The following is a 144,179-nucleotide window of genomic DNA, read 5'->3' on the forward strand; positions in this document are numbered from 1 at the left end:
CAGTAAGTATTATATTCTGAAATGCGAAGATGGGGAAGTAATACTTGATGATAAAGGAGCTGATGCATGTAAAGTTTTTTCAATTATTTGTGAAGAAGCTGAGAGATTTTCACCAAAAATGTACAACATTGATAACCATTTGCTATTTTTGGAAACTCAATTACCAGCTATCCATATCATGGAGAAAATTATTGCTAATCATTTCAATTCATTAATGGTAAAATTACACTTTCAAAATTTTATCCAATTTGATAAAGATTCTTTATTTTGAGACATTTATGAACTTTTACAAAAACTGTTTGTTTATATTTTTCACAAAAGAATACACAGAATGTTTAGGGAGGCATGGTGTCATTTCCAGACTGACACAATATCAAATGTATGGAGATGTGCTTACCATGGTATCTGCTTTAAAAACTATTTTGTATAACCAGCTATTTTGATGTAACTAACCAAGGAACAGTGAGTAACAAAAATTTAATTCTTTGAACTCTTTGGAAAAGGTTAAGAGGTTAAACTAAATATTGTGAAATATTTTAGGTAATTACATGTTTCAATTTTTTTTCTCTGTGAATATACTTGTAAATAGTATTTCAGCAAAATAAAATATTCATTTGTGAACTTAAAGGAACAAAGATGTGTACTTTTGTTGTTGTGATTTTCCTCAATGAATTTTTTACTCAGTTATTCTAACTAGAAATTGATATTTAAATCCACAACTTTATACCTTAAAGCAATTCTGTTTAATTATTAAAAATATCCCTAATGTGAGATCAATGCCAGGAATTGGGGAAAATGTGTTGAAAACTAATATCCTTGTAATTGATTATTTTAGAAATTGTCCAGTGCTACCTATTGGCATTGTTTGAGTTATCAAAAAAATCCGTTCACATAATCAAAAATCCGAACTGCTAGAATTTGGTTGTTTTACAGGCAGACATCAGATAATTAACTCAAAAATGTGACTTAAACTCTTAAAGTTTGGTATAGAAAAAATATTTGTACTCTCCAGATAACACATACAAATTGTACCTTTCCCCACACAAATAAGATAAAAAACACACCAACAGTATAACCAACAGCATGCAAAACATGTCGTTGAGTCATTTGCATAAAAGATTCATTTTTGAAAGAACGGTCAGAATAGGGCCTAGTAAGTGTAAACAGTACTATAAGAAAATACCATAGAGTCGAGTGACTTTGGACTTAAGGTAAATCGTTCATCCACTGCAGCTACTATTTTTTGTTGTGGTGTTTTGTGTTTGGTAATGTAAAAATAATGGGTGAACCACAAATTCTTTGAAAGTTTCTTTGTGAAAATTTCTAATTGTTTAGAATTTTGTAACAGAAAGTTAACATAAATTTATAATATAAAAGCTAATAATCAGTGAAATAATAAATAACTATTCATTTGTGGTGCCATGTGAAGTATTCTAAGAAGAAAAAGACTGAAGGAAAACGAATATGAAAATTCGTTTTCAGTGTGTGAAAAATACGAATTTTTAGTTATCACTGGAATAATCGATTATTAATTTCTTTTGAAGAAGACTCCAAATTTATTTCCTAAAGAAATTTGTATTTCTGTTGGAATTATTGTAAGATATGCATTGACAAAATCACCTTGTACTTGGGAGGAATTACCTGAAAGAGTTAAAAACAGAATTCTTGGTTAATAAAATATATCCATCAGCTGAAGTGGTAAATTGGTTCCCTATCTCTGGACAATCTAAGAAATTGGATGATAGAATCAACATGCAAATATCAAATATTACTTGCCAAAGTAAGAGAAAAATCACAAACATTAATGAGTTTAATAGGGAGGCCTGTTCTTCATTTAAATGAAATTGGATGCCCAAAACATGAAAGTTTTGGGCATCCAAAATTTAAGTGTACTTTTAAATACTTTTGGAAATATAATGATAGTTTCTGTGCTTTTATTAAGTTAAGGGATATTACATCCCATATAGTTTCTTTGCCGAATAAGAAACTCAAAGAGTTTCATGCCGAATATAGTAGAAACTATATAAAGTTCGGTGATTCCAAGCATAAGCAAATACCTGGATACTACACCAACTGACACTTGAGGAAGTGCAACCTGAGGCAACTCATGTCGAAGGTGGTGCAAGCTCCAATCACTATTCTTGATATTTGGAATTGCCAACTTTATATAGTTTCTACTATATTTGGAATGAAACTCTTTGAGTTTCTTATTCGGCTAAGAAACTATATGGAATGTAATATCCCTTAACTTAAACAAATATGTCAATTTATTTTTCAATGCTGTAGATTTCTCATTAAGTCTAATCTTAAAGATATCTCTCTTATCAGGTCGCCAATTTGTTGTATGTAGGTAACATATCATGTGTTCAGGTTGGAACTCTTGATTCCAGTGAGAAATTATTGCTGGAGTAAATTAATGCTTATATTTATTTTTTTAAAACCAATATGACTATTAGTTTTACCTTCTTTTCCTTGTGCTCATAACCTATTTCTGTTACTGGAATTTATTTTATTTATTTATTTTTTCTTTAGCATTTGCAATTTTAAGTAATGGATGTGACACAAACAGGGTTTTGAACTCTCTGCAGCATTTTCGTTTAGAAACTTCTTTCGCCAGCACAACAAATAAATAGTTATTTCTTATTTTTTTCAAATGAATATTAGCACTGTAATATATATTTTGTTAATTTCTACGTTACCTTTTATTTGACTGTAATATTATTATCAAATTGTATTTACTGGATATAACATACAGAAATTAACTAAAGTGAAAAAGACAGTAGTTTGTTTCTTATTCTTCTGATTTAACATTTGCACTAATGTTCATAGTGTATGATTTTCCACTGGTGCTTACGAGTAATTTACGTGTTTTTTCTCCATGTGACATATCAAAACAAGTTGAACTATGGTTTTTACATAGTTCAACTATGTAAAACTCATTTCCGTTAGTCCCAATTGATTGTTTTACTCCCAGTCTGACATTTATTTCTTATTTCAAATATAAATCAGCTCAGAAAGAAAGAAAAATTATAAAGAAAAAAATGTTTATCCTCAAATAAATATTTATGATCACAGGAAACAAGAAATTCATCAGCATTTTCAAAGTTTTGAAATTCATACACATATTGTTTTCATCATTTGGTATCATTTTGTTTTTTGATTTTTCTCTTCCAACGGCGAGTATTTTTTGATATATGCAAGTTCATTCGCTTGTTATCTGCATGCTACGATACCTTTTTATTTTTTTGTCACTTTTGAGGTGAAATATTCTCCACTAAACTTCTGCCTTAATTTAATTTAATACCAATTTCCTTTGCTTTCAAAAGTTCACACAGTTTCAATGAATGGATTTTCAAAAAAAAGTCTCCGGTTAGTTTGTGGCATGGAATTTCAGAAGGGAAAAAAATGTTATGGTCTTACTTGAATGTGTATAACATTTAAGTAGGATTTACACATTTTATTTGAATGAAATATTATTTACAAATTGTATTTATTGAATCTAACATACAGAAAATAAATAAAGTGAAAAATACAGTCTATTTTTTTTTGTTCCTTAATCTTCTTATTGTTAAATTTCCACTGTTGTTCAACGGTTCTTCCCATGCTTGTGGAATTGCGATCATGTAGTTTCTGACAATGTGACACTCGTCTTAAAGTTATTATTCATTTGTTGATCGTTGGGATTTTATTACTTTAGTAAAGTTAAGGGTTACATATTTATATTTTTTATACCAATACATATATTTCTGAGCATTAGCCTTCCAAATGGTCAGGATGTCTATAGACATCCAACTAAATCTGGATATGATTCATCCCACCTATTTAAAGAACCAGGATAAGAAGTGCAATTTGACCATCCTGTCCATTAGCAGGTATGATAAACCTTCACCCTGAAGAGAATGGTTAATTGGATTATCTCACGTTCATAGCTACCTATCAGTTGCCTATAACAAGAAATGCACATCCTTGTTCTATGCTTATATTTTTGTTTTCTCTTTTTATTGTGCAAAACAATTTTAATTTCTGGACAAAATAAAGGTCGTGCATAATTTCTTCACTTAATATTGCCTTACACTGGAGAACCAAGTTCATTTTTAATTTTTTGTGCTAATTTTTTTCTAATCGCTTTCTAGACAAAACATTATTCTTTGTTCTCGAAGAAATTAATTCACGATAATTATTTGAAATATTCTTTTAAAAAAAGAAAAGAAAACCGGCTGCCAACATTCCAGATTATATTATTTTTATTTTTGTACAAAACCATCGAAATCGAATAATACTTCACAGATTTCCTTTAGGACACACTGGAGTAATTTTGCTTTATAGTGGATAACATGAAATTTTTAATCATATCACTAAATTTTTTCTTTATATTATATAGTAATCTACTGTTCTTTGTACTTTCACTTTCTTGGTTTACCTGTATAATTGGTGATTACAAAATGAAATTAACAGTTATGATTTAAATTTATATTTTCTGCATAATTCAGATATTTTATTCTCCAATTTTTAAAGTAAGCGATACATTTGCTTATTTTTATCATTCAAAATATGTATATCAAATGCATCAAATGTGAAATTTCATTTCCTTTCACAATACAAACGAACTTTATTTCGACTTTGATAGCATTCCCCCCCCCCCATTGCAACATTACCAAACACCCGAAAGTTGTTATGAAACATAGGTACAGTTTTTATTTCATTCGTGATTTTTCCATAATAATTGTTCCACATAACGTTTAATTTTTTCTACACAGAAAGTAAGTTTTGATTATTATAAATTTGTAAATTATAAATAAGAAAATATACATATTATTTCCGTATTATTATAAATCAGGAAGTTATGTGATGTTGGCTAATAGGGGAAATAAATATTTAAAAACACTGTCATCCTACAAATGCAATATCAGAATTTGCTTCGAATGTCTGCTAATCAATCAGAAAGATGGAAAAACCAAACAAGGAATTTCTGAGTGTAAAATATTCAGCAGTTATTGCATGAGGTACTTTAGTGTGCTGCCTTCTGGGCATGTTCTTTTGAACTGGTTCCCAGTGGTGGCAGGGGGGGGGGAGTTGGTAATCTCTGTTAGTCTACAAGTTACTGGGCAGAAGGGAATATTAGAAAGTATACCCAATATACAATTCATTTGTGAGATGGCAAGCAAGAGCAGCAATAGCAGTAATTTTTTAAAGATAATTATCAAATAATTTAGAATTTTTCGATAATAAAAGTGAAACTGATCACTATAAATAAAGAAATCATTTTTGGTATAAATACTTCATCAGCCTGTAAAAGGCTGATGAAGTATTACTGTGTTAGGATATCTGAACAGCAGAAAACGAAACAAGACATTCTTGCTTGAGGCAATTTAGTGCGACTTCTAGGAAACTTTCTGTCTTGTGTTTCTCAAAAGAGTAATCTAAGACTTTTAGCTTTTCCTCTAGGTAAGAGGATTATTGTCCAGCATTTCTAAAACATATTTCAGAAATAGCAATCAACAGAAATATAAGTAGTAATATTTAGATTTTTTTAAAAAAAAAGAAACAGAAATAACACAATTGAAATTTCTTTGTGTGGGTTTTACGTTGAAAATACAGCATAGTATTTCTAAATCTTAGAATAATTTCAGCAGACTGCTGATTTCAGATTCAAAGAAAGAGTACAGAATTAAAAGCTTGGATAGACAACAATATTATTGCTCTATTTCTTTTGTCAAAACGGTAAACTGGAATAAGAGATTTTGAATATCGTCTGAAAGCTTTCAAAGCTATAGAAATTTAAAGTAGTTATGCAACTCAGTTCCAGGACAGGAGAGGGAGGGGGGTTGCAGTAAAAAATCCTAAAAATGAGCATACATTTTTAATCATTCCATACAGGATATCTTTCCTATTATATTTTCAACATATCCACAGTGGTTAAGCACTGGATATTACAGGAATGTGCACCCTAAAAAAAAAAAAACCTTTTGCAATTTTCAGCAAAAGAAGAAGGCGAAGAGTCTCTGATCAAATACCATTAGGTATAAATTTTTGATACTAAAAAAAGATACAATATTGGAAACCGAGTAATGCAGTTTATAATCATTTGTTGTTCATAAAAAAAAAAAAAAACAATCGTTCCTGAAATTGAAATGTGACAATCCATATAAAGGTATTTTGCAAAGAAAGAAAGCAAAATGTCATATTTATTTCACTAAATGTTATTTAAAAATATAAATATTTGACAAAATATTTTAAACGTAAACAAACATTTGCAAATTCGCGAAAAATAATCTATACTGTTAGTAAAGTGGAAGAAATTGACTATTACTAAAGTATATTCATTGCGAAGGCTGATCTATGGTCATTTCAGGATTGATTATTTATTTTGGTAGTGTCAAACTTCTATTTTTGGAAAGAGACACAAGAAATAAATTTTTCAGTAAAAAAAACAAAAACAAAAAAGAACGATTAAATATCCTAGTACAGTGAAGAAAATTTGAAGTAACAGAGTACATGTAAAGACAAGTGACACAAAAGTCGCTTGACCACAGTTAATCCGCTAATGGCTCTCAAATCGCCGTTAAGGGATTAACAGCAGAGGAGGGTAAATACTTGATAAAAGATAGAATGCCAATGAAGTTTTGACCCATGAAAAAGTCAGGGGTAGTCTTGCTATTTCATCCACCTTGGCCGGTAGGAGGGTTAATCAGGTGCCAGGTTTCCTTTATGTCATTCTGAACTGTTGTTAATTGTTGCTATAATTATTGTTCAGCGACTTCTTAGGTTGTTTCCATAGGGCATCTTTTCTTTGTATGTCTGTTAATATGTTGTCTGTTATCCATGGATTTTGTTTCGTTTGGGGGCGTATTTATATTTTTGTTAATGTTTGTTATGTATTTTGTTAAATGCAAGTTTAAGATTATTATATACAGCTTCAGCAGAGTCTAAAGATGCTATCTGAATCCTGTCTGTTTTTCTGATTTCAGTGAGTTTTATCGGTTCTGGTTCAGTGTGTAACTGTAATGCTGTGAAATAATGGTCTGCCAGTTTGCATGTTATGACGGCTGCTGTGTGGCTGTTTGGAGGGGCCCTTATATTTATATGATCAATGCAGGATGAGGTTGTTGTGTTTCGACTATCTCTTCTCGTGTATACGACTGTATGGATGGGGTTATGTTATATGCCGATAAGAGGTCTGTGTATTGTTCTGGTTATTTATGTCCCTAATGTTTATATTAATGTCACCTATTATTATCAAGTATTCTGAGGCGCCTACGTCCGTGGCGGAAAGCCATCTGTTCAGTTCTCCTAGGAATTTTGTGGTGCTTAAGTTGGGTGGTCTGTATATTGCGTTTAATGTTTTATCTTTTAATTTCGATGCATATGTTTTCTGCGTATTCTAATTTATAGTTTATTTCTGTTACTTCTAGTTTATGTTTGGTAAATATTATTATACCACCGCCTCGTTTTGTATGTCTACAGTGTTTGTGTAAGTGTGGCATTTGGTAGGTGGATGACTCTTCGTTTGTCGTAGATACTTCAGTCAGTATTAAAATATCTATGTCTTCGACTATATGATCCTTCAGATAAGCTTGCAGGCTTATCTGAAGGAAGATATATTAATATAATATATCTTCTATATAATATAATATTAATATATAATAATAATAATAATAATAAATATACTTTAAGAACGAAATTAAAGGTACCCTAAAACATTCACTATTCCTTTTGTTGAGCTTAAGTTTCACAATAATTAGAAATTCAGCTTGGAATAATGGCTATGAGTTACTTGTGGAATAATTTGTGGAAATGTACTAAATTGAAACCATATGATATTTCTTGCATCTCTCATTCGGATTTCATTTTAAAATTAAACCTGCTGCTTTATTCTATCACGACCGTAATTTACTTTTGTTTCCATGGCAGATGTGGCAATTTTTATGTCACCATAACGCATTGTGTAGTATTGAGTTGCAAGGTTCAAGTGTCGAAAATATCCATTGTCAGTTTATACTTAATTTCAAATATTGCGTGATTGCAAACCCTTAAGATTAGTGTTAAGGCAACTATGGGTAACATTTATAGTGTTTGGAACGAATCTTTTGGAATGGCTATCAGTTGATTCAAAATGTTTATTCATGAGCGTCGGTGACATGATTTGATTAATTTAATTTCAGGCGGTTATTGAATAATGTAGTGTTGCAAGTAAATAAATAACAGCAAGCAACTCAATGAATTGTGCTAGGGAGTGTGCTCTACAGATAGGTTCTTAATCCACTATTATTCAGCCTTTACGGTAATGACTTTGTGATCGCTTCACAGGAGACACGAGACTGTTTGCTGATGAGGGAGGGTAATCAGGAATGCGACAAACATGAAACACTGGTAGACGATTTGAATAAGCTGGAATTGTGGGCATGTGAATAGGCTCCTGTTCAATCTTGGTAAATTTAAACGTATGTACTTTGGTATAATTTATACCAATATATAATTATATAATATATAATATAAAATTTATAAAATTATATAATATATAATTCATATATTATGTTCACGTTGTGCAGTCGATTCAAGGAATCATAAGGAATTGCTGGATTTTGGCTTGAGGTTAAAATAGATAAATTATAATAAAATAATTTATTATTCCTAAGAGAAGCTGCAAAAAAGCCAGTGATATAGGAGTCTTTTATGTCAATTACGTATTTATAAGTCACTCTTTATTTACACAAAAGTTTCCTTTTTTTTTTTTGCCATATTCATACGTAGACTAAATAGCTTACGTAAAGCATTTTTTATATTTCTGTAGACCGTCTGAAATAATTTAGTGAATGGCTCTTAACATGGGGATAAAATTTAGACTAATTTAAAAACGAATATTAGATTTATAATTTCTTTGCTATCCTAATTTAAAAAATGATTTCATGTTCACTTAATGCGCAGAAAGTAACTGTATGCTTGTCAACTATTAGAGACGCTGTAAGACTTTGGACTAAATACACATATGAATAGATATTAGTGAAAGAATGATTTCCAAGAGGTAAAAAACACCAGAAGAACAGTTTAATATCTACACTTGGCACTTAGGAATATAATTATGTGACGAAGGGTGCTAAGTGAGTATAGTTCATTAGCAGCTCTTGGTTGGTGTAATTAAAATAACTATCGTTACATGCATATAACGATAATAATTTTAAGATTTTAAGATGAGATTTCGTCCGGATCCTTCATTATCTTAACTAGTTGATCACCATCAACATTACTCAAATTCACTGTCGACAATCTTGAAATTCCTCCTTACTTTGAAAGCGAACGGAAATTCCTTTAAGATTTATCAAAGACACTGTATTGCAAACTCAGAACCTTAAATCATAAACAAACCAAAGTGACTGCGCATTTCCACACGCAACTAGGGAGGAATCTTTATCTGGTCGATTTCAATCGAAGGTGAGTTAGCCGATCTCATACGGAGGTAGCAGGGTTTTTTCTCCCGGAAACTCGGGTTTTTCATCCCGCATACATACAAATCGGCCCTTCAGAACACACGCAATTTACAGACAAAAATTACTAGTTGTGGTGGTGTTGGAGGTGGGCGGTAGATGGCGTTGATGGAGATGATTCGTAGTAGAGGTTAGGTGTAGAGACAGTTGTTGGTGTCCTCCCGCGATGAGTCTTCGGACTCCTTGGAGGTATCAGGAATAATAATAATAATAATAATAATAATAATAACTAAGAAAAATGAAATTTGGATTTTGACTAAGAAGGCGGGTCATGTAACACTGGGAAATTTGGGATTTCTTAATAGTTAAGTTTCTTTTATTAATTAAACGTGTTTTATTATAGTGGTAATATTTTTTGTCAAAAGTGTATTAAAAAGAGAAAAGTATGACAGTGAACTACATCAGGTTTACGTAAATAATGCAACTTTGCTTTCTTTGTTACGTCATTCGTGAAATCACGTGTCCTCTTGAAAAATTATCTTCCAAAAAAAAGTTACATTACAAACTAGTGCGAGATTTTTGATTATTTGATTATTTGTTATTGCTTGCACGATACAAGCAAACGGTAGGTTTTAGATAACGTTGAATTGTTGCTCATTATTTTTAATAAGCACTTCGTTCTAGTCATCAATTATTTGTTGCTAACGAATTATGGAAGTCTCCACAGGTAAACAAAATGGAGTTCTTGCGCATTTCTGACAAACAAATACAATGACTGGGTAGCGTGTTTATTAAAAATTTATTCCACGAGATTAATTATTTTGCTGTTCCAGCGAAAGCAATTTGTAAACTTTGTGGAAAGTTATTAACTTTTGAATAAGGTAATAAATTAATATTTAGTAAATTAAGAGTTTTTTTTTCATGGAAGTTAATGAAGGATTTGTAAACTTTATTAGGTAATGTGATTTTGATCACAGATCATGTGATTTTGAAGAGATTAAATAATAAACAAATTAAGTTTAATAAACAAATCACAAAACTATTTATAACAAGGCTGTGAGACAAAACGAAGTCCAAGAAAAGAAAAGAGAATGAAAGGATTCTATGCAGTAACATCTCCCAATTTAGCTGAATAAAGTTTAATGAAATTTTCGATTTACGATTTATAATCTCTGTGAAAGCTGTTCATTCGCTTCGATTCTAGTTAAAATCAAGTAAGTGAACTGCCTATTACATCTCAGGCCAAAACAAAAATTACTATTGGTTGAAATTGCGGTGATACTAAATAAGGTAATGAGGTAATTATACAAGAATGCTGTCGCAAAACAAACCTTTTTATCACTATTTTAGGTAACCCCTACATCCGGGATGATGAGGAAAAGGTTTTATGGGTTCGGTATTCTCTGAGTTCCAACAGTATGACTGTGCCGTCTACTCCATCACGGCCACCAGCAAAGTCATCACAATAGCTCTACACAGCAGTGAACAACCTCCCCCAAAGATATACGACTCACCTAAAATCCATAAATCTAGTTTCCACGTAAGACTTTTTGTAGATAATACTGATTCTCTCGCTGCTATAAATTATCAAACCTTTACCGAAATCTCTCGTGCCCCATGAACTGCGTTTGTGCCTTCTTATGTGAATAACATTTAGTACTGTAACATCATTGCGGTAATTACTGTGGTTGAGCAATTCTAGACTATTGTCTTCTTAAATTTTGTTAATGAAGAATTTCGTTTGTTTTCTAACAATTTTCTAGGTAGTAAGTTTGGTTAATTTTGCATTCCTCTCCCTGCATACATCGTATGTATTCGGAAGAGCTCCTCCTGTCTTTCTCTCTCTCGACATCATTAAACAAGCAATTTCCTCCATAGTATTAAATCTTCCACTACTGCGCGTCACATCGACATTTCAACAACACTGGTTGGTGATTGCTTTAAGTCATCAGCGCATAAAGCATTTTGTGCGCTAATTGCAGCTTTTCATTGTTGAAAGATCTACTGGCTGTGGTAATATTTTCCCTTTTTGTCACTCGTCCTAGAGAATTTTTTCATTTATGAACTGTCATTACATTATAATAGTACTTATGCACACCGCAAATAATAAAAGTGGACCGATTTTATTAACGCATAAGATCCTCCGTAGCTCAGTCGGTATAAACGAAGCCCTTTGGTCGGAAAGACCTGGATTCAGTTCCCGTCTATGACGTCAAGAACCTTTATGTAGTCTCTTTGGACTAAAGATGAGTTAACCGTTCTCATACAAAGGTAGAGGTTTTTTTTACCCACAAACTCGGGATTTTCGTCCCTCAGAACAGGCAAACCGACCCCGTGACTCACACACACACACACACACACACACACACACACAGATCTACAGTCATAACAGTGCAGTTTTATTGGCATGCAAGTAAGAACAGTAGACTTTAAACAGTCAAATCTGTTAGTAAAATAATGCATTCATTCTCAAGTAAGAGTTTTCTTTCAATTAAAAATACATAATCAATATTTGACCAATTTTTATTTGAACCGCTTGCTTGGGTGGCAGAATGCGTCTATTACCTGCAAGCTCTCCATTCAGATCCGATTATGGCATTTATGTCACATAATGGCTTAAAATGATTGAATATTTCCAGTGAAATTACAGAGAACATAACACCATTCGCCAACATCTTGTTTCCAACAAATGATATTTCCATTGAAATATCGAAATAATTATTATTCGAATATACATTAGAGACAAAATGTAAATTCTCCACCTACCTAAAGAAAGTGAAGGAAACTTGACCCAAAAGTTTCTTCACTTTCTATTCTTCCGTACTCCTCATTTTTTCTCCTTCCTTAAGGAAGAACAGAAAGAAATATGGACCATTTGTGGACTATACTGTTAAATAGGAGATAAACGCAACTCCTGGCAATCCCAAAGTAACCACGAAGAGAAGTTTTATTTTAAAATTATTTTATGTGATAAAATGTGTCAGTGACTTATTGTTTCGATTACTAACAGAGATTTTGGTGTTTATTTTCTGTAAGAACCTTGCTGACTCAAAAACACGAGCTTCTCGTTCTGTTTCTATAAGAACAAATCACTTCTGTATATCTTTTGCTCTCGCACGAGAAATAAAAGCCGTTCTAAGTACATTTGATCAACGTACGCGCACTCGTAGATTTTGGATCTCTGGTTGCCATAGCAACAGATTACGTATGGTAACAGAGGCAGTTATTTAGCGTACATTGGTGGCCAGTAAAGCCTTTTAAAGTATCCATTGTTTCCTGAACGTATCATGCAAGTAAGCAGCTCGTGATTGATTCACAGGTTGTTAACTTAAGCCCTCGGCTCAGTCGGAGTGTGGCAGTTTGTCCAAGGAAACACACGCCAAATGATGATCGATGGATGTAAAATGATGGTGTCACAATACGACAGTGTCATGCTGCGACTCACGCAGCACTAACGTGACCTGTAAACCACCTGGTTAAATGCAACACGAGTTATATGGTATTTAATAATGTTCAAAATATACTTTCCAAATAAATTTGGAAAGCCTCTTTACCAGTAGCCATTTTAATGCGTTCTCCTCCAGAAGTACCTTTTTTGGGGGGAAACTCACTCTTTAGTTAAAGTAGTTGTAAAAAAGACGGCCAATGATGTTAAAAGTAATAATTCAACGTCTTTAAAATCACTCTTCAAAATATCAATTAGCTAGGACTATTGACGTACCTTATCTTTCTTATTCTTTTAGAGTAGTGACTCTTTTTTACAAAGAGTCACTATTCTAAAACTACTCAAGAGTCACTACTCTGTTCAGTTCAAAATGTAGAGTACAATGATTTTTTTAAAAAATAAAATGTACATTTTTTTAACTATGAATATCATAGCTTGTTATTCAGCCTATTTACATATAAACAATAATATTTTTTAATAATAATAATAATATTTTATTGATTGCTAAAATATTTATACATACAATAAACATCTTGTGTGACATTGCACCTTATAATTTTACAGAGTTCAGCACTAAGTGCTGTAATTCCTACATTGGATTTCAATTAAAAATTTTAATAATATTTTTTTGCCTTTATATTATGTATTTACAACACATGTTCTTCTAATATTAACAATGAAGATTATACAGAATTTTTTGTATAATTTGTTATTTTTTATTTTATTTATTTTATTTTTCTTTTAAGTTTGAGAAAGAGTGATTAAACATACAAATTTCTGCATTTGCTTATAAGGATTACTTGTAGATGAGTGAGGCAAGTTAATCCCACCGACTTCGAAGCTTGGGTTAGCTTTTATGAAGAGAGTGAGATTTAGCCTTCACTATTTGTATTGTTGCTGCTGTTTACTTAGGGGATGTAGGCATTGGATGCTAGTGATTTGTGATGTGTATATTAGTGTTAATGGTTTCTTAACTTTGTTGGTATATTTTAAAGAGTTCGTGTTTTAATGTTCTGTAATTTCTACGTGTTTTAACTTTCTTGGTACGCTGTTGAGTAGCGTGGGTATCTGATGTGATCTCACAAAAGAACCGTATGAGTTGTTGAAGGGTGTGGGGATGTAGAGAGTTGTTGTAGGTCGTGTTATACGATATGTGTCTCTGTTGTTTCAATAGGTGATGTTGAAGTAATTCCTTGTTAATGTCATGTACTATTTCAGGTTTTTAATGCTCATAATTCTGTTTATCACCATGCGTTTGTTGGATATTGCTTGTTGCGTGTAAGGTGTCCAGATCACTGTTGACACGATTTTCCTGTGTAGAGTTTCTAATTTTGTTAGGTGGCTGTTTGATGTGTTTGCATAGACTGTTATTCCGTATCTGATTAGGGATTCGCAGATACCGTGATATAGGTGTTTTTTTTATGTTGGGTGGAATAATGTCTTTAACTTGGAAGAGTTTCACTGCGATGATCCGGAGTTTGGTGTGTAGGTATTCTATATGTCTTTTCCATTTAAGGTGGGAATCTATATAGAGACCGAGGTATTTTGCGTGTGTTACAGGTTTGATTTCGGAACATTGGCAGGTATTTTTGTTGTTAATGCATCGGTATGTGTGACAATGGATCGATAGTGATGCGGGGCGTATGATTCTTGGGTTGTGTATTATCAACATCTGTGTTTTGGTGCCGTTGATTAGAATTGCGTTTTGGTGGAAGTATGTTGTGATTTCGTTTAGGTCTTGTTGTGCTTTGCAGAGAGCTGTGTTAATGTCTGTGTGGATTGCTAGTAATGCAGTGTCATCTGCGTATTGAAATATTTGACTTCTTATGGATATGTTATGGACATCGTTAATGTATATGTAGAATAGAGTGGATGATAATATGGCACCTTGAGGGACACCGTGTTTTACTTGTATACTCCGACTGTGATATGTACCTATTTTTGTTACTTTTGTTCTGTTTGAGAGGTAGTTCTTGAACCATGTATGCAGTGTTCCTCTTATACCTATTGATTATAGTTTGGTGAGTAGTATGTCATGTTCAAGTGTGTCAAATGCTTTGGTTAGGTCCAGCAGTATAAGGGCGGCGTACTTGTTTTTGTCGAGAGCTTTGTTTATTGTGTCGGCGATGTCTTCTAATAAAGTAATGGTGCTTTTTGTTTTCTGAAAGCCGTATTGGTTTTGTGAGATGATGTTGTACTTCTGTAAATAGTTCTGTAGTCTGGTGTGTGTTATTTTTTCTAGAATTTTTGAGATGACTGGTAGTGTTGCTATTGGTCTGTAGTTCTGAGTATCGTAATAATAATAATCTGAGAATAATAGTAATTTTTTTAAATTTTTTTATTGTTCTTTCAAATATTTACATGTGTACAATGATCATCTATTCAGTATATTATTTTACAAGGTTCAGCACTTTGTGCTACATATAATGAGATTTAAATAGTAATGATGATAACATTTTTTTTAACAATCATAATAATAATTTACAATTATATTGTTCAGAGTTACATAAGTTGTATAATATTACATGTTGTGATTTACTATTTTTTTTTCAAGTTTGAAAAGGTGTGATTATACAACAGTATTTACACATATGCAATCTGAATATTATGTGTCCTTATTTTCACAAACATACGGTGTAAACTCATGATTTTCTTTTAAAATATATATATTTTTTTACATTGCATACATTTGTTACAGTTATTATATACATTACATACATTTTTTACAATTATTATATACATTACATTTATTTGTTTACATATGATACATTACTTACATTTGTTTACATGTGATATTTACATTACGTACATTGGTTTACATATAATACATACACTGGTTTTCATGTGATACGTACATTACATGTATTTGGTTACATATGATACATCTTGGATGAGAACTATTTTTTTTCCTTTTCATCCTCGATGCTTATATGTAAGCTTATCTGAGGATGACACCAGTTGGTTATTATGTATTGTTTTTTTTGTTTGCTGTGTTAGGATGCTACGAAATCTATGATTGAGAAATTGGCGCGCGCACACTCACAGGCACGCACACACACGCACGCACGCGCACACACACACACACACACACACACACACACACACACACACACACACACACACACACACACACACACACACACACACACACACACACACACACACACACACACACACACACACACACACACAATAACTTGGAATGTATTGATGCGTCGTTAAACTGGAAGCCTGAGCGAATATATTGTGCTTCATTAAGTTTGTATGGTATTTGGAGTGCGTGTTTCTTGTTCGTAGTATGTCCTTAGAGCTTTTTTCAGGCTATTGTAGTTTTTAAGGTTTCTGTATTCAAAAGGTAATTTGTTTATCATGTCTGGGAAGTAGAAGTTTCGCGTGGCCTTTCCGTAGTGATTATTTTATTTATAGGTGATATAATTAGTAGTCTAAGGTCTTGTTATACGGTATGTATTTCTAACTGTTCTGTAGTTGGCATCGAAATAATGTTTTAGCAAGGCTGCATAGTGACATAAATGTTTTGCCTGTCAGTATTTTGTGTTCTGCCATTGCAATGTTTAAAAGGTCGTGATTTTCTCTTTGTTCCCAAACGATCAGTTTTATCATTTTGTACTGTAGCGACATTAATCTATTTAATTTGTAGGGTGCAGAGAAAGCATACGTTGTTATAGCGTATCTGCTATATTTTGGCATAGTGCTTTGTATATTGGTGTTTTTAGGCGTATGGGAACTTTAGGCGTAATAATAATAATAATAATAGTAATAGTAATAATAATTTTTTTAATAACATATTTTATTGATCGCTAAAATATTTATACATACAATAAACATCTTGTGTGACATTGCATCTTATAATTTTACAGAGTTCAGCACTAAGTGCTGCAATTCCTACATTGGATTTCAATTAAAATTTTTAATAATACTTTTTTTGCCTTTATATTATGTATTTGCAACATATGTTCTTCTAATATTAACAGTGAAGATTATTCAGAATTTTTTGTGTAATTTTTATTTATTTATTATTATTTTTTTTTAAGTTTGAGAAAGAATGATTATACATACAGATTTCTGCATTTGCTTATAAATATTATTTGTAGATGAGTGAGGCAAGTTAATCCCACCTACTTCGAAGCTTGGGTTAGCTTTTATGAAGAGAGTGGGATTTAGCCTTCACTATTTGTGTTGTTGCTACTGTTTATGTATGGGATGTAGGCATTGGATGCTAGTGATTTGTGATGTGTATATTAGTGTTAATGGTTTCTTAACTTTGTTGGTATATTTTCCAGAGTTCGTTTTTTAATGTTCTGTAGTTATCTACGTGTTTTAACTTTCTTGGTAGGTTGTTGAGTTGCGTTGGTATCTGATGTGATCTCACAAATGAACCGTATGAGTTGTTGAAGGGTGTCGGGATGTAGAGAGTTGTTGTAGGTCGTGTTATACGATATGTGTCTCTGTTGTTTCGATAGATGATGTTGAAGTAATTCCTTGTTAATGTCATGTAGTGTTTCAGGTTTTTAATGCTCAGAATTCTGTGTATCATCATATGCTTGTCGGATACTGGTTGTTGCGTGTAAGGTGTCCAGATCACTGTTAACACGATTTTCCTGTGTAGAGTTTCTAATTTTGTTAGGTGGCTGTTTGATGTATTTGCATAGACTGTTATTCCGTATCTGATTAGGGATTCGCAGATACCGTGATATAGGAGTTTTTTTTATGTTGGGTGGAATAATGGCTAACTTGGAAGAGTTTTGCTGCGTTGATCCGGAGTTTGGTGTGTAGGTATTCTATATGTTTTGTCCATTTAAGGTGGGAATCTATATAGAGACCGAGGTATTTTGCGTGTGTTACAGGTTTGATTTCGGAACATTGGCAGGTATTTTTGTTGTTAATGCATCGGTATGTGTGACAATGGATCGATAGTGATGCGGGGCGTATGATTCTTGGGTTGTGTATTATCAACATCTGTGTTTTGGTGCCGTTGATTAGAATTGCGTTTTGGTGGAAGTATGTTGTGATTTCGTTTAGGTCTTGTTGTGCTTTGCAGAGAGCTGTGTTAATGTCTGTGTGGATTGCTAGTAATGCAGTGTCATCTGCGTATTGAAATATTTGACTTCTTATGGATATGTTATGGACATCGTTAATGTATATATTGAATAGAGTGGGTGATAATATGGCACCTTGAGGGACACCGTGTTTTACTTGTATACTCCGACTGTGATATGTACCTATTTTTGTTACTTTTGTTCTGTTTGAGAGGTAGTTCTTGAACCATGTATGCAGTATTCCTCTTATACCTATTGATTATAGTTTGGTGAGTAGTATGTCATGTTCAAGTGTGTCAAATGCTTTGGTTAGGTCCAGCAGTATAAGGGCGGCGTACTTGTTTTTGTCGAGAGCTTTGTTTGTTGTGTCGGCGATGTCTTCTAATAAAGTAATGATGCTTTTTGTTTTCTGAAAGCCGTATTGGTTTTATGAGATGATGTTGTACTTCTGTAAATAGTTCTGTAGTCTGGTCTGTGTTATTTTCATTAGAAGTTTTGAGATGACTGGTAGTGTAGCTATTGGTCTGTAGTTCTGAGTATCATTTCTTTTGCCGTATTTGTATATTGGCGTAATTACTGCAGTTTTAGTTGTTGTGGAATAATGCCTGTGTCGAATATTATGTTCACGAGTTTCAAAATATTGGATTTATTTGTTCAAAGTGTGTTATAAGGTCTGTTAGTCTTATTTTATCTATTCCTGGAGTGGTCTCTGGTTTTAGTTTTAGGAGTGCTTCTTTCAGTTCCTGTTTTGTTATGGGTGGAAAATACATCGTTTGTTGTTGCTTTTGTGTTGGTAGTTTTTTTTTTGGACGTTGATAGTTTGTCTTTTTCGAGTTGTGTGATGTTGTTTGTGAAAGCATGGTTGAATGAATTTGCTAGTTCCTCTTGGTTTGTGTCCTGACCAAAGCTTTTTTGCAATAAATCTTGTGCTGAAGTATTCTTTTTTCGGGTTACTAATTCGTTGAGTGTAGCCCATGTTTGCTTAATGTTGTTGTTATATTCCATGAATTTTTGGAAGTAGTGGTGTCTTTTTGCTCTCCGAATTTTTGTTGTTAGTTTATTTCTTTTGTTTTTGTATAAGGTTTGTAAATGTGTGTTACTGGGCGACTTTTTAAGTTTTTTCCATAGATTTTCTTTTTCAGTAATAGTATTTAGTATGTTACAAAATATATAGTAGAATCTTAAATAACAAACTAATGAAATATTCCGAAAACTTTATTCTAGAGGTACAAAATGGATTTCGAAAAGGACGATCATGTATAGACCCAGCCTTTTGCCTAAAATTAATAATAGAGAAAAGAAGAGAATATAACTTAGAAACACATATTGCTTTTATTGACTTTGAAAAAGCATTTGACAAAGTTAAAAGAAACATATTATTTAACATATTAAAAGAAAGACAAATACCAAATAATATCCTAAAAGCTATCAAAAGTATATATGAAAATAATCAAATACAAATAAGATTAAATCACGAGCTATCATATGCAAGAGAGATAAACCAAGGGGTCCGACAGGGATGTCCCCTCTCAGCAACTCTTTTTAATATCTACTTAAATGAAATAATAATAAAATGGAATAAAAATATACATCAAGGAATTAAACTTTCACCTACAGTTAACTTAAACACTCTCCTCTTTGCAGACGACCAAATAATAATTACAAATTCTGAAGATAACTTACAGAAAGCTATTTTAAATCTACTGTAAATGAGATATCCAAAGATTATGGTATGATGATATCAACGGAAAAATCAAAAACTATGGCCTTTAAAGGACAAGATCCAGCAAGAACTAAAATAGTAATAGATAACAAGATCTTAGAACAGGTGAATTCATTTAACTACCTAGGATGTATGATCACTTATGAAAATGAAAAAGATATAAACATAAAAATTGCAAAATATTTAAAAATAACAGGAGTAATTAACTCTATATTTGAACCAAACCTAGTTCAAAAACAAACCAGGCTAAAAGTATACAATACATTAGCCCTACCGGTCTTAATGTATGGAATCGAAATCTGGACAATAAAACAAAAAGACAAACAAAGATTAACAACAGCAGAAATGAAGTTTATGAGAAAAACTGCAAAGTATACCATATTTGATCACAAAAGAAACGAAGATATCATGAAAGAATTAAACCAAGAACCAGTAATAGAAAAAATTAAAAAATATAAACATAAATGGTTGGAACACATTCAAAGAATGAAAACAGAAAGATTACCAAAACAAGCCTTAAAGTACAAGCCATTAGGAAAACGAAATCCAGGACGTCCTCTTAAACGATTCAACGATGACTTCTAAAGCCGGAACAGGCCATACTAGGCCTAAATCCTGTAACATTATGATGATGATGATGTATTTAGTATTTATCCATGGTTTATAAGGTCGTGATTTTCTCTTTGTTCCCAAAAGTTCAGTTTTGTCATTTTCTTCTGTAGCGACATTAATCTATTTAATTTGTAGGGTGCACAGAAAGCATACGTTGTTATTGCGTACCTTAGTATATTATGGCATAGTGCTTTGTATATTAGTGTTTTTAGGCGTATGGGAACTATGTCTTTTACCCTGTAGAGGTTGCCACTTATTGTTCGGAGTTTGTTGTGTAGATAGTTTATATGGCTATTCCAGTTCATATCTGCATCGAAGTAAATTCCAAGGTATCGTATTGTTTCATCCTGAGTGATTGTAGTGGTTTTGCTGTTCTGTGTGTTTTTTGTGTTGGAAAGTGGATGTTGGATGGTTATATATTTGTTATCAACTGGTCGAGTCAGTGGATTTCTGAATATCATTAATTTTGTCTTTTCTGGGTTTAGGTGTATGGAGTTTTTCGTGAGCCAGTCTATGATCAGATTTAGATCATGTTGCATATTTGTTTGGGCTATGCTTGTGTTATTATGTATGGATATTATTGCTGTATCGTCTGCGTATTGGAATATCTTACCCTTGAGTGGTAACTGGTTAATATCGTGCGTGTAAATGTTGAATAGAGTTGGGGAGAGTACAGCTCCCTGTGGTACTCCACAGGTTACTGGTAGCTCTCTGCTTCGGTTTGAACCAATACGTGTGATATGCTTTCTATTTTGGAGGTAGTTTGTAAACCACCTGTGAAGAGGCCCGTCTATTCCAACATGCCTCAGCTTTTTTAACAAGGTTTGATGTGTAAGTGTATCGAATGCTTTAGTTAGATCTATAAAGACTACCATAGCAATTTTATTTTTGTCTAAGGCGGTATTAATTATGTCTGTAAAGTCTTCCAAGAGAGATGTTGTTCCCTTATTTTTCTGAAAACCATATTGTGTTTTGGGGATAATATGAAAGATCTCAGTGTATGCTGTGAGTTTCTTCAGTATGATCCGCTCCATAATTTGATTGATAATTGGTAATGTTGCTATGGGTCTGTAATTGCTGATTAAATTTCTTTTTCTTTGTTTGTATATGGGTGTGATTATGGCGGTCTTTAGCATACTTGGTATCTCTCCTGTTTTAAATATTTTATTTATTAGTTTTAGTAGGATAGGACTTAAACTAATAATAATAATAATAATAATAATAATAATAATAATAATAATAATAATAAATAAATAAAATATATTTCATTATAAATGTCTATTTTATTTTTATTTAGATGTACATGTTAACTAAAGATATGATTTATTTTTAATAGAACAAAATTTATAAAGTTACTATTAAATTTTTACTTAATTTAAAAAAATTTATCATCAATGAGAGGGAAACAATATCAACGTTTTCTTGTTGCTTATATCTACTTGTATTTGCTATATTGCTCTCTTTTGTGCTTTATATAAATCCAGTCTTTAACCAATGAACCATTCTTAAGAATTTGAAAGCTAAAAAATTATCGTTCAAATATTACTCGCATTTTTCCCCCAAACTTAAAGCAAAAAAATCGTGGTGCGAGATATATGCTCGGATTTTCGGAAACTAAAGTTTTTAGGAAAAAAACAACTGAAAATGGGTATGAGTTACCAGACGCTCCTATTCGCCATTAATACATCCGGCCACGAGAACAGTTTCCTTGTGTGCATTTTCAAGGTCATCTACTCAATTAGCTTCATCATCTTTCCCATTATTTCAAGCAAAAATTACCAGTAATTTTCAAGACTTGAGATACGTAATAAACAGTCCTTCACAAATGACTAACGAGAAATGAAAGTAGAGCGAAACGGACAGCAATCGTAGACCAGTAAAGATGGAGTAGCTATGAAGACGTGCATGTGATTGGTGCGGTATTAATAAAAGATCGTGCGACCCAAAGACAAAAGCAAGGCGACAATTGAGTTGGCTCTCATTTCAACAACTGATTTGAAACACTAATTTTTTTAACCGAATTGCATTATATCTGAAACACATTCACTGTATATTTATTAGTTTTAACAGGTGTGTGTGTGTGTGTGTGTGTGTGTGTGTGTGTGTGTGTGTGTGTGTGTGTGTGTGTGTGTGTGTGTGTGTGTGTGTGTGTGTGTGTGTGTGTGTGTGTGTGTGTGTGTGTGTGTGTGTGTGTGTGTGTGTGTGTGTGTGTGTGTGTGTGTGTGTGTGTGTGTGTTTAGCTCTTTTCAAGTGCATTAAAATATTTAGTAGTCAGCCTATCCGAAAAGAGAACTTGGAATCCAACTGTGGACAGATGTGAAATTTGGCATCTTTGAGTATGATTAAAATTTGTCAACCTAGGTTTCCATAGGTTAATGTCGAATGCGTAGATTTGTATGATCTAATTTTACGGTCTTTATAAAAGCGAAAATTTTTTGTTCCTGTTCAAATTCTCGATACATTGTCATATGGTTCAAAACTGACAACTGAGACTCTGTCTATACGCAATATGTCAAACGCCTTCGTTCTTCCCATCTATAAACAGATTTCAAATTATTTCATTTAAACTAGAACTGAAAAGTGTTGATCAATTTCAATAATTCGTTTACAATGCGAATGCACGTGTTGGTTTCTGCCACTCTGCTCTTGTCTGTCAGTAAGACAGTGCAGAATGTTGGTACCTTGGAGGAGAAAATCCCATAATTTCTTCAAGCAAAATGTCTGGATGTGTTGTAGCTTTGGTAGAAATTTCACAGACTTAAATATAAATTACTTGGGTGTGAATAAAATAGGAGCTGCGGATTGGAAACTACCATTCTGTTATCTACCAACATTACATGCTTCGCAGTGGGTAAGCCAGATTGGGCTCTCTTTTTTTCACTGCTCATCTGCTAATAGAGTCTCATAAAAAATCTTTTAAAGATTTTTATGACACTCTTCTTCTTTTTCTATTTTGTGCTTTTCAAGGTTGCCTCGAACTGCCTGTTTTCTTTTAAACAATTTAATTAGAAGAATATCAAGAATTTGAACAAATGATTGTAGTACGGAAATTCTTGAAGTGAGGTGATGTTTTTTAATCCTTCCTTATATGGCTGTTTCCAGTTAATCGGATTTCTGCTGCAGATTTTTTTTTCTAAATGCAAAATCTTTCCGCCATGTAAAAGTAAAACACTAATACAGCTGCATTGGCAGATTAATAACAGGAATGAATTTTTGTGGTTTGTTTTTTGTCTGCTCTGCCAATAAGACGCTATATTTTCTCTCATGGTTGCCTGGCAACCAGCTGTTCAGCTCGTGTATACTGTCTGTTAATACTCTTTTGCAGACATTAGACCCGTGGCACATTTAAAAATTAACTCCTGTTACACTGCACCATAATTTTCCTCCAAAAATCACATCCTCTGTTTAGCCAGGGGATTGAAGGTCAAATTCCCTTTTTGCCCTTAATTCCCTCCTCCAGGCTATTACCTTGGTTCTTCTAGAAACGCATAATTATAATTATTTTATGCTGGGAAGGTAAACAACAAAAGGAATCTCTTAATAGTTCTTTCGTGTTGAAGATTCTCTCTCTCTCTCTCTCTCTCTCTCTCTTGAACAAAACAATCTCTGGTTTTGACAATATCTGCACTATCGCCTTTCTGTGTAATACTAGAATTTCTAATCAGCAGTTCTACCAATCCTCAAGTTTTAGTCACGTGAACTTGTCTATAATTTTAGTTTGTTTGCTCTCGTCATATTTTACCTATTTTTTCTAGCGAAACTTTTCATCGTGTTATTTTTGTACTCTTTTCTTTTAGTACCAGGTGTTAAATTCTGAATGAAGAGAATTATGATATAATAGTGTTTCATTCAGGATTTAACATGATCTGCCATTCCCTGAGCCAAATTTGCTCATCAGAAGAATATCAAATTATTATTTACTGTTGTATATTCCATTATTATAAAATAAGTGTATATTATAATAGTTGTTAGTTATTTATCTTGTGCTAATTCTTTGTAGAGTGTATATATCCTATCTAAACTGTGCATGTAAACTCGGAACTTAATCCGTTTGTGTAAACCATTGCCAAGGACTTAGCCAGTATAACAGAAATTAAGTGATGTATGAAATTACGAAGTAATCCGCCAGAGTACATTTTGGCGCCAGTTATTATGCCAAACTAACGAAGAGACACGAGGCAGATTTTGGTGCGAAGAAGGAAGGAGGAGACATGCGCTGTTGAATAAGAAGAGAGACGAGGTGGGAAGGATATAACCGGGTTGAAGAGACAAGGGAGCTCTCTGTCGTTTGACTTACCTTTTCTCGTGCTCTTGTTCGTATGCGAAATTCTATTTCCTCGTCCAGTAATAGTGAAGGACAAGAGGCATGACAAGGATTGCCAAGGAAACGTGAAGGACAGTTAATTTAGAGCAAGGAGGCATGTGTTCTCGAGCCAACCAAACCGCTACTAAAAGCCAAGGTTCTTTCGTACTAATGTGAGCTGAGAGAGAATGCTATTAAGAAACAGAGAAGTCTTTTCGAGAACCAGTGATAATAGGCAAAGTAGTTCCATTAAGGGAATCCTTTCTATTTATAATTACAGCTATTTTGCCTGCTTCAGTTTAGGAGTACCCCTGTTTGAATGTCATTGGCTATTTACTCATGGATTCTTAGGGCATTATGAGTGTAGATGTACTAAAAAGTATATGTAGCCTAAGGAATAGAAAATTGCACATACCTTTTTTCTAGGTGTTGTGGCTTTTCCTCTGTCTGCAATGTCGAAAACTGCAGAGTGTGTGTGTGGGGGGGGTAGGCAGTTTGGTAGAATAAGTTAGAAAAACCCGGGTTTTTTTCGTAATATATAGAAACATATACTTTTATATAGGGTGGGGAAAAAGTGAAAGGGTTATTTTTTTAAAATAGGGAGGGGGAAGGGGAAAGGAGGTTGACGGGGTGTGGACCGTTTCGACTATTCGTGGTCGTCATCTGAACCTCTAACGAGGAGTAACATGGGAGTTTTCCCAGAAATAATATACATCCTTTCTATGTTTTTGTGAATATACTAAAAGGGAAGCGTATTGCCATAATAACAATTCAATTCTGAACGTATGATTTCGTGAAGCTTGTTCCAAGAGAACGTGATATAAGTTAGTGACTGATTTACTAAGAATTATAGTAATAAATTGATAGGACTTTAGAAATTCCTTGGTGTGTGTGTGTGTGTGTGTGTTCAGCGAAGTGTGCTTTATATATCCTGAACAACTAGACAGAGTCAGCATTTGAAGCACATTGAATAGTTAACCTTGTCCAAAAAAATATTTGTGCTTAGAAGCTTTTAACAATAAGAAAGGTAGATATCTATATGTTAAAACTCTAATCATTCTCAGTGTACTCTACAGTGAAGTTATTATTGATCACGAAATAAACAAGTTCTTATTATTCAATAAGAACTTGTTTATTTCATGATCATATTATGAATGTTTAGAACTTCTTGGATTAATGTATTTTCATGTGTTAAATGTTTCCATTTGTTTTGAATCTTGTGCTTGCCTAATTTCATTTCATTGCACCGCTCATTTAATAGTTCGAATCTAAGCGGAACCCTATTTAATGATAAAGTAATATAAGACTAGAGAACAACGACTGCTATATAATTTAAGGATAAATGTCTAAGGAGAGTTTCGATTTGAATTAGATTATATAACATTGTGCTTGCTGATGATTGATTCCACAGTATTGTTCATACAAATGTGGCGCAGTTAAAAATAAATTTTCTTTGTGTTCAAAATTGGAGTCAGTCAATAGCCAGGACACACAATGGAGAAGAAAGATGTCACAACACAGGTGTCACTACATGGCTTCGACATTTTCCTTGAATGATTTTCCCTGCCCCGTTCAGAGAAAAAAGCTCCAGCAGTTTTAGTTTGATGCGATCCCATGTAATGCTTCATCGCATGCGTATCACTGATCTGGATGTGATCTGCAAATTTTTCCATCAAACGCAGTGTTCCTGCTAGGATTTGTCACATATTTCTGTTAAAATGACGGCTTGCATGACAGCCCAACTTTCGCACCTCCAGCAGGCTGGAAGATCTGTCGTCTGAAATGAGAAATTTTGTGGTTTACAGCTGCCATCTCTCATCGCACGGCATATTCCATATATACTCTGTTGGCCCAAAAGTGTTAGAAATCAGAGGTTAGAGGAAGGTGTAATTTCATTCGATTTGATTACAAAGAGTACGGAAATTTCTTTATGCCATAATAGTTTTTAGCTATTCCAGATTTAATCCATATTTAGTCCACCTATTCTAGTTCTAAAAGGTCGGATGCTACTTACGTTTTTTTTCACTGATGGAATTCTCTGAGGTCACTGCCCCTGACATTGGGAAGCAGCATTGTCAGTACTGACACAAGGTTGAAGCCAAATGATGACTGAAAAGCTTGTGATCAGAGATTTGCAGATGGCAATATGATTATATTGTGTATGTCTGAAATACTGCGGAGCAGAAAGCAAACGGTGAAACTACTGCACTATCTTATCTCCAGAACAACCACCATGGCGAGCAAACCCTTACAATTGGCCCCAAGTTCCCGGCGTCCCTTAAATGGGACAGGGGTGCGAAGAATCTCCAGGCTCAAAATGGTGTCCACTTTTAAAATTGCAACTTGGAATGTCAGAACTCTGTATGAAGCTGGCAAATTAAGAAATGCCACAAGAGAAATGAAGAGGCTGGGCATCCGGATTTTGGGAATTTGCGAGACAAGATGGCCAGGATCTGGAATGTGTCAACAAGATAATACAACAATGTATTACTCTGGGAATGATGAGAACAAACATCGACATGGTGTAGCTGTAATAGTAGATGAAGAAATCAATAAATCAGTACTAAATTGGATTCCATTTTCTGAAAGGATAATGCTGTTACAACTTAAGGGAAACCCCGTTAACATAAATATCATCCAAGCTTATGCACCCTTAGCTGACAAAAGTGAAGATGTTGAAGAGTTTTACGAACACCTGAAAGAGATTAAAAACTTAACAAGGAAACATGATATAAACATAGTGATGGGTGACTTCAATGCGAAAGTGGGAAGAGAGGGGTGGTGGAGAAATTATTGGCGAACATGGCTTAGGCACCAGAAATGACAGAGGAGATCGTCTAGTCCAGTTCTGTCAGGAAGAAGATCTAACAATAACAAATACTTGGTTTAAACTTCCACCCAGAAGACTGTACACTTGGAAATCGCCTCAAGATAACCAACATAACATTGTCAGAAATCAAATTGATTATATACTGATAAATAAAAGATTCCACAGTAGTATAAAGAGTGCAAAGACTTATCCTGGAGCAGATATCTCATCAGACCACAATCCCAGTTGCAGAAGTACGTCTTAGATTAAAATCAGCTAAAAATCACAAAAGAAGAAAAAGAAAATTGATGTAGAAAAACTGAAAGACCCGAACATAAATAAAACTGCCAAGCTTAACCTGAGATTACAGCAGATTAACATAGAAGAAAATAAAAATGTAGAATCTCTTTGGAATAGCTTAAAGAATGCCATCGTAACAACAAGTATTTGAAGAAGTAGGTTATGTGAATAATATAAAACAACAGGAATGGATGACAGATGAGATTCTTTCTCTTATTGATACAAGAAGAATGTACAAAAACAAAGACCTAGTCAGGTATACAGAAACACATAACATCATCAAGAAAAAAATAAAAGAAGCCAAGGAAAATTGATGAAAAATTTATGTACTGAAATTGAACTGCTTCAGAAGAAACATTATAATTTCAATTTGTATAAGAAAATCAACGAAATTTCCGGAAAACTGAGGAAAAAGCAAATAGTGTCTCTAAGAGACGAAAGTGGAAAAATAGTTCTAGAAGAAGAAAATAAAGCACAGATTTGGATAAAATATGTAACAGAACTTTTCAATGATACTAGACAGAAGCCTATAAATATAAAAGATAACATTCAAGGACCAGCAATCATGAAATGAGAAATAGAGAATGCTATAAGATCAAGTAAAACAGGAAAAGCCAGTGGACCAGATGGTGTGCAAACAGAATTCTTAAAATTAATACAACCAGATAACATCAAACTTCTTGAAAAACTATTTAATAAAATATATGAAAGTGATGAATTTCCATCAGATTGGCTCAAATCTACATTTATCACTATCCCAAAGAAACCCAAAGCGAATTCCTGTGGTGACTTTCGACTTATTAGTCTAATGAGCCAAAGATTAAAAATATTTTTGAAAGTAATTCAGAATCGCATTTATAGAAAAAGTGAAGAAACTCTAAGTGAAACACAATTCGGCTTTCGGAATAGTTTTGGTACTAGAGAGGCCCTTCTCTGTGCCCAAATATTGATACAAAAATGCATAGAAAAACAGAAATCTGTCTTTATGTGTTTCATAGATTTTGAAAAAGCATTCGACAAAGTCAGACACACTAACTTAATAGAAGTCCTTCAACAAATAAGGCTAGACGAACAAGACATAAGACTAATAATAAATCTGTATTGGAATCAGTCAGCTACCGTTCAATTAGACAACATTACTACCAGTGATATTAACATCAAAAGAAGAATGAGACAAGGATGTGTGCTCTCACCACTCCTGTTCAACATAGGTAATTTTTAAAAAAGCATTGGAAGAATGTCCAGAGGGAATCGCAATAAATGGAAAGATTGTTGACAACCTACGATATGCAGATGACACTGTGCTAATTGCAGATAACATTATGGATCTCCAAAAACTCAATGACAAAGCAAAGCCAATTGCTGGCTTAATGAACGGTGGGATCCAGAAATAGATATAAAGACAAGGATTGACGTTGCATGGCAGTCCTTCATGAAAATGAGAACACTATTCTGCAATAGAGACTTAAACATGGAAGTCAGATGCCGAATGCTGAAATGTTACGTGTGGTCTATTCTGCTCTATGGAGTTGAAACATGGACATTGAAGGCGACAACCATCAAGAAAATCGAAGCCTTTGAGATGTGGCTATACAGAAGAATGCTAAAGATATCATGGACAGAAAAAATTACCAATGAAGATGTCTTAAAATCCGGCAAAGCTAAACATCTTGCATAAATAATCAAGAAACGAAAAACATCATATCTCGGCTACATCATGAAAAAAAGCAAATACCAACTTCTACAAACTATTTTGGTAGGAAGAATTGATGGCAAAGGAACTAGAGGAAGAAAAAGAATATCATGGTTTGACAACATCAAGACGTGGACAGGAAAGAGCAGTGCACAACTGCTCAGATTAGCACAAGAGCGCAGTTTGTTCGCCAAGATGGTCGCTGACCTTCGATAGAAGATAGCACAATAATAATAAGAAGAATTCTCTAGAATGTTGACACTTGAAACAAGTGGATAGTGGTTTTCATTATGATATATTTCATAGCTCAAAATTGGTTTTCAGCTTATAAATTATCTCATATTGAAACACATTTAGGTGGCATTGGGATTCTCATCAGCAACTTTATTAACTTCTCTTTAAAAAAAAAACAAGGTAGCCAAAATTTGACTCTCAGACCATATTTGTCATAATATTAGTTCTAGATTGTAAAAATGGATCTGACTTGGGAAAGATAAATTCAATTCAGCTAAATGATGTTCGATATCCTTTGAAAAAAGCCATCTCTCTTAATCACTGGTTACCAATTAGTTGTAGGAAACGCTTGCAGTATTCTTCTGTAAGGAACTGTTTAATTGGTTTCAGTAACAAGAACAATATTCAAAGGGTGCACAGACATGAATGAATGTATGAAGGCGAAAGACAATGAAAAACATCCATGCCCTACACGTCATTCTTTTAGGTCGAAGAGCCGTTAAGATACTACTCAGTCAATCAGGCCCTGAAAGTGTAATACGATTGTTTATTGTTAAAACACTTACGAATCTATTGAATGGGTATCTAATTAGACCATTCGTTTAAGTTTGTTGCTATAGCAACAGTCTCGTGTTGGACAGAACAAAGAGGAAGATTAGGTAATTCAGAATGCCAACTTAGATAAATTCAGACAATCTAATCAGGTCCTTTAAACTCCAACTAATGCCAGTCTAATTTATTTATAATTACGTAAGTTTTCATTAATAAAGCTAATAAGGTAATTTTATAATTATAAATATGTTTATAATTAAGAAAGGTGCTAAAAGAAATTGGATACAATTTCATAAAGTGTGACACAATCCATTTGCCTCGTACTCAAATTTAGGTAGAATGAAATTAATATAAATGTGATAGTGTATGTGAATTCGTATGACGTCATGTATGATGTAATAATAATAAGTTCAATGTTCGCCTTACTTTCTTTTTTATCCTATTTTAAGATAAAATAACGCAAATAATATGTTTTTCATTTGTTTTAATATTATATTTAATTTTGTGTCCTTGTCGAAGTTAAACAAATCCCTGTTTTCCTCACTATGTGCAGAGAATATTATTATTTTTTTAAAGTTGACTAACAAAACAAAAAAAAAAACAGAAAAACGAACGCCGACCGTCGTCCTCCTTTTCTGGATATGTGATAAAAATTACCGCAACGTCAGTATGGTTGAAAACAGACTCATAACTGCTTTCTCCCCCCCCCCTCTGTCTCTCTATTTACGATGGGGATTTGTATTTATTCCAATGTGTTGGCCGAAATTGATATGGTGCAACGTAACATCGTAACTGTCCACATCAAAGAGGTAACCTTTGCTGAGATAACAAAAATTTTCAGTTTTAATTTTCCAGTTCTTCGTAATTTTTTAACCTTCAGCGACTGCTTGAAGACATTTGATAACACTTGGACGACACAGGTTGCTTCAATCCATTCTACATGGTTAATTTTTATCAGCAATACGATGCTGATGCTGTCACCTACAAACGCTAAATAAATAGACGAACGTGCTTAGAAAAACTAATCAAATAGATCATCCGAAATAACTGAAAAGCAGATCCTGGTAGTTAAAAAATGGGATGCAGCAAACAAAACTCAATTCTTGAGACTTGACTGATATGTGTTAAAGAAAGATTGAAGAAAACGATAGCATGAGGTTAAATGTTTTCTAGAAATCGCTAATTTTCTCTCAAAATAAAATAAATAAATAAATAAAATATAGAGAAAGGATTTTTATAATTAGAAAAAAAACACACATGGGGGTTTCTTTTGTATGTAACTTTTCTGCCTTGCAAAGAAGCAACCCTTTTCGATATCCTATCTGATCCTTAGCTTCTATGATCAAAGGGACTGTCCTATAGCTTAAAGCCAAACTGTTCTTTTAAGATGGTCCCTTTATCATCATAACAACAGAATGCGTCGCAAGGGAAGCAAATGCTATTTCTCTTGCTTTGTGGCCAATGCATCAAACGTTTCTTAGTACTAAATCCCCTTAATCCACACCTTCTAATGTGCCAATTCATTACGAGATTTGTTTCTTATCTCTTCGACCTACGCGCACCACCTTCACAGACAGCTACAGCCTCTAGATAATGATTCCGTTCTGACTGATGACCGCAAGCACCGAAGAACTGATATTTGATTGCATTCAGAGAGACACAAAAGATTTAATGCGAACTATTCTGGTATATCTTTGTATGCATACATATATAAATAGGATACCTTAAAATCTGTAATGTATATTCTTTCAAATCTCTAATGTTAGAAGATCGCACCAGATAATAAAACTTAAAACTACACAGAAAATAAATGTAAACTTTGAACGAGCGACCGAATTCGTCCCACTAACATTACAAATGGCTGTTGGTGAAGCTGAGAAGGTAAGAAATAGAAGCCTGATGTCGCTTTTCTACGTTTATTCTATAGATCAGCGTTTCCGAATAATGTAAATACTAACATGAAATATAAAAAGAATAAAAAAAACTTAGCTACCGATGGTACTAATGCATCATAGCACATTACAGTTTACGGTTAACAACCGTTTCTGGATGGAAGTCACATTAAAAGTGAAAAAAATAAATAAAATAAAAATAAATAATGATGATGACAATAAGTTTCCCTGTAAATGTCTTATTTATGTATAGCAGTGGAGCTTTACCCTATCTTGATCTATGTTCTGTTCTTCTGTTGATCAATGTAAAAAAAAATAGCTATTATCGGAGGTTATTTATATCAAGGTAGCTAACTTACTTTGCTTTACGTTGTTTTTGCTTGAAATTGAATCGCCTGCTATCATTTATGTTCACTACACTGTTTAAAACGTAATTGACAGAATTAAAACATTTATTCTTTTTATTTAAAATTTGTATTTAAATAATTATTAATTAATGAGAAGTTCTCTGCAAGATGCCTGCCAACTTCGGTCAAGGGGAATATATTGTGATCAGACTAGTGTTAAAGAATCTTATGTGTCCGCACATCTCTAAGAATGGAAAGCCGGTTTGTCTTCGTTTATTTGCTTTACAAAACAAAAGAGGTCCAATCGCTCACTCGTAAATTGCACACAAACACTACATATTGATGTTTTGCAAAATTATTTTTTTATTACATATAATACATACATTACATGCATTTGATTACATATGATACATACTTGATTACATATTTTTCTTTTAAAAAAATTCAATTTTTTTATCAATATTGTGATTACATATTTACAACATATAAGATTACTTATTTACAACCGGTTTAATTCTTTTTTGTTGTTGTTGTTGTTTTGTAACAATGAAATTCGTACAGATTTCTTTTCTTTTCTTTATTTTTCCTGCATAATGTATTTTTTTTATTTTTTTATACTCCTATTGGTCAGTATTGGCATCCTTACTTTATAACCTATACACATATGACTTGCCTGCTACCATCTCACACAAGTTCTGTTATGCTGGTGACATTGTAATTGCCATTCGACACAAAAACATGAGTCAGGCTGAAGACGTACTTACAAACGATCTGAAAACTATAGGTGAATATTATAAAAAATGGAGGCTCCAGCTCAATCCAGACAAAACAGAAGTATCAAGCTTTCACCTTAATAATCACATGGCAGATGTCACTTTACATATCTTCTTTGAAGGATGTTTACTACGACACAATAAGTTTCCACAGTACTTGGGCGTTACCCTGGACCGCACGCTCTCTTACAAGCAACACATAACAAACGTTTCTGCTAAGTTAAGAACCCGTAACAACATAATACAGAAACTAATAGGCACGACATGGGGAGCAACAGCCGATAATCTGCGGATTACTGCTCTTGGTCTAGTTTTCTCTGTTGCCGAATATTGCTCACCAGTGTGGCTAAATAGCACACGTGTTAAATTTGGTGATAGCCAACTAAATAATACAATGAAACTGATTTCTGGCACAATTAAATCAACGCCCACACACTGGCTTCCAGCTCTAAGTAACATTGTTCCACCGAATCTGCGCAGGACCAAGGCTCTCTTACAGGAGTATAAGAAAATCTTGGAGAACACAGCCCTACCAATACATTTAGATTTCCCAGACGTAAGTGTACAACGATTGAGATCAAGACATCCACCACTACAATTCAACTACTACTACTACATTCTAACTTTGACTTGAAGCAAAAGTGGCAAGAACAGTGGGAGAGTCATACAGATGACATCACAAAATTTTCTCTCAATGAATTACAAGACAGTTTTGATGCTTGCTCACACTTCCCACGAAAATCCTGGACTCAGCTTAATAGAATACGAAATGGTCATGGTGTATGTGCGGACATGCTTTTTAAATGGAGTAAACGACCATCCCCACATTGTGATTGTGGAGCTCAGAGACAAACTGTGAACCATATTGTGACTCAGTGTTATCTCAGAGCATATTCAAGAGACAAATTGGACTTTTTTCAGTGTTACACCCGAAGCTATGAACTATCTGACCAATATGCATGTAACCTTTTAATTTTATTGGTTTTTAAAATGACTCTTGACTTTTAATTTTATATATTATTAAAGTGTATTGTACTGCATGTTTTGATATTCATGCCATTCGAATAAATAAATAAATAAATTTATTATTTTTTTTATTTTATTGATCTCTCAGATATTTACATATATGCAATGATCATCTTGATTAACATTCAGTGTTATTTTACAAGGTTCAGCACCAAGTGCTACTGTAATGAGATTTCAATAATAATGATGATAACATTTTTTGTTATCAAAGTTTTTTTGCTATTTTTTAAAATAACAATCACAGTAATAATTTACAATTATATAGTTTAGAGTTACATTATATAATATTACATGTTGTAGTTTGCTATTTTATTTTCAAAGTTTGAGAACGTGTGATTATACAACTGTATTTACACATATGCAATTAATATATTATATTTCCTAATTCTCACAAACATGCAAAGTAAACTCATTATTTACATAATTTGTTAATAATAAGAATAATTTATTACATTATTTTTTCATGTTACATAGTAATATTATATTAATGATATTATCACACAATAAACAGTATCTTCAGTATCTTCTTTATTATTATATACTTTACTGACGGATTTGTTACATAATCTGTATTTTTTTTGATAATAAGGATTACGTGTAGATGAGTGAAGCGTATTAATCCCACCAACTTCGAAGCTTGGGTTAGCTTTTATGAAGAGAGTGGGATCTAGCCTTCAATATTCATGTCGTTGTTACTGTTTATGCATGGATGTAGGCATTGGATGCTGGTGATTTGTGATGTGTATATTAATGTTAATGGTATATTAACTTTGTTGGTATATTTTCCAGAGTTCGTTTTTTAATGTTCTGTAGTTATCTACGTGTTTTAAATTTCTTGGTAGGTTGTTGAGTTGCGTGGGTATCTGATGTGATCTTACAAAAGAACCGTATGAGTTGTTGAAGGGTGTAGGGATGTAGAGAGTTGTTGTAGGTCATGATATACGATATGTGTCTCCGTTCTTTCGAGAGGTGATGTTGAAGTAATTCCTTTTAATGTTGTGTAGTGTTTCAGGTTTTTAATGCTCATTTTTAATCCACACAGCTAAAACTGAAAACTAAAACTATAACGGAAACTAGATGTCACCCAATGAGTACTTAAAATTCTTCCAATTTTCAGCAGCTCAACTGTAGTGATGCTACATAAATGCAACTCTCTACTGTTTTTTGGCGAAGCATGGTATGGGACATAAAGTTTATCAATAAATGATTTGAATCTGATTCCTGAAATTTCCTTTACAGCATCACGTACTGATAATTCTAGTCTGTGATTAGCAAAATGGCAAACTATAATAGAAGGAAATTTTTCTGCCAGCAATTTTTTACTACACTTTTACACCCTAATATTACAGCAGTGCCATCGCATGCTAGAGAAGCTAAATATTTTTTTAAAATAATCTTCTGTCATCCCATAATAGTTAAGACATTGGAGTAAGGAATCAAATACACTTTTTGCAGTTACGTTTTCAAGTTCGATCAAGTCCAAAAATAAATTTATCAGTGAATTCCAACACCTTCGATACAGCATAGGATATACACTATGAGAGTGGTTTTATTGCTTATTGTTGTTGATTCGTCAATTATCAATTAAATTATATTTTTGGATTGAACGATTTCTTTAAAGACGTTTCTTCTCACTTTTTCACTTACATGATTCCCAATATTCACACATGCATTTGTTGAATGAAGAATGCGACTCATTTCAATTCCGTTCAGTTCTTGCAGATCAATTGCACGTTCAAAATTATGGAATGATTGGTTTTCTTTTGCTACTTTATATGCACTTCCAAAACATTTTGCGGTTATTTCTTTTTCACGAGATAATGATTTTAAAAAAGATTTTTGAAAGGTCTTTTTTTCGGCTTCAGAACCAATTTTTAACGCTGCTTTGTGTGCAGTAGATTCTCTGTGGTCGAACATTTTTTTTGAAGTGAGCTCATCTGTAGCTTCCTATCTTTGCCAGAATATGTAATCTGAGTGTTGGCCCATTCTTTGGAAATTTTCATTCTCATCTTTGTTTCAAATCCAAGAGTTCTAACTTTTCTGCAAGGCGTACCGCCAAGTTTCTTTTTGCAAATATACATCAATTCATTTTTCGAGCAAAAATCTTTTTTCTGATCCAATGTCCAGCAATTCAGTCAATTATTTTTAGTTTGGCCTTGTTCCTCAAGATTAGCTTGAGATGATTCGTAAACATCAACGGGCACCATTATTTCCATATTTTTTGACGTCGTGTCTGTTATTATTCTGGGATTTTTATTAATGGGACCGGTGGTTGAGAAGTAATTGGAAATCTTTTTCATTTTCAAACTTGGGGTCAGACTTTTCCACTAAAAAGTAAAAAAAAAAAAAAAAAAATCTAAAAGGATATGAAAATAATGACGTTAAATTTATATCAATTCAGTAAAGATATTTTTTAGATAAGTCTTTTACCGAAAATCTTTCACATGTTGTCAATCACACGTCCATACAGCCACAAACGTAAATGCTAATTGCGTGCACGTGCGTGTTATGTACGTGCGAACATTATTTCAAAAATTGCTTTTGAAAAATTGAAAAAACTGTAAAAAAAAATAGGTGCCGGAACGCCGTTCCGGTACGTTACGCCAGGAAAAAAGCACTGATACTAACTAAGATGAAAGAAGGAAAGTTATTCATGCAGTTTGCAAATTACTACAATTTTACGCATTCATAATAGAAAATGATTTGGCAGAAAACACGGCTATGGAATACATTTTAGGATCACGGTATAAATGGAGTAAATGAAAACTAGTATCAACTAGTTTTCGAACTAGTAAATGAAAACTATCATCACTATAAGGATATCAAAACAACTAATGACAAGAACTTCCATGGGTTAAAATAATGAGCGTATCCACTGATCCGTTTGTAATAAATAACTTTGTAATCAATGAGACTTCATTCTCTTAAAGGATGCATTGATTATTTACAAAAATAAGAAATTTAAGAATTTAAGGTAGTTTTGTATAAAATATAACGGAGAGTTTTATTTACAATTATATTAATTCAAATATTCTATTTTTTCAAGCAAAATTCTATCCATTAAATAAATGTTTTTTACACACCGTTAATTTCTAAATAAAATAAACTTTATTATTTCAAAAGTACATAAAATGGAACAGTGAGGAGAATAGCAATCAAATATCCTTCGAGGGTAACGGATGGCAATGCTGTAGCCAATGAAGTTCTAACTGAGGCTCGGCTATTGCTGTTACCCTCCTGCCATGATCAGAGCTTTAATATAAGGACTGCTCCACTGAGACCAATTTCATTCTTCCAGCTATTTAGAGAGCTCATATTGGATGGTGAAAATATTTTAGAACTTTAAAGATAAATACATGGGTTATAATAATGAGCAAATTATGGCAGAGATATGTAGAGGCGATTTATTCTGTTAAGATTGTTTTATTCAATTACTTGAATGGATGTTAATACTTTTATGTTAATTTTAATTATATAGTCGAGTGTGCAATTTATTCTAGAGAAAAAAAAGTTCAAAGAGTATATTTAAAGTTGCAGTTCGTATATTTCTTGCTAGGGCCTAATGCTGTGTAAGTAATAATTTTTTATTTGCTTCTTATCGATCCGATCACTTGAGGACTCTTTTCTGGATCATTTGATTTTATTTTTCAAAGACAATATTCAGAATATTTCTCCAAACTGCTTCATTGCTTCAAGTGTAGTTTAAGTAAAATTGAAAAAGTTTTAAAATTGCAGAACAGAAAATTAATAAAGTTTTAAAGTTAATATTTAAATCTCCTTTTGAATACGCTTTTAAATTTTAATTTTCAAGTCTTAAAATTTTTAATTTTTTGTAAATTACCAAAGAAAAATAACCTCTGCTGGGATAGCGAAGAATGTCTTTATAGAAGAACGATAATAATGGAAAAATCCCCTTTTGCGAGAATTTCAACAATTGTATTTTGCTGTGCAAATCGACTGTAACGAATTCAGCATTGTCAGACAAATGTGTCGGTTGACAGTTACTGATAATATTTACCACGTTATTCGCTATTTCTATTACATTCACATTTGCCGAAACGTTTCTTTCCACAATTTAAACTATGTTCTGACACAACAACACTCGCATTCATCAAACTCTACTTACATTCGAACTACCTCCACCAAAGTCGTATTTATTCTGCGCATTACGTTACTTCCAACGTCGTAATTTAATTTGCGGGGTTCGTATCTCCACAAAAACAGCCCCTTTCAGATCGTCCGTTATAATTATGAAGGTCGAGAAAAAAGTTAACTGCCGCCTTCCAAGACATGCTCATCGGTCACCTCCCATCTCATTAATACCTCGCGAGGATTAAATGCCAAGAAGAAGACGGGAGGAGAAAGAAACAAAGAACAAGGGAAGTTAGTTTAAGGCGCGTACGTCTGCCGTCAGCAGAACCCCGAGTTTTTTTTAAATGGCTTAAAAAGAGAAAAAAAATGGTTTCCATGTCTGCTTAGTGGCTGAAGAAAATTGAATTTTATCCTTTGATTTTACGAAACAGAAGACAAAATGTGCGAAAGACACTTAAAGGGAAATTTCTTGAAAAATTACTTGGCTAATGTGGTTTTCTAATTGGTGCGTGTGCGCGCACCCGCACATTGACGTGCGAAAGAGAGAGATTTCAGGAGGTTTGTTTGGTTTTTCTTTCAGTGAGTGGTGTAGGAAGATTAAATATTAAAAACTCGTCGAAAACAAGAATTAAATGTCTGATTAAGAAGCTTCTGTTTCATCGGCGGATGCAAAGAAGAGCAGAAAATATACTTCGTAGTTCTTTGCAGACAAACAAAGCATTTATTAAAAATATAAATATAATATCACATAATCCTTGAAGCTGGTAATTTTATTTTCCCTTATTCTAGAAGAAATGAGGAATAAAATAAAAACAAAGCTAAGCAAAACAGTTCCATTTCGACCATGAAACCGTTTTGTCGATGTTTTCAGCACTATTTTCTCTCTCTCTCTCTCTCTCTCTCTCTCTCTCTCTCTCTCTCTCTCTCTCTCTCTCTCTCTCTCTCTCTCTCTCTCTCTCTCATGTTTAATCTATTAGAATTAGGATTAAACACATTATATTTCTGCAACTATAAAGCAGACGGAAGCATGTAAGTGAATCGTCAAATTCTTATATTGTCAAATTAACTTAAAATTTTATTTCTTTTCCTAGTGTCTACTTCTTAAATTATCTTCTATTATATTAAATCCATTAAAACCTTTAACTGGAATGAGTAAGTTTACTTCTTTTTTTTCTCCTTTCAGTGTGTGTCACCAGTCTGAACTCGCTCCATGAGATTAATATATCTACAGAGTCAACCGGATTTCCTTGCTAAAATGCGAAATTAATTTCGGTTTAATGATAGTTGCATAAAATACAGTTTCCAATTGCAAACATCCATTCTTGTCTGTTGTCGCCTGCATCAACAAAGCGACGATGTTTATGTGTCATCAGTATTGTTGCAAACCCGCTGACAGAGAGTGACATTGATTAATTAGCTGATGGTATATCATGTTCATAAACAGATCCAAGCATGGAGGAAGATCAGAATTGCCCCTTTTAATGTATACTTGGGGGATAGCAACCTAAGAGATCTTCAAACATAAATAACTTCATGTAATTAACATTTCGGCAGCTTCTGGGATAATAAAGATCATTTATGAGATAATTCACTTCCTTACCCTACATATCGATTCTTAGTTCTGCTACAGTCCACCAGGTGACGCCATTCGTTATATGGAATAATTATCATGTAAAAAAAAAAAATTCGAGAGCATCGAATTAACTTTAAAAAATCATTTATTTCAATACACCACAATGTAATTTACTTTTAATAAAACTAAAGATTTTCTTGTTTAAGATTTAAGCGCTTATTTGAAAACGCAATTAACTCTCATGATGGAAAGTTCAGGAAAATTAAAACGCACACAAATACTTCAAGTTCAACTTCGCTGGCAATGCTCAGGCTTAGTTTTTCTAGAACTGGTGTCACGTGGTTGTTGCTGTGGCGCACAGTTTTAATTGAGCAGCTGGACTCAATAAAGGAAAAAAAAACATAGTAAAAGCAAACGTATTCTGTGATCAGAATGGCAGCTGACAGACTGTTGGAAATCAATCGGTAAATACTGACAGTGTTTACCGATTGATCGCTGTGTAGCAAATAGCAATACTCTCTGAAATAAATGGTAGCTGTTTAAAAAAAATAGCGGTCTTAACTAAAACATCCAGGGATTGGTTAAATAAACCTAGTTTGACAGCGAAAAAAATGAAAAGAGAAAAAACGTGGGAATTACTAATGAAATAGATTTATCAGTTGACTTTGTAATTCTCCTGAAGCTGCTTATTTCTTTTAGTGAACATCGCAATTGCTCATCTAACAATCGTTTCGCATTTGTGAAACGATCGTTAGATGAGCAATTGCGATGTATTTTCATAATTACCGACTTCATTTACATCCTTTTCACTTCTATTGCGCAGACTCGAATGATCTAATAATTAGATCGTTCGAGTCTGCGCATTCGATAATACATTGTTGCAATTCCTATCTTTTCAGAAATGCACTTACAAAGAATTAGAGCCTAGTTTTTGACATTTTCATTGTAAATGCGTCACAGTATATTTTGGATTACTTTATATTATTTTAATTTTAATTTGATATTTCAGCTGAGTTTAGCAAAAATTAAATATGCAAACATATATTTAGATTCGCTTTGTTCACATGTCTACTTATGGAATAAATCTATTTTGAAGGAACGAATTTAATCCTTCTAGTATACCAAACTTGATAATCGACTCAAATCACATCTTAAAGATGACAGTAAAGAAATTATAAACAGCAAATACATACCAGCCTAAATAGATGATGGTTTATTTATTGAAAACATTTATTTATTTCGTATCTGCATAGAAGCGATAACGTTTAGCTTCTGAATTGCGCAGGACCAATCCAGTTATGGTCTTATCAAATTTCTTTTGAGCTTTTATTTTTTGATTTTCCTATCTTCAGTGGATGATGTTAACGAATGTAGAAACAGTGCAGCTTTCCAGAGCTACATCGTAACTGTGGCTTACCGGACTAGATAAAAAGGATTAAAAATACAAAAATATTAAAATAAACATTGATGAAAAAACTACTACGCAAACCATATGAGACAAATGTACTATAGGTTCGACAATAACTTTCCTTGTGGTAGCCACATTAAAAAAATATATCGCGTGACATTTCAATTGCATGATTATTTCACGTGCACATCTCGTGCAAGTGAAATAAAACAGAAAATGATAACTGAAATACAATACTAATTTCAACAATGAAAATCATGCAGTCTTGTGTTCAACAATTCAAGAGCGCTTAACTGTAATAAAAAAGAGATACAAATAAATAAAAAGTAATTACCGAAAATGTTTTCTAACTGACGTAAATTTAGCAAGTTGTAGGCTGAGATTGTGCCTTTTTTACATGTAAGTTAATTTCACTGAAGTGCACTAATTGCTTAAATCTCATCATCATACAGTAACTACATAATGCGAAAAAAAAAAGTTAGTTCTAGCCAGAGGTAATTTTTTTTTAATTTTCGTATCGTTGTGGATATTGCATATTTGCTCAGCATATTTCATCCAATCTTAAATGAGTAATTACTTTTAGACGCACGCGGAAATATCAACATTTTAACAGCCCTGCACATTATAATTAAGCAGCTCTATTGTTCACATTTCCAAAAACTAGAAAATAGTCATTTTATGAAGTAAATGCGTGCGTTTTTTTTTTTTTTTTGCTTGTAGTTAAAACTCTGTTTAACGTGGACTAAAACTAATGTGAGCTGCCTTTCCTCAATGTATCCATAGATACAAATATGCTTCACTTACATCTCTTTCATTTCACTTGCATCTTAATGCATCTTGTATAGTAATGAATAAGCAAAACATGATGAGTTTTCTTTTATTTAACCATGACTTTGTTCTCTAGACATCGCTGCATATAAAGGAAATAAAGATGTTACATTATTAATGTGACACAAACAACTTATGGAGATATTGAGATGTTTCTTATAAAATACTAAGTTAATGGTTATGCAGATAACTGTACGATTAATAGCAACGCAACGTTTTCTTTTAAAAGGCTTTTAGTTCTATGAGAAAAGGGATTACGAAATAGTCATATTGCTAGTAACAGAGAACTGACAATAAACATTTGATCAAGACTTTAACACACTTAGAATGCTCCATTTAAGAAATAATCAAGTAACCGAAGAAAAGATAAAATCTCCATTTTTAATAAGATTATAGGAATAAAGTTATATCCCTAGAGAGCTTGTGTATCTCAATGAAAGTGGCATTTGCATTGCAAAGCGCTAGACCTCCCAAAGAATGATTTAAGTTCGATTCTAGTCGCCGACTAGGCGGATGTTTTCTAAGCCTTTCTTCGACCGCTTCCCGAGTTAGTCAATGTCTGTCACAAAATAAGTCGTTTTTTTACCCTAGATACTCAAGGTTTTCGTCCAGTAAACTAAATAAAATAAAAAAAATCGGCCTTAGGACGACACTATTTCAGACATAAATAGAGTGGTAGGATTAGGGACCACGAGATTGCGGCACTTCTCAGCCCTCTCTTCACTGGATGCCGCTTATATTAGTGAAAGATTCTGGCCGACTATCTCTGATGGCTACACTAGAGATTGAACTGTGCACTCATTCTCCGAAAGTTAGATAGGGCTAAAACTGCCTCGCTTACTCCCTATAGAAACAAAAGGATTGCTTTTAGGGGTTTCTTCCATCGTCACTTATTATAATGATCTTACGCCTAGTTTGGGTGTACTGTAAGAATAAACTTCGATGTCTTAGTAAACATTGTAATGTACTGAATGCATAAAATCCCATAGTCGAAGGGCGGTTTAGCAGTCAAAAACTGCCAAAAGGTAGAAATGAGAAGAAATTCTCATTTCTAATCTCAATAAAGAAATTAAAAATGGATTTATATCGTGTGTTTTCTTGTTAAAAAATAAGGGAATTCTGAAAAAGTACACAATTACCTCTCTCATTCTGTTTATTTTCTACATAAAAAGAACCAGAGAGGAAAGGTTAACAAAACAAGTATTTTGATAATCCCCTACACACAGTGTTTCCATGACAACAGGAATCTACCTGGTTCAGTTTGATGCGTTCATTTGGCGTAAGACCTTAGGAGAAAACTTTCTCCGCTGTCCTAATATCAAAATCTTCAAAACGATTAGAAGCGAAGAAGTGTGCTGAAAAGAATTCGCACTGAAAGATAAACAATCTTTTTCTTGATGTCCGTAACTGATCTTTCTGCGATGAAAAAGACAAACGAGATGCACGAAAATTGTTATTTTTTCTGTTAACATCCCCATTGTGTTTATTTCTCGAGTATAACTCTTTATTTAGAAGTAGACGAAGGTAATGGCGTCCACAGGGACTACACCAGCACTCTGTGTAATCTCTGAGAGTACAGGGAACAGGGATATCATCTTATAGTTGCATAGCACACACATTAAGAAACTATAAAAATGTGAATGGGAGATGCGTCAAATTCTTTTCAAGAATTGTGAAATTAATGTATTCGTCCATTTCGCAGGATATTCTCGTCAAATGTGTATATTTGTGAAGTCTAGTTTGCTATTCTGTAGGCAAAAAAGGAACTCGAATATCTGGAAGATGAAAATCCTGCCACATCCTTGTGGGTAAATCAGCTTCAACTTACAAGTCCTTACGAAGATACCTGGAAGCTTTCAAAGCTTCTGGGAATCTTACAAAGCTTATATGACATTGAATTACACGAAGTACCATCCTGTAATAAAAGACCTTGGAATATAGTTCCATGTCCCTGTGGCACTTCCAACTTCGTATTGCCTACCAATCGGGAATGGATTGCACACTTCTCTACTATTCTTATGGGTGATTTTGATATTAGAACAGAGAAGAAAGTTTTTTGCTAGGGATTTTACACTCACAAGACTCTCCCTTTTGGTCTCACTTGGATTTCTTTGTGATATATCCGAAAACCTTCCAACTACGTTACGGATGGTTTTCATAGGCTGATTTATTTCAATGTTTCGCTCAACAGTCTTAAAATTTTGGGTGTGGATTCCTAGAAACAGTAAATTCTGCAACGAAGTAAATTAACTTAGAAAGATTAATAGGACTACCATACTTAAGACTTTACTTACATGAGGGTACTTTGAATGAGAAGAAAATAATTTAATTTCTAAACTAAGAGGAACTCTCAGAAAAGTAAACACAAATGCAGAATATGTACATTATTAAAGATTAGCTAGTGGAAGTCGTTCACTGACCGCGTTAACATGCAGTCAGTGATCGATTTGATTAGCATGCGACATCAGAGGTGTTGAGAAAACTAGAATAACTCACTAGGATATTTATGAGAGCATGTATTATCATACGAAACGAAAATGATCAAGAGTGAAAACAAAACGATTGAGAATTAAAATAGCATTCTTTATTATAGTGTAATCTGTTGATTATCTAATTTTCTACAGGTGGAACTAGGAAAAGTTGAAGTATTCTCCCTACTACTACCGACGCTCGATAAACTACATAATGTTTTATGTGGAGAGAGAGAGAGAGAGAGAGAGAGAGAGAGAGAGAGAGAGAGAGAGAGAACCTTTCTTAGTATGCAGAAATTTGATTTCGTTATCTCCATGGTTACCGATATATTTCAGGGGTATTTGTGTAGCTGTTGAAAAGAACTTCTTAAACTCCCTCGGGGTGAGGTATCCCCTTCAAGAATGTGTGATACAAACAACAGTTAGAACTTGATTACTTCCAAAGGCGGATTGTGATGACGACTAAACGAACAGACAGGAGCACATCGCAAAGTGTTACTTCCTAAACGTTTTGTAGATTATTTACACCAGACGAAATGATTATTCTCTGTAATTTTGCTTCAGTTAAATGTGCTTGATGTTTAATTGGATGCTAAAGACGTTGATGAAAAAGATACAGAAATTCCTATGGATGCTAACTTTCTGAAAACGTAGATTCAAACTTTTATCTGCTTCTGCGTGTAAACTTTGTTACTGAAAAAATAACGACAAATCATAATTAATGTGGAGATTCGTAATTCGCAAATTAGAGCAAATTACGAGAACAGAAAAAAGATAAAGAAAAACAGAAAAGAAAAAAAACGGAAATCGTTTTTACTGCTGAGATTATGTTTTCGTGATTCGTTTTAAGAGAGCGAAGTACGAACATTTAAGATTACTAAATTGACTTAGATATCCTCGAATTACACTGGAAACCATCCTGTAATAAACGAACATCGTGCCATGACCTCGTGAGACCTCCAACGTAGGGATCCTATTTTAAAAGCATATTGTGTAAGAGAGCATTCTATTCCTCCCTCTTAGTTACTCATCAAGTCATCACAAGGAGTGGACAGAAGATACTTTGAGGGTCCTCCCATAATGCAATTAACGACGTTTATGATAACTCATTAGATGAGCTCTCTGCTGGCGCGAAACTGGTTTAATTAATTATGGGAAAAATTCCCTTTTAACATCCAAACTTCAGATTCTCATTGCTCCCTCTCCATCTGTGGAGTTCTTAGCAGTTCGTCGCTTTGACCCAAATTCTTTATAAATGACACCTCTAAGATATTTACGACTCCTCTTAGTGTTTTGTTTCATTTTTATTCATTATTTTCAAAAACTGTTTGAACTGCAACCATTTTCTCTCAACTCTGGCATAATGTTTTATGTACTTTGTGATCTTTAAACATTCGCGATGTTTGATATTACTTTTAGACACATACGATCCTTAAAACCATTCGCTACGACCATTATCATAACCTTTGACATATGGGCAGAGTTAATCAAATCATTTTCCACTGAACTTGCCAAGGAAAGAATTATTACTGAGATTGGCTTCTATCTTTATTATACATTCCCGATTAATACATCAACTGGATACCTCTCGCATTTTTAAACTTTCGGCAGCGAACTCCGTGTTACTATTCCAGTAACGTTAGAAAAAACATCGACTCAAATGGCGACCTCAAGGATTTCGTCAGACGTGTCTTAAGAAGGAGCTCGTGTATCGAAAGATGGTCAAAGAGAGAAGAAAAAGTAAATGACCTTCTCTGAATGCGATCATCGAGAATTAAACTGGAAGTTTGCCATTCTTCTTTCGATCCTCTAACTGCAGAAAGCTTCACGAATGAAAAAGATCGATATCGATCCACATGGACAAAGTTTTCGAATGGACGCTTCTGCAGTTTAATTTTGGAAATGATTCGAAACGAAACTCGAATAGCATTAATAATCTAAAGCATGCTGATTATGCGAAAAACTACATTATAAGACATTGAAGACTTAGACAACTTCAAGTGGAATATTTTAAATCCTTTTTATTCTGAAAGGGAATAAAATGATTTGAACCAAATTGATTGTAAAAATGTTTGTAATCATCTGGATCATACTGTTACTGAGATATTTATAAACGCAAACTCAATAAACTGACAATTAACGAGACACAATTCATAGTAAAATAGCTAGAAATATCCTTATCCTTATAAGGACTGGCTTAAAGGGGCGAAGCAAGAATGCTTTTCATATTCCCCGTTATCTGTAGCGGACAGTGTAGGGATAAGGTTATTGAGCTATTATTAAAGCTCTGATCATGGCAGGAGGGTAACAGCAATAGCCGAGCCTCAGTTAGAGCTTCATTAGCTACAGCATTGCTACCTATTACCCTCCAAGGGTATTGGATTGAATGAATCAATCACCGCATCTCACGGTCGATTGATTCAATCTCTCTTTAGCTAGAAATACAAAGCAATTTTTATTTTTATGTGAAAACTCTAATAATAAGAATAAGGTGAATTAAAATAAAACACTTTTTTTTAGAATTTTTTAATTCGTTCTAAAATTAGAGTTTATCGAAATCAGCACTTTAAAGGTATACTATTAATTATATTTAAAACAAATTACTTCATTAATCAAAAATAAGAACTATTTAATTTTTCTCGAGAACACAATCTGTGTTACAATATGTTCCAGCTGAGAGAAATCTCTAGGTAAAATGTAATACTATAATTTTTTTCCCATTATTTAACTCAGCAAATATCAAAAATACCAAAGTTTCATTTTTAAACGAATTCCTTCATTTATTTTGTTGTCTGATTGATTTCTCTTCAATAATTTCCATTAAGGGTTCTCGTATTGTCCTTCTTACAATTAAATCGAAATCTCTGTAATCAAGATGTCGCTTTCTCTGACTCTCTCTCTCTCTCTCTCACACACACACAAATGGATATTGAAATCAAATCGTTTTATTCTTGAATTCGTATTATGGTATAGAATGTTGGAAAATCATGTGTGCAACCAGTTATCGAGATTGCAAAGCGCGTCAAGTTACAGAGATAAATGTAACGCATCGCCATAATACACAGACATATTTGCGCAGACGTTCAACGTACTACTATACACATGAAGAAGTCGCACTATAAAAAGTTAATTAACTTTAGGAACAAAATAAAGCCAAGGTAAGAGATCACTATGACTGTTACATGTCATGTCTCAATCATATGCTGAAACATGACGCATGACGTGTCTTAGCATATTACGGATGCCCTCAAAGTAGATACAATAATTTGATTTTGTAGTTATTATATTGCTTGCATTTATATTTTTCTAGTAACAGTATTGCTATAGCCCAGAGTTTCACACAAACTGTACAGTCCCTTCTAGTCTATTTCCATTTTCTATTCTTCTTTATTATTTCTTTAACCTATTGATCTATTATCAAATATTAATAATATTAACATACACTGCTTGGAAAGAAGTCAACACCCCCTAAACAAGTTGCATCGTTCTATGTCACGAGTCACGTGCATGTAGTTGTTATAAACAGAAGGAATGTGATGCTTCGAAATCAGTGCAACTGGGTCTTGGTGAAATGGCTGCGAGAAGGGAACTGACGGAGTTTGAAAGTGGCATTGTGATAGGATGCCATGTTACATGCTTATCTGATCGACAAATTATTGAAAAACTGGGCCATCCCAGTTCAACAATCAGTGATACCATACTGATATGGAAGCGCAGGGGAGTGAACTACAAGTGCTACTCGCAGTGGACGACTCACCACACTCGCCGAACGTAAGTGTAAGATGCTATGAAGGATAATATACAAAATCCGCTATTCCTCCGCCGAAGCGTTGTATGTCGAGTCTTGGGCATCGACTGTAACACGAATCTGTACAAAAACATTCAGAGTCGACGTTCACAACATGGATTTCCATGGTAGGAACCTCAATGTGCAAGCCCCACAATACCCGAACCAACATGCAGCGTCATCTTCAGTGGTGCTAAGATCGCGTACAGTGAGACGTGACTGCAAAAGCTGTGTTATGGAGCGGCAAATCACGCTACAGCCTTTACCAAGCAGATAGACAGGTGTGGGTGTAGCGAATTCCCGATGAACGTCTCTTACCAGAGTGCTTAACAGTAACTATGAAATTTGAAGGTGGCGATGTGATGGTATGATTCCGTTGTTCTTGGTTTGGTCTAGGATCTGCTTTTGTGGGACCACGGACATTGAACTCCGGTATTATCTAAACATTCTAGACAATGCAATGCTTCCTACTTTGTGGTTTCTACGGAAATGACCATTACCTCTTTCAGTAAGGCCATGTACTGTGTCACAGGGTTGTTTCTGCTACTGTAACTGCGTGGTTTGCGGATATTAATGTGACCACACTTGACTATTTTCCACAGAGCTCTGATCTCAACCCTATTGCCGCAGAATAGTATAGGCCCTCATTACATGCCTACAGGAAGAATGGTCCAAAATTCCCATTGATCGTTATCGTACGCTTGTGGAAAATATGCCCGTAGGACTACTGCAACAAAAGAAGGTTCCATATCTTATTAAGGTGATGTCAGGACTGTTTGTTCCTCACCCTACGATGTCCGTGGACTTCCTTTCCAAACAATGTATATGTGGAAATATCAAGTAAATAGTATCACTTATATTGATGTAAATACTTGTTACATTACTATTGTATTGTATCATGTTACCATTTGTAGTACTTCAATTTTAATAAAAATATCAAATAAAATTTCAAAATAAATAAAACTCGAAATAGCACTTTAAAAAAAATAAAATAAAAAAATCCACATTAAACAAGAAACTTGAACACAACAAATATAACCTAAATTTGTGAACCCACATTTAATAATATATACTTGGTTTAAACATTTTCCTTACTTCTGCAGAATAATAAGTACAGTTTGATCTAATAAGATTCTCTCATATTTTGGGGTTGTTTCATTTCTCGTTGATAAAGGTGCGGTGTTGAATTTTTGGCGTGAACTGTAGTATTTATGCTTTGCTTCTTTATGCAATAATGCGTGCTAGGGAAACGGCTCAGGGATATTTTTTCTCCTAAATTGTGATTCATGTATGCATGATCACATTTTAAAAGTGGGAAATACGGAACATTGAAGTACCTAAAAAATTAATGCTGATCCATCAAATTAAAACTTTTTTTTTGTAAAACAAGAAAATTAAGAGAGACTTTATGTATATTTGCCGAAGACTGTATCTCTATTATAATTAATTTCAAAGCAAATATATGTATTACCAAAGAACTGGTCAGATATCCTAAAGATAGTTTTGTCATGAAAGTAAACATAAGAGCAAATGTCAAAACTTAAAGGAAAAACGGAATCGGATCGTCATTTTATTCTTACTTTGGATAAGTAGACCAGTGTTGGAAACAGAAGGTGTTTCAATATTGTTCTTTCAGTTGACGCAAAACTTTAAACTTAGGATTAACCATTCCTGCCCGCTCTATTCGCAGCTTACGTACTTATGTGATGTTTCAATGCTTTTGGAAATAATGAGTATTTGTAAAATCAACGCGCATTATTTCCTCCAGAACGATTTGTATTAACACTAATTATTGCTGATTACTACAACGCACACCAGATGGCTCCATAATAATAGCATTTCATCGAAATAATCGACGATGATCCACAAGATATTCTCTTTAAGATTCTTCAAATCCCAAAAGTTGGAGCGTCTACCAAACCATTAAGTGTGTATTGTGTTTCATTATTTGCGTCCAGTTTGCTTACTTGCTTGACCACATCTCGTGCGTTATCCTTCCTCATATGACACGAAAACGCTGTTGTATTACGTTAACAACACTGAAGCAAAGCGATTTTCGCACTTCATGTGACGCTTTTAATTGAAACACGTACATTTGTTGGTTGATGAGATAACATCAACCAACAAAAATAACAAGACCCAAGCAAAATATAATTGTCTTCTGAAAAAGTTAGGATGCCCTCAGGTACCAAACAGTAATGCGGATCTAATTAAGGTGGAGAAGATCGAGATGAATGCGGATTTAATGGTGTCGTAAAAGTGTTTGCAGGGATAGAATCCTTTCCTCCCAAGAGGTTCTCATGCAGACTGATTCAGTTTAAGAGGCGCTTTGGGAAAGGATAGCAGCTAACGTTTAATTAAAATGTGTTCTCATAAATCCTTTCCTGGATTATTTACACACAAGGTGTTCATAAAATGTCTCTTTTTATCTCACTGATTTAAACCGGTTCGCAACAACACAATTTTCCACGGTGTTTAAGTGTTACGTAGTTTTCCATAGGGTGGGGTAATAGAGGAATGAGGTGTGGTGTTTGATTATTTTGCTTTTAATTAAGCACAGTCCTCATTCAATGCGATGCTTTAATCTAATACGGTATTATATTTCAACAGCTCTGAACAACGAGCTGTTGAAGATCATAACCCAAGTAAATTATTCGCGTGCATCGTACTTGTCTTAAGCAAAGGGTAGCAGGCTTGAAAATTCCGATAAACTCATGAATTTTAATGTTGAACCAACATAGTTTATTTTTATTTTAGTCCTCTATATAAGTATAAGTTGCGTATTATTTAAATGTTTCCAAATATTCATAAACACTGAGGAGGTAAACTGAAATTTTAAGGAAATACTTGGAAAAAAAAAAAACTGAGGAAGAAAAACTAAAATTTTAAAGCAAGGAAATTTATTCTATTTTCTTGGTTTCTCCTTGAATGATAATCATTAAACCATTTATTGCGAATATAAACGAATTGTTTATATTCGCAATAAACTTGTTTTTTGCGAACTTGTTTTAAATTCACTTGTTTTAATAATGCACTATAGCACTGATCACCTGTGTCACTGCATCAGCTATTTTAGCATGAGATTTTCAAAACATTGCCTTTGTGGTAGCTTCAGTTATGCAAGATAATGTAGGCGCTACAACTTCTCAAGATCACCCACGATTCTTCAGAAACGAAATTGCAACTGTTACGCTCATCACTGAAATTCTATAGAAATTGGGACGTAAACTGGATCTGCAGAATAGAAAAGGAAGATTTAAGGATTAAAATGTGTCATCGAAATGAATGTTCCCTCGGTCATGCTTTTCAGTATAAACAGAAAGTCTTATACGCCATGATGTATTTAGAATAAAATAAACAGCCCACTCGAGATGGGATTTTTCAGTTACTGCCCCTCAAGGAAACATTAACTTTTTCAAGATGTAGTAAGTGCACTTAAAAAAAAGATTAATTGCACCTAAAAAGATAAGCAGGTAACAGGAATTTTAATCTCATATTAATTCATAAAAATGGATTTCGTGTTAATTACCTTCGCAAATCCCATTAAATACGAATACTTCAGCCTTATTTATTTAAACATAAGCCATAAATATAACTTGAATTGTATTTAATTTAATATTTCATACAAAAATGAAAAAGATTCAGAAAGAAACCCTTTCCGTTGAATGTTCAAGTAGTGCAACATCAAAGGTTTGTCTCCTTCTACCCATCTATCTATTTATTAGGTGAAAAATCATTTAAACTGCTTTTACTTCCTGAGATCTTCTCACTGAATATCAGGAAGTAAAGGAAGTCCAAATGATTTTAAATATTTAAATGTCTAAGAGATGGAGAAGTCCCAAGTTTTGAATCCACTTGTTATAGATGTGACAAAATCTTTAATCAGAATTTAAATAAACGGCAAATAAAGAAATGGAAACAGCACAACTGCAAAGTTTGTGCCATCAGTGTAGTCAGTTTTTGCTCCAAGAAGAAGATGTGTTATTTTTAGCTGGAAATATTTCAGCCGTGTCTGATGAAGAGGAGAATATCGTTTATGAAAGTGTTTAATTTGCTTACGAAAAAATCTGGTCTGGAAACAATCTAGTACAACTTTCAAACGATTTTCTCCTGCTCGATTTTATAAACAAGAAGTATGCTTTCAATTAGAAATGGAAATAAATCGCAAACAAATTCAGCAGGAAAAAATATAAGAAGTTGGAAAAGAATTAGAAAATTAACTGGATAAGGGAATGGAAGTGATTTCGGTTATGATAGTTTCGTCTCTTTGTTGAAATAATTTAGCAAATTTTGATTAACCTCTAGATCAGTGTAACGCTGCAGTTTATCGGAAATAATGTGTTTTTCTTCTGCGTAAAGGAAAAACCGAAGGATCAAGAGATTGAATCTATATGAAAATCGAGACGAAATATGCATTGGCATATTGAATAATTGAGCAAAAAATTAAATTATGAAACCATTAAACCAATTACAAGACCTTGGTAACCATAACGCCATTTGAGTCAGTTCTGATATGCAAAATGAATAAAAGAAGTAAATACCAAAGAAAGATAACTTACGTTTATCTGATTCTAGAAAGTAGAGAATTTCAAGAGACAATCAAATGCTTCATACTGATTGATTTTAATTACTTTAATTAACAGTATTCAACCCAGGTTTAATTAGTTGTAAATTATTCAAGGATATGATAGCGTAGTAACAACAAATTAAAGACTAAATTTAGATTTGCCGATTCTATCATTATTTTATCCATTATTATTTTTTTACGCAGCCGGTTCCTATCGTTTATACGATAGGAACCAGCTGCGAAAAAATGAATATCGTTGGAGTTGCTCTGCTGAAGACTATTCTCAAATCCATAATAATAATAATAATAATAGTAATAATAATAATGCTTTCATCCAGAGTACATACATTTATACAATTCATATATTCAGTTTAGAACAAATACACCTAATAGTGCGTTGGTCCGCCTCTAGCGTAAATAACAACCTGTACTCTCTGCGGCATTGATTCCGCAGAGAGTACAGGTTGGAATTACCTCCAGCATCTGGTGTACAGCGTACACCAGATGCTGGAGGTAATTCCATCCATGCCTGTTGCAGCATTGTCCGTAGCTGCGCCTTAGACGTCGGTGTTAGATAGATGGATCTGATTTCTCGCTCTACATCATTTCAGAGAGAGATTCGATCGAATTTTAATCAAAGGACCTTGTGGGATCACTGGATGGTTCCATCTAGACTTGTGTTCATCGAGTCATGTTTGGGTGGTTTTGGCCAGATGGAGCGACGCATTTTCTGCTGAAACAGCCCATCGGCTGCAGGTTCGGCGAAAGCTATGAAATTGTGTAGTGATTAGACAGCACGTTCTGTTACCTCGCAGTGTTTAAGGAGCTCTATAGACACACTAAGAGACTTAGTGTCATATGAGAAGGTCCCCAAACCATCACAGAGCCACTACGGCCTTAAACAGAGTCGCCCTAGGCAAGTCGGGCCATGACTTCATGATGTTGACGCCGTACATTCAAGTCAGCTTGCTACAGTGGAAACAAGATTCATCTGACAACAGGACTCTGGTCCACTCTGCAGTTGACCAAAATCCTGTTTTAATGGTCCCGAGCTTCAAGCTGCAATACGAAATGCTGCTTATGCCTTGAATGGCACAGGTCTTTCACCCTCTCTCTCTGCCAGAATTGCCGCTATGAGTTGCGGCATGGATAAGACCCTCGAACATTGCAGGAGATATTCTGTTCCATGTCGTAGAATTGCTTCACGTACAGCTACGGATGTTCGTATTAGAGAATTCGAAAACGCTAGTTGTCTCAATCCACTTAATGCAGGAGATGTCCATGGAATTCAAATCCAGTGGCCATGGTAATTTTAAGTATAATAAATTTTAAAGTCATTTTCTTCATAAGAACCTTCACTATTGTTATTCTGTAGAAGGTTCTTATTAAATATCTATCTAGAGTAAAGATTTTCTGTCAATCACGCTACGTTCTGGACCAGCACATGTCGTCAGGTTTGACCCGTTTGCATTGAGAAGATGTCGTCTCATTCCATTGTTTTGATCGCTGGTGTCAGCTTTCCAAATCAGTATTCTTACCAAACATTGCATGATGTGATGCTGAAATCAATACTCCTGATTTTCAGCTATCCCATTATGCAATTAAAAGGCTTCTAAGTATAAATCGCATGACTTGATTCAAATAGCACTTGATAATATGAAATGAAGCAGATTTGTTTAATGGTATTGCTCTTTTTAAATGTACACACATCCATAAAAATATGTTTTCTGCAAATGAGCACGTGTGAGATGTTTTGATAAATGCAGATATTGCAACAATGGACATCCTAGAGAAACAAGCGTTGTGCAAGGTGCGAACCGAATATCTTGTGAATTGAAATGTCACTATTACCTCACTATCAGGCTCACTTTATCTTGTTTTCAGTAACTGGCCAAACAATGTATGCTACTAAAACCACATTCTCTGTAGAAACTCGTGTAGTTGCATGTAGCTCTTTGGCTTTCTTCAGTTTTGAAAAGTAAAAGATTTAATGATATGGATATAAACCTGAGGTCTTCGTTTACTTTAAAGGTGGAAATTGGATTCGCTTTTATCTGACTTTGATTTAAATCCTGTTTCAACTAAATCTCGGTTGCTTCGACCGTTTTCGAACATTTGCTTGCTTCAAAGGGTGAATGACATTTAAGAAGGCCCATTTTGTTTCCAGTTTCATACAGTGATCATTGCATTTTCCGAACTATTTGACAATGCTTGTCACGTGACATTTTTGTGTCGCATTTGCTAGTGATCACGGTGTGTTCTCATCAACAGACAAAAACACTCAGGCTCAAAGCTGCCCCCCTCCTCTTTTCAAGCACCTTCAGGGTGTAAGATGATAGCACTCGTGATTCTTGAAGCCCGAGGATAACCTACCAGACAGGATAGCTGTGCAGATTTACTGGTATTAACATTCGCTGACATTTCCTGCAACGCCTACGCTTAGAAATGTAATGATCGGGTAGGGGAATTCAGTGGTCTCGGCATTTAAATAATGGTTGATTTGTCAGTCTTAAGTATATTTTTCCTGTGCACTGTGGATTTCAAGGATTGCGTCAGAAAAGATGCAAAACTCTCCATCAGGAAAGGCGCATTAAAAGTGGAAAAGTGAAATTATAGTTAAGGATAAAAAAAAAACAATTAATTTCGCTGATTTGCTTTCATAACTGAATGAGTATAAGTCACACAGGACATAAAAGAGAAAAGAAAGAGGAAAGAACGGGTTGCTCATTTTATCAGATTTAAAATATAACAAGATAGTCATTTGAGTGGAATTTATATTCCTATGTCGTCACCGACCACGTCGCAATATATCAAGACAACATTAGTGACCTTAATACAAACCACAAGACAGTAACAAGGGATATCAGAAGGCAAATAAACACAACGAATCACACGAAGTAAACATTTGTTTTTTTCTTTTGTGACATTACCTGACCTCGGAGGAGCAGTCTACGTCAGTGGTTCTTAACATTTTCGAAGTCACGGAACACTTTTGATTATAATAAAAAATTGGGGAAATACCAAATTCTTTCACGCTTTTTAGTTGGTCTATATGGGTTAATATTGGGAAACCGAGCTCAAACAAATATGATGTAGAAAACTGTTACAAAATTTTCAGTGCCCTTGTGGAGAGAACTTGGTATTCCTCTTGGACAAAAATTAAAAATTCCTCAACTACTTGTTCTTTTCCTTGTAATGAAAATTGACAACTCTATGTATTAACTATGCCAAATGGATTTCGTATCCAGTCATAATCGTGTGTATTTAAGGAAGGAAAGTAACTTGAAATCTTTTCTTCAAATAATGTTAAATGTTCTGTTATAACGGAAATAATTCCTCGACATTTTTATTATGGAACGAAGAAACATATCTATTGTATTTTTTTTCTGATACGCGATTTTTCCAAAGAGATACTTTTTTTTCTGAAAAGCTGACAATTTGTTAGTGGATGTCACAATATTTTCATTTTTCCCTTCAATACTTGTATGAACGCTATTTAAGTAATTAGTGATGTGCTATTTTAGCACACCGAATATCATGTTGAAGGCATTTTACAAAAGCACCGGTACCTTCATTTTGAAAAAAAAAAAAAAAACGCCAATAATTCATTCTTCAGTTCTAAAATTCTGAATAGCACTTCATCCCTTGATAACCATCTCTTTTCAGTGTGCAAAAGCAAAGATTCGTACTTGGCTTCCATAGATATGCAAAGTGTTTTTTATTATTTTTTTAAAGTTTTATTTTGAGGCTTTTAAAGCTATTGACTTGACTCAAAATAAAACTTTAAAAAAATTTAAAGCTTTGATGTAATTTACCATATTTACAACTTGGTCCAGTACAGGTTTTAATATTGCCGATAATGTTTTTGAAACTATGGATTTTCTGTGTAAAAAAACAGTGTGTAGATATAATATTTGGGTTTATTTTCTTTGCAATGGTAATAAATCCTTTAATGGAGCCTTCCATTGAGCTATGAACGATATTCTATTGGCTGAAAAGTCAGCGGACATAGCAGTCTTCAGTTGTTAGGATCAGAGTAGCCAATTACACTCAAAACTGTGTCATGTGATAACTATATCCTGAGGAACACTTGTAACTAGTTCGCAGAATACGAGTTTTTGTGACTCGTCTACGTTTTACGCTATACAACTCAATAAGAAAGCAAAATACACATGGAGAAGACAAAACGAGTAATTCTAGGATTTCAACAACAACAACAACAACGTTACTGGCTTGCTGGGTGAAGCATAAAATGCTTTTTATTTTCCCCTTTATCTGTGTGGAGAAGCTTGATGGGGGAGGTTGTGAGACTTATGCTCGCACTTTGTGAATTATGGAGTTAGCTCTGTTCTGCTGAAAGCAGGATTGCCTTGGGTCTTTTGTGTTTTTGATAGTCATGTTCACTATAACTGGAAGCTTGTCTGATTAGTGGATGAGGATGAGAATGTGCCTTGCTGAAGAACTTTTCGGCATGGTCATGAAGGAGAGAACGGATGTTAGGGGTTCCGGTTTCTCTGTGGATCTGCGTGTTTCTGACGAACCATGGGGCATCTAAGATCATCCGCAGGCATTTGTTTTGTATCCTCTGTAGTTTCTGGATGTTAGATTTGGATGTGTGACTCCATGCCGGGGATGCATATGTGATTACTGGTCGAATTACCATCTTATATAATAACAGCTTGTTGCGTTTATCCAATTTGCTGTTGCGATTGATCAGGGGATAGAGTTGGGCTATGGTTCTGGATGTCTTTGTGCCTATGAGCTTGATATGGCTGTTGAAATTTAGCTTTTTGTCTAGCTGTACTCCAAGGTATTTGGCTTCTGTCTGCCATGGTATCTTTTTTCCGAGAAGTTCAATATCATCTTGGATGAAGGCTTTGCGTCTGGTGAAGAGTATAGCTGAGCTTTTGATGGGGTTTACTTGTATCCTCCAGTCGGAGAACCATTTCTCTAGCTTTGTGATAGTATCCTGGAGACGACTGATGGCCAGGTGTGGGCGGAGAGATCTTGTCATTATGGCTGTGTCGTCTGCATATAGGGCTGTGATGGTAGTCCTCAGGTTCTGTGGAATGTCAGCCACGTAGATTGTGAAAAGTAAAGGAGCCAAAAGAGATCCCTGAGGTACTCCTGCCAGGATTTTGCGCCTAGTTGAGATGGTGCCATTTATTTTTATCTGCATGGATCTGTCAGTGAGGTATGATTTTATTAGACGGGTAAGGTTTGTTGGTATGTTGGCCTGAATGAGTTTATAGAGTAATCCTTGATGCCATACCTTATCAAAGGCCTTGGCAATATCCAGAAAAACTGCAGCTGTGTGAAGGTTCCAGTTGTATCCTTGAGTGATATGCTCCACTATTCTGTGTATTTGTTGCACTGTGCTGTGCATACGGCGGAAGCCGAATTGTTCGTTTGGGATTATTCCTAATTGGTCTGATTTTTCTTGTAGTCTTGAAAGGATAATTTTTTCAGCAATCTTTCCCAGGTTGGAGAGTAGGCTTATTGGACGGTAGCTTTGCGGGAGTTGCGGATTGTTTCCTGGCTTTTTTATTGGTATGATGTCTGCTGTTTTCCATGCAGAGGGGAAGTGCTGTATCCTCAATATTGCATTGGTTATGTTAACCAGGTGCATAATAGCCTTTCTAGGAAGTAATTTGATGATTCTGTTAGTAATTCCATCTGGCCCTGGAGCTTTTTTGTTGTTTAGATGTTTTATGATGTTGGTCATTTCAACTGGAGTAGTGGGGGTGATGCTGGCTGGTTTGTCTTCGGACTGATTTAAGGTACGCTTGACCTGCTGGTGGACTTTATATATGTGGGTGATGTTTATATTATCATATGATGGGCTGCATTGTTTTTCTAGGTTTTCTGCTATTGCTTCTGCTTTTTCTTTATCCGTGTGCGCCGTTCCTTGAGCAGTTTGCATGGGCGGTAGGGGATTGTGTTTAGTGCGCAGAATCTTTAGAAATTTCCATATTGTGTGATCTTCTGGGTTGAGTGATGATAATTTATTGTCCCAATCCTGGTTCCTGTGGATTTGAAGTGCTTTTCTGACTTGGTTGTTCATCTTGTTCAGAGTCTTCTTGTCCTGTGGGGCTCTTGTGTTGTGGTATCTTTTCCTGGCTTTGTTTTTTGTTCTGATGAGGTCCATTATGTTTTCTGGGAGCCGACCGGATGGGTGGTTGGTTGCGGTTTTGGTGACTGTTTCTAGTGCTTTTTTAATTTGGCTTGTTATATTGCTTATTGCTTCATCTATGTCTTCTTTTTTGTGGATGATTGGTACAGGACCAATGTATTCTGGTAGGATTTTAGCTAGCCTATCCCACGATATGAAGGTGTGCTGGTGGGCTAGTTGATCTTGCGTGCCAAGTTTGATCAGTACTGGGTTGTGGTCGGATGATAGTTCATTGAGCGTCTCTAGTTTATATTGATAACTGATGTTTCTAAGGATAGCTATGTCAAGTACATCTGATCTGCCATGCGGGCTGTAATGAGTGTGCTCAGTGGGTCCTGCTATCACAACTGAGTTAAGTGTTGAATAGTTGTGTAGTATGCGACCACTTCTGTTGTTGGTGGTGCTGAACCATGCTGTGTGTTTGGCGTTCAAGTCACCTACTATGATGGTGGGGTCTGTGGTGCCGAGGACTGCATCCAGGTCTGTTGTCAGTAGAGGATTGCTTGGTGAGTTGTAGGCAGCAAATATCTTGAGGCTTCCAGCATTGTTTGTGTGGACTTGTATTCCTGTGGTTTCCAGGTTTGTAGTCTGTGGGTTGGATATGGCATTGTGGTGGAGGTATGGTTTGATGTAGATGGCAGTGCCTCCCCCTCTGGAGCTGAGTCTATCCGTTCGGTATATTGTGTATCCTCTCACTTTTGGGTTGTTGGCAGGTCTTAGGTGGGTCTCGTTGATCAGCATTATGTCCGGATTGTGTCTTTGTGCGAATTCCTGTAGTTCTAATGTTTTGTTGGTGAGGCCATTGGCATTCCAGGCTGCAATTAGAAGCGAGTTAGGTTTTACTTTTGTTTTATTCATAGTTGAGTGCTGTGAGTATGGAATGGGTTCCTTGCAGGAATCTCTTTGTGGAGGATGGAGTTGGGTTTGTTCTGCTGAATTCCTGGAGCATAGTGGCTAGCGAAGAAGTCAGTATTGCTGTGATGTTGGAGCCTATTTGATTGCTTTGTATTGTGTCTTTTGGGCGGGCTGCTTCAGCATAGGTCTTGGTGGAAGGTTGAGCCCTTTCCTGACTTTTATGGCTTGGGTTTTGATGGTTTGATGACTGTGCAGCAGAGATGCTTTGATTGGTGGTCCAGATAGGGGGAGGTTGGACGGGTCTTGTAGTTCCGTGATTTCTGGGATGGTGGCTGCATCCTTTATAGTTTGCTGGGTGGGGACCTCCACAGTTGGCACATTTGGCTGGTGTGGTTCTTGCTTTTGTGCATGTAATGGTTTGATGCTTCTCACCACACTTCAGGCATCTGAACTCAGCTTTACACAGTCTTTGGGCATGGCCAAACTTTTGGCAACGATGGCATTGCCCTGCTGATGCCCTTTTCCTGAGTGGCTCTGTTGATATTTTAAGTCCACAGACTGCAGTTATGTCATAAATTTGTCTTTGAGTGTTCTGTATCTCAATCAATACTAATGGCATTGGTTGTTTATCGGATCTGTACATCCGGCTGACTTTGATAGGTGATAGGCCCTGCTGGGTAAGGTCAGCCGCGATCTCCTCGGAGGTAATGCCTTCTGTGACACCTCGCAGTACAACCTTCAGATTTCTTTCGCTGCTTAGTGCGAAGGTGTGGTACTGTAGTTTGTTGTTATCCATCATTTTTGTTATTCCTCTGTAGTCTGTCACTGTTGTTGGTTGAATTTTTACACCTTCGTCGGTGTTTTTGGCCCAGGAGTATCCAATTTGATGTTCTCTTAGGTTTCTTGCAACTGTGGTCCATTTTTCCTTTTCACGGAGAATTACCGGAGGGACCTTTTCCCTTTTTTCCGGGACTGTTTGTGAGGTAGTTTCGTTTTCCACATGATCTTCCTCGATTCGCCGTCTCTTGCCCGTCTGTTCTCCTGTGAAGACCGTCTGACTGGGGCTCTCGGGCAGGGAGATGGATGTGTCATTGATCTCTTCCACTTCGCCGTCCATATCATCGGATTCTTCCGGTTGTGTGTACAGGTTTAGGAAACCTGGCCATTCAGTGTCAAATTTTTTAAGCAGTAATTTAAACAATTTTAATGCTTGTTCTTTGTTTAGATGCTCTAGCAGATCAGTAATATTATCCATGTCTGCTTTATTTGTTGTTATATCTAGTAGGTAGTGATTGGAAAATTGCTTATGATCGCAATTAGAAATCCCGCAGGTCTTGAGACCTGCCAGCAGAAATTTTGTAGAGGATATTGCAGATGGAAAGGATTGCCAGCAATATCGAGCGATTAACTAGATGTACAAATCAATAGCATATGAAATTTCAGAAAATGAAGAACGCTTACCTCTATATATATCATACAATTCACCATCAAAAATACACAACACAAAACACTAACATGCGAGACGCCATCTTCTCAGTCGCAACTCTGCTTCATACTCTGGGATTTCAGCTTCGATGCAGACAACATATATTTCCTTTATATAAGAAATTAAAAGGTATATTCTGATTTCTTATTAATATTTCGGAGTAGATTAAATTATTAAAAATCTTTAAAAATAAAAAAAAATTAAATTAAAGATAGCAAGTAATTATATCCTTATTTAAATCTATTATTCAAATACAAGTAAACTAAGTTTGCGAATGAATCATCTTTAAGACCAGGCACTTGTATGACAGGATAAGCAGCACATATTCTTTCAGGCGTGTCATTAGCCTCTAAATATAAGTAAACCAGTCGTGAAGATGCATGACACACAAACTTTGTATACTTCCACTTGAATAAAGGATTAGACAAGAATATAATTTCTTAGCATCTTTAATTTAATTTATATCCACGCGAAAAACCTTTCAATAGAAAAGGTTTGATGAAGCACTATAGATAGAATGAGCCAACAATTAGTTTATTGGCTGATGCGCGCTTATTCTCTCTCTCGTGTAAGCTAAAATTACATTCAAATTTATACATGCGCAGTTGAATGCATGTACGCACTCTCGTATGTTTTAGGAGCTGAATCACATAAAAAAGATGTTTCCAAACTGATTTCTGATTAGATGCTCGAGTTTGAGATTAAACTTCTTACTTGATCATAACCAGTAGATCTCGTATCATTTTGTTAAACTTAGTTAATTTTGAGATATTTAAACCACCAAATTTTGAAATGAATAAATGTATAGCGACGATTCCAAAGTTTATCAAATTCGCCCAGACAGAGCAGCGTCAAAATTGGAAAATTGTTTATTCAACTTGAACGGTGTTTCTCTTCGCTTGATAGGACGTATCTCCAGTTTACCTCAGGATGTATTCTGATGAACTCAATGATCACCACTTGTGAAATGTATTTATTTATTTTTAATGTTATTTACAGACTCCATGCCACTGAGAGTGTTGTTTTCGCAAGTGTTTGGATTAGAGAGAGAGTCGAGACGCTGATTGTATTTATCGGATGTGACTACGCTTCCAGTATTATCAATCACATTCTGACCTCACAGCGACATTTCCATCGGATGTCGTTTGTGAATGAACTTCCGGAAGCATATCATAGGTCCGAGCGAGGAAGCCTTCTTCCATGCGAATATTTGTTTACACGTGTAGCTAGCTACTTTTCCTTGAGATCTGACCTTTTGACGCAAGCATCTTCTCCGTATCTCGTGCACCAAGCTGTGTTCTCTCTGTTGTGTTTGCAGCTCGAAATTTGAGGAAATGAAAAGCAAGATAAGAGAATGGTTTTTCTCTTCGTTAGATTCAAGGATAGATTTGGTTTCAGACCAACGATGATAACAGTAAACTTCGTATATCTCCGCTGATGGCAAAGAGACAGTGATTGATTGCCTAGAGGGGGGGGGGGCATTGAGTATCAAGTTTGTAAAATTCTAACGAAAAAAAAAAACAAACGTCTCTGCTACTTTTTTTACTAGAAAGCACAAAATAAACAGTGGAAAAGGAATTGCAGCTGAAACTTGAGTTTCGTGTAGGAAAGAAGATAAAATTAATAAGAGAGAGAAAGAAAGATAGACAAATCTGAAATAGGGAGAAAGAAAGTGAGATAAAAAAAAATTGTTTCTGTGTGTGTGCCTATAAATAGAGAGAGAAAAAAAAACAGTGATAATGAAAAAGCGTAAGGTTATTTCTCAAGAAATCGTATGCAGTTTTATATTTCAACCTTTGAAATATAAAACGACTTATCTCGAGTTTGTACGAGGTGGGGGGGGCTTAAAAAGTTCAGATGAACACCTGCAACAAAAATTATATTAAAGCAACTAACATAAACACAAGAAAATCATATCTTAAAACCCTTCAATCCTCATCAAATTGTAATAATTTTTATTTTAGGATGTATAAGAAGACATGCCTGAAGTTTGAAGAAATTCGAAATTGTCACAACTTTTCAGTCCCTCCCGTACAGTTTGGTGATTATTTATGTCCAGCATATCGTTTATTAACTCAGCTTTACGTGATGTCGCGTATTTTCTCCAAAACGTCAGAAACACTTTAATCATTAATAATACATGTTTGTGCAGTATGGAAGAATTCTCGCAGATTAAAATTTGCATTTTGTGTATTAAACATAATTTTCAATGGATTTGTACGTATACTTGAATTCATATATCGTGCAAAGAACATTTATTTGTAAGATAAACAGTAGCTTATTATTTGTATTTTTTTTTTAATAGCGCAGAGCGAACTCCATGTTTTAGAATCAGAAAGTGCGTTGCTTGCCTTTTTATCGTGGTTTAAAGCAGTAAATGAAATTCATCGAAGTCCTGTTTTGAAAAAAAAATTATTAATGCCCATAATGAGAATTCTCTTCCCGAAATTATTTTTTTTTTAGAGAGAGAGAGAGAGAGAGAGAGAGAGAGAGAGAGCAGCCTTCCATGTACTCAAATGATCATTGTAAGGTGGGGCTTTTGAAATTAATGAGATTGCTCCCAGCTGATTTTTATGCACTAAATCTCTTCTATAAACTGCATTTCACACTGAATGATGATTTTCATCATTCGGTGTGAGAATACTTTTCTGCTTAGTGGAGGCCTGAAGTAGCTTGAAAAAAAAAAAGACTCGTTTCTATAGAGAGAAAAAATAAACTTCTCTATAATTCTATAGAATTAAAAAGAAGCTCCTTTTTTTAATTAAATCACTGACCATGTAATTTTCTGTAGAGCTCGAATAAAAGATAATAGAAAATAATTAGATAAAGGAAAAGGATAAAATTAGAAAATAAAATAAAATAAATAATGCGAAGTTCAGTAAAATAATTTTCGATCGAGTGGTTGTGCTCGGTTTCATTTTACGGCCATCACTCTCGTCAAACGTCAGTGCTGTTTCTAGTGTCACTAAGATATTTTCCGTTTTTAGTGTTTTGGAGTGGATTATTCATTTTGTTGTAATAGTTGCTTATTAAAATAATTATTTTAGCCAGAGTTCGAGTTGTGTTGAAATCATTTCAACACAACTCGGAATAAGTTTAATAATTTGAAATTTTATTCATTGGGCAGATTAACTGAGATGCTTGAATTTAGTTCTAACACGTTTTGGAGAGTTGAACCCTTGCAATAGACTTATGTGTGCCGGAAGCAATCGATGAGGAAAGGAAGATCTCAGGCTCAAGCACTAACAGTTCTATCCATAAAGAAAAGTGTCGGATAAGATAGATAAGGATTTCCAAGATGACTGGGAGTTTTAAAGAAAGTGTCAAAGGAGAATGTGATGTTTTGTAGCATGGCCATGTTGATCAATAATCAATATGCAAATTTATATTCAGTCCATTCCTCTATTTATAAATCTGCCAATTTCAGCTTTATAATATCCCGTAAAACTGTCATTTCCATTTTCATACAGTTATCAAAATTATTTTATTACAGTGGAAGCAAAGCAAAATCTACACCGCGTATCTTCAAATCCACACCCTTTGAAATTGTAAGGAGTATCCGTTAGAGATGGTCCACTTCCCAATCCATCCGTCTCTTAGAAATACTTTGGTGCAGGTACATTTGTTTACCTCTGCCAACACATTTACCACGGAAATTCCGGTCTTGCGAATTTGAATAATCAACATTTAGAAAAACAATCTACTGCAATTATTAAATTAATTCGCTTCTTCGATGGACCGGCATTTCATGGAATGCTTTTAAATCAAAACATGGAAAATATGCGAATATTTTCAGGTGTCCATACACTTTAAAGTGTTCAGGAGTTAGAATGTAGTGCAGAGGAATAATTCTTCCTGTAGCACAAATAAAGCAGAAAAATGTCTGGAATTTTAAGGTATGCGAATGTGAGGAGAGGGTCCATCGTTCCATTAGGCTAACAGACTGAAAACATAGAAAATGATAACCGGAATAAAAAAAGGCATAATCAAGCTATATCGCTCCAAGACGAAAAAGTAAAAAGAAAAATCAAATGGCAACTGAAAATTTATACATCGCGTTAAACAAAATTACTACACTGTTAAAAATGCATTTATTTTTAGTTAAAGCGGTTCTTCTTTTTTTTTTTGTCAAAGCCTGGTAATACAGGTTTGTGTGTGATATCCTGAAATTCATATTAAGTAACTGAGAAATTAAATTATGAAGTTCATTCGTGTGTTGCCATGACAGCAAGACATTTTCAATCCAACTCCTTTATATCTTTTCCACACAACGATGAACTTACATTCTCAGATTCATAACAATAGCCTAATAATCAAGGGAGGGTCGAGTAGATATTAGTCGTGTTATCATCCTCATTGTCAAGTTAAACATAGGTACGAGATTTTTTGAGAAGAATAATCCAAGCTGACCCTGATGAAGAAATTGACGGTTGTTAACAAGTGACTGTCCTATGAGTTGGCATCACAATTTCGGCTATCAGGAAGCAGTGAACTTCTGCTGCCTATTAGTAACTTTTACCGTTTTTTTCTTATTTTTGTTTCTCGTTAATGAGAAAACATTTCCATTATTAAAATTAATTAAACTTCCAACCTAGCTCGAATTGTAATTAAACATTTCACGTCGTATTGAAAAGAGCGGAGAATCCCACGAGAGGTATAAATAGCCTAAAGATATTCATTTAAAGTCCAAGCTAATTAATTATTTTTAATAAGTTTTCTCTCGATTACCTAAGTTTTCATTTTAATGTTTACACAGCTTCTCTGAATAAAGCCAGAGTTGGGATTTCCTCTGTTGTTGGCTTTTGTCTCCTCTAATTTTTCTTCTTCTTGTCAGGATAGACAAAAGATGAATTGACAAGCTAAGAAGTTCTTTCAGGATTGTTTTCGACTTCCTAAAAATGAGTTATCGCTTTTATATTTACAGAGTGGTACTAAGTAAGATGAATCCACTATAATATGACAGTCTATATTGATTTGTTCTTCAAAGAATGAGGTCGAGCACGATATTGGTTTTGAAGCAACACAACACCTTCACTTCCTTTATATGAAGGGAATATTCAACTTCATGAAAACATCGCTATGATAATATCGCGCTCATTTTAACAGTTAAATTATTCCAAAGGTTGAGATCACTCTACGAACATCCACACAATGAAAGAATAGCTGAAAAGCTCAAAATTAGCAGAATTATTTACATCAAGCAGGAAAACACCTCTCCTCTATGAAAGAACGGCTAGAAAATAGCTGACAGGCGAATGAAGATTTGTTTTGTGTCGGGAAAACGTGACAAACTGTGTAGGAGACAGATGTCTGGAACCTAAGATGACATTCGGTGCAATGATTTCTTGCGTGATCTTAATGGATAGGTAACGAGATCAAATGAGATCGCCAGGCATATTGGGAACAGTCGACAACTGTCAGCTTCCCAACGAACACTGTATGGAATATTGTTTCCAAATGCGATACAAAAGAGACCTTAGCAATCTGGCAAACAAAATCGATGCAATACAATGCTCTTATCTGCATCCCGCCAATCCCTTCAACGACGGATAGAATCAGAAAAGGAAATCACTGCTCCTTACTTTTTTATGCTGGAACAGATGACTTGGAAGACTTCTTGTGTGTTTCAGGCAAGATCCACTTTCATAGCTATATGGCGAAATGCCTATAACGTTTGGCGAGGTTGCACTAACCAATGCCAAAACCTCTCTCGTGTTTTTGACACAATGAATATTATTTACACGTAATGGAGAAATCTGTAGATAATACATTGATATTATCGAAATATAATTAAAACGTTATGTATTCAAATAGTTAACAATCTAAAAAACTATTTGTTTCCTGAACAACCTCTCTATTCGGAAAGAGGCCTCAAAATAAAATTTGACGATTTTCCTGTGCGCTACTCTGTAGTTGTATGGAGATACGAGTATGTTAATCTTAATGTTCAAAGTCGTTAATATTATTATTCCCTAGTTATTGTAAGCATTAACTGAAGCAGGTCGTTAAAGTAAAATAAATATTATTTCTAACGTGTAGAACATTGAATATGTCCGAAGTCCTTATCCTTATCACGAGGCTATATCTGGCTGTTTTGCAAACGTCGGCCTGTCGTCATCGTTTATGCTTCACGATGCTCTTCAAGTTGTTAACAGCGAAGAAGATCTTCAAAATATATCTTCAAAATATATAAGAATATTAAAGAATTTAAAATGCAACCTCGAACATTTATAACAAATCAACCTGCATTGTATATGCACACAGAAAAGTATTGGTGCTGGATATTATAACATGGATGTTCACATACTACCTGGAATATCTCAGGGCGATGATGAAGTTGTCGTCGAAAATATTCTACAGCATTTAAATTACCAAGTGTAATCAACAACAACAGCCTGTAGGAGCTAATTAGGGCTTGGAGATACTGGCTATAAAATGAAAAATATGTCTGATTCTAAGCAGCCAAAAGCAGTAAAGGATATATGGCGAAGAGTGTATATATGAATGCTTCACAAAAATATGTGCGTGAAGTAAAAATAATTTACTGTGCAATTCGAAATGCAATCTATCACTGAGTTGTGCTAATAAATAACTAATCAGAATTGTGATCGGCTATATAATTGCTTCAGAACCTAACCAAAAGATAGGTACCCACTAGGTAATATTTGGGTGTTTGTGATAAAAAAAAAAAAATTAACTAGCGATATTTAGTTAACGTGTACATTGACTAGTTAGTTTATACAATATCTAGTTAAAGTGCAGAGAGCATTTTTATTATTTAAACAGATGTTTCAGATTCGATTGTCAACTGGAACTACGAATATTTTTCTAATAATATCAAACATTAGAAATTAAGTTGCATTTACACACAAAATAACGAAAAACCGTCTTAGGAATTTTTTGTCTTTCAACTACATGCAGCAGCTCCTAAAATACTGGAACCCTTATATGAACTATTAGTATTTGAACTGTCTGAGGAATAATTTCAGACATTTCTTGATTTTTCAAAAACAAGCTGATAAAAAGAATCGAAAAATCCACAAAATGAAGGGAAATATCTGAAAATTTTTTCATTACTCAGTCTTTAATACAAAAAAAAAAAATTGGTACACTTAGTTCGCCAATTAGATCACCAATATAACTGTATAAGGAGTTTGATATACAGTTACATTAATTTGGCAAACAATAATTTACAAAAAAAAAAAAAAAAAAATTCAAGCGTCTTTCCAAGGAAAACATGATCATCGGTAGGAAATGCACATTCGGCTAAACAATTAGTTTCTTATTTTAGCTATTCTTAGTTTTCAGCCGTATGAAATTAATTTTCTTTCATTAAAAATGGCCGATAATTGTTAAAAATATTTTCTAAAATGTCCTTACACTCACTTACTTTTAATCAGATAAAACTATTTTTCCTATTTAATTATATAATATTTAATTAAAACCAATATAGCATTAAACGTTTAAAGAAATTAGTAATTCTAACATTAAGAAAGAGAACGTTTTTCCAGACTTTGCAAGGAGAACCGGAAGCATGAATCCTTCTTCGTGACTCATTATCCCCCAAACAGGATTATATCCAGACAGTCAAACCAGCTGAAGAACCCACAAGGCTAGCTCCATGTTCCTTGTTGCTATGGCTGTACCTTCAACCAATACCAAAGAAGTAATATCTTACATCCATTTCTGATTGGCTAAAGTAGTTCCCGCGTTTTCTCCTGTTGCTATGCTAGTTGCCACGTCACCAGTTCTTATAAAATTACAGATCACCGTACATAGCAGCTCACTTTCCCGTTTCTCGATCAACAGTGAAGGTGTGTTTTTGCGTTCTTGAGAAAAAGGAAGGTAAAACGTCCGTAATTTCAGTTGATTAATTTGTATTATTCTTGCAAAATTCTCGTGTTTTTTATTATTTTGTACAATATTTTTTTTTATTTGCAGTTTGCGGAGATGTCTCGTCCACCGACCAAAATTCGCTTATGGAAAAACACAGAGGACGAGATTCTGAAAGCGGCGATGACGAAATTCGGAAAGTTTAAATGGAGACGAATTGCTCGCTTGCTGCGGAAATCTCCAAAGGAGTGTAAAGCCAGATGGTACGAATGGCTGCATCCCTTCATCAAAAGGACGGAATGGTCTCTACAGGAAGAAGAAAAACTCATCCATTTAGTAAAGATGATGCCCGCACAGTGGCGGACAATCTCTGCAATTATTGGAAGGCCAGCAGCGCAGTGCGTGGAACGGTTCGAATTTCTACTCTCTCGGGGCCAAGTAAGAGAAAACGAAGAAGAATACATTTATGAGGAGATCATGAATAATTCCCGTCGAGAAATTTTGAATCCAGAAACGAAACCAGCCCTTCCCGATCCTCAAGTGATGGACGAAGACGAGTTAGAAATGCTCGCCGAAGCTCGAGCCCGACTCGCCAACACTCAGGGTAAAAAGGCCAAAAGGAAAGCCAGAGAGATGCAGATGGAACAAGCTAGAAGGTTAACTAATTTGCAGAAAGTCCGTGAACTACGGGCGGCAGGAATCGAAGTAAAACCGCAGAGGAAGAAAAGAAAAGGAATCGATTATAATACAGAAATCCCTTTCGTAAAGAGACCACCACGTGGTCTGCACGATACCACCGAGGATGTGTACGAACCGATGGAACCAGATTTTAAAAGATTGAAGTTGCAGCATCTCGAAGGGGAAACGAGACGTGAAAAAGAAGCAAGAGAACGCAAGAAAGACAAGCTGAAACTTCAGCAACGGAAAGAAAATTTCACGATGACCGCCACTGCTCTTGATAATGCCAAATCGGTAAGAAGTAAATTAGTTCAATGGAAATAAGTTCTGATTTCTTATTTTCTTCAATACTTTAATCATAATGCGATAGCTCATAATTTATTTAAGAAAATAAAGAAGTAGTTTACAATAATACTTGCTGAAAGTATTGGTTTTCTTGAGAAATATTTTTCGTGTTTTTGTTGATGAGATCGCATTTGCTTCTTAATACATCACGTGGACTGCATTAAGAAACCAAAATATTTTAATGCAACTGTGACAAGGGATGAATATTTTCCTGCATATCACAATACTTTTATTGTCTTTATGATGCTCTAAGACGAGTCCTTTTTAAATGCGGACAGTAATCTCAGACATTATTTAATCGCTGACGTGGCAACATCTTTTGCTGTAACATTCGCCATTCCGAAATTGTTTCTTTGCAATACCTTTTCCATTTACCTTAAGTGGTCTCATTTTTGTCAAGATGAGAAGTCCGCAGTTTCGATAGAACTGAAATCAGCGTAAAATGTACTGCAAAGGACACAAGAGTTCATCCAGAGTGCTACGTTTCCTGTTAATTTGGAATCGGAGTGAATATCGAAATTAGTTCTATCCGAGACTCAGCAGAGAAGTAAGTTCTGTTTCCTTAATTTCTAATTTTCTTATATATCTTTTAGTGCACATTTTGGGTAAATCCTAAATGGATTGATAACCCTGGGGGAGACATTGTCCAAATTAGGACATTTTTCGCATTATTTAACATTGGTGAAATTCTTAGATTTTTTTTTAAAATAGTTCTTTTTGGATTCTTTTGAACAAAACGTGACGAAGCGATAAACATCACTAAAATGACTTTGGTAAATAATTATCTGTCAATATTACGGATGGGATAAAATGTATTTCAATGAGTTTATGTATAGAAACGTTTCTAAATCTACAGCTTTTTTCGAAAGTGGAAAACATAAGTACTTTCCATATAGAGGTACTGAAGGAAATTCCTATATTGCCTATTTCTAATGTTTGTGTATATCTCTGCTTGTTGTTTACTGTATAAATGCTTACAGTAAACACTCCTAAGAATGGTGAGGGAAAAATAGAATCAAATTATCCCACCATTTTGGAAGTAAATTAGATACGCGCATCTCACACTGATATGCAATTTCCATTGATTGCATTAAAAATCGCTGCTGTTTTAATGCAACTCTGACAATGGACAGATATTGTCCTGATTAAAAATGTTTTAAAATGAAACATATAATTTATACAAAGGATTTAATATATTTTGCCCATTTTTGAAAATGTTTTTCTAACATGGATAAATACTGTATAATAATAAGAAATGCAGAAATAATTTTACGATTTAAGAAGGCACCCATTCCATTATGTTTTATAAAAGTCTTTTATAATTCTTTTTTTTTTATGTTGCTAGTTTTTTTGTTTTCGGTGGAAATTGTGTCTGAAATAAGTTTATTGGCTTCTGTTATTTCCAGTCAGTTAAATTTCCCATTAGTAATGATGGAGAGTATGAAGCTCCTAATTGTATGCTGAATCAGAACACAGCAGTCGATAATGTTTCTCTATTAAAAGAAACACACGTATAAACCACAGTGGAAATTATTTAATTGTAAATATTTCATCCTAAGTCTTAGGACATCATCAGTACAGTATTTAAACAAAATTAGGAATAACATACAGTTAGGGCGCATGATTACAATAGAATCTCATGAAAACGTGCTAAAGTAGTACAAAAAAAAAAAAACATTAATTATTTAACACAATTTTGTATGATAATTTCCCATACTTTAGGAAAAATAAGAACGTCGTTGCGGTTTAGGTTTGGTCTGTGTAGTAGGGCTTCAGAACTTTCTTTGTATAAACGTTCATGTTTAAATAAAGATCTATGTAAAAGTTTAGCCTTTTCCCAATGGATCCTATGGTTTGGATTTTCAATTCCGTGTTGAGAGAGGCCAGATTTCTGCGGTTTAAGAAGAGGAATGTGGTCTTGATATTCCGAGATGCGTTTTTGAACAGTTTTGAATAAACACACGTATAAACTGTGGTTTATACGTGTGTTTATTCTAATTATGAACGCACCACAGGTTTCGTTATTTAAAAAAAAAAAATGTTTCTCTATAATGGATTGCTTTTCTGTTTCTCTACTGTTTGGCAAAGAAAAATAGCTTACAACAAGTTCATCCAACCTTCGAGAATTTATTCTTATAACAAACATGCTGAAAATGGTTCCTTCCACCCCCACATTTCCTTTGTCCTTAAGCATAAATAACCAATTTAATATTGGTTGACTTGGCACACCAAAGGCAACTAATACGATGTAGATTCAAACACTAAAAGTGCCTATCGTCAAGAATTATCATTAATATCAGATAATTTCTTATAATAAGCAATAATAATTGAAATCTGCCAATGTGGATTTCAGCTATTCGAATGTGTGCCACAGTATGATTATGAACTTTGAACAAAAACTCCTCCATCTCGTTTAATAAAATAACTTGAATGGTTATAAAGCCATCTGAGTTAACCATGTGCATCTGTATCTCATCAGATGGCGCTGCAGGTATCTTTCAATAATCGAAGTAAGTGATTACGAATATTCTCAATGGAAACACGATCCTTGTAATAATGATGATACTTCGTTCCTAAATTCGTAACAGAAATATCCGATGGTGAGTGCCTAATCTAAAACGGATTTCCTTCTTCATCAACCGCAGGCGAAAGGGAAATTGACTTTTCAAGAGGGAAATTCTCAACCCAATAAGAGTTTTTAATGAAGAGAACCAACAACAGCAATATTCTCATTTCGGGGATCCTCGAGTAATCGGTAGATAAATAACCATTTTTTTCTTATGTTTCTCATTCCCATTAGATTTTCAACATATACTGTGAACTTTCTAATATCTTTAAAAGGAAGGCAGCGTATGATTAAAGTATAAAACTAAGGGATAAAGCAATTAAACCGATTTCAAAGTGAAATTATATTTGTTGTAAGTTGAGATGTTCAGGGATTCCTCCAAAGAAATCAAGAAGGAAATCAATGATTGGTTGTGTTAGTAGGCATCTTCTCATCCGCTAGGTGGCGCTTGCGATGTGTATATCAATTGGGTGAGGACAGTTCAAGTGGATCACAAAATAGCGTATATGAAATGCTTTCTGAAATGTCAGAACCCATGAATCCGCAGAATGAGATCGCGAAGGAGGTAGTTTTGTAGAAGATGATACAGCAATGGTAGCCGTTGGTATCGATAAACAGTATTGAAATTGCAGTCAGGTTCTTGTGTGGTAAATTTTACTAATGTGTTGTGCTCTGCCTTAGAGCACGTGTGTAATTCTCGACTCCAGAGGCATCAATAGTCATGATCACTGAATTATGAGGAAGCGATTAAATGAATGTGAATTTTGGGAGCTTTTCTCACATTCAGAACCCCAGTGGCGAATATAAAAAATGCGGTGTTAATGGGAATAATTCACTTCAGCTTCTTTTCACCTTTATTATTGTTGCTTTCCTTTGTTTATCGTTCTTACGTACAATTTCTTTCATTCCGTTCTCGCACACAAATTCACGTATATCATGTAAGAACTTGTATGAAAGATCCCCCCCCCCCCTCCTGTTTGTTTATGTGGTCGCAAATATTTCGTCAATTTCCCTTACGAAACGGAAATGTTGAGTTCATTCCTCTGAAATCCTTTTCTCTTGTACAGAATGAAACTGGCTGATGGGTTGTTACAACAGGAAACGTAATAGGAAACACGCGATTAACTCCCCCCCAACAATATTAGCAATCGACCAATTTTTTTCACCGTCTTACTATGAACCACTTGGGGCTTTGGAAGCATTAGTTTCAGATTGGAAACTTGCACAGTCATTCTGGGTGCTCTCTGATTGATTAAATGTCAGCAACATAAGAATGCGGGAGGGGATTTGTCTTTTCAAGCACGTGATTATTATTGAAAAATGTCAGGAATATGGAAGTGCTCTTCTTTCAAATGCTTAGGTTACTCCTTGGTATTCTTAAATTATATTTCTTTAACTGCAAGAAGAGATGGTCTTCAACTACATAAGTGTCAATTATCTCCTTTCTCTCTCCTTTTCGCTGTAAGTCTGTCTTCTACAATTAATACTTTGAAAAGCATCTTTTGTAACACAAGACGACATTTAAAATTTTCTTAATTTAATTTCTATTATTTTATTCTATTAATCCTTTCTGTCTGACGTCTTCCAATTAATGCTGACTTTTCAGTTACAGAAACAAAAAGGAATAAAATCAGTGTTTTTTGCTGCCGTAATCCTACTAAGGTATGTTTAATGTTGAACAATCCTTTTAATTGAATAGTTTGAAGATAAAATTTCGATCTTCGAGTCGCATTTACTGTCCTCGAAGGAAGGGAAAAGAAGAAAGTTTCGGCTGTGTACGTATTGTACATATTAATAATATGTACTATAATGTATTAATAATATGTAAAACAATATTACAACTAATACGGATTAGTGGATAGCAAAGTAGTCCTTTTAGTAAAAATTAATGCACAAAACGCCGTTGAGTACAGAGATTTAACAAAATCGTGCATTACACAATACCCTCTTGCATCTCCAGAAAAATGAGATTTTATTTGGATAGTTCTTCCCGGGAATGTGATGTCAACATGGTCCTTGACTAAGATATCCTGCCCGAATTGAGCGTTGAATGAAGTGTGGATGGGTCTTCTACTTCACTTCAGACCGAGCTCGGATGCAGTGTTGCTGGATCGAATTAGTCAACGAGCTCTTTATAGGAGAATGTGGATGTGCCCGTCATTTGTTCAATATCCGAGAAAAGCTGGGAAGAATGTTGCAAAGAAAGTTTAAACTACTTGTCTGATCATAATCATATTTATTATATTAACATTCGATCCTTATGAGACTTTGCTATTGGAGGAAGGGACTGATCCCAATTATAGGGGAATTCAATTAAAACAATTGCTGTAGCGCAGTTATTTACAATTTCCTTAATACTTCAACTTTCTACTACAGTCATCCCTCGACATACGTCCGGGTTCTGTTCCATCCGGCAGGACGTAAGTCGATACATTAAATCAACAGACTTATAGGGGTTAGGGACTTAACTGTAATAAGTATACTGTCATTTTAATTTTTAAACCTTATTATGAAACTGCACCGTGTGTTACTGCCACTAGAAAACAGGAGAATAATCATCCAAATCTTCCTCCACAATCACATTTTCATTACCTTCCCTATATGAATGACCAGGTGGCTGCGGCTCTTCCGGTGTAGCCTTTTTTTTTTTTTTTTGATGAAATGTCCAATATGCTTTGCTTATTCCTCTTCTTGTTTTCATCATAAATTTGTTCATAGCAAGCAAACACATCATGTACTTCCATTTCTACTGATAAGTAGTGTTCAACATTGGGGTCCATGTCTTCAGCCATTTTGAGAACATCGCTAACTGCAAAGAACACTTCTGCAAGACCCTTCACTGTGAATTGTTTAACTACCTCTTCTTGTTTCTCTTTTCCCTCTTCCTTTTCTCGTTTTTCCTCTTGTGCAACAGTTGTTCCTCCACTTCGACCAATTCTTAGTTGGTTAACTCTTCAGGGAAACTTTCTATGAGTTGAATTATGTCGTCATCATCCACTTCGAGATTCAGATTGTTTGCTAGGCCCACTATTGCAAACTTCCAAAATCGTTCACAAACCTTTTTAATGTCTTTGATGTCCTTATCATTACTACTAAACAAGCAAACAATCAGGTTTAATGATTTTAATAATTCAGTCAGAACAACAATTATCTTTATTCTCTAATCAGGATCCACATCTTTGCGGCTACTTTTATGTCGTAAATTAATAAGCTAGAAGAATAAAATAAATAAATAAAATAAATTTTCTCAAAATGATAATTCAAGACATTCTAGCCTTTAGACACCATAAATTTTTCTTATTTAGGTATAATAAAAAGTGTTACAAAAGAAGCATTTTGTTAGTATTGGTGTTTATGATAACATAATGGTTAATCGTGAGAATCTATGGTTAAGGTATTTACAATTTTAGTTTTCTAAAAGATTTAATTATATCTGATGACTATGAAATCGTGTGAGATTCATTAGGAACGTAAAACATCAAGAAATGTTGATGTCTGAAATCGTTACTCTGATGACCTCAGAGCAGTCGGAAATGATGTAAATTTATTGAAACGTAGCGTAAATTGGAAGGAAAAAATCATCAAGAGAGGAAAGAATGAATGAGGAGTGACGAAAGACAGTAAAGAAGGTTCCAAGTGTAATGTAGAAATCAATAAACAAAACGAGCAATGATGATGAAATCAATGCTAATTGAAGGGAATGAGAAATTGATAAAGAAAGAAACGAAACATTTGTTAAAATATAATCGGAAAGAAAGAGTCATACGGAGGTTGCAGCGCTTTCCCTCCCGGAAACTTGAAGCAGGCAAATCGGTCACTAGAACCCACGCAATTAACATAATACATAATTCACTTGTCTCATAGCTTGAGTTCCTTCGACCGCAAATCTAAAGAAACCAAACCCAACTTAGAAAGCTAAGTCACTGAGCTAATTATCCTTGTATGTGCAACTGAAAGAACTACATTTAGCAGACTTAATTATAATCCCTCTTTCTTATAATTCTTCCCATGTAGTTTTCCCTGCAGGCTGTATGGGCCTCAATCTGCAGTAATAATGTGTTCTTGGAAATGTGTGAGTAATTTGATTTTTTTTTTGTACTTTGTACATTTGTTTGTAGTAGATCAACTCTCTATTAATGTCTCTGCAGTGTACATAAAAATCAGTGTTAAGATCTTCGATTGTGAAACACCTTTCTCTTCTTTCAATGAAAGTATTTCTTTTTTTATTATTATTAGAAATAACTACGAACAGAGCTTACCTTGAGAGTTATCACTATTTTGTGTCGTTAAAAATTGAGGTCACTTGGAACGATTGTTATTAACATAACTAGAAGAATTAAGCAATTCGTCTTTTTAAGAACGAAGAAAATTTTATTTTCTATTTATATTTTTTACGTTTTATTTTAAATTGAAAAAACAATCGATTATTTTTCACTTTTAGCCCTTTCGTTTTGTTGATATATATGAATAGATGTGGTTTATGTTCAACTGAAGTGTATTCATTACATGGGCATAGAAAAGATTACTGGAGAGGGAAATTTTCCGTTGAACATCATAAAATACCCGTCCCCCAATGTTTTAGTACGATTTACTGTTATGGCTAATTACTTCTGTGCAATAAAAAAAAATAAAAAATAAACAAAAATAATTCTCTTTATGTTTCCTTTAAAACGCAATAGGTGGAGCCACTGCAGAAACCATTGTGAGCGTTAGTTTTCTTTGTTTCTACCTAGTTCGCTTATTTGCTTGACTGCACCTCGTGCGTTATCTGTTTCTGACATGACACGCAACCCTGTTAGATCAGATTAACAACTGCAGCCACGCGATTTCTTCGCATCATAGTCAGCGTTTAATCGAAACACGTGCACTTGCACCATCTCAACATCTCTTGTTCAGCCAACAAGATGTTGAGACTGGACTGGACTTATCCATGCAGAAGATAAATGATGCCTCCTGAAACGGTTGGGATGCTCTTCTACACTGAGCAGAAACAGATCTAATTAAGGTGGAGTGGAGTAGAATGAATTGTGGGCGTAAGGGTGTCGTAAAAGTGTTTCTAGGGATAGAATAATCCTGACATATTTGGTTACTTGTTTTTTGATCAGAAAAAACAAGAAAACTATGATGTTTTCATAGTTTCATTATTAATCTCCTGTCAACAATTTCCTCCTAATTTATTTGTCAGCACTCTCGCATTGTCATATCTAATATTTGATGCTTCTAAGGCTGAACGAATTCACTTAGACTTTGGTCTTCCTCTAAGTCTCTTCCTTCCACATTGGCATTAAAACACCTGTTGTGATAACCTTTCTTCACCCATTCTGTTTAAGTGGCCACACCACCTAAGATTAGCTCTGCTGACACGTTATTGAATGCTAATAAAGTGACGTTCCTTTCTGATATCTTCATTTTTAATATGATTCTTCCAATGATGCCATCCGTTCACTCCCCTAATTCTTCACAGACCCCTCATATCTTTTAACTCTAGTCAAAGATATGAGTCTAGTTAAATGCTTTATTATTAACCCAACGCTGAGATCCATTCTATTATCTGTTCCTTATTTACACACACAGAGGTTATATTGTATTGTGTATTTGCACTGAAGAAGAGTAAATACACAATATTTGCTACAATGGGAGTCTACAGTGATGCGAACTACAACATTTCTGTTTTGATGAATATCAAGATAATATAAATTTTAATTTTAAACTACAGTGAAGATCTCTACTTCTTAATGCTTAAAACATAACTCATCTGCCAAAACAGATCATAAACCCCACTCGCGCAATTGCAGGTATACAGGTTCCGAATCAGCATTTAACGCCACCTTATTCTTACCACAATTCACACGATGTAACCGCTAAATGTCAGGAGTAATTCGAAGTTGTAACATTTTTATCACATGATTTGATTCAAATAGCACTCGATAATAATGCAATAAAAAACTGCGAGTTTTATGGATGTCTCTACATTTATTTTAGAGCCTATCGTGTATGCTATCGAACGAATGAACTGGCCTCTAATGCCACACTTTTTTTTTAATATTTATTTTACATTTATTTATTATTATCAGGCTAATGTATTTGACTGAATGCATTTATTTAAAAGGGGATAACAATTGATTACTTCTTAATACCGCACTTTCCGAGTGCCAGTATCAAGAAGTGATATATTTTTAACACTTTTAAGATTTGATGAGACTGTTGCAGCTTTCAAAGAGTGGATGGCATTAAAGAAGGCGCATTTTATGTTTCCGATTTTCTAAAACGCTCAATCATTGCGCTTTCAAAGTTATTAGAGAGCATCTGTCACGTGAAGTTTTATTCTTGCGTTTACTAATGTTCGTCGTGGGTCTGCGTCTGAGACATTCCGTGAGCTGAAAAGGAAACGCCCCCACCTTCTCTCTTTCCGAAAGCGCATTTTGGGATACTACATGAGAGCTCTCATGTTTTCTGACGCAAAAAAGAAGCAAATTAGCCAGGAGGATTACCTACCAGACATGGTAAGCTGAGCAGATTAACATTCGGTTGACAGTTTCCATGACAACACATAACCTTAGAAAAGTAACACACGACTTATAAAAAAATAAGAATCTTATAAAGCGGATAAAGACCCCAAGAGAAGAATATACGCTACAACTCAGAAGAAGAAAGAAAGAAATAAACATAAGGAATTGAGAAATATGAAATTAGTAGAAGATTCGAGGATTTCATCATGTTACAAACAAATATTAATTATCGTAAAATGTTTCTGCTGAACGAAACCCCAGATGGTAGTAGTTTGTTTCAGAAAGCATAATGAACAATGATTAGGCAACTGGCAGGTGCTTATAGTTACAAGACACATGCTTGTGTCGAAATGATTTATTAACTTTGAGTCACGTGCAGCCTATCGCCTGCTTACAGAATGTGAACGTTGTCATTTTTATATTTTAACAAAACCTACGTTAATAAATTTTCTGCAATTTTGAAGCTGCTAATGAAATTAGTTACTTTTTTAACAAGTGGGACAATCACGGGCTCTCTCATTCTGAAATGAATGACGTCACAATAATTGGCGAAGTGAATGAAATGGCGTAATAATGAGAGAGATAGAGATGAATGTAAGCTAATCTGCCTAGTCAAACAACACCTCTTTTCGATGTAGAACACCGAGGATAGTCTTGCGTAAAAGCAAAGGGAGGAATAAAATTTTAATTGAGAAAATAAGAGCAAGGCGAGATGCTCATCTATAGGTTTCTTAATCGTTCTGGTGTGTGTTAGGAGATGACATCAGTTTCCGGACATTGGCTATTGAATATATCTTATAGCTCAGAAATGTAATGAAAATGAAAATATTTCTATAGAATGCCTTGTTCTATATCAAATGGTTAGTATTAGTAAGATGATTTCTAATAAATCATTTAAAGATTTAACGTTAAGTATACCCATGCTGTATGAAACGTAAGATTAGAGGATATTCAAAAAAAGCAGAATTTCATTTTTATTTTACTTGTTTATTAATCCATTTTACACTGAGCCCAAAAATGACATTTATAAACATGTTTTTACCATCTGGGATCTGGCGAAGCTAGAATTTCTGTTAAAATTGATACCTTCATAGTTGGAGGAAATGCCAACTGGACACTAGGTTGTAGATGTTCTTCCTCGCCCGGTGAAATACCACCACTTTGCTTATTAAAGACGTGAAGCGGCTGCAGCCATGTTTGGTCGCTAGAGCAGGGATTCCGGTTTCTATTCACCCCACTTTCTTTTCCATGCGGTGTCAGTGATACGTGATACCCTTCAAGGCCATGACAGGCATACTTAGAGACCTGTAACCTCCTCTATTTAGAGAATCCATCATCCTCATCATACCACTGTTACTTCGCCCAAAATTAAAGCCTCTTCTTGTTTTTCGACAAAAAAGACATCAGAAAACTACTTTATTAACTTACTGACAAACACACTCATAGAAGACAAAATAATAGAAAAGATGATAATTCAATTATTTAAGTTACATATATCAACATCAAAATGACAATTATATTAATAAAAAAATAAATACATTTATGAAAATACGTTTAATCATAAAAAGACACCGATAAAAAAAATACGAGAAACAAAACAACAACGTAAATTTTATAAAGTTATGGACTCTCCAACTTTATTATGTGGTTTAGAAATATGGAATATTAAAACGAAAGATGAAAATAATGTGCATTCATCACAAATAAAATTTAAGAACAATTAAAGGATGCACAAAATTTCTACCACATAAAAATGAATACATTATATGACAGCTATGAATTTATAGTTTAAATGGAAAACATCGAGTATTGGAGTAGAGAGGGAAATGGAAAGAGGATTTATATAGGATGGAAACATACTGTCTACCAAATGAAGTAGATAAATATCTACTTCATTTGGAGAGAGAGAGAGAAGGAAGAAAAACTGCTTGTATGATGAATCGAAGCCACAACAGGGAAATGTTAATATCTAATATTTGATGAGAGAAAGAACAGTTCTGTAACGTTATTTTATAGAAACTGTAAACTTATGATTAATAGAGCTGTGAAAATCATTAACCTCTAACGGACAAACTAGCCATAAGAGAATTAAATTCATGGGTCGAGTAGCTACACACAACATTATAGGCGATACTTGTAAACCTTTACAGTCTAAAAAATGTGCTTTATTATGTCGGATGAGATTATTCAAGTTTTTAGAAGACTGTCGTCAATTATGTCTCATTGTCTGGCATGCAGGAAACAATTTCTCAACAAGGGAAAACGAAATTTATGTGCAACGCAGTGAACGCGTCACCCGCATTGAGATCGCTTTCAGTGTCCTGAGTATTTCTTTTATGTCGAGTTTTTATTTTTAACGTCCCATATAAGAGAGATTGGGTGGTCAACCTGTAGTACATTAGTACCGTGTATGAAAAAAAAAAAAAAAACACTGCCAAAAGTGTATACATCAGGATGGGGTGTGCAATAAAAATTGCAGTCATCTGTAGGTAATACGCAAAAAAAGCCATCTTATTGGAATAAGTATAGGAGGAACAGAACTATATTTCACCAAAACTTAAATGCCACACAATTCAATGACATGGGAGTTTTCCTTTGACCCCTATGCGTTTCCCACCCTTCTAGGCATATTCGTGGCTAGCACGTGATTACAGCATATCTCCAGCGTGTGTTGCTGAGAACGAAACAGGACATTATCGACTTCAAATGGACATGGGGGTGTTTTAAAAGTATCTCAATGTAGTAAGCATTGAATTGTGCTTATTATGCAACAAAACCAATGTTCCACAATTAAAGCCGATGAAACTTCGATTAGTGACTTCGGATTCGTAGCTGTGCTCACGACTGTACACTACATTTATCTTATTTATTTAACCAATTATGGTGCACATCATTCCAGTCTACGCCATCTTTGGTAACTAATGCCTTAAACTTTGATCTCCTCGTCATTTTCCAGTGGGTCGAGGAAACCCTAGTGAACTGCGATGCTTTTCCAAGGTCCTACATTATTTCAAAAGAAAGATTTCAGTTTGCCTTCCGCTACCCTTGATAACTTCTCCGTGTGCACTTGGAATCGAACTGCTACACGTCTTTCTATCTCCGTGTGCACTTGGAATCGAACTGCTACACGTCTTTCTATCTCCGTGTGCACTTGGAATCGAACTGCTACACGTCTTTCTATCTCCGTTTACGCGAGGTGAAAAGAAAGTAATATATTTTTATAATAATATGCAAATTTAAAGTGAAGGTGTGAGAGTTCAAACAGCGTAGGTAAAGTTTCTCGAGTTCTATGCGAGAATCAAACCCAGCTTTGTGAATAGGACAGCAGAATAAAATACCAAAATAATTCGTAACTGAAGTTACGCTGATACTATGATCTCATAATTATAAAGCTAATTATTAAATTAAAATTCAAAGTAATTAGCCAGACGGTTAGTATTTAATAAACTGCATGAAGACCAATTGTGTAGAGTGTTAAGCATTCATGAACACGTGTGCAAACCACATGAGAGAGAAGCATTGCTGCTTGAGAGTACTACAATATACGAAACAAGTTAAGTGGATTCGAGTAGACGGCTTATATTACGCATGAGACTACTGACGTCAACTGGACGTTTGCTGTGGAGAGTTCATGCGTGCTCACCAATTTCTCTGCGGACCACTTTAAGTGCTCTTAGATTTGCAGCTTCTCTCTCTCTCTCTCTCTCTCTCTCTCCATGTAGTGAGACCATTAAGGTAATAAATCACTTTAACATGACGATGATGCAGTAAGATGCATCAGCTATCGAACCTCATAATAAACTGGAATGTTCCGTCTGACGTCACCCACCAAGTCATTAACGTCCGGTCTCGTTAATGAGTGAGAATAAATGCGAGAATCGTTCACTGTTGAAAAATGTTTCAAATGGCCCATATTGAAGGACTACATAACTTCACATTTCTTATTCACTTAGAGATTTCCTGAAATTTAGGGCTCTAAACTGTACGATAACGCAGTTATACAGTTTGAACTTAATTAAAGCTCATCGAAGTTTACGCTGGTGCGCCTCTTTTGCCTAAATCTTTGCACCTTACGTAAAGTATTACAACATATAGGGACACCTTTTAATAAATCGATGAAAGTATTTGTTTATAATGGATGAGGCAGCTACTATTCTTTCATCTTCTGTCTTTTTAATCCAAATTTTTATTCTTAATATCTAAAAGGTGGAGCCACGTGTGAAGTTTCATAGATTCTCTTGCCTGTAACAGATCGTAATGATGACTTCACATTATTGCGATCTTTATATACATGCGAAGCCTCCCTCCATTGTAAGAGGTTTGCTGAAGTAGAAAAGAACATCCTCTAGACTGGGTTATTAGCACATATTTTTTAGTTGCCATTTCGATTGCAAATTAAAAAGAAAAGTTTATCCATCACTTTTATTTCCCATTGCAATAACCTCTCGGCTATTTTTATCGTATGGTACATTTTCCGGTCTTATTCACATTCATTAAATCACTTTTAATAAGCGCCTTCCCATATTTAAGTAAAGAACGAAATTGTGAATTTTTGTCTGAATGACTATTTATATTGCTCCGATTATTCGTAATGTCAACAGTCTAAAGTCGTTCTACTTTATTTTAATATAGCTTTTTCAATGTTTTAGTTTATTTGTTTGAGTAAACATATTCGTAGAGCAGTGAATCGTCTGATTTGCATTGGAGCCACAAATCAATTGAATTAAAGGAAAATCCTCCGAAGAAAGAAGTGATAAATGATTTCAATTTCAATTGCGGTTGCATGTTTATTTCTAAACTGGTTCATATTGACAATCTGGATTTGATTAAGAATTAGGTGAAAGGATTGCTCTGTTTTAGGTTAGTGTTGTTAGCACAGCACCATTTAAGGCTTTTATTGTCGCCATCTAACTCTGTCAGTAGCCCTTAATAAATTATATATAGAAGTCGGTCAAAAGAAGCAGACTTCGATATCCTTGAAATGACTTGAAAACAAAAAAACATTTATTCGACTCTTATTGCAAAGAGCGCAGGGTATTCCAGAAATAATAAATGTCATTCATTTTATTAATGTTAATAATAAATAAATAAATAATATTAGATATATGAGGGAATCTGTTGTATATTTGGAATGTTTCCAGTTCCACCATCTGATAAATTTCATTCTGCTAGAAACATGGCGCCAGTACTGCATTTCAGTCACCGTATTTGTTATTATTGTTATAATTGTTATCAAATTAATATTTGATTATTAAATTAGTTGCAGTTCTCGTGTTCAGATGAGTGTATTGTTGTAAAGTATGAGCTGCATTGTTTAGCGTGAGAATGTAACTGGATTTCAGTTCTCTCTACTACTTCCTCTGTTGATGTGCACATAATGCACACTCATTCATTCACTCATTGTTACCCATGAGTTCAATTAATTTTTTGTCACTGGATAGATAAACAAGAAAGATTTTGCTCCCTTTGCAGGGAAAGATCTGAGTTCGAATCCTGCTGTGACGCGAAGCACATTTATCAGCGCTTTTCAATCAAAGGTGACTTAGTCGGTCTACAGCAATAAAATCCTTACTGTTGGGCAGGAAGGCAATGGTAAAAACACCCTGTTCTATAATCACTATTCACTAGTAAAGTAGCATTCCCACCCTACCCACCAATCTTCTGCTACTCATAACCGACAAGAAGATGATTATTGCTAGACACCTAATGGCGTCGAAATCCAACTGGGATATTGACAATTCACGTGATCGCAATTATCTTCACAGAGAATGATTATTTTCTGAAAGGTAGGATATTATAAGCTGAAATGGACTTTGGTTTAATTTCAAAAGTCAGAACTAAAAAGAATTAGGAAAAAGGGAAAGAATTCTCTCCCATAACCAAGGCTCATCCTACATCTTGTTTCATAAAAGTTCGAACCTTCAATGTGGTTGTGAAAGATAATACATTACTAAGCAGTTTATATCTGAAGGTGGTTATGATTTTCATTCACTAGAAAAGTACTATTAACTGAGTCAATTTAAATGATTCTGAATATTACATTTAATAAAATCGCTACTCATATCATGAATAACGGGTTAAGGCTAAATAAAAAATATACGTGAAATTTTTGTTGTTCTTATTTAATATTCTATAATAATATTGAATAATTAAAAGTGTATGATCTGTTTTAAAGAAATATTTTAAATGTTTAAAAAATTAAAATAAAATTTTAAATTTTAGAATATAAAATAAGGTAAAATATTATTTTTAAACTATATTTCTGTTATATAAATAATATAGAATTATTATATAAAAATAATTTCCACTTGAAATAAATTATGAAACTAAACTATACGAACACACACACACACACACACACACACACCATGGACACAACAACACTTAAACATACGAGAAACTTCGTCTACAACACAATTTTGTCTTTTATTCATACGTTCTCTTATATCTATATACATACTAAATTCTTCCGAGAGAGAGAAAGAGTGCTACTCGAAATGACTTCAATTATAAAGTGAAACTGAACTTCCGCTTCACCGCTTCTGAATCCACAAGGGAAATCATCATTTCCGAATAGAGTGTCATTCTAGCAAGCATTAATTGCATAATTCCGCTTATGGAAACCCACCAAAACAGCTATTAAAAGCTACACGCACGTCGTCACCACGGAGGATTGAGAGGCCATTATTTTGTAGATATTAATGTAAGATTTCGCATGCTCTAGCTCTCTTCTGTAACGTAGTCGGAAGCGACAATGCCCTTTAGTTAGAAAGACGCAAGTATGAATCCCATATACGCAAGTAGACTATTCAGAAGGTTTTTTTTTTATGGAAGTTCGGCTGATATTATTTGAGATGGAAAGGGTTTTCTTCTCCTCATCTTGCGTTTTCATGCTGCGTAAGACAAACCAGCCGAAGATCACACACAATTTAAAGAAATAACACACTCTCCTAATAAGCTTCTTTGAAGTACTTTTAAATGAAATTTACTATGAATACTGTCGACAATTTTCATTCCATATAAAAAAAAATAATCGAGATTTTGTATACATTTACTCTGCTCGTTTCAATTAATTATAAATATAATTGGGGCTCGTTGTGCGTGTGCTGACATGATCGTCAATTTCAATACATTATAACTGATATAATATAATATAATATATTCTGTCAACTCACTTAAGAAAACCCGACTGTAGACATCATATTTGGTTAACATTACCAGCATCGTTGACATCTTTGCTGTATGCTATACGTAAACAGCACAGCCAACTTTTCGCGTATAAACTAGGAATCCTAAGTATTGTTTTATTTTTGACGGTATATATCAGAACACAAAATTATAATAAATAATAGTTTATTGACTTATTGCTGATATTTCGCTGGTGTTATAACCAGCATCTTCAGAGCACAAAAACACTGTTTGTCACAATACGCGAGACTACAACAACAGGGTGTAATCAACGGACTAGTTTAACAAAATTGTAGCAGCAACACAAAGACTAAAGTCCTAATTAGGCGCCCTCTACAATTGTGTTAAACTAGTCCGTTGATTACACCCTGTTGTTGTAGTCTCGCGTATTGTGACAAACTGTTTTTGTGCTTTGAAGATGCTGGTTATAACACCAGCGAAATATCAGCAATAAGTCAATAAACTATAATTTATTATAATTTTGTGTTCTGATATATACCGTCAAAAATAAAACATGTCCAACGAACATATAACCCTTTCTACACGTTTGAGGAATCCTAAGGTTCTATCCTTCTTTAACAATCAAATGGAGAAATATTATTACATATCGTTGAAGCGTAGAACGCTGAAAGGCCATCTATTTCGTTTCGTTTTCAATATAAAAGAAAACTAAGATTTTCCAGGATTGACGATCCAGTTTCTCCTTACATTAAAACGAGCCTGCCTTTGCCTATTGTGCAAAACCTAAATAGGCAAATAGAGTTTGCCTATTCCGGTCTTACAATGATTATTAACCCATCTAACATATTATTGCGATGATTGGCAAAAAGGTTAGATAACTAGAAACCGTACTCTAGAGACTAAACATAAATTATTTTCACGTCACCTCAGACCTCTAAATGAGCGGGGTAGTGATGTTACGCCGAATGAAATTCATTTCCCGTCTTAAGATACTCAGAGCATTCATGCCCACGGCGGATTCTAACCCGCAGTCTATCGATAGGAGTGCGAGGAGACTAACTCAGTCCGACAGTCTTTAGCATGAAATTCCGGTCGCTGTGGTGGTGCGTATCATTGTAGAAGACGTGCTGAGGGACACCCAAAGGGCTTCAGTGCGAAAAATTTAAAGAAAGGCGCAAACTCAATTACGACATAACCCGTAGTAATTATTCTCGGTGAAGTGATGCCACCGCACATGAAGATGCGTATTGGCGATGTGTCACTCGGAAGCTTTCCTGTAAAACAAAAAACTACCCGTGATTGATAGACACGATAAATCTCGGACCTGGCTAAGATCCTTGATAGGATTTTAGCCAGGATCCCATCATCCTCACTCACAACAGATTGTTACTGGGATCGCATTGTGCTCATTGCATCGAAGCCCACGCGATTAGGGAAATGAATAATGCCAGGAAAGGAACGAAGAATCAATTTTTAAGGAGAGTCGGGTTTTGTGCACTCCACTTGGCAAAATTAAGGAAACGAACTTAAATATCAATAATAAGCAACTGAAATTTTATTGATTAAAATATCAAGATATTTTAATAAAGAATGGCAAAAACTAATAGAAAACTAAAATGCTTTGTGGTATTTGATATTAAATGAAAAGGTAGGATGAAATAAATGCTGTTATCTTCCTTTTGATCCAGAAAAGCAAAGAAAAAGACATTTTCTTGTCCTCTTGGTTCAGACCTAAGTAGAGGAGAAACGAATAAGAGAACTACATCTTTTGTCAACAGAAAAGAAAAAAAATAAGAAAGAAGAGTTCGAAAACCATCGTTCTGATAAAAGGACAACATTTGCGCAGAGGGAATGTCAAAGATTTACTTAAATCGAATCCCAGAGTAACAGAAAGAAACATTATTCATCAGATTAGAAAAAAAAAAAAAAAAGAAATGAAAAATTATCTCCTAAACTAAAGGAGAGAACCAAGAACGAATATCTTTCAATTATGAACAAGAAGGAATATCTTTTGATCAAGGAAGAAAACAAACACCAAATGATAAAAGGAGAAGAAGAAAAGGATTTGTATAATTAATCAACACTTGCGGCTACACAGTTAAACTACCGCAGACGGGTCGTTCATCTTCATTGGAAAAAAAGAATTTTGACTTCAATGCGGAGATTTGTTGGTGATTGTTAAGGTTTGTGCAACTTTACGATTATTTTAATCCAATTACAGCACTTTTAAATTTTTAAGTCTAGCGTTGCAATGATTAAATATTACTATTTAACATTGCTAGATTTTATCCACGAAGCGAGAAAATACTTTAATCAGGATAACAAAGTATCCTGTTTCTTACTATAAAAAAGTTGACTTTTTAACAAGGTACCTCCAGAGTCTGTTTTGGGTCCATTGCTGTTTAATTTGTATGTAAATTATATATGGAGAGGTCTGAATGGTGATATGCAGTTCTTTGCAGATGATGCAAATTTGGAGAGAGCTATCAGGAGTAGAGCGGATGCAGTAGTTTTGCAAGAAGACTTGAATACACTGGCTGAATGGGTAAACGAGTCGGAGTAATCAATTCAATGTTGCAAAGTGTAAGGTTTTGAAATTTGGGAAGCAGAGATGGGTTGTAAAGTACACAATCGGTGGAAATATCTTGGAAGAGGTAGAGGAGATGAAAGATCTGGGAGTGATTACAGACAAGGCCCTAACATTTCGGGGATATGTTACTAAAATTGTGAAGACCACACACACACACACACAGCGGAAAATGGGAATGATGCGGAGGACACTGACTTGTAGAAGTAGGGATGTTATGGTTACTTTGTATAAGGCTTTTATCAGGCCACATATGGATTACTCTGCACAGATCTGGTCACCTGGTTTCAAAAAGATGAAGATGCGTTGGAAAAAGTTCAGAGGCGATTGACTAAAGTGGTTTCTGGTCTCTGGAATGTAGAGTATGAAGACAGATTGACAAAATGCAATTTGCAGAAATTGATGGATAGAAGGAGGAGAGGGGGGAATATAATGGGGACATATAAGCTGTTAAGAGGTTATCACCAGATTAATGTCGGGGAGGCTTTGCACAGAATGGGTGAGGACAGCAGGAGAACAAGAGATCATCCTTGGAAGCTGTATAAGGAAGGTGTGAGCAAGAGAGTGAGGATCAGGTTTTGCAGGGAGATTGGTGAGTGATTGGAATGCATTGCCCTGGGCGCAGAGAGTGAATATATTTAAGGCGCGGTATGATAAACTGTGTGTATAACAGTGGACCTCCCACGATGAGTTTTTGACTCCACTCTTAATATCCTTTTCGGATATTAACAGAACGTTTTTTCCCCTTTAACTAGATAAGATTTTAAATGAAAGGTTTTGATAAGTATCTTTCTATATCGTAATAAAGTTATTTTTTTTAAAGGATTAAGATGATTTTAACGAGTTTAACACTATTTTGAATAAGTGCGAATCAATCAATTTTTTTTTCATTACGAAAATATGCAACAAGAAGTTTAGTTTGGAATAATTTAATTGGAAGTATGCACCTGAGAAAACTGAGGCTGTGAGACAATATATTATTATTATTACAGATAGTTCTTTATCAATGAATTAATGAAAACCTTGTTAGTTTTTATTGGAAAGGTGATTTTTAAACCCGTAAAGAAACTGCTTATTTACGTCTAGTCGCTTTTAGGGAGTTCGAAATTACACAATTTTACAAAGAAAATAATAAGGAATTCCCGTTCAGAAATGAGACTATTTTTCGTATAGACATTAACAATTTCAGTTGAAAAGATCAATTTGTAGTTGATAAATGAGCGACAGATATTATTAATTTCCCGAGATCGCGTTTCGTGTATTTATAACTCGTATACTTATAACGTGTATTTATAACAGTTTATAACTCGTATTAAATCAGGGCTGATACAAAATACGCAGATTTCGCTCGTGTTAGTTACAACATAAAACTGCTAGTAGAAACAACACAATTCTTGGGTCCTGCCGGAATTACTGTGCGCACAAACTCAGTCTTGTTCATTTATAAGCTCTTCAGGGAAGAGTCTCTTCATATCTTAATTTATTCCTATTGAACGAATTGTGAAGAAATTGAATTCCTTTTGGTGTTCTCTTTAATACCATGCATTCTCTGGAATCAAATGAATGAATGAATTACTCTCATTTGCCATCCACTGTCTTTCAATAGATGAAAATGTGATGAACTGCTTTAAAGCAAAACATGAATCTCCTTGATCGATGGACACTCTGGTGGCATTTGCGGAAATGCTAAAAAGTACGTCTCTAATAAGTAGCTATGCACTCCCTGTATATCAGAATAAAACCTGAATTCATAAACATTTACAATTTAATTATCAAATGTACCAGTTTATATTCCTCTTAAATTCTTCAGTTATTTCTTAAAGTGTCTTCTGTCGTATGACTGTAGCGTTACTGAACATTTGAATGCTTCCCTAGAGAGAAATGTTTGTTACACTCGTGCTGTGTTAATTGATGCTGAATTATTTTGAAAGCTCAAAGTTACGATGCAGTGCATTTGAATAAGTGAAAAATGATCTTTCTAATCCAAAGAATGGAGAGGTTTAACATCTCCGAATGTTTCAACTTAAGCATTTGCTGTGTTCTTAGTCCCGTGTACTGGATTTCAGAAGGAGGGATATGAAGGTTCCTATCTCGTATTACATAAACCAAGGATCATAATTACATATACTTAAACATTATGTCATGCACTCAGGTAATCTGCGTTTGTACCCTACTTATGTAAACCCGGAAGGACCATAAGAGCAATGCGATCTGCTATATCAGCCTATGAAGAAGGTTGAAGGTTTAAAACAAAAAAACATTTATTTCATTTAGAAATATATTTGGGAAAACACAATTTCACAAAGTAACATGACTTGTTTTCTAGACGCTTCTAGAGTTCTGGATGTACACAGTAGTCATTTTCTCTCGATGATTCCTCATCTTCCTCTTCCCCTTGTATTCCGTTATAATTCATTGCGAAAGAGATCATCTGCAGTCTCTTGACTATCGAAAAATGTCATTCTCTTTCTTGAAAAAGAAAGGGATGGCATTGAAACAAAACTTCCGCCATTGAGAACAAGAGGTTGTTAGTTTGTTTGGCGTTAATATCATAGCAGCCTGTTCAGTGTTAGATTGAAAATATCAACTGTTTTGTTTCTGTTAATGTTATCGTCCCGATGATGATCAGTGTGTCACCCCACACGTGCAATTTGTCAGTGGTACCAGCATTCCATGAAGCTTTACACTAATCCGAAATAAAGAAGAGAGAATATTCGGAATGCTGAAGTATGAAAGAGGGTCTTTTTCATAATTAGAAGTCATTTGCTGACTCACTATATGAATTTCTCGATTCATCTTCTCACCCTCACAGCCATTTTGTTCCATAGAAAATGAATGCTATATCTAATCTGATAGTACACTCTTTTCTTTAATCACTTTTAAGAGCACTGCTCATTTATAACTCCTAAATAAACTACAGAAAATTAGCCGCAGTTTAATTACTTTCATCCGTATTGATTTTAGGAGCTACGTTAACCATATGGCGGTGATTGGCATTATAATAGGCGCAATAAAAGATACGAAGAAAGAGACAGTGAGAGAGAGATCGTTTTGGTAATGACATGTTGGTAGCAAAGATGCGATGAAATTAAGACGAGAAAAAAATCGCAGATGGAATTTCCTGAAATCCGTTACCCTAATAGAAGAATCATGGGACTGGGTGTGTGTGCTAAAGGGAGGGGTGGGTAGGTACAGAGATACAAAATGCATATTTTGCATTTTTGTGTCTTCGTTATATTTTCACACGGTATTTAACCATTTATATATATGTATTTTTTTTCTCCCCTATTACACACTGAAAGTTATTTTGGTGCCTTTAAGGAAGGTTGTGCGTTTTTAAAACAGTTTAATAAACTGACCACATGGTGTTCAGTTTATTTGAACAGAACACCGAAAATTCATTTAAAAGAGACAGAATGCAAAATCAGAACGTCTAAGAAATCCACTGGAGGTTAGTAAGCGAGAGAGAGGGGAGGGATCATTTATTAAGTGGAAAACGAAGGTATTCTTTTGGAAAGAAAATCGCTTTCATGGCGGTTTTAGGGGAAACACTCCAAGATATAATCATTATTACAATGGTGGGTGGGTTTGGGATATATGAGGCATCTCAAGTTGGGCAAGCGTGAAGATGTTTTGAACGAAAATGGATGCTAACTTTATTTGAGGCTGAGGAGGAGAACGATCTCACTGTGATTTGTTTGTGCCAGATGTTTGTTGTATTTATATTTTTATTAGAGCCATTTCCCATCTAATTTGCTAAAGTGTCTAATACCACCAAAAAAAGAAAACCAAAACTGCTGAGCATAAAGATTGCTCTCGACCGAATCTTTCACATTCTAAACTCTTCTCTAAATTGCATTTTTGACTTTCTTACCGCGCCTATTAAAAATATGAATACAAACCAAGAACGACTCGATCTCGTCCACGCATTTCAGATAATTTAATATGATATATTTTGACGCTTTTAAGAATACTTAAGTGATACACTCTTTCTATCGCACCAGTGTTCACCTTCTGCCTAAATGCATCATCATACATATCAAGGATTTAGGCCTAGCATGGCCTGTTCCGGCCTTAGAAGTCATCGTTCAATCGTTTAAGAGGACGTCCTGGTTTTCTTTTTCCTAATGGCTTGTACTTTAAGGCTTGTTTTGGTAATCTTTCTGTTTTCATTCTTTGAACGTATTCCATCCATTTATGTTTATATTTTTTAATTTTTTCAATTACTGGTTCTTGGTTTAATTCTTTCATAATATCTTCGTTTCTTTTGTGATCAAATATGGTATACTTTGCAGTTTTTCTCATAAACTTCATTTCTGCTGTTGTTAATCTTTGTTTGTCTTTTTGTTTTATTGTCCAGATTTCGCTTCCATAGATTAAGACCGGTAGGGCTAATGTATTGTATACTTTTAGCCTGGTTTGTTTTTGAACTAGGTTTGGTTTAAATATAGAGTTAATTACTCCTGTTATTTTAAAATATTTTGCAATTTTTACGTTTATATATTTTTCATTTTCATATGTGATCATACATTCCTAGGTAGTTAAATGAATTCACCTGTTCTAAGATCTTGTTATCTAATACTATTTTAGTTCTTGCTGGATCTTGTCCTTTAAAGGCCATAGTTTTCGATTTTTCCGTTGATATTATCATACCATAATCTTTGGATATCTCATTTAGATTTAAAATAGCTTTCTGTAAGTTATCTTCAGAATTTGTAATTATTATTTGGTCGTCTGCAAAGAGGAGAGTGTTTAAGTTAATTGTAGGTGAAAGTTTAATTCCTTGATGTAAATTTTTACTCCATTTTTTTATTATTTCATTTAAGTAGATATTAAAAGGAGTTGCTGAGAGGTGACATCCCTGTCGGATCCCTTGGTTTATCTCTCTTGTATATGATAGCTTGTGATTTAATCTTATTTCTTTTTGATTATTTTCATATATACTTGTGATAGCTTTTAGGATATTATTTGGTATTTGTCTTTCTTTTAATATGTTAAATAATATGTTTCTTTTAACTTTGTCAAATGCTTTTTCAAAGTCAATAAATGCAATATGTGTTTCTAAATTATATTCTCTTCTTTTCTCTATTATTAATTTTAGGCAAAAGGCCGGGTCTATACATGATCGTCCTTTTCTAAATCTATTCTGTACCGCTAGAATAAAGTTTTCGGAATATTTCATTAGTTTGTTATTTAAGATTCTTCTATATATTTTGTAACAGGAATTTAGTATACTGATACCTCTATAGTTTTTAGGGTCATCTCTATTACCTTTCTTAAAGATAGGAATCACAATTGCTTTTTTCCATTCTATTGGGGGAATACCAGTTGAGTATATTTTATTTAATAATAATAAGAGTCTTTCTTTGAATCTTGTTCCTGCGTATTTATATAGTTCTGCCTAAATGCACTTAGCTTTAATGATTCTCAAATATCATTAGCTCATATAATGTTTGTTTGCCATGGTTTCCGATCTCATAATGAATGGGGATACGTGAACTAAAATGAGGAATCACCTGGCTTGACATCTGTTACCAATTTCCATTGAGCCATTGAGGTTTAACCACATATCTTGTTTACAAAGCGGACTCTCCATCAGGTTGAGTGTTCAAATTCCAGCTCATGAATTAAAGATATCTTAAAAGTAAAAAATTCATATCCGTAGCTCAGTCGGTATAGACGAATCCCTTTGATCGGAAAGACCTGCATTTGAATCCTGACCGTGACATGAGGAAAACCTTTATCTGATCTCTTTCGACGAAAGGTGAGTAAGCCGGTCTCATACGTAGGCAGCAGGTTTTTTCACTCATAAATTCGGATTTTTCGTCTCTCAGAACAAGCAAACCGGCCCCTTGAACACACTCATCTACAGATATAGGACACTCCGGTGAATAAGGATTGACCTACTTATGCCGTGGCATTTCCGGTCTCGATTCGTAACGAGCCATTAGGCTTAACACGTAAAGAAAGAAGAAGATGAAGACATCTGTGAAGCTGTCGATCTTCACACATGTCTTTAGTCTGAAACAAATTTTCGTCGTGCGGTGTGAGATCACCATTTTGCTTATTGGAAGCCAGAAGAGTTGAAAAGAATAGTTGTTTGGATTCCACCTTCCGAAGTACATGTTATTAGTTTAATTTTTGAATCACTGGCCACTTTTGGGGGGATCGAGGGGCCATACGTGACATAAGAGAGTACAACGTTAAATTTTGAATAATTACAAAAATTATTAAAATATAAAATGATAAATATACTAATTGGATTTAAATTGAAAGTATTTAAGTGAAGAGTAGTATAATTACCGTGTTTGTGTATCCTACTTCTCGCAGCCTTTGTTAATGATCTAACAAAGACTTTCTGTAAAATGTTTTTCTAACAGAAATGTTTATTTATATTACTAAGCTTGCTTAGAAAGAAAACAGGTCTTTAAAACTATGGTTTTATCTTTCACCTCGCTAGTTGAATCTCTTTCGAGGTTGTTAACGAATTTAAATTGCCCCTAATATTATGCTGTTGTTTATGAATATGCACATCGAGCACTTTGTAATTTTATCTGTTACAAGGTCCTCAGTTATACCCATCGGTGACATTCGACTTCCATTGCGACTCCTTTAAATGAAGTAAGTCATCATGTCTCACTCCATGATTGATAATATCCCTACACACCACATTGTGGATTAAAATGAAAGAAAAAAGTATTTATTTTACAATTTAAACGATTCATTATTTGATGTCCACGTCCATTTTAATGATAATCCATCTACTGTATTATTTATGTGCTCACCATTCGAAAGCATTTTCGATAGTTGGCTATGTTTTATCCTTTTGACGGATTCGCTATTGCGTGCAATATCTATTACACAAAGTTGGACTGTACGGAAACGAAAACAGAACGACACAGCACATATCTTAGGTAGGAAACGAAGAATTTATTGAAGTCATCGATCACATGTCCATTGGATGCTTGTGATGGATTTTAATAAGACATCAGAGATGCATCTGTCAGCGATAACAAATTGCCATTTTATACACTTCCTGATATTTCGTTTTCTAAGATAGCGAGGAGGAACGTAGAGAGATAGAGAATCGGATGATACTTGTGCACTTTTTTCTATTTATGATGTACTAACACCGAAGAAACAAACGATCGATGGACACTCACGGGTTTGGCGAAGTCCAAATTTGTTGATAAAAACCGAAGGGAGAAGACTAAAGAGTGAAAAAATGAAGGTATTACAATTACTTGTACATAACCTTGCGTACAACCAGTTGTAAATTTCGGCACTTCAGGTACTAATTATATTCTTATGAATAAACATAAGAATATAATTTCGTATCAAGAAAGGATTGTGATTGACTAATCAGAATCCAAAAGCGGGGCACAAAAAGACAATCTTGAGGGAACTGTAAAATAAAAACTTCTATCATGTATGTGCAACAGAAGTCCTATGTTTATGAATACGAACATCGAGCACCTGAGCCTCCGTAGCTCATTCAGTATAGAAGAAACTTTTTGGTCGGAAAGACCTGGGTTCGATTCCCGTCAGTGACGTGAGGAACTTGATCTGGTCTCCTACTACTAAAGGTGAGTTAGCCGGTCTAATACGGAGGTAGGGGTTTTTTCGTTCCCCGGAACAGGCAAACCGGCCACGTGAACATACATGGATTGCAGTCATGAATACGACCCAGCCATATGCCGGTCCGAGCCTGGATAAAAGTGGGGAGTTGGGGAAAGCAATGATGAACTACCCTGTAAAATTCCCACCAGGAATACTTTCAGGACAATACCTACAAAGTCACCTACGGTTGGAAACGACTGAAAGGGAAAATCAAATCAACATCTTGTAATTTTATCTCTAAAAGATCATTGATGGGTATAAAAGACTGGCTGTGTTATTAATGTCGGGTCATTAGACTTCCATCCTGAATCTTTTAAATGAAGCAAGTCTCCTTAGGTATCCTAGAGGAATGGTATATCTCGAATACGGAGATATAAGATATCGATTTGGGTGGAGTTGAATGACTAAACACTGTAGGTCAATATCTCTCAGCCATCAATGCTACCTGTTTGGCTAAGTATACCGTGCTATCCTTATCGACCGAAGTGACTTCAAGAAAAAAGTCATTTCTTCGGTTCCTATAGCACGTTTACTTATTACCATGCCTTGGCTCACTCACGGTAGTAATATACTATAGGTTTAGTAAACTGTTATTAGCCTACCGGAAGTCACTTAAAAATTCATGTAATAACAGAGTGAACTTCACTTATCATATTCTAAAAAGACCTGAAAGGTATCCAAGATTATCTGAAACCTGTTCTATATCATTCAATGAAGATGATTTCGAACAGTAAAACACATTTGAATACGCATTACAATTTCTACTGGCTTGTGATCAATTAACTGAGGTCAATAGCATTTGACAGTTCAGTTATTTGGACACCTCTTCGTAACACTCATCCCGCTTGTTTATACATAAAACCGTTAAAAAAATAATAAATTAGCATGTCATATGATCTAGTAATTTGTATTAAAAGTGTGACGTTTCCAATTTGCCATCTCAGTAGTGAACGCCGTTTTAGTATTTATGGCGGACAATGTTCGTTTTAATTTATTCCCAAGATTGCTTAGGGACACAAGTAATAAGTCTTATTTAATAGCGTGAAGCAGGTGAACTCCCAACTATGGAAATAAGCAACACTGAGCTTATTAAATGTTTAATGAACTCAGTTTAATAATTTAAAAAAAGAGTTTAATAATACCGCTATAAATTCATATATTTGGCGTCATTATGTTGAGATCACCATGGAAACATAATAAACTGTTATCCTAATGGAATAAACAGCCTAGTTCAATTTCGATCATAATTACCATCATGGGAGGCTAATTTCGCTACAAAGTCAAAATGTTATGGATTTTTCGCTGTTTTGTTAGATTGTCTTTTGTTTCTATTGGCTTACCAAAGTTGTTTTTGTCTTGTTTCTTAGTTGACTAATAAACCCACGAATATTTAGAATACCGCAATCCCTTTTCACTAGAATGCTTTTTTTTGTGTGCAAGAAGTGTGTCATCCAATTAGAAGAAAGGCGTGATATTTTTCACTCATTGACTTTATAGATGTTGATATACGTATAGGACTTGCTACTCACCGTTTTCCTTGTAATCCCCACCTTGTGATGAATTTTGCATAAAACATCAGATAGGACTGAATTGTGAATTGTGACTGAATTGAAGACTGAAAAAGAAAATGGAAACACATTTTATGACAGAAATGTAAGCTTAACCATCGCTCTCTCTCTTCTTCCATTTCTTACTTACTAAAGGAGTGAAATTATGTAAAAGCTTGAAATGTAGACTAACAATAGTTCAAAGGAATTGAAGAACTACAGGGTGATTAAATTAAAGTTCACATTTCGAAAGGCTGTAAATGGGTAACTACTCAGCGCAACGATTTAATGATCAACATGATGCCGAAAACGGAGTTTTATTTTGTGTAAAACCAGTTTTAGTTCTAAAAGTTGCCTATAGGGCGATACATGGATTGCAATACATGTAAATTACGCGTGATAATTTACATGTATTGGTATGCAGTGAAACTCTGCGACAGTACCATTTATGTAAATGGTACTGTCGCAATGTTCCCAATGACGTGTGCTTCGAAAAAAGCTTGCCTGTGAGCAGACGACGTGTTAAAGCACAATGTCACCATTAGCGAAGGATCGCACACTTTTCGTGAAGCTGTTTTACCAAAATACCAGCTGTGCCTTCACGGCATCGCGAAAGGTCAGAATATTAAATGGATTAAAAATGTGTCCTATGGCTGCAAATAGTTTACGCAAAACGATCCGGAAATTTCAAGAGACAGTTCTCTTAGATGTCAAACCTGTCAGAGGAGGGAAGCCCATCGAACGGCAGAAAGGGGAGCCACACCATTAGATGATGACAAATCTCGTAGGAAGCAGCAGCAGCAGCACGCGATGTATTGCCCGGTGTTTAGACCAGCCTGTAAGCACGGTTTACAAAGTCGTAAGGCAAATTCTGCGCGCTGTTATTCTTACGAGATTTCTCACGTTCAGCAATTGCTTAATCCTACCGGGGATACGACAGAAACATTTGCCCTGCAGCTTCCAACGAGTGGCCATGGAACATTTTCTAGACTAACGAAGATCACGTCCATCTAGATCAGGCGTCGGCAATCTTTTCAAATCATTGACCCCTTCATGGAATCCTTCATCCCTCATTGACCCCCATCATGTCAAATAAATGAATCACGTTATCGATAAAAAATTCTCAGTTTAAAAATAATAATTCCTTTAATAGGCATAATAATAATAATGAAAATAATAATTCACATAATAGGCACATAGGTATTGTTTCATTAGTAGATGATGGTATAAATCCAAATATGAAATACTCTTTCGATTTCTTTCGGCACTTCGTCTTACTATCAGGTGCTGCCATTATGGGGACTATAACTTTAAAAAAATTACACATTAAATTCAAAGTTATCAGATCACTGAACACCACTCTGAGAGCTATGGGCGATGAATACGCCCTACCCTTGATTGTTTCTATTATAGATATCTTCATCGGGGAGAGCGTGGGCTTCTAGCTCGTTGGCTCAGCCACTTGGCGTTGCATGTTTACTAGGGGTTACTCAAAATCGTTTTAGGTGTGTATTGACCTCCCTTTTAACCCCTAAACATTTATCGATTCCTTGGATAACCACATGGACACCAGGGGTCAATATCGACCACTTTGCCTACCCCAATCTGCAGAGCACTGGGCAACCGCAAACTCACACTTCGTGCGACTGATTCTGCTGCATTCACCGAAAGGTCAACTTTTGGTGTGGTTTCACAGCGAATTAATTCGGACTTTTCTTTTTCGAGAAGTTCGGTCCTACTGGTCTTGTTACCTGCACTGTTAATGGCCAGCGATATGCACCTTTCTTAGCCAATCAGGTGATTCCAACACTTCAAAAGCACCAGTGGCTGGATGGATTCAACAGTTTTTATGCACGATGACACCTCTCCTCAGATCGCCACCCCTGTCAAGAAGTTGCTTCACACACATTTTACTCAGAGTAGAATCATCAGCCACCATTTTCGTGCAAAGTGGCCAAAACGCTCTCTGGATCTGAACCCCTGCGACTTTTGGCTGGGGGGACATCTCAAAGACGTTGTCTATCGTGGACACGTAGCCAGCTCAGTGGACCTCAAGACCAACATTACATGCCATATCCACAACGTTTCCAGTAAAACTGCTTACATTCTGTGGTTGAGCATGCGATTTCAGCACATTGTCCATAACGGAGGACAGTATATCGAACATGCTGTGTGTACTCTTCGTTTTGTGACATTTTAATTACCAACTATGGTATTGAGCGCCATGTATCGCCTCGCCTAGTGGAAACTTTTAGAACTAACGTTGGTTTTACGGGAAATAAAATTCCATTGCAGCACACATCATCATCACGTTAAATATTAAATCGTTCCACCCAGTTAAGTTACAGCCTTTCGCAATGGGAACTTTAATTATAATCACCCTGCAGTCATTCGTCCTGTTAGCATAAGCGTTGATGCATTGTTGTGTACTAGCCCAAATTTTAACTGTTGTCGTTATGTAGCGTAAGCTGATTCTGGAAACATTCCGTGATATGTAGTGCATTGCGATTGAATTTGTTCAGAGCAATGTTTAGAAGATTGGATAAGTTTAACAAAAGAGTAGCGCTAAAACATCCAAATAGTCTTAGCATGCATTATGATAAAAGTATAGTTCAGGCTAATTCCTAATTTTGTGTGGATATAGGAAAGAATTAAATTGGGACTGTTTACTGTTGTAGAGTTGAATGTGCATTAAATTTATTCTGTAAAAGTATGAAATTCAAAAAAAATCTAATTTTCAGCTTTTTGTAACACTTTTTCGTGTTTCTTTTTTCATTTCAAATATAATCGAGATTATTTTATTCATTTCAGAAACCTAATTTAAAATAAGAATCATTTAACCGTGAGAAAAGTTAAAATGCTAGCGAAAAAAGTTTTTATTTCTTAATTTGTAATATTTAAAAAAAAATAAAACTTTACTTGGAAAAGCTTGTGGCTTCTTAAATTCTTAGGATATTTAACAAAAGAAAGCAGAAAATAAAATAAGACAGAACCCTGCTGGGTGAGTTTTAATTAAAATGACGCTAAACGTACACCCACTTTCATTGTCAATATCATGAAGTTAAATAACTACGTTTTTCCTTTCTTGTATTTAGTATTGAAATAAATTCTGAACACTGCAAAAAATTACCTCCACGTCTGGTCACTTGAAGGTAACGTCACTTCCACATGCGCACTTCGATCTTTGATTGGCCTGTTGTCGTAGACCGTCACTAGGAGCGCTAACAGCAGCCATTCGCTTTACTTTGGAGCCTATGTAGTGTTCCGTCGTATTCATCAGTGAGTCCGACGCGTGGTAGAATTTGCTTTGCGTAGAGTGTGGTTTGAAGCTAATTGGAACTTACCAACATGTGGGGACCTTGCTTTATCTTCCATTCATCTTTAAATGTACGTGCACTGAGATGGGCTATCCTGTTAGCAACTTTGCGAGCGTTCAAGACGTAACAAATGGTTACATTGTGCAATTTTTCATTGAATGAAGCTATTCGCCTTTATTAAGGAGAATATTTTCGCATCATAGCTTCGACTGTGTGACTGGAGAGAAGATTTCTTCGTCTGCTTACTGGAGCTAGCAATGGAAATGTTGCACATCTTTACGGTTACAGCAAAATAACGCTTAACAGTGATTTTGGGACAGCTATCATACAGCGCGAGGCCGTGCCAAGGACCGGATTACTGTACAAATTACAATACTGTACAGCAGTAAGATTTTAGCAGATGTTCATTTAATTTCTGCACAAAATCTTTTATTTTCGTTTATATTAATACTATATTATCCGATCTTTTATCTTCTTATCTACTTCTATTTGTTTAATTTCTAGTTTTTCTTTAATACGTTTTCTTATTACGGACTTTTAAAATGTCAATAAATTGTATGAATTTCATGGCGTGTGCAGTATTTCTTCCATATTTGCAGTGATAATCATTACCCAGTTCATACTAATAATTTCATTCTCAACCTGATAAATTAAACCAATAAATTAGTTACTAATCACTTTGTAACACAACAAAGAGAAAACATAAAAAAAAGTGGACCTTTGGTAGGTAGAGGTAGCATTTATTGCATTTATTATCAACTTGCTATATGTAACGCGAGTTTTTTTCCAGTTCAAAGGTTTCGAAAATTACCTGGGAAAGTATAGTAATATCGAGGCTAAGTCTTTTGACTCGAAGTTAAGAACTTATCAGAACAATGAAGTTATCTATTGTATCGATTAGATCAACTAACAAAGCGGCTAAGGATGGTGAGGAAATCTTCCCCTGTGTTAACAAACAACTGAGTGTATTCCTCGTCCAGTTTTCTGATGAAAAACCTGAGTGAGATTAAGGCTGTTACTCAAAGAACAAGACGATTAGCGGTATAATAAGTTCTCTCTGACTGATTAATATCGCTACGTGAACAATTCAAATCACCATATCATATTATGCAATTGTCAGATATTTGCTTAAACACACTACAATCTGAAAACATTCAGAATTCGTCTAGTTCTCTGCCCCCTCCCAATTCTCATCTCAGTGTAAGGACTGGGATGAGAATTAAAGAGAAGAGAAATTCATTTCGTACACATTTGAAATTTTGTCATTTTTCTCTACTCCGAAAAGAAATAATTTTCTTTCAATTACCAACAAATGCGAAGAGAATTCTTCACAAAAAGTAAACAAAGGAGAAAATCTAAGTGATTTCTGTGCTGCTCACTGAAGAAAATAAAATTAGAACATTATTAATGAAATCGAAATTTTTATTTTCAGTGATAATTTTAATCTTCTCGTGTAATATTTCTCGGATTTCATGTCCGTAATTACAAATCAAATAGCTTTTTCTTTAAAAATTTATACATTTACTTATACATTCTTCTGTTTTTTTTTTTTTTTTTTGATGGTTTCTGTCCATCTGCAAATCACTAACCTCTCACTGGGCAGTCTCCTCTTCTGTGTTTATTGGTGGATTCCAAAAAACAAAGAAGCACCTTCAATTAAGAGGGACCGCACATTGTATTCATTATGTGTCTCTATACGGAAAAGAAACAATAGAAGAAAAGAAAAAAAATTCTTGGATGCCCTGGGAACAAACCAGACCTTTAAAGACTTGTTTTGGTGGGAAATGCAAGGTGCGAAACCTAAGCTCTGAGTTCAGTGCATTATGAAGCATGAACATTAAGAACTAACTTCTATTTCCTCTCTTCAGTTTCTCTAAGGAAACCTTGAACAATTACGTGGGCAGCACTGGACTTTCCACAGTGTTACTTCATTCAAATAAATTCAGTATGAAGTCCATCAAGATCTGTAGGTATAATTACGTTTTTTTTTTCTTTCAATTGGGTTGCAGTTTATTTTTTGGCCGATCTTTAGCAAAGTTTAAGAGGACATTTATTAATTTTCTTCCAAACTATACTACCGTTTGAAATGGATACAGCAAATTAATCTAATTATCATTCTGAATATGAGGTAGGAAAGGACCTACCTAGCCGGTCAATGAAGGTGCGAGTCACATAATCTTGTTAATAGTTAGTATCACATCTTTCACCCTTCGAAACAGCACTCTTTACTAGTGTGTCATTTCAGACATCGAAAGGAGAGACGTTATTGCAAATCCATGAATATAATCACACGCATCCCCCCCACTACTATTTGAAACAACCTGAAGCGCAGGGAGTGCATATTAAACGTGTTCAGCAGCTGGAGAGTGTGGCTTCAGATGCTGGTTGTCGTTACGATAACACAGTCCAACACAATTTTTGTTGACTTTCACATGAGACTTGTTTTTTACTAATTTGGGTGGGCTGATTTCAAATATCAAACCCATTTTTCTCTATCACGTCAGGTTTTTCCTCTATGGCATTTTCTTTTTGCTAATTTGTAAGTTTTTGATAGTTTTAAGGACGCAGTACTATTTAGAGGATCAAAAAAAATGATTTTTTAATATTATTTTCTGAAAGCATGTGCTTTTAAAAATCTGATCCTAACTTTTTATCAAGAAATTCGAAAAATTCCCTAAGATATAGCCTATTATTCAAAGCGGTGCGCAGATCAGAATCGGAGCGCTCACCGCTCTCGCTTGTTAGTAAACGAATAAATGCATAAGAACCTGCAACGGCACGTACTGGCGCTTTGAATGCGAGAGAGGCCGATAATTAGATGCATAACTACTTAACAATATTCATTAAAAATTACAAGAATATTTATAAAAAAAATAACAATTTTACTTACACATGAATTTCAGGGAATAAATTGTTGTTTGTAGCAATTTCTGCTGTGTGTTCTGTTTTGGCAATCCCTTTGAATACTCCAACAGTAGTCGGCCATCATGTGAGAATCCCATCTTCCTTGGTATCGATCTTCCATAGTTTTTAAGTCTTGATGAAATCTTTCTTTGTTCATCGCTTACAGCACCTAAATTCTCGGGAAATCTATCAAGATGACTGTATAGGAAATGAAGCTTTATGCTCATGTTGCAACCTAGGCGCTGGAAATTTTCAAGCATTGTTTCCACTAGATCTTTGTAATTGCACGCCTTTTTGTTTCCAAGAAAATTATTCGCAACCATCGTAAATGAAGTCCAGGCCTCTTTCTCAATTTCGTTCATAGAGTTGATGAAATTTGGGTCTCTCATTAAAGTTCTAATTTGCGGTCCATCAAATACACCGGCTTTAATTTTTTCATAACTAAGTCGTGGAAATTTTTCACATATGTATTGGAAACAGTCACCTTGTAAATCTAAAGCTTTAACATACTGCTTCATAAGACTTAGTTTGATGTGTAGAGGTGGAAAAATGATTTTTTCTCTGTCGATTAAAGGTTTATTTATAACATTCTGTTCTCCAACATTTAAGGATATTCTCAGAGGCTAATGTTTCTGACTCAAATGTGGGTTTCTAGCTCGACTATCCCAGAAGCATAGAAAACACGGAAACTTTGTATATCCTCTTTGAAAGCTAAGTAAAAAGTTCACCAGTTTAAGATCCACACAGATGATCCAGTTATGGTCTGTATATTTTAATAACTTCAGAACCTTTTTAATGTCCTCATATGTTCCTTTAAGTGGACTGAATAGCCAATAGGAATTGAGCCACATACATTCCCATTGTGTAGTAAGACACACTTGAGACTTCTGCTTGAACTGTCGATAAATAAACGCCACTCATTTGGATGATATTGTACAACACTCATTTCAGTTAGTAAACCTGACACATTGTTACAGTAAACAAACCCACACTCGTGTTTAAAATATTGTACAAGATTACTTTCCCTGTTACGATAAAAAGTTATCTTCGTATCTTGCTCCAATAAGTTTTTTTCGTTTAATCTTGAAGCTAACAATTCCGATGATTCCTTTGATAGGCCCAAATCTCTTACTAAGTCATTCAATTCCTCTTGAGTAAAACGTTGCGGTCCAGAACTGGAAATTAAATTTTCATTGTCTAAATCAACATCCGGGTCTTGCTCCTCAAGAACATCTGGCATATCCCGATCATGCTCGTTCTCAAGTAAAGGAAGTCCTTTATAAATTGGCACGGCTATTTCATTGGAATGAGCAACTAGCCGAATTGCTGAGTCGAAATTTGGATACACAATTTTTTCTTATTCTTCTTATTATAACCAGAAGTCTGAACTAAACAAAAATAACAATTATCTACGTGATTTTTCGGTTCATGCCAAATCATTGGAATGCCAAAAGCTAATTTTTGGCGTTTTCCCTTGCTCCACTGTCGTAAATTTTCTACACATGACTTACACACTTTATTTGGAGCCCATGACTTGTCCTGATCTGCAATTTTTACATCAAAGTATGCAAAGTACACTTTCTTAACGAAATCAGTGATATTTGTCCTTTGACTGGGAACAGTAAAGCTGCCACAAATATAGCAGAAGTATTTTCTTCACTGCCGACTAACATGCAATTAACAAGACAAAAAAAACCAGAGACTTTATTGAAACGTTATAAGCGCTCATCATACTTTCACGATCGATTAACGATTGACTGATTTCGATCGTTCTTTGTCCGCTATGACGCATATAGCATTCATTTGTTTTAGGCAGTTGTTATCGCCTACTTTTCATCACCTAAATGTATTAGGTCGGTTATCGGCCTCTCTCGCATTCAGAGCGCCAGTACGTGCCATTGCAGGTTCTTACGCATTTATTCGTTTACTAACAAGCGAGAGCGGTGAGCGCTCCGATTCTGTCCTGCGCACCCCTTTGAATAATAGGCTATATCTTCGGGAATTTTTCGAATTTCTTAATAAAACGTTAGGAACAGATTTTTAAAAGTACATACTTTCAGAAAATAATATTAAAAAATCGATTTTTTTGATCCTCTAAATAGTACTGCTTCCTTAAAACTATCAAAAACTTACAAATTAGCAAAAAGAAAATGCCATAGAGGAAAAACCTGACGTGATGGAGCTAAATGGCTGTGATATTTGAAATCAGCGCACCCAAATTAGTAAAAAACAAGTGTCAGACCATAATCAGCAGGAAAAAAACATTTTTTTTGTTGGCCAGTGTAATCAACGTTTATCTTCGGACATCATATGAACAAATTAACTCGAAGCTTGGGGTTGTCATGACAACGGATGCCTAATGAGAAAATGTTCCCAGAATGCACGAAAAGTTTCCTATCTTGCGATGTGAGCACAGTACCAGATAGGACTCATAAGACACAGACTCCTTCAAAGAAACACGAAACAATTATCACCCTATTTTTTCCCCATCGTATGACACTTCCAAGAAGCAGGCTGCACATCTAATGCTTAACGGTTAACTCCTCAGATCTCTTCTAGGTGAATTGAAGATGCAGTGATCACACCTCACATAAAGCACGTATTTTAATGCTCTGATTGCTGTGAATTGATTTCCTTCCTTATAAGGACTGGCTTAAAGGGGCGAAGCAGAATGCTTTTCATCTTCCCCGTTATCTGTAGAGGACAGTGTAGAGATAAGGTGTTATTGAGCAATTAAAGCTCTGATCATGGCAGGAGGGTAACAGCAATAGCCGAACCTCAGTTAGAACTTCATTGGCTACAGCATTGCCATCAATTACCCTCCAAGGGTATTGGATTGAATGAATCAATCACCGCATCTCACGGTCGATTGCTTATTCTCATCCTGAATTGATTTCATGCAGAAGCATGATTTAAATTATATATATTATGTTTATAAATATAAGGTGTATTGATTTTTCATCATTTTAAATATAAAGTTTTAAAATATTCTTATTTATCTTTAAAATTTTTGTTTCTTATGTTTAAATATACATTTTAATTTATACTCAAAATAATATTAATTATAAGCATAATATATTTTTGCTAAAATATACAACTTTAGGAATAAGAGAAAATATGTATCTCTGCAGAATTTGATCCACGTACAATATTTTACTGTCGAAAATGTAAGTTTATTATTACACAACACATCTTCATGTGTAAATTCTTATAATCATACGAGTTTGAGTATAATAATAATCGAAGAACATTGCACAATATATTAGTATTATTTTTCGGTTAATTTTTTTAAAATTTAATTTTATATTTTTATCTTTCTGACACTGTCTCTTAAGTTTGATTTAACGCCATGCCTTCCACGTGCCATTAAACAAAAATAATAGAAAATGCAATGCTGAACTCATTCTTCTTCTTCAGTATTCTGCAATTGAGCAGGTTCTTCTTTTAGTAGCAGAAACTTTCCTTCCACTCTCTTCTGTTCTGAGCCTTCTCTTTCAAGGTTGTGTACCTGTCTCTATTGAGCATGTTATCTAGCATTGTTTTCCTTACTCTTCCTCTGAGTCGTTTTCCGTCTATTTTTCCTTCGATGGCATCTTTGATGATTCGATTCCCTCTCAGAATATGTCCGATCCAGTTGTTTCCCTTTCTTCTTTTTATCCTCCTTAACAGACTTCTTTCTTCTCCTACTCTTTTTAAGACCTCTTCATTAGTTATTTTATCTGTCCATTTGATTTTTTCAATCCTTCTCCAAATCCACATCTCAAAGCTTTCCAAAATCTTAATTTCTTCTTTCTTCAATGTCCAAGTTTCAGATACATGGAGGGCAACACTCCACACATAACATTTTATTAGTATTTTCTTCAGGTTTCTATCTATTTTACTTCTGAACTCATTATAGCATTTTAATACTGCGAGTTTAACAATACAGCAAGAAATTCCTATCATTGACGTCACAATTCAAATTACTATGGCAACATAATTAGTTGATGTCCCAATGGAATAAACAGTACTTCCATATTTATTAGGAATCGCTCTCTTAGGAAACTGCTATGCACTGAGATGTAATTAATATTGAAAACAGTTTTTAACATACACAATAAGTTCATTGGCAATTCCAGAAATTACCTCTGATTCTTCGCAGTAATGAGAAGCGCACGTTCACAGAATAAGTGAAAAGATTTCCCGTTGAAACAAGCTGGGCATTCATGAGAGAACAGGAAACGATTAACTACATCTTTTGTTTCGGATGGTCTGATCACAATTTATAATTCCAAGTCGAGTTCAAAAGGAAGAACGTTTTGTCTGTTTGCGCTCTGCATCTAAAACGCGTCACAAAGTTGTATAATATTACGCTTTTTTTTTTTAAAGTTTAAATTTTAGTCGCATCCGCAGTATACGTATAGCTGCATAAGCAATGTTTCTCGAAAATTTTGGAAAATCTGAGATTTTCCATACGTAGACAATTTTCTAAGTACTTTATAAACCCAAGCTATAATTATTTCGACGTAAAACGCAGGTGGTTGATATAATGATGTGGAACGGAAGGTAGTTAGGCAAGATAGTAGATCGATAAAAGGAATTAGTACTTCAAATTCAAATAATCTTTCACAGACGGTTAACAATTACACAAAGGCTACACTCTCATGGAAAATTTTACATGTAAAAATGAGTCAATCTGAGGAGGCAGGAAGTTTGATGTAACTTATAAATGGCTACTTTAGCTAACGTTTTAGTGATCTCGCTGCTGCTGGTTTTATGACTTTTTTCAAATTTTGGAGGATACTTAAACAGTCTTAATAATTAAAACAACAATGTCAGCTAAGGTAGCAGCTTCTGAATTTCAGCTATCTTCCTGTTTCCTCATCATTTGATTTACTTTTTCCACATATGGGATATTTTTTATGAGATCTATAGCACTTTGTTTTTTTTTTAGGTGAAAGAGATACAGATAATTCTCTTTCAAACGGCTCTAAGAGATGTCAGAGAGGGTTACATTTCAAATTTGGTTGATATTAGCTGAATCATTGGACCTGTGCAAATGTGTGCAGTAGGAGTGATGAACAACAACAATGCTTTTGAAATCAAACTTATCCAATTTTTTTCGATGTTTACATTCAACAGACGGGAAGAATTTTCTAAATCAACCACCACCTCAGCGACATCGAACACTAGACCATGCATTCAGAAATCTTCACAGATCATCACGTCATAAATTAGTTATCCTCTTCACTGTCATCCTCTGTAATCTCAAATTACGGACTTTCAAATAACCCATTGACGTTATACGGTCGTATCTTGCATGAAATATTTGGAAGTCTCTCCTAAGATCGCATAGCATATCACACGTTCATATTGTTAACAACATCCAAAAAGTCTGCTTGATTGTAATGAGCTCTCTATCTGTCTTTATTCTGTATCTTCCCCACTGCTGGGTATAAGCTTCTCCTATTGTAGGAGGGGTGGCTTCCATGGTGACCCATTCTATTTGGGAGAGTGTATATATAGTTGTATGAAGGAAGGTGAAAGATAATCACTAACATCCATGCCCACGACAAGGACCGAAGCCTCTTGACGGATACACTAACCACTCGGCCAACCAGGTCTGTTGACAATGAACTACTTATCTCTAGTATGCTAAATGATTCGCATAAAACGAACATTAAAATAATTACTCGAATGTTTCTTGAGTAGTTTTTTCCCCACTTGATTTGACTATAATAAATTTAGTTTAATCCTTTATCCAAGTGTAGCCTGAAGTATCTTCAGGACCGAGGCAACTCGTGGTAAAAGTGGATCAAGCTCTCATCACCTTTGTCTTAGTATCTCCCATAATGCAAAGCACATCTCCTTGCGGACATGAATAATGCTATGCATTAAGGGAAGGGTCACTACCCAGGCCGGTTTCGACCTTTATTGAGGTCTCGTCAGTGGAAGTCAGACCAAGAGGTGGTGATACCAAGGTAGAAGCAATGGAAAAGTCATATTAACTACGAAAAATTACTCAACACCTTTCTCTAAATCCAGAGTAATTTAATAATAAGGTGAGACACCTTTTGGCAACTCGCAAAAGTAAATATGACTTCTCCATTGTGATAATCACCTTAGTATCACCAACTCTGGTTCTGGCTCCCACTGACGAGACCTCAATTAAGGGTCGAAACCGGTTTGGGTAGTGGCTCTTCCCTTAATGCATAGTATTATACATGTCCGCAAGGAGATATGCTTTGCATTATGGGAAATACTGAGACAAGGAGTGATGAGCGCTTGGTCCACCTTTACCACGAGTTGCCCCCAGTCCTGAAGATACTTCAGGCACAAACTTTGTTTGCTTACACTTGGATAAAGGATTAAACTAAATTTATTATTGAATGTTTCTTTTTTTAATAACTGTATTTAGGACACGCGGAGCTTTATTTACTGTACATTATTGTATATTTATACTTTTAATTAGGCTTTGATAGAGAAAGGATAGCGATCATGTGTAGATTAAGTAAAAGCAATCCAGATGGAAAATTATTTGGTTTTCATGAATAAATCTTGTAAATAAATAATCTCCATCCACTGGATAATAAATGAAAACAAGATCTTTATTAAAGGCGTCTTTATTCACAGAAGCTACGTTAAAGAAGCTACGTTAAAATGGTAAAACAAACGAATAACAGGGATGTAGCTGTTTTCGAAAAGACTAAAATATACAATGGATTATTGGTTAAAATTAGCAATATAAAAGCGCTTTGTCTGGTAAAGGACTTTTCTTGGTAAATTATGAAGATCACTGAATAGACACTTTTGTTTTATGCAAGTTTCTTCGCTTTTAATTTTCGCTACCTACAAAACAAACCAGAATTACTGAAAAATATTGAAAGACTTATTCTTCGCTCACTCTCGCAAGTCAACAAAAAAGAAGAAACAGTCAATTCGCATGGAAACTGCGGTTCAATAAATCGGACTGATTCCCGTCCTTACCGCTCATCAGTAATTGTCTAATACTCCTTTTAATTTCAGCAATATATTTTCAGAATTCAGTTACTAGCAGCAGGCACTTTAATTATTTTTTATTTTCGTATTTTGTAGTGAGCTGAAAGAAAATTTTACAATGCAATCTGATTTTTTGGGTTTTCTTTTCATTTGTTTTTCTTAATTCAGTTTATTCAATGCTATTGAACGGTGGTGGTGGTGGGGGGGAGGGGTAGATGTCGTTGATTTAGTTTCACTTTGTTGTAGTCTGAATTGAGTGGGTAGAGACAGAGAGTTGTGGAGTAAGCTCTCTCTCGATGAGTCTTGGACTCCCTGGAGGCGTCACATAATAATTTTATTTATTGATTTATTTTTATCGATCTCTCAAATATTTACATATATACAATTATCATCGTGAGTAACATTCAATATATTATTTTACAAAGTTCAGCACTAAGTGCTACGTATAATGAAATTTCAATAGTAATGATGATAACATAGTTTTTGCTATCTTTTAAAATAACAATCACAGTAATAATTTACAATTATATAGGTCAGAGTTACGCAGGTTATATAATATTACATGTAGTTTATTATTATTTTTTTTTCTTTCAAAGTTTGAGAAAAGTGATTATTCCACAGTATTTACACATATGCAGTTAAAATATTATATTTCCTATTTCTCACAAACATACAATGTGAACTCATTATTTACATATTTTTTTAATAAGAAGAATCATTTATTACATTATTTTTTCATGTTACATAGTAATATTATATTAATGATATTATCACATAATAATCAGTATCTTCTTTATTGTTATATACTTTACTGACTATTTTGTTACATTTCTGCATTTGATTATAAGGATTACGTGTAGATGGGTGAGACAAGTTAATCCCACCTACTTCGAAGCTTGGGTTGGCTTTTATGAAGAGAGTGGGATTAGCCTTCACTATTTATGTTATTGTTAATGTTTATGGATGGAATGTAGGCGTTGGATGCTGGTGATTTGTGATGTGTATATTAGTGTTAACGGTGTATTAACTTTATTGGCATATTTTCTAGAGTTCGTTTTTTAATGTTCTGTAGTTATCTACGTGTTTTAAATTTCTTGGTAGGTTATTGAGTTGCATTGGTATCTGATGTGATCTCACAGAAGAACCGTATGAGTTGTTGAAGGGTATAGGGATGTAGAGAGTTGTTGTAGGTCGTGATATACGATATGTGTCTCTGTTCTTTCGATAGGTGATGTTGAAATAATTCCTTGTTAATGTCGTGTAGTGTTTCAGGTTTTTAATGCTCAGGATTCTGTGTGTCGCCATGTGCAGTTCAGATATTGGTTGTTGCGTGTAAGGTGTCCAAATCACTGTTGACACTATTTTCCTGTGTAATGTTTCTAATTTTGTTAGGTGGTTGTTTGATGTGTTTGCATAGACTGTTATACCGTATCTGATTAGGGATTCGCAGATACCGTGATATAGGAGTTTTTTTTTTATATCGGATGGAATAATGTCTTTTACTTGGAGGAGTTTTGCTGCGATGATCCGGAGATTGGTATATAGGTATTCTATATGTTTTGTCCATTTAAGGTGGCAATCTATATAGAGACCGAGGTATTTTGCATGTGTTACAGGTTTTATTTCGGGACATTGGCAGGTATTTTTGTTGTTAATGCAGCGGTATGTGTGACAGTGTATCGATAGTGATGCGGGGCGCATGATTCTTGGGTTGCGTATTATTAGCATCTGTGTTTTGGTGCCGTTGATTAGAACAGCGTTTTGGTAGAAGTATGTTGTGATTTCATTTAGGTCTTATTGTGTTTTGCAGAGCCGTGTTGTTGTCTCTCTCTCTTGTCTGTATGGATCGCTAGTAGTGCGGTGTCATCTACGTTCTAAAATATTTGACTTCTTATGGCTAGGTTATGAACATTATTAATGTATATGTTGAATAGTGTGGGTGATAATATGGTGCCTTGATAATAATAATAATAATAATAATAATAATAATATTGACTTATGAAAGTGATGAAATTCACCGCAGTATTTTGCTATATCAGAATGATTTTTGTTAGCAAAGGGAATCTAAAGAATGTGCAGAATTGAGGAGGTAGTCAATTAAGATGAACTCTCTTGGATGATCTTCGAAAATGTGGATGTTTTTATTTATTTATTATTAACATGTTTATGGCTTGTATATTTTTGCCTTCATATCATATCGTTTCCAAATATAAATAATGCAATTTGGATAATTTTAAGGTATCAGTGGCATTATCATATGACGTGGCCTTTGTGTTCAGTCTGCAATTTTTATGAATTGATTCATAAAAATATTGTATAGTACACCTGAATTTGAATCTGGGGTTTATTTAATGGATATGAAGTAAAATGACTATATTCATTTTAACAAATACCAACAATAAAGTATATTCATATTCATTCACATATACCGACAATACGTTCTTAAAAGAACTGGGAGATGGACTGAGTCCTTGACTCTTTATCCGTCATCTGAATGAAGAAAATCTCTATGGATGGGGTGTTATTGAGCTAAAAGCTCTAGTCATGGCTGGGTAACGGCAATATCCGAGCCTCAGTTAAAACTTCATTGGCTACAGCATTGCCATTCGTTACTCTGAAAGTCCTAAAAAGGACTCTCTGCCGTCCTGATCACCGACAATAAAGTCCTTATAAGGACTGGCTTAAAGGGGCGAAGCAAGAATGCTTTTCATCTTCCCCGTTATCTGTAGAGGACAGGGATAGCCAAACTTCTTTGACCGTCGACCCCTTCAAGAGTTTCTTGACTTTTTATCGACCCCTCTATTTTACTATTACGTAATTATAATAGGATAAGCAAAAAAGACGCTTGTTGGTAAATACATCATTTTGGCCTACTTGATTGGCCTCCGTAACTATTTTCATGAACTTGCTCCATCTTACAGGTCCTATTCATGTCACTGTTCCCACGATTCACTCTTAATTGCGTTGTCATTCAGGATGGAGATAATTAAATTTAACCGAATTAAATATTACCCGTACAATGATGTCTTATATATTTCTATCGACCCCTGGGGATCGATATCGACCACTGGTGTAGAGATAAGGTGTTATGAGCTATTAAAGCTTTGATCATGGCAATAGGGTAACAGCAATAGCCAAGCCTCAGATAGGGATAAGGTGTTATGAGCTATTAAAGCTCTGATCATGGAAAGAGGGTAACAGCAATAACCAAGCCTCAGATAGAACTTCATTGGCTGCAGCATTGCCATCCATTTTACTCTCTAAGGATATTAATCACCGCATCTCACGGTCTATATCTTCACCACCGACAATAAAAGTCCTTATAAGGACTGGCTTAAAGGGGCGAAGCAAGAATGCTTTTCATATTCCCCGTTATCTGTAGAGGACAGTGTACGGATAAGGTGTTATTTAGCTATTAAAGCTCTGATCATGGCAGGAGGGTAACAGCAATAGCCGAGCCTCAGTTAGAACTTCATTAGCTACAGCATTGCCATCCATTACCCTCCAAGGGTATTGGATTGAATGAATCAATCACCGCATCTCACGGTCGATTGATTCATCGAACCGACAATAAAGTTCTTAAAAGAACTGGGCGATGGACTGAGTCCTTGACTCTTTATCCCGTCATCTGAATGAAGAAAATCTGTGTGGATGGAGTCTTGTTGAGCTAAATAGCTCTAGTCATGGCTGGGTAACAGCAATAGCCGAGCCTCAGTTAAAACTTCATTGGCTACAGCATTGCCATTTGTTACCCTGGAAGTCCTGAAAAGGACTTGCAAACCTTCAATAAAGTATAGTTACCTCATAACACTAGAAAAACTATAACAATAAATAAATGGTGTATTAAAATTATGAAATTGATTTCAAACTATTTTAATATTCTGAAATAATTTAAATTACAAATAATTATAAATAATATAGAACAATAAGTTTTTAATATTTTATCTAAGATAAACGTTTTTAAGAAACTAAATTATATTGTTTCTATATTTAACTCTGAAATTGCCGTACAGAGTAACAACACTTAGTCATCACTTTCACGTAGACTAGATGAGTGTTAGGAAGTCTCCAAGACGTAGCCATTTTATACGTATTCGAGTTTTGCTGTATACATAATTCTAAACAAACCTAACATCCTGGCAGGCACATCTGCAAGCGCATTATTACAATATATCGTGATGAGTCCTTGGACTCTTTGGAGGCGTCACGTGATAATAATAATAATATATACTGTATATATCAGGATTTTTCAAATGAAAGTGAGTTAGCTAGCCACATGAATAATTTGTAGTATATATACTGTATGTCAGTGAAGATAACATTTGCTGATTACAAACCAGATCACAGTGCCATGTGCGCTTCCTGAGGGGTTTCAGCTGAAGGTGAGTTAGCAGGTCACATGACCAATTTGTGGTATTCGTGTCTACATATTTGAGAACACCCCAAAAAGATCAGCATCACGATAATCAGTTCCTGGTATGTGTCTTCTAAGAGGAGGGTACAGAACACTACAGTGTTACCATGTAATTATATACATTATTACCAGCTTTCTGTTTTAGCATTATCTCCTAAATTCTATTATTTCTGAGATCTGTAGCCTACTGCTGCTCACTTCATTGACGGCATTCCAACCTCACTCTTCCCCACCTAAGGACTCCTTTATGATTGTAGACTTTACATTATGGAGAGAGTCTACACTCATATTAGAACTACAATTTATATCAGAGTTACGTTACCTACGTAAACCGTTATTTCTTTAAGAGAATCAGGGATGTTTGTAAGGAATTATGAATGCAACGATAAACATAATGAAACACGGTCGGTTTTCCTTATTATATTAAGAAACTGAACAAAAAATGCATCTTTCATTCTTTCATATTTATGCATACGAAAAATATCTCCTCATCGGATTACATTCTACTCAAGTGAGAAATATATTTTATACGCAACACAAATCTTCTGCCACTTATTCTTATTAATATTCTTATTAATTCTCAAGACGTTAAGAATTTTGTCTATTCTTCTGCGATCAGAATAAGTTTGACTATCACACTTCAACCATAAAGAATCTTAATGAATGCCGGCTATTCGGCGAGAACGCAAATACACTCGATGGAGAAATGCTTCTCAGGAACTACTTTAAGGAAATCTCAAACTCATTCAGTGCAACGTATGTATAAATGTCTCATAAGTTTCCTACGATATCGTAGCCAAAAGAAATATATAAACGGAAAACATAGAACGGCCAATCAATCAGAAACGTCATTAATGAGTTATGAAGCTCACGCGTGTGCATCTACTCTTCGTATACTTTGTTTGCTAGAAATATTTTCTCGATCTAATTGCATATCAGATATCTTCTCGTGTCGCTATTTTCATTTCTAGACCAGCTGTGTCTCAAGTTCAGTTTCTAGAACTAAGAAAATAATGCGAGCAATGTTCGACTTACGTCAGCTTTGTTCGTTTGTACTTACACAATAATTATTCTGTGGATGGACGGATTTAAATGAAATTTAGTATTCCGACTTTCATAACACTTGCTCAAGTGATCCAAATTTATAACAGAAATTGGGACAGTTTATTAATAAGAACATTCTGCAAAATGGTATAAATTTTATCTTACAAATGAGAGCGACTGATTGCCTTGCAATCATAACCAACAAGGTCCTTTTTTCACTTGCAATATTGAATGATATAACGAAACATCGTCGTCGTCGTCCGGTAGCATCCCCTAGCAAGAGGGTTGCAGCAGATGAGCAGCTCTTCTCCATTTCTCTCTGTCTGTTGCTTCCATCATTCTTAAACCAGTCCATTCCACGATGTCATTAAACCACTCTGTAGTTGGTCTTCCACGTCTTCTCTTCCCCTCAACTTTCCCTTGTAATATAGTTCTTGTCAGGTGTCCCGAAGAACCTCTCAGAAGATGTCCTGCAAATCTATCTAGTCTTTCTTTGCATAATATTCTTTAACAGCGTTCTTTCCATCCCAACTCGTCTTAAAACTTCTTGATTTGATATTCTTTCTGTATAGCTAATCTTTTCCATCTTTCTATAACACCACATTTCCAATGCATTAATTCTTTCCATATCTCTCTTTCTTAGTGTCCATGACTCATTTCCATAACTTGCAATACTCCAAACTGTTGCTTTAACTATTCCAATTCTAACGCCTATTTCAGTGTTCTTGTTTATTAAAATTCTCTTCATTTCCATAAATGCCGATTTAGCTTTACCTATTCTATTTGTAATGTCCAACTCTGAAGTTCCTTTCTCTGAGATCCAGCTACCTAAATATTGAAATCTTTCCACTTCTTCTAAAATCTTTCCTCTACATCTTATTTTACATTATCTCCTATTTTTCTACCCATTATCATTATCTTGGTCTTTTTTGTGTTAATTCTTAGTCCATACTCTTTACAAGAGTTTTCAATTCTTTGAATAATTTGTTGTAACCCATTTTCACTTTCTGCCATCACTACTACATTATCCGCATATCTTAAGTTATTAATGATTCTTCAGTTTATTTTTATTCCTTCTTCTACATCCTCAAGTGCATCTCTAAACATTTGTTCACTATAAAAGTTAAACAATAATGGTGATAACTTGCATCCTTGCTTGACTCCTCTCTCCACCGGGAATTCTCCTGTTTCCTCTCCATTTACGCATACTGACGCTATTTGTGACCAATATAACGAATATTGGTCACAATAACGAAACGTAGAATTCTGTAATTATCTCAGATATTTCCCTACTTGTTACAATGTTGTTGCTGTTTTAGATGCTTCATTGGGATTTATTTTTTGCGTGGTTCCCGCTCATGAGAGATTATTAGTAAGTGGGTAGGCTAAGGAATTTTGTTTTCATTTTAATAAATTTATGCTATTTAATCAAGACGTTAGCTTAAAGATCAATCCCACTTTATTGAAAAATTACAGTTATTTGTTTGCATGAGTAGTTCGAATCCGACAAAAAATGCAGGTTTTTCACCTTTTCAAGGTGAAAAACCTGCAGTTATCTAGTCTCATGCAGAAGAAGGAAGATTTCCGCTCGAAGAAATTATTCTAGAAGAAATCTTCTAGAGTGTTTCACCACAAAGCAAAGCAGTTGGTAAACACCCGTAACTTACATGCCAAAGTAAGGTGCCTCATGTTTTTGTGAACATGTCCTTTAAAAATGTACTTTAGCCTACAATTCAAATGTTTGTGGTTAGCCCATTATTCTCAGCTTTTCTATTTCTTCCCGAAATAACTTCTCCTCGACTCCCTTCGAAACGAAAGAGAGAGAGAGAGAGATTCCAATGAGAGGAAATGTAATTTGGTTTCTTTCCATACCAGATAGCAAGAAAGGAAAATTCACTGCTGTGTGGGAGAGAGGAAGAAGTTCTGGCTTCAGTACGTCGATCTCAACTGCTTCCTGACGGACCGTTTGTTCATCCTCCTTACCTAAAAAGACTCTTAGCTCTGTGAATGAGATGGAGGCCTGGTCCTTAATTAGATAAAAAGATAAGCCGTTGAATGTTTGAAAACTATGCGATCATTCATTTTCTGTTCATGGACGAATGTTGTCGGGAAAATGATCCATTAGGATTGGTAGTCCTTCACGATTCTAAATAGCACGTGACACTCAAATTGTGACATATTCAGTATTGTAACTATGAGCACCGTTCACTCGTCAGCAATCCCTTTCTACCTGGAAAGAAATAACTTCGAACAGAAGCTTTAAGGCTACGCCCTCTAATAAATTACACTTTGACTGCAGAGTTGAATTCGGTACCAAATTCCCTCTTGCGTATCAAGCGTTGCTATGAAAACAAAGTACAATTTAATCCACTAGGAAGTACAAGTTAATCCACTTTATCGTCAAAACTCTTCAATTCAGCCGCGGTCGTTGTTCTGTGATTTAAATTGTGATATGTTGAAGTCATACTCGTGCTTTTATTCTAGACACACGCCCACTAAGTGATCCACGAGAATCATAAAGAAAACCCTGACCTTGTTTCCCTACTTGTCACTGAACATCGTGACATTATAACCACATCGTCCTGTTCCTTACATAGATCGGAGTTTATCGCAGTAGCCTGTTGTTCTGATAAAATGCCTGCCAGCTGCTATTTCAACTCCATAACATCTAATTAATGAGGGTGCTTCTCCAGCAGATCAAGTGAAGTGGAAAACGTGGTCGGAAATCGAATGCTAATCCCATCGATAAACATTCAATCTGGCACTCATAAACCCTTTCAGTAGGTCGGCATTTCACCTGATATCTCCCGATTTTGTAATAAAAAGTCACTAACAGAAACGGCTAAACTAAACATTACCTCTAATTGGAAAATATAAGAAGATTATAATTAATTGTTTGAGATTATGCATTTTTCATATAATCTAATTACCTTTCAGTGCGTTAATTGCTTAACCTAATTATGATACGGAGCTCCAGAACTGCAAAAAATTAGAAACGCATTCTCCACGTGCCACTAATTTATTCAACATTAAAACAAAAATATTGTTTTCTTGCTTCTTGCATTTACTGTCGAGAGTATAAGGGTTGTAGGGTTGCCACAGCAAATGATGCTTTTAAGGATACTGATGATAACGTGATATCAGCAGTTCGTTCGATGAACAGTTTTCAGTTATCGTTTAATATTCTGGAGGCTTTTAATCCACTTCCGTAACCAACCAAGTAAAAATAAATAAATAAACACAAAGCACCCACATGTTTCGCAAAGTGCGTTCATCTGGAACACATTCATGTTAATTATGCAACAATGACCTTCTTTTGCTACGTTGCTATGGAAACAGCATTTTAATTTAATTACTACAGGAGGAAGTTAGTTTTCATAATAAATCAGAAAATCGCATAGAATTTCAATTCGTATGCAACGCTGTTTTCTTTACAGCTAGAAATAGTTTAATAAAGAACCGCTACAGTTTATCCGTACAGTATAATGGAGAGAGAGGTTAGAATTCCGCACTTACGCTCAACTTAATATTGCAATTACGGTGTAGCAATAACGTCAGTGAAAACACGTTTAGAATATTATACTTGTCGATTTACATCGCGTGTGGCGGGGTATTCAACTTTCTGATCTTTTACATCGTACGATAAAAACGTAGAACTATTTCAGACATTCCAACGAAAGTTAAACTCCCATCAAAAGCATTTAACTGAAGCATCACCTGAGTACTGTTTATTTTGCTCAGATGAACGGTACAACCTCTTACTTTGGATACTTGCAGGGCCAACTCAACTGAACAACTTAAATTATTTTACTTGACGAACTACTTTGTTGAATGCACAAAACAACCACAGTGAAATCAGCTTGGATTAGCAGTCATTTCCATTCAAAACGTTAAGATATGAATATATTCCGAAATTGTAGTAGATAAGTCGCTGCTAGATATCGTAATTGCCATTTGGTAATTATCGCTGATGATGCTGTTGTAGATAATGAAATACGATCCCGTGTTCGTTCTATTTGCGTCGAATAGTTAGTATTTAACACTAGCACCAGCCACGATCCTTGATAATGGCTATACCAGATGATTTATGAACAATTAGCCAGCATAAGGGAGTGCCTTCAATAATTCAGCGTGATTAATTGCCTTTCACTTGAAAATGGATGCCGACGAGAAACTACGCCTGTGACAACATTGAGAATAAAGGATAGTAAAGAGATCCCTGGAAGTATTTAAACTACAGACATTTTCTCTGAAACGACTTAGAAAACATCAATAAATTCCACTCTTTTGAATATAAGACAAGTATAACAAAGGGGTTCGCATAGGTTTTGAAACGGAATCATCTTGAATTGTGCTGGAACGTTAATTAATTACTTCGAACAAAAGAAAGTCCAGTCTTCAACGAAGGATAGGGATGTGTAAAAGGTTGAATTCGAGGTCACACTATGTCCTTCGTCGTTTTTATCTATCTTTTACTAGCTGATCGTTTATCTTCTTATTCTCAGGTTTTCCAATCTTCCTGTAGTGTGATTTGAGCTGTTACCAAGGGAAACATTTCGTAGTAAGAAAGATCTTAATTTGCTTTTTTTTATTTTTACAGAAGAAGGAAGATGAAATCTACGAAGAAATCTTTAGAAATAAATTCTATCTCTTGCACGATGGCTTCTATGATAATTTAAAAAAAAAGAGAGAGAACAGAACAGAATTACATCGCTACTGTTTAAATACAAAGAAAATCGCTTTACTTTGGGCGATTTTTTTAAACTTAAAATAAGCATGAAATAAATAAAAATATATATATATATATATATATACTCTAACATATACTACATATATATTATGTAGTATATGTTATTATTATTATAACATATATTTATTCTTCATTTTATTATTATTCATTTTTCAAGCTATATTTTGTTTCTTCTTTTTATTTTTCATTTCTCAATATAAAAACAAAATTGACACGATTTTGATTACAAGATCCTTGACATCTGGCTGGGAGAACGGGTTCAGTTTCACGTGTTTTGCTCTAGGAAGGATAGAAGAAACTGTATTCGTGCAATACGCTGTGCATAAAGCTGACGTGTTGCTAAGTCAGCTGTCTGGAAAGATAAGAACGAATTAGGCAAGTGAAGGAAAGTAGATGCCGCGTGTTGATATGTGGCGTTGGTTCAGCGCAGTGGATTTTGTTCATTGATTAAATCCAACACGAATCTGTGGCACCGAAAAAGTGTCACAATAGCGATAAGTGGTTTGAGTTTCATCCTTCAAAATAGCAATTAAAAAATGACATGGAATGGGGAGATCCACGTGCATAAAATTTTGACGGTAGTGGTTTTTCCTGTGGCCATTTCTGAAGATATCTTAGGGAATGTTGGTATAATAGCCATTGTACATCCTTCACCATGGAAACCAACGATTTTAGATGCTGAACTAATTGTTATGTTTTCTCTGATTGCTGGGAGGAGGTGCTACTTCACAGGATGCGAAACGTGTGAAATTAACTGTCCTTGTGCAGAAAGAGAATTTAAATTATTCATATATTGTGAGAGGGGGATGTTTCTGGATGTAAGTTCTGACTTCTTTACTTGCCTGGCCAGTGGATTCTCCTCGGAAATTTAACAAGACACCAGAACGACGTCTTTCTTATTACTTCACTTGCACACGGCAGGGAGCCTGTTCTGCGGAACATATTTTTATGACGGGCCAAGCTGACGAGGCTTTCCGAAAGAAAGAAATATGAAGAAAAATTTTTGTCCATAAAACGATCGACGAAGATTACTTCCAAGTTTAGTTATAAGGGGTGCTGGTGTATCAGTTGCAGGCATTCGTGCACCTGATACTCCGGTACCCTTTAATTCTCTTTGAAGAGAATTAAAAACCGAAGCATTGTAAAACAAAACAAAAAAAGTCACAAATCTTTTACAGAGCGAGGTTATGTCGCGTAATAAGTCTCAGCAGGCGTCAAGAACATACCGCTGGCATAAAAAAAGGATTAAACAAGAAAAGGCAAACAAGATACCTCAGTGGGATGTTTAAACCGACACAAGTGGATTCGTTTACTGTGAACATTTTTCAAATTTCCCTTAAACTATCTCTTGTTTCTTATGCTAAATATAATTTTTTTTTAAAAAAAGTAATTCGATAAAAAACTTAACTATTTGTTTAAAAAAAAATGCCACACTTGCCTGCTTTCATATATGTTCCTTCAGGTGTTTTTTCTTTTTTATATTTTTTTCGCTACTTTAGTCACATCATCTTTCCCTTAACTATAAAAGGAGAAAAACATTTCTTCTTGATAAAAACACACTGAGACCTCGTAATAAAATTTTTACCTTAACAAATTATTATTACTATTATTATTATTATTATTATTATTATTATTATTATTATTATCATTCGTGACACCTCCAAGGAGTGCGAAGACTCATCGACGGAGGACACCTACTGTACAACTCTCCGTCTGCACTACTACACAGAACCTCTACTACCAATCACCTACATCAACGCCATCTACTGCCCACAACTAGTATTTTTTATCTGTAAATTGCGTGTGTTCTGAAGGGCCGATTTGTCTGTATGCGGGAAGAAAAACCCGAGTTTCCGGTAGGAAAAACCTCTGCTGCATCCGTATGAGATCGGCTAACTCACCGCAATATTAGTTAGCCTCCCTCATATAGAGGTGAGTTTTTATTCACCCAGAACAGACAAACCGCCTCCCCCTGAACACACGCACCTACAGACATAGGACACACCGGGAGGCATAGAGCTAACCACTTTATCCTCGAGGCGGTGGCGGCGGTTTCAAATCGTAATAGTCAATGCCAAATACGAGCGTAACGAGCCACTAAGCCTAATAAGAGCAGGAGGAGGAAACTAAACGCATTCAAGTGTAGGCCGTCCCTCTTTTACAATCGATTCTTCCCTTAGACTCACTCCACACAAAATCTAAAATCTCGCATCCAATTCTTCTACGCAGCCTACACATCGAATCGTGGTTAATTATATTATTATTTTGCAGGTAATATGCACATTGTACTTGTATTAAGCTGCATTTATTCCATATACTCGGAAAAAATACTCCGAAACCTGAAAAACGTAGACACACATTTTCAAAGTAGTTATTTAGAAGAATATTTTTAAGTATCTCCGTACCTCCTGAATTTCCTACCTCAACACGATATATAAACATTTCATGAGACTTTGATGAATTAGAAAAAGGACTTATGCTTTTCTAGTCGTCGGCGTAATACAAATAATTTTCTTAATCCTATTATATACAGCTTTATGGATAATTCGTTTCTCTTTACCATTTACAGTTCCTATTCCAATGTGATTGATTAGATTACTACTATATATAGAAGTGCGTATTGGCAATAAACAAGCCATTAAATCAATTCTTAGGTGTAATACACAAGTGTCTAATACATTCAGTAATGAATTACGCATGAATATATTCGTCTTTCAAGAAACTAGAATTAATAAATTTAGGCTTGAAATATACGCATACATGGGTGATTCGCTGAGCTAAAAGTCATGCAAACGTTTAAAATAGTAATTAATATATGAAATAGCGCTTAAAGATCCTCATTTTGAGGATACAAGTTAATTAGCCAGATCACGTGGTTCTATGGATTCTGTCATTTTTCATAGTATAAATATTGAGTAAACTGAAAAATAGCACTGGCATAAAACCGAATTTATAACAGCGAAATTACATTTCATGATATTTATTTTAATGTCGGTTTCATGACAGTTAACGTATTGAATATCATACCCAAATGGGTCGATTAAGGTCATTCTTCACAAAAAGGGAAGATTGGTTGAGTTGGCGAGAAACTGGCATCTAGTTTCAATGCGCTAAAGTTATTTATATATTTTAATTTATGATCTAATTGTATTTTGTACTAAAATGTGAAAGTCCGATATGTATTATACTCAATAGTCATGCATTTTTCGAGTTTAAAATTCAATTTTTATAAGCTCTTTCAAAACAATTATTTTTTCTTATATACCCAATAGTGGTATTTGTAAATTTTATTTATATATTTATTACTGGAAATTCAAGTACATAAGCTTAATTCCTCCACTGATGTTAACTTCCGAACTTAAAATCAGCAATCTTTATCGACATTCATGTCAATCACAGTTCCAAATCTAATACACGATATGCAGGTTGACCGAAGGGTTAGCGTTTCCACACCAACAGGTTTTAACTATGTGAATATCACACTGGCATCAATGTCAACGAACGTCTTCTGCTGGCATTCCTATTCTTGAACAACTGAACGCCTTTCTTCATATTTTCTCAAAGGACCATTCAGATAGCAACTCTTTTCAGAGAAGCAAATAAGCTATTTTGTTTCATTCACCATCATCAGTGTGTGTGAGTCTGTGGAGTTACTCGCAAACTAGATACACAGCTAGTTTGCTAGTAATTCCGCTAGAGAGATCATTGGGAGGTTTTTCTTCTGGAAGCAGAGTCGTTTATCGTGCTGCAACTTTCAAATTGATAATACCTGCAAGGAAATTGCTGCAGAGGTCGCTGCAGACACGCTAACAAATGAAGAGATTTATGTTGAATTAAAATCATTTTAGAGAAACCAGTATTTCAATCTTCACTAATGAACTGAAGAACGGTTTTTAATGTATATAATTGGTTGAAGTCACTGGCATTGTAAAGAAACTGTTCGCTTTTGCTAGAGAAGATAATTGATCAACCGCTGCAGTAAGCGGGAAGAAAGGAAATTCCCCTCACTTTTTTTTAAAAAAAAAAGTGCTCCTTATGTTAGAAATGAATAGCTGAGGCAGATGATGTCGTCCTTAATCCTTAAGTGTTTCATTAGTTTGCGAATTGTACAAAAACTTTAAGCTCGCTCTCGCACACAAACACACGTTTCCATCGCAAATTTAATCCAGGACTCCACTAGATGATTTTTTTTTTTTTGACGGCTGCCGTTAACAACTTTCTTTGTGTTTCTTCTAATGTCGAAAGCTCTCAAGGTGTAGGGGGAAATGCTTACGTTTATAATTTCTCATCTCTTGTGCATTTAACTGATGTTCCGAGAACGAACAATTCCTTTCAGGAACTGTTCGTTCTGAAGCAGAGAGATGCCATTTCCATGCTTTTTAATTTCGACGTAACCTCCGAGACCGCGAGACGAATGTGGAAATCAACTGGTACTTGAAAAGCATATAAAAAACCTGCATACGATATACAGAATGGTAGATGCCCATTTGTTTTCAGCTTCCATGGTTTTTACAATATTATATTTGAATGGAAGGCACAAATTTAGCCACAGAAACAAATTCATGTTTCGTTTTGATTCCACGTAATACACGAAACACTTACAGAGTGGCAAAGGATTTACAGTAGAGTGTACAACTGTTATAAAACAATCAGAAATCAAGATTCCAGAGAGGGGGTCTCTTTCAGATCTGCTGCGTCATCGTTCGTTTATCTCGCGGTTTGAGTCTTTGGATTCTTCGTATGACTGTAATACAAGATGGATTCCTATTTCCAATTTCTGTATCTTGCTACAGAGACAAAGGTTTGGTGACAACACCAGGAAGTGATTGATCTATCGTAACAATGTGAATGTCTTCATTATTGTTAATGAAGGCATTCACATTTCAGTTCAATTTAAACTATCCATTTACCCTGCATGAGATCTAAACTTCCAACAGGACAATGTTCGCTAGCCATTCACATTGAGAGAGAGAGAGAGAGAGAGAGAGAGAGAGAGAGAGAGAGAGAGAGGGAGTCCAGTGACATCACACTCCATAAATGATTACAAGAAAATTGTAATGAATTTACCTAAGTAGACTTTTCCTCAGAACCACCAGATTATGTACGGGTACGTGCCGTCATCACCACCAACATCTTACGAAGCTGCTGAAATTCAATGTTTTTGTTTTGAACACGGGACGCTTGTAATGCATTTTCTGGTCGCTGCTTCGTAATTTCGAGGTTTTTTTTCTGAACACTTACAGAGGGTTCATCCAAACTATATCGAGGGTAATGTCTCTATCCATTTAATCTAAACGTTTTTCAATTCAATTTCAGTTCAATTTAAACTATCCATTCAAAGAGTTTTGGATTTGTGAACAAGGACAGGTACAAAAATATTGTTTGATGATACTCTTCGGGTACCTCTGACTTTACTGTCTTCGCTAAAATGAGCGACTCTATCTTTTGGATTAACATAACCTCATCTGCAATCCACTTAACAGTTTACAGTTTACTATTTGTTATAAACATGCAGAGAACACGCCTGCACGCTCGCGCACGCACAGAGAGAGAGAGAGAGAGAGAGAGAGAGCCTTCACAACATCAACATTAATTTTAAAAAATGAAAACGTTTTTTTTTCTATTTTATCGGTGTGATGTTTAGTAATTCATGAGGTACGAAGCACTCCTCACTGATTTGATACTCCCAGAATAACCCGATTTGCCGGTAAACGAATAACTGAAATGTTTCAGATCTTGAAAGAAAGGCATTACGTTCGAAACAAACTCAAATATCTTTGCTACCTATTTAAGTTTGATTGCTAAGCAGGAGATACGCGTGTTATTGTTGGAGAAACACAGAAGAATGATTCAGTTAAGATGACGAAAGAAGATAAAAAAACGCGAATATGTACGGAGTGTTTTGCTGTTTAAATAGACACTTTAAACAACTTAAGTTTAGAAATATCTTCTTCATTTAAAACCAAACGAATTGGAAATGATAAAATGAGACAACTTTGAGAGAAACTGACTGAAAAAACTAAATCGCTGTCTTTCAGTTACTACGCTTCCAATAATTATTAGGACGTACAGTCCTCGGAAACCTTTCTCGGATTTGTTATCTTGTTATCTAATACTATTTTAGTTCTTGCTGGATCTTGTCCTTTATATGAATAGTAAAATATCCTTTTATTTTATTTCTGTAAGAGAAAGTAAATTTAAGAAATTCTGCTAATGAGATTTGATTGGTCACTGTCAAGGAAACGGAGTTAATTTTAGATAGCGCGTGGTGGAGCGTGAGCTACGGTATTCGAAGGAAGAAGGTGTTGATATGAGCTGGACTGGCTAGAACCGGATTTTGGAGTGAAGAATGAATGAAGGTATTTTATTGGAAAACGAAAGTAAACAGGGGAGAAGCATTCAGGACAGCAAGGAAGTAACGGGTGGCAGCAAAAGGGTTTGGATATGCTGTAAATAGATTAGGTGGGAACCAGGAAATTAATAGGCAATTAAGAATATTTATACGGAATTCTAAAATTACGACGAATTCCAATTGTTTTGAGGAAGAATAGTGCAAGGCTAAATTTAATGCATAGAAGAAAACAAGGAATAAGTAGATTACCTAAAACGAGTGCGACAAGTCTTGTGAAGCTCTATGTTTAATATTTCAGTTATATAGTGAAGATTCCCTTTGAATAGTGTTACTTCAGAGTGATAGTTAACTTCAGTTTTAAGTGTGCCTATAGTGAATCCGATGTGCAAAGGATGTAACCCGGTAAGAGCAGTCCATTTTTTTTATATTTCAGGGTGAAGATATAAGAGTTAGCTCCGCCTGATATATCTTAACATTAACTGTGGCATTCTAGTAAAATCAGCCGAAGTATGGAGCTTTAAAGTGTTTTCCCCTTGAAGTGATAACTGCCTCATAATTGAATTAAGTGTTTGTTGACTAAGAGAGAATTAGAGAATTCTACTTTAAGAATAATTACTGTGAGATTCTGTAACATTGAACTGTGTGGACCATCTTCAATTATTCGGATGAATGTAGAATTGACAGCTTTATGAATACCTGAACTAAGTTGATTTGCATTATCTTGTTTTCAAAGTTATACTTAATGGACATGTTAGATAACGCTGCATTAAATGTTTTGTTTTATTGATTCTAATTTGGTGTTTGCCTGATTCTCCTTTCATTGCACCACTCATAAAAAATATCGGACCTTGCGGAAGCCTTAAATGATAATATTAACCTCGGCCTGTATAAAGTGAGATTGCAAAAGTTAGTTGATGATTGATTCCTCTATATTACATAGACTAATCTGAATATAGGATGGCGCAGGATAATATAAATTTCTCTATATTCAGATCAGTATCATTCAGCATCTAACAAATAAAAACGGATAATTTAAATAAGAATAACGTTCCAACACTGTGCTTATATATTGAATAGTTTTCATTTCAAAATATAAAATCCGATAATATTTTTTCCATTGTGGTCTCGCGACGTGAATTCATAATGAACATGCTGCATTGTTCACAAAAGTGACGTCATCTCTTTCAGTCGGAACTAATGAAATTTTACGATTTTAGCAGCGAAAGAAATGAAATTATAGGAAAAAAACCGAACACGTACATAACAGGTACAAACTACCCCGAAAGTTTTTTGAGGATTTCATTGCACGTTGTGTAGCAAATAATAAATACTTCAAAGGAAAAATTGCGTTGGAAATAAAAATGGTAATTTTAGATAATACTAATACGAATTATCCTAAACTGGAGATCTATATACATTTTCTATGTAGATAAAGGATCTAGGTGCTAATTCTCATTGCACCTAGATCCCCAGAGGGAAAAAGTTGTTATGCAGAGGCAGTGAAATTCGTGACGTCGACTACTTTTCCTTATTAAAAGGAGTTAAATTGTTCTTTGACAGAAAAATGCAATCTCTATATTGTGGGAATGAGTGGAAAGGTTCAAAGGAGAAACTGAATTGGCTATTCTCAGTGGACCTTGAGGATCGGTGCCAAAAGTACTTCTTTTGCATCGGATCAATTCTCGATTTCTTTCAGTCAATGTAACCATTGAAATATTTCAAAATTGAGATTTATACGTGTTTATCGTCCAACCTACATTCCTGACATTGTACCCCTGAATATCGACCTTTAGACAAAAATAACATTCAACGTTTTCACATTTTCCTTTTCTTGATCATATTAACAAATATAAATTGCCTTCGCACCTTAACTTCCCCCTCATACAATTGTTATGAAAGCAATCGCAGTGAAAATGAATAACAAAATTAAAGTAAATCTGTTGTTTCAGTATTCAGCATTTTCTTTTTTATGCGATTTCTACTTATTCCAAATAATAAAACATCACCTCCAGAGTCGGACGTTTTCACCACTGGAAGAAGGGATGCGACCTGGGAGGTTATAGTGGCGTGACACGCGTCGCCCTCTGGTTAACTTTTCTGTTTTCAGAAGTATTCGTTGAGATGGTCTTTGTAGCTAATGCTCTGTTTACGGAAGCAAACATATTTGGAGCTAATGCCATTTGTTACTGTAAGTGATTCAAGTCCGCCTACTTCATGTGTGTTTACGTTCTACACACAGTTTAATGTCTATCCTAATGTAAATGTACAGCAGGAAACAACATCTTAACGGACACAACACTTTTAAGCAAATTGGTAAAGCTAAAACTGGAAGAAACTGCAACAACAGAGGATGAAACGTTTATTTTGTCCCTCAGACGATAGATAACCCTGAGTCCACTTAGCTTTTTAAAGAGCCCTTTCCCATCTAATCCACTTAAGTAGTCGCTAAACAGTCAGAAGAAAGGCTCTTGAACGTAATGAGATTGTTTCTAAGCAAAACCTTTGTGTGCGCTAAAACACTTTCATAAATTTCTTTTTCTCTCCTCCTCCTCTTTCATAATAAAGTAGTTCTACACCAACAATGAACAGCTCAGTCTCGTGGTCTGTGACGTAGTTCATTTTGTTCGAGCTTCTTGCGCATGCGGAATTTCTGTTACTTAACAGTGTTCAATTTATGTATAAATGCTTTAGTTTTTGTAAAATGTGTAAATTAAAGACAATTGCACTGTTTAAATTTAAGGGGGGGGGAACGTTTTAGTTAATTTCAGAGATAGGCGTCAATAACAATGCAAGTCGTTTGAAGAACAACTCATCCACTAGTTGTACAGAAATAATCCATAATCGAATAATTGATTCTTTCAACACACGGAATTTATTAGAGATTCTATAACCTGTCGTCGTGTGTACATGGGAATGGCATATATACGCTGCTTGGGAAAAAGTCAACGGATACCACAGTGTAAGGAACAAATAGCCATGGTGCCCGCCTTAATGAGATAGGATCTCATTTTGGATCATTTTTCTTGTAGGCACTTAATGAGATCGTAGACTGTTGTGGGACGGATGTCTCTAGACTTCACTCGACGCTCCATTTCATCCTACAAATGCTCAATAGGGTTGAGATCAGAGCTCTCTGGCATTCTCAATTCTCAATTGGCCATTGAAGTGTGGCAAGGTTCATGTGTACAAAACACTCAGTTACTTATTTCGTACTTTATGGCGTAAACGCCACTAAGTAAGACATTGTATTGTCCACAATGTTAGTGCCACTCGGAGTTCAATGTTCGTGCATTGTAGGCACTGGTCAGAAGCCAAAACAGGAAAACGGGACCATGTCACCATACCGCGATCTCTAAATTTTATAGTTGGGGTTATGCACTCTGGTAAGTGACGTTCACCATGCGTCCAAAACACACACACGTCCATCTGCTCGGTAGAGGACGTAGTCTGATTCAGCGCTCCATAAAACAGTTTTCCAAGCCTCCACGTCCCACTGCACACGCTCTTTGCACCAGTTAAGACGACGCTGAACATAGTTTCAGATTATGGGGGCTTGAATATTGAGGTCCTGCCATGGAAATCAATGATGTGAGTCTCTGAAGTTCTCAATGTTTTTCGTGCAGATTTGTGTTCCAGAAGATGGTCGAAACTTTGCACTCAATGTGTAGGCCGAAGAATGGCAGTTTTTACGCTTTATCCTTCGCAACGCCCTACAGTTGACTTGGAAGCATCATATTCCTCCAATTTATACAAACACTTGACTCGTTATATAGCAGGATGCACTTATTATGTATATGATTTCTACCATAATTTCTAAATCGTATATATATATATATATATATATATATATATATATATAAACGGTTGCTTGCAAACTGTTAAGCTTCTAATATAAACTAAATATGAAATGAAACTTTCAGGCTATCATTGATGATATGAGTCATGTTATAACAAACATTTCTGTAGCACATATCTTACTACTTTCACCAAAATGTAACTCACGTTTCAGCACTTATCATTGGTCTTCATAAGAAGGAATATGTAACGAATGATAAAGAAAATTACTCTGTAGTGGATCGTCCTGCAAGATAAATGGAGATTCTTTTGTCTCCTCAATAGCAAAATGTCTTCTTAATTCCTTGAAGAAGTACGTTTCATTTCATCGCAAAAGTCTTAAAAATGACAAAGAGCAGAAGGTATAATGAATAAAAATCTGCTGAATAGCATCCTCCCTACCGGCCAATGTGGATGAAATAGCGACACCAAATTGCACTTCTTATCCATGTTATTCAATGGGTTTTTGAGCTTCGTATCCAGATTTATATCGACGTCCATGGACGTCGTGGCCGGTTGGTGGGGGGGTAACCACCAGCCTCTTCATGCTGGTGGTTACACTAAGTAACCACCAGAATGAAGAGGCTGGTGGTTACTTAGTGTCATAGGTGTATCACGGATGAATTGTGCTTTCATTAACATCAATTTGGTTATCAGAAGCTGAATGTGCTCATTTTGCGTCATGTAGCTTTTTCTCTCAATAGTTACAAATTATTATTATTATTATTATTATAAAAACCTCCATGGAGTCAAATATTCATCGTGGGAGGTCCACTGTTATACACACAGTTTATCATACTATGCCTTAAATATATTCGCTGTCTTTGCACACACCACACTCTCGGGCAAAGCATTCCAATCACTCACCACTCTCCATGCAAAAAACCTGCTACTCACTCCCTTGCTCACACCCACCTTATCCAGCTTCCAGGAATGACTTCTTATTCTCCTGCTATCCTCACCTATGCTGTGCAAAACCTCCCCGACATTAATCTGGTAATAACCTCTTAACAGCTTATATGTCTCAATCATATTCCCACCCCCTCCTTCTATCCACTAATTTCTGCAAAGTGCATTTTGCCAATCTTTCTTCATACTCTACATTCCAGAAACCACCTTAGTCAATCGCCTCTGAACTTTTTCCAACGCAATTTCATCTTTTTGAAAACCAGGTAACCAGATCTGTGCACAGTAATCCATATGTGGCCTGATCAAAGCCTTATACAAAGGAACCATAACAGCCTTACTTCTACAAGTCAATGTCCTCCGCATCATTCCCATTATCCGCTGTGTTGTCTTCACTATTTCAGTAACATCTCCCCGAAATTTTAGGTCCTTGTCTACAATCACTCCCAGATCTCTCATTTCCTCTACCTCTTCCAATATATTTGCACCGATTGTGTACTTTACATCCCATCTCTGCTTCCCAAATTTCAAAACCTTACACTTTGAAACATTGAATTGACATCCCTACGTATTTACCCATTAAGCCAGTGTATTCAAGTCCTCTTGCAAAGCTACAGCATCCACACTACTCCTGATAGCTCCCCCCCCAACTTTGCATCATCTGCAAACAACTGCACATCACCATTCAGACCTCTCCAGATATCATGTACATACAAATTAAACAGCAATGGACCCAAAACAGACCCTTGAGGTACACCACTAGTAACTTTCCTCTTCTGGGATATCTCTCCTCCATAGACAACTCGCTGATACCTATCAGACAGCCAATCTCCAATCCAGCGAACCAATTTACTGTTCAGCCGCATCCGTTCCAATTTAATTACCAGCTTGTCATGTGGCAATTTATCAAACGCCTTTGCAAAATCTAAATATACCACTGTATATGCAACACCCTTATCCAACGCATTTGTCACTTTATTATTATAAAAAGTAAGCAGGTTGCTAAAGCATGACCTTCCTTTAGTAAATCCATGCTGGCCTCCAAAGAGTATTTTTTTGTTGTCAAGCCAATTCTGAATCTTATTCCTAACTAACTTCTCTAATACCTTGACCACAACTCCAGACACACAGACTGGTCTATAATTCAAAGCCTTACTCTTATCACCTCCCTTATGAATTGGAACAATTTTACCCTCTTTCCACTCTTTTGAACTTGACTCACTGAGAGACTCATGTTGAAAAGATATACAAAAGCTGTTGTTAATTCTCTGGCACATTGCCTCAAGGCACGTGGTGAAATAGCATCAAGTCCCACAGCCTTATTTACATCAAGTCTATTCAATTCCTCATATACCTCCTGTTCACTTACTAACAGTTCCTCCTCCTTTCCCACTGCTTTCAAGTTCTGCATGATGCCACATTCACAAGAATGAAATACCTTTAGAAATTGCTCACTAAATATCTCAACTATATCCTCCGCAGCGGTTATCATTCCTCCGTTTTCATCAGTCAATCCCATCCTACCATAATTATTCTTTCTTCTACTGGCGACATATCGAAAAAAACGCTTTAGGATTTTTTTTGGCCACTTTAGCTAACTGCTGCTCATACTGCATTTTTGCTACCCTTATCAAGCTAGTCACCTTCCTCGCCTGCTCTTTGTACTTCTCATGCAACTGGTTGTTATAAATACTCATTTTGTGTTTCTTCCATAATACCTTCTTCTTCTTCCAGATTGCATACCTTATCTCTTGATTCATCCATTTTACACCTACTCTATTTATCCTCTTGACCTTTGGAATACACTCTGATATTGCCTCCACCAAATAGTTCTTGGGTATGGCCCAAGCAGCATTGATAGCCTTTCAATCCAGTTCCTCTTTCCAATTTATTATGGCAAGCTGTTTCCGGAGCTTTTCGTAATTACCAATCTTATAATTCACATATATCCCTTTCTAACAAACGTCCTCGAATGACTGGTCACCCTGCACGTGATCATCTCGTGGTCACTCTCACCAACAGGTGGAAGATTTTACACCTCATTTATAATAACATCATCTGATGAGATGATCAAATCCAATACTCTTGATCCTCGTGCACCCTCCGTTACCTGCTGCCTAAGGTAATCTTTCAAAAACTCCAAAAATTCATTTTCTTTACCCCCAGATGCAGTCTCTTGCTTCCAGCCTATATTGCCATAATTAAAATCACCCATAATGATAACTCGTTTCTTGCTAGCTAGGCCAATTTGCCTACACATTTCGTTCTCATTACCCTCCATATTATCAGGTCTATAGTAACACCCAACTAAATATTTCATCCTGTTTACTTCTACCTCACATACCGCCTCAAAACCGTGACCACTATTTGCACCTTGCAATTCCACCTTAGATGGTTACAACTCATCTGCTACCATTAATAGTACTCCTCCTTCCTTTCATCCCTGTCTATCTTCACGAAAAATATCATATCCGTTCATCTCTGTTCCTGTCAGGATGTCATCGTCATCTAACCACGTCTCACTTATGCCAACAATTTTGGGGCGAACAGACACGAGCAAAGCAACAATTTCGTTCCCCTTATTTCTAATACTTCTAGCATTAGTGAATAAACATAAGAAATCATTACGGCCTCTACAAGTCCTACGAACGTCACTCCTACGATGTGACGTTCGTACAGTCACTTCCTCTATATTACCACCAATTCTACAACTTTCCTCACACCTAAACTCTTCCCACCCATCCCAGGCCATCTCAATCTGTGTTTGTCCGCTTACACATTCACCTCTGAATTCAGCACCCGAATGTTTCATAAAGTTCCTCCCCGTCCACTCTGACTCATCCCGTTTCCCTGTTCGTGTTGTACCTCCACTCTCTCATTTACTTCATTCGTAATATTCACCTCCCCATTTGCAAGTGAATCTTTCCCTACCCTACTTATTCAGCTATTCTGCATTTCATTTGCAAGCCAACGTTTTTATTCTTTTAATATGCTGTAGGACATAATAAAATAAAGCTATTAATATAAACTGGTTGGAGTGTTTTACTCTAACACATTGCGTTGGAATGAAGTACAAATATACCACAATATTTATCTGTTATTGTTTCTCTATTTTTTTCTCTCTACCGTTGAAGTGCGTTTATGTGTTGTTCATTCTCAATTGCTGCTGATGCTCGACTGTTATTGAACAAAACCAGATCTGATCCAAACTAGCCAAGAATTCGATTTCATAAGCGACACTCCACAAAGACAATCTGATGGGGCTGTTTCGGCTATCAGGGTTTTTTATTACGTTCAATGTTAATTGGTGCCCCGTTGTCTCTGTTTGCATGACAATGCTTAAAATGAACAAATTCTCCCATGATTTGTCATTTTTAAATGCGTAATGCGATCTTCGTATCCAACGGTTTGAAGCTCTTAATTTGAAAGAAAATATTCCAATTAAAATTTCATTCGTTTTTGTCTTGCCATGGTAACAGAATCGAACGTGAAAAACTCCATTCTGTTTCCTTCCTTTCTTCAGGAAACTCTCTACGTGATTTTCTCAGTCGAAATTTTAATTGAAAAGAGAGACAATTTTACAAAGGCTTTTCAGCGAATGAGGATGAGTCAACCTGATTCTATTCAGTGATGACAGGGATTTTCTTTTCGTAATCTGGATTGATCCCAAAAAACATGCAGTCCGACTAAAAGACTTGCATAATACATTTGCCTCATAAGCTTTGCTGATTCGATTATCGCTCAGACGAAACCAGACGACAGCATTCTCAATCATCCTTTAATATCACGATCAAGCCTGGGATGGGCGATTTACATGGCGAACGTATCTTTGTTTGTCAGATGAGAAGACGATAATCAACGATTTTCTAGCTATTGCTTTTCACTGTACTGAACGCACAACCCCTTTACTAAAAGTAGGTAAAACCAAATGATGTAAATGATATATTCGAAACTTCTCCCACTTAAAGAAGGCATCTGTTAAGGAGATCGCACAGTTTCAGCATGAAAATGAATTTTGCAGATTTAAAAGTAATTGGACATTGGCAGAGAAATCTCATTCGATGAGCTTCAACTGATTATATAAACTGCTCCGTCTATCAGAAGAGGACACTGCAAAGGAAAAAGTGAAAGGTAGCATAAAATAGGACTGGTGATATCGATTTGGGAGATTTTTCTCTGTTCTCATATAAAAGAAACTAAACACGGTAAGTAATTATGGGCGACTGCATAGAAAGAATTAATCCCATGTTATTGATATGTTACCCATTACAGAATGAATTTCATTTATTTACTATCTCATTATGACGCCCATGAGGATCATAGTAAGGAATGGTTAAGATAACTTTGCTACAGTTAAAATATCAAATATATTTCAGAGGGGATATCTGAAATATCTCTCAGATATTCCAGAGCTGAGAGAAAGACTATTTTGCACCCAACTTCGTAGGTTAAAAAGCGCAATTATATCAACTGTTTATCGATTAGTTTAGTTGGATGTTACAATATTTCTTATGCGAAGAAACAACGTTTAGCCGACCAAATTGTATTCTTATTGGTTAAACCAAAATAAAAAATGATGGTACAACATGACAAAATTTCATGCCGGCTGGGGCGTCTCCCGGTTAAACAAGGCCCCCGTTGTTTTCGCCAGGGAACCAGGGCGAACAGCGAAAAGTCAGCTACTGGAACAAATCTGAAAACAAACTCCAACTCAACATCACCAGAGTTAAAGATCGGTACTATCAACGTAAGAAGCCTGAATGGCAAAGAAATGGAGCTAGCTGAGGAATTAGATAAGTACCAGATCGACATAATAGGGGTGACTGAAACAAAAAAGACCAAAACTGGTGAGATCTTTCTCAGCAATAAATACAAAATGTTATATTCAGGCAATAACAATCAAGGAAAAGAAGGAGTAGCCATAGTATTCAACACAAAATAAGGCTAATCTTCTTGAATGACAGTCAGTCTCAAGTAGAGTAATGTGGGCAAATATGAGAATGGGGAACTGGACAATGAGACTTATTTGTGCCTATGGTCCCACAGAAGGTTCTACTAAGGTAGAAGTGGAGGAATTTTTTGAGGCTTTAGAAAAAGCAACTGACACAATGAAAAATGAAAAGTTGGTCCTTGTTGGGGATCTAAATAGCAGAATAGGAAATGATTGTGAGACATACAAAAATATTTTGGGAAAATTTGGAGAAAAGAGCAAAGCTAATAATAATGGCAAATATATGTTGGATTTCTGCTCAGGACATGGACTGGTTATTACTAACACCATGTTCCAACATAAAAATGTGCACAAATTCACATGGAGAGAAGAGGCTAGGAATAAGAAAAGTCTCATTGACTATGTTATTGTTGATAGTGATGTTTTCTCCCTGGTGCAGGACACCAGAGTGTACAGAGGATTTGAAATTGGAAGTGATCACTATTTAGTCTTGAGCAGGATAAAATTGAATTTCATATTGAAAAGAATAACATGTAAGAAAGTTTTAAGGCGAATAAAAGTTGAGCAGCTCTCAGATGTAAACTGTAGACTAAAATACAGAAATATTATTGAAAAGAAAATGAAAGAGTTTGAGAACAGGAATCAAACCTTGGAGATTCTGTGGCAAACTCTGAAGGAAACATTGATTGATTCTGCCAGAGAGGCATATGGTGAGGTTGTGTGCAAAGATAAAAAAATCAGAACTCCCTGGTGGACACAGGAAGTTAAAGAGGCAGTGAAGGAAAAGAAGAAAGCATATCAAAAGTTCCTGGCAAATAAGTCAGCTTTTACTCTTACAGAATACAGAGACAAATGTAAGAAAGCTAAACAGTGTGTAAAACTAGCTAAACAAAAGTCATGGGAGGACTTTGGCAAGAATATAGAAAATAAATATCAAGAAGGTGGCAAAATATTCTGGAGGTTGTTGAAGAAGCTTAGGAATGGAGGAAAGAGTGCTGTAAAAGGAATCAGAGATGATAAAGGTGAAATGAAAACAGGAGAAAAATATATCCTTGAAGTATGGAGTAATTACTTTGAAAAACTGCTAAATGAAACAAGCAGTGATGACAGCACATTGATAAAAAACACTGACCAGGCATGCAGTCAGGAATACATATCCATACTTGAAGTAGAAAAAGCCATCAAAGGCTTGAAATGTGGAAAGGCAGCAGGAGTAGATGATATTCGACCAGAAATGCTGAAGTATGGTGGTATAAGAGTCTTACAGTGGCTGCACTGCATAGTTCAGAAAGCCTGGACAGAGGGACGAATTCCCGATGATTGGAGTAGAGCTCTCATAGTACCCATATATAAAAAGGGAAATAAAACTGAATGTGAGAATTACAGAGGTATTTCCCTACTGAGTGTTCCTGGCAAGATCTATGCAAGTATACTTGAGAAACGGTTGAGAAGAATTGTGGAAGAAAAGCTTGGTGAAGAACAAGCTGGATTCAGGCCAAATAGAGGCTGCCAGCATCAGATCTTCACTTTACGACAAATAGTCGAGAAAGCATGGGAATATAACAAAGATCTGTATTTAAGTTTTGTCGATTTGGAAAAGGCATATGACAAGGTGCCAAGAGAGAAGCTATTCAATACGCTGCAGTTATATGGTGTCAATGGGGCATTATATCAAGCAATACTTAGTCTTTATTTGAGTTGTGAGTCAGCAGTTAGAATTGAAGGAAGTACAGGAAGATGGTTTAATGTTAAATCTGGTGTGAGACAAGGATGTACATTATCCCGTCTGTTATTCATTATCTATATGGATCACATTATGAAGGAATGTGGTATTAAACCTGATATCAAAATTGGAGATGTTAACGTCAGCTCTTTGCTTTATGCGGATGATGTTATACTTCTAAATAAATCCGCTACTAGTCTGCAAGATTCTCTGACTAAATTGAATAGCTTTTGTAATAGATATGGTATGAAGGTGAGCAATAAAAAGACAAAGACAATGAAAATAGGCAGAATCATTGAAAATGTCAACTGTGTTGTGAATGGAGAACCTGTGGAACAAGTAAAACATTTCAGCTACTTAGGCACAATTTTTACTGAAGATGGTAAACTAAATATAGAAATAGACAACAGAATCAGCAAAGCTGGTATCGTGGGAAGTCAATTGAATAAATTCATATGGAATAAGAAAGAAATTAGGCGGAACACTAAATTAGCTGTATACAAGACTGTGTTCAAACCAATTTTAACTTATGGATCTGAGAGCTGGGTCAGAAGTAAAACACTTGACCAAAGACTAGAGACCGCAGATATGAGAGTCCTGAGAAAGATTATAGGCGTGAACAGATGGCATCAATGCCAATATCATATTAAAAATGAGGATATTAGGAAAGAACTTGACATTGTCAGAATCCAGGAATGCGTTAGCAGAGCTAATCTCAGCTGGTATGGTCACTTAAATAGAATGGGAGAGGAAAGATTAGCAAAACAAGTGTTCTCTGCCAGGTTGGCAGGAAAACGACCCAGAGGAAGACCAAGATATAGGTGGATTGATACGGTACAAAGTGCCTTAGACGATAGAAATATAAGATCTGATAATGTTGGAGTCTTGACAAGTAACAGACTGATTTGGAGGAAAATTGTAGATAGGAAGTTAGTAATGATGTAATTTTTTCATGTAGTACTGTCATATCCATACACCCCTTGAGGGTACATGGCAGGAATTTGATGATGATGATGATGATGATGATGATGAGAAACAACGTTTGTGAGGCTTATGCAACGAATGGTTTTCATACTTTATATGGACTTCTGTGAACTACCTGCCACATTTGCTATACTACTTGAGAACGTGTTTCACAAACATTTACGATGGTACATTGTACAAATTACATGATAAATGAACTGCCACTTCAGTGTGCTATACTTTGTAAGATAACTAAGTGTAGAAATGATTTCTTATAGTGATACATATATCTGGAGCCATCTGGAGGGAATATTTTGGAACTGGAGTTATCAGAACACCTGGACATAAATCCAAAGGCATTAAAGGAACACACTTTCGTTTTTATTTTTGATTCATTATGCTTGGTTTGCGAGTTCCCCGGGTTTGATAAACAGCGACATCACTGGCAAAATTCTTGAGTTTTTCAAATCAAAACATTAAATTATTCTAACTTATCGTTCATGATGATATTATGCACCCTATAATTGCCTCGAAGAAAGACAGTTAAATGAGAGACGTGGATGAGCTGGAAGCAAGAAATACAACGGACAAGGCCGGAAGTAAAATAAACATCATTAAGGACCTTTAATGAGGGTATTGAGTGAAACGTCATTTGTTTTGAGCTGACCTCCAACTTCTGGGACTATTTTTTCTCTTGTGCCGCAAGGCAGTCCGTTCAGGACAAGCTAAGGTGCGAGTGGGATCCCTAAGTGATTGATATTGATTGTATGCTTCAGGACTGAATTAATGAAACGAACGTTTCCACCCCTTTCACTCTCATTCAGTGTGTCACTGTTCGCTGGAAGAGCGTTCCTTTCCAGTTAACTTTCTCTCCTCGTGGACCTCAATCTGCAGCAGAAAGAAAAAAAGAAAGAAATTTCTTTCTGTTCTTGATCTCCAATCCTCACAAGCTTGATGCATTATGGGTTCTGCATCCTATACAGGACTACTGTTACAGTAGTCACGTGATCAAAATATATACATTGAGCGGTGAAACAGAAGCAAGAACTGAAATGAAAAAGAAAAAAAAAAGTCGTGCTGGAACAACGGTTGAAGCAAAATTTACTCACCTCACTGTTTGGGAAACTAAACAGATTTCCTAAAATAAAAAACCAAAAGGCTTCACTTCGGTGATGCCAAGCTTATAAAATCAAGTTGATATTAAATCCAGCATTATTTCAAAGCCGAATACAGAAACTAAAAGAGTTTCGTATGAAATTTGACCAAAGAGTTTACGGGAATACGCTCGCGGGTATTTATGAGTTGCGCTAGCTGGACCCTATGAGACATGCTCGCTATGACAGTGTCCATATATTCGCCTCCTATTGGTCAATTTTGATAAAGTTTCACTGGCCTGATAGCTGTTTTAAACTGGTTGGTTTTCGTCAGAGACCAGGCAGAAACCTTAAGAGAGCAAAACCTCTCAGTAATTAAGGAACTTGAAACATCGGAGAGGTGCATATTTCGTAAGCGAACTCTCGGTCGGTGATAAAGAGCCAAAAGGCTTCACTTCGGCGATGCAAATAATGCTAGATTTAATATCCATTTGATTTTGATAAACAGAATTCTTTGAAATCACTCTGATTGGTTGATATTTTTACTAATGTGCATGATAATTTCCTCTACTTATCTGAGCAACAGCAAAACATTACTTGCTTAGGAGAATGTCTTAATCTTTTCTAAGCCAAATTTGTTTCTTCGTATTGCTGAATTTCGAAGCGTCTTTTCTTTATCTATTCGCCTTTATCGTTTACAGAAAGAAAATTATGTACACACCCACACCTCTACTCCAGTGAAATGAAGCAATTGATTCTTATTTCTTGTGGTTGCTGCATATAAAGGCTCGTAATAAATATTTCATCATTACAAGCTCTGGTAGCTATCATTTTTTATTTTGGTAGTTAGTAATGATGTAATTTTTTCATGTAGTACTGTCATATCCTGTACACCCCTTGAGGGTACATGGCAGGAATTTGATGATGATGATGATGATGATGATGAAGCTCTGGTAACTAGCCAACAGAAAATAACTTTTCCTATTCAAATTTAACAAAGAGTTAAAGTGGCGGATGTCAAAAATAATTTTTGACATCCGCCTGGAAACCGTTCAATAAATTGCACAGAAATTTCGATTATAATCTATAAAACGCAAAAGTAAACCATACTTTACGATGTTGAATGGTGAATTGTGATGCTTTCATCCGATTCACTCTATTCAGCACGTGATGTGCTTCTATTTCAAGCTATTTCGTGCTTAATAACACGTCTAAAGCCCGACACGGGAAGGCAGCCAAATCTATTTTCTGCAAACTCAAACGTTTTCTCGTGATCTTGTCGTTTATATGCACGAGAGGTTTACGGCCAAGTGTCTTTTAAATCTCTGCAGTTGTCTTTATTTCTGTCTCTCTCTGAATACTCTTCTATCCTTCTCGTCATGTTGTAGTTTCACTCGGACAGAATAAAGTGCTAAAGATGTCTTCCTAAAATCTTGAATCTCACTCCCAAAGCACCTGTGAAACTGCACTTGGGGCACAAAGCTCAACAAAATAAGTGCTGCTTTCTCCAACACTCAGAGAGAAAGTGCATCGAATAAGAAGCTTAAAATTAAAGTAACAACGTTTTGGAGATGGACGCATTTCAACACTGAAAGAACCTTACTTCCATTTCTTTATAAACGTATAATTAAGACTCTGGTTGGACCGATTCATCAACTGTAGAATTTTGAAGTTCTAATATTAGAAACATTTGAGCACTTTATACGAGAGATCGGCAATTCCCATTAATTTCATATTCTGAGACTGTGATTGAAGTTATTCTGAGCACGGACCACTTTTATTTTTTCCCAAGATGCTGTTTCAAATTTAATAAGACTGCTTAAAAACAAGTATAGAATGTAATTTCAAATGGACCATTGATTATGTGTCGCAATGAAACAAAGAAATAAAAAAGAATACAAGGAACAAGATTAAATTCTCATCATGGTTGAACAGAATAGAAAAATGAATAAAAAAATATTTCTCTTCAGTTAAAGTAATAGTTTTCGCTTTCAGGGTTACATCGAATTTTTAAAGAATTCAAGTTAATGCTGAAGTAGTGTCGGGCTGCCACTACTCACAGGTCCAAGTTGCGAGCTCAATTTTGAGAAAAAGAAACACCTTACAGGAAGAATTACTGACTCTGTGCGGAATGCACAAGACAAGTCTCTAATTCAATCACCGCCTGTTTTATTAGTGCATCGGTTCCTGACCGGTGGTACGCGTATCCACGGGGGTACGTGCTGGGCCGTTCAGAGGGAAAAACAAGTAAAGTAAACAAAATGCAAAACGTTAGTTATCGAACAATAAATGTGAAGTTTGAATCACCGCTAATGGTAACACTTCAAAACTAGCTCACATTAGTGAATGATGATTGGCGAGGGCGTGGCTATGAAACCCCTCCCCCAAACCACTCTTTTACCAATCATTACGCACAGTTCATGCGTCACGTTTGCCACCCATCCTCCTTTCCAGAACAATCGCGTGTTACTAAGTAATGACCTTTGCGGTAACGAGCCTTCGGCTGACTTCCTTTTTTTTTTAGAACTTCTCCAAAAATATAAATACGTCCTTGGCCAGACTGCGTGATCAGTTCAGTTATTGACTGAGTATAAGTAAGTGCGTTGTCTTTAATTCTGATTCTTTTCAATTAATTTTTTATTTAATGTGTAACGTAGTTTCAGTTATTATTGTCAGTGATTTTTTAGC

General features: G+C 35.1%; 1 protein-coding gene across 1 annotated transcript; it reads left to right on the forward strand.

Annotated features, from left to right (window-relative positions):
* The first annotated feature begins 32,007 nt into the window (after window positions 1-32,007).
* LOC150107987 (cell division cycle 5-like protein) lies at window positions 32,008-111,016 on the forward strand. The gene is made up of 4 exons (XM_090415470.1): window positions 32,008-32,031; window positions 69,369-70,232; window positions 98,925-99,099; window positions 110,934-111,016. Exons 1-4 carry the CDS (start codon window positions 32,008-32,010, stop codon window positions 111,014-111,016), a joined length of 1,146 nt encoding a protein of 381 aa, XP_090271596.1.
* The last annotated feature ends 33,163 nt before the right edge of the window (window positions 111,017-144,179 follow it).

Source organism: Typopeltis vanoorti, chromosome 3, assembly GCF_054136105.1.
Source record: "Typopeltis vanoorti isolate ZY-2024b chromosome 3, IOZ_Tvanoo_1.0, whole genome shotgun sequence".
NCBI lineage: Eukaryota > Metazoa > Arthropoda > Arachnida > Uropygi > Thelyphonidae > Typopeltis > Typopeltis vanoorti.

What these genes read in the sequence shown, in the direction of transcription:
- LOC150107987 (XM_090415470.1), top strand. Translation starts at nt 32,008, where the DNA reads ATGGCTGTTGGTGAAGCTGAGAAG. An exon ending in CTCTTGATAATGCCAAATCG is followed by an intron (nt 70,233 to 98,924) that starts GTAAGAAGTAAA and finishes GGCTGCAAATAG; the next exon opens with TTTACGCAAAACGATCCGGA. An exon ending in CCCGGTGTTTAGACCAGCCT is followed by an intron (nt 99,100 to 110,933) that starts GTAAGCACGGTT and finishes ACTTTTAATTAG; the next exon opens with GCTTTGATAGAGAAAGGATA.